Raw genomic sequence first — 112,668 nt, 5'->3', positions numbered from 1 at the left:
TGCAGCAGCAGCTGTGTGGTGCTGCCAGCATGGAGGTGCCGCGCAGCCACAGGAGAGGCTGGGCTGAGCCACCCGGAGAGCCGGCCTGGCTCCTGCACATGCCCTGGGAAGGGCGTGTGACCGACAAAATCCTGCAGCCATGCTTCCCAAAAATAGCCTGCCGGTCCCCGGCAATTGGGAGCCGGAGGGACTTCATTGCACGCGCTGCCATCTGGGGCATCGTCCCCTCTTGGATGATTCAGGTCCCCGTGATGCTGCGGACTCCAGGTACTAATTAACACTTACTAAGACGGCATCTTTTACATGCCATCACGACCTCTCTTCTCTCCTTACCTCCAGCCCGCACTGGCCCCTGCGAGGCCAGCGAGGCCGCGGAGCCCCATGGCAGCCAGGCATTAGCAAGTCCCTGCGCCCCAGCACATCTCTGGGGTGATGCTTCACCCTGGCCGCTCCCGCAGGGCTCCTCGGCAGATCCAGACCAACCCGACCGGCCGGGCAGGAGTGGGGTTTCGCCCTCCCGGCATAGCACCAGTGGCTTGTTGCCACCATGGGTGGATGCGGAGCCAGGAGGGTGTCGGAGGGCACCTGCTGCCAGCCCGGTGCCACTGGGGTCCCCTCCTGCTGCTCCCTCAAATCTCACAGACCCGAGATCACAGATGGTTTGTGGAAGTGTGAAGACTCACCCTCCTCCTCCTCAGTCGGGGTGAGCTCCTGCGCTCTCTCCCCGGGGCACAGGTGCTCCTTCTCCTCCTGCCCGGCTGCAAAACAAGGGGAAAATAAGGATACACCCCAGCCACGGTGTGCCTGGCCCTGACCCCAGGTCTGCGGGGATCGACACGGGGGTGGGGGAGGTTGGTGCTTCCCCTGCCTGCTCTCCAGCTTTGATTTGCTTGGGAAAAAAAAATAATTTATTAATTGCTTTTGGAGTCTGAACCCAGAGGGCTTCCTACGGGGTGCTGTTCAAAGGAGGAGTAGTAATTTGATATTGAACTGCTGGTGCTTCGAGCCGAGGAGGTCCGTTGGAGTCAGGGGCTGTGCCTGCAGTGCTGGCCCCCACCGCCCCCGGGGCCGGGCGGCGCAGAGGCCCCCAGCCCGCCTGTCACCCCGGGTCCTGAGCAGGGAAGGACCCTCGGGCAGTGATGGCAGGTGACAAGGGGTGACAAGGGGCACGGCGGGCCTGCCTGTCCCTCTGTGTCCTGGGTGCGGGTGCAGCGGGGGCCCCACCACCGCACGGGCACCGCCAGCGCCGTGCCGCCGTGCCCCGGCCCGCAGTGCCGCCATCCCCGGGGGCGCGGTGCCACCACCGCCGGCCCCACAGTCCCCCCGTTTCCGAGGGGCGTTTGCTGCGGGGGTGCAGGACACCCCAGGGCTGCCAGGCGGGGGCGGGATCTGGTGGTCCCCCTACCCCGGCACAAGCCCCGCAGCCCCGCCGGCCGCTCTCTCCACACACACACACACCCCCCCCCCCCGCCCCGGCGCAGCCGCAGCCGCTCGCACTCCGCAGGCGCGGCCGGGCCGGGCCGCCCCGCCGGGGCGCGGAGAGGGGGGGGGGGGCGGGACGGCGTCGGCGGCCCGTGGGGCGGCACAGCGCCGGGGCGGGCGGCGGCAGCGCTAGGACCGCGGCGGCCGCCGGGCTCGGCGGCAGACGGACAGACGGACAGGCGCGGACGCAGCGCCGCACGGGGAGGCGGCGGCGCGGCGGGGCATGGGGAAGCGCGGCCGGCCGCGGAGGGAGCTGCGGGGCGCGGGGGCGGCCGGCGGGGCCCGGTGCCCCCTCGGGGACATCTGCAACACGAGCCCCGCGGCGGGCATGGACACCTTCCTCTACAACGTGCAGGTGCTGCTGGAGGCCGCCAGCTACCTGGAGCGGATCGAGAAGGAGAATAAAAGTAAGTGCGGGCTTGCGGCCGTGCGTGTGCGTGACCGGCGGGGGGGGGGCGGGGGGGGGGGCGAAGGGGGGGAAAAATAATAGCCCAAACTTTTGGCTGGCTGCAGGGGCCGGGGGAACAGTGACAAAGGGCGCCGAGGCCGGCCTCCCCCCCCACTCTGCGGCGGAGGCACGCGTGGGACATCGTCCCCCCCGCGACCGGGAAGGCCGGGCCCCGGGGAAAAGTTTGGGATGGAGAGCGGAACGGGACGGTGCGGGGGGGGGGGGGGGGGGGGCGCGCATCTCCGCCTCTCGGGGAGGGCGGGCACGGCGGGGCGGGGGGCGCGGAGAGGTGCCGGGGGGGGGGGGCGGCGGGCCCCGAGCGGGGCCGGAGCCGGTGGCGGAGCCGGAGCGGCGGGGGAGGAGGCGGTGACACGTCCCCGCTCCCCCCGCCGGGGCATGGGCAGAGTCACGTAGGCAAGCGGCAGCGCTCGCCAGGTAGCCGGCGGGGCGGGCAGGGCAGGGCAGGGCAGAGCGAGCGCCCGGTGCGGGGCGGCGGCCAGCCGCGCCGCCGGCCTCCTGCTCCGCGGGCGCGGAGGGTGCGCGTAGCCTGCGCCTTTCCCCTGCGGAGCGGCGTCCCGCGTGGCGCGGGCTGCGAGGGACGGCGGCACCGTGCGGAACGAGCGCGTTGGGAACAAAGGGGCCGCCGTGCCCCCGCGGCGGTGCGCCCCTGCGGAGCCCCACGCGCGGAGCGGACACCCGCGGCGCTGCGCCCGGCAGCGCTCCGCCCCCCCCGCGGCAGCCACATGGTTCGCACATGGAAGCTGCCCGCCGCGCTCATTGGCGGCGGCCTCCCGAGGGGCGGGGTCCACCGTCCCGTTCCGCCAATACGCGGCGCCGGGGTCCCCCGTGTGACGTCACGCGTTGCCGAGCGGGGCGCGGAGTGGAGCGGGGGGGGGGGGGGGCGAGCCCGGGGCTCCGGGTGCCGCTGTGCCCCCGGGGGTCACGTGCAAACGTCGTCGGAGCCCCGGGCTCCGCTCCCCCCCCCGCGCTTTGCTCTTGTTTTCCTCGCTTTTCTCTGTTATTCTTTCTTTTAGTCTTTGATTTCTTTTATATTCTATTTATTTTTTCTCTTTTATTTTTCCTCTTTCCTCCCCAGTTTTCTTTTCCCTTTTTTTTTCTTTTTTTTCCCCCCCTTTTCTCCCTTCTCTTCACAGAGCGTGTGCTGCGTTTTCTTTTTCGTTTAACTTTACGAAGGGACCAGCAAGTCCCTCACCGCGCGTCTCCATCGCACCGTCACGCTCTCCTTGCCGCTCACCCCCCCATGGCAGCTATAGGTCCCACGCAGGTGACGATATAGGGTGCCCTTGTTCTGCGGGAACAGCTGCTTGCACGCAGCCTTCCAGGGAAAGGGATCCCGCTGCGGAGAACCGGCTCTGCCGCTCGAGCCGTGGTGGTGATGGGCCGAAAGCCCTTGTTCTCCGCTCGCCCAGAACAAATCCAGGCTGCTTTTATGTTTTTGAAAGTTGAATTAATATTGGGGTGGGTTGTTGGTTTTTTTTTTTTCCCCCCTCACGTGCTAATTGTTGTTTCGTAATGAATCTGCAAAGCTGTGCGTCTGAGGAGCTAAGCAGTACCGCGGCCGGCGGCTGCGAGCAGGAAAATGACAGGAATTACCAGCAAAAATCGGGTTTGCGTGTGAAAGCAGCAGCACCGCTGCTTTGGAAATCAAGCGGAGAACGCTGGTTTGTTTCTGGTTTTTTCTTTTCTCTAAGAGTGCTCTTGTCTTGAAAGGGAACCGTCAAAATCCTTGGGGTTTTTTTCAAGGGGGGGGTGTAGAATTTTTCTTGCCGTTGAGGCGGATAGTATCTGATCTTTTATACGCTCCATTTAAAAATGCATCATTTTATGCGGTTCGTTGTTTGGAACTGGAAAATGAGCAGGACAGCAGGATACAGGATTTGCTATTGCTAAATTTTGAAAAGTGTTTACATCCAAACAACTCCATTCCTGAGCACTTGTTTTCACTGAAGCTTTCACAAACAATCACCATGGTCATAGTACTGAAAATCCTCACCTTTATTAGGCAATTCTGCAAAGCCTTTCAGTATTTTAATTTGCAATCAGGACATTTCAGGTTGAAAAGTCGCATTTAAGTGAAGGCTCAACTATTGAACGTGCTGTTCAGAACGTGACCGTTGTAAACCAGGCAGCTTTTACGTGTTGCTCCCAAACAAAGAAAAACGCTGCTGGGATTGGAAAACAATCTCTGAGCGTTACGGGCCCTATCTAAACTAAGGAATAGCTGCAGAAGTGGGAGGGTTATATCCTGACGTATATACATAGTCTTACCGGGAAGAGATTTGCACGCGAAGCTCGGGTTATTGCACGAAGAGGATACTATGCCCTTTAGTCCGCCAGCGCAGAAACGATTGCTCAGTGCACCCCGTGCTGGCAGCCTGGCAGAGATGTTGGCAATGGCTGGTCACTTCTCGTTACAGCCTCCAGCCTCGCAACTAGCAGTAACAGAGGAGACCAGCGCTGAGAAGTTTGGTGATGAAGACTGCAGCCAAACTCAGTCGCAGGCAGACTCGGTGCTCATCTGCTTCCTGCAGGATGCCCAGGTCATTTGACCGCGGTGTTACACAGTGCTATAACGAGCTATTTTGGTGTTACTCCCATCAGGAAGGTGGCTGAGTCACAGCCCTGTTGGGCTAGGTGCTGTACACGTAGGGGAATGACAGTGCCCTGCCTCAAGGAAACAGAGTCTTAAAAAAACAGAGGTAACAGGGAGATGTTTGTCTCCTCCTGGCCAGGATGGGTGACAGGGTGGGTGGTGGAGCCTTCCATGTCTACGATGGGACTTTCAGTTAGGGCAGGAGTTTCCTACCTGGTTGGTGCCCAGGGAGAAATAAGGAGATAATTTTTTTTTACATTTGTAGGTCCCACATCCCATCGTCGTGGTCGTAAATAACAGCAGAGAGGCCATGGGTTGGCTGGATGGTGTGGAAAGAGAACGACAGGGCTGAGAGTCACAGAGCAGAGTAGGATGTACTGTCAGGACTATGGCAGGGGGAGGCTGTGCTTCTGGAGTGCCCTTTCAGCACCAGCAGTGAAACCGCTCTGCTAGTATTCACTCATCTGTAAAAAAAATTGGAATAAAAATTACCTGTATTGCAGTATGGTGACAGGGGAGGTTAGAGTCCTGTTGTCAGACTGCTTGGGTAAACTGGAGTATTTTAGCTACTGAATTATAACTGAATTATTTTTCCAGTTGAGCCTCTGGAAATGAGTAACAGTGCTGCCTGCCTGCTTGCTGCAGTTCTCATGGCGAGACCACAAAACCCAATCCCAACACACCTTGCTAACTGACACGTACAGGTTTCCAAATGACCTGTTTCTAGAAATCTAAGCTTGGTATCTGAGGAATAGAAATGTCACATGAAAAAAAACTACAGTGGCTGTTTTCAGAAATGAAAGTTGTGCTGAGGGCAGCTCTGTTGGTGTATCTGTAACCCCTGCAAATGCCACTTCATGAATAAGCGTGGCTGGAAATCTGTAGCAGCTGAAATGCTGGAATTCGGAAGAGGTTGTTAGAGGCACCTGGCGTAAACTCAGCTGAGGTTTAGTGTGTGCCAAGCATCCTCTTTCTGTGTGTGGACTTGCACGTTTGCCAGTAGAAGTTGCGTAAACTTGTGATGAATTCTTCGGATATGATGACTTATCTGTAATAGACATGGTATGTAATATATACTGATCTCACTGCAGATACAGACGTATGTTGCCATATCCTCTTCTAAAAGGATGAAGGCACACAAGCCACTGTAACAGTGATGTCCTTGTGCAGAATTCTGGTAGAGGTGGGCATGCACCCATGGGACAGTGGACTTTGGTGCCTCACAGAAGATAGCTGTATCTTCTTTGCAGTCTCACTTTGAAGTGCTGGCTATGTTTCTTGACCTTCTGACCAGGAGTAACAAGTAGGTGACTGTAGATTTGTCTTTTGCTCCTGAATAATGCTGTCTGAAGGAGAGGAAAACTGAACCTTGAGGGTGAGTCAACAGTATCTTCATCATGTGGCTCCTTCCATTGTTTATGTGCTGTTTGGGGTCTTTTTTTTTTTGACAAGCCAAAGTAAAGATGTATCAGAAACCTGTAATTAGCGGAGGGCAGAAGGAGACAAGACTACCTTCAGTCTGTGCGGAGAGCTCCCACTGAATCAATGAGAGCTGGACATGTGGCTCAAGGTCAGTATAGATGATCTTGGATCTTACAGCGATGTGATGTATGGAGCAGTACAGGGCTCCTTTATTTATATATTTTTCATCCAGCTCACAATAAACCCCTTTCATTCCTCCCAGTTCATGACCTGGCCACAGTGATTCATGTGTTAGCCGCTTCCACGTTGGGTTATTTTGACTCACACTGTTTGGACCTCAGCGTAAAATTCAGAAGGAAGCCACAGCAGGAGAAATGATAGGGCAGAGGTAAAACTGTGGGACTGTGCCAGAAGCACTGCTGACAACCGATCACATCCCTTGTCACCAGAGCATGCTGAGGGCTGGCAGAGAAGCACCTTCTGCCGTTGGCTGAAGAATCCTACCTTCTTATTATTTAGCTGTGGGACCCCGGTCTGTGTATGATATAATTTTTTCTTACAGGAGGTCCTCTTACTTAATTTTGCAGCTGGATCAGTCAAGTGACTTAACCAGAGTCACGGAGTAAGTCACTGACTCAGAATAAACTGGAGCGCAGCACCGGTCTGAAAACAGAGCAACACATCTCCCAGAGGAAAGGAGCAAGTAGCCTGAAGAGCTATGGCTTTTACCTTATTGATTGGCAGAGCTTGGTCTTTGAATTAGAGTGAGGTATACAGTGTACACTTTATTCCTGTTCCAACTCTTGGATATCCAGGTGGTTTGGCTCTGAGAAATGTCTGTCCTCACCAGTGGATGGGTTCCAGGCACCAGTGGGAGTGCTGAAAGGGATTATCTGATGCCTTGTGAAAGAATGATGCTCCTGGGTGAGAAATGAGGCCACGTCCTACAGGCGGTGTAGGTCCCTTACGGAAGGTATTGCAAACATTGGAAGGGTGTTGAGTAGGTGGGACTTGGGATGTTCTCCAGTCCGCTGCTACAGGTCCTCCAATGCTGAGCTGTTAGCGTCATGAGTACAAGAATAGAGACGTGGTTGTTACAGCATGTGCTGATAGGTGGGATATTCAGGTATATCAGAGATGTTGTTCCCCTGGCTAGAAAAACAAGACTTTTATGGATCTGCTGTCCTCAGAAATTTGGGGAATCGGTGAATCTTTTCACTGCTTTGAGAGCAGCAGAGAATGGATCCTACAGAGGATCTCTGTTCATGCCTTAGTTGCAGGAGTGTTTGGTTTCAAGGCTTTGAAAATGATGTGAAGAATTTACAGGGTTTGTGTGAAGGTGGGAAAAGGAAGTTCTTAAAACTGTTGCCATTTTTATGTTTCTCCAGAGGCTGCAAACAGTTGAGGATAGGAGGATTTTAGAAAAAACCGAACCAAAACAAAACAAAGAAGGGATGGAAAGCTAGGCAGTTTAGCCAAAGGGATTGCCCTTATTGAAAATAACTTCCACGTTGCAAAGCATTGTGTTATTTCCAAGCCTTGTGTTCAAAGCAGAGGGTTGGGCATCTTGATTGGTGAGCTGTGTTCCTGTTCCACCTCTAGCTTAGGGTGTGTCTTCATGTGAGCGATTATGTTGCTTACACCTCAGTTTCCCTTCCTGCAGAGTAGAAAGAAAAGAGCTAAAGTCATTGCAGGTTTGAGAAGCTTAAAACATTACTTTCCGGAAAGCTCTTAGAAGATTTCTCTACTGGAAGATGCTAGTTTAATGCAAGTGATGGTGATGTTGGTAAAAAACAGACCACATCTGTTCTACTTGATTAAAATAGTACAGCAGCATTTCAGATGTAAATATTAATTGATTTCTGCACTGCAGATTTCTTCTTGGATATTTAAATTGTTGCTAAGGAGGAGGGAAAGGCTATCAGGGAGATTAACAAATCCATTATTAAGGCTGGAAATGGAGGGCTGCCGAAGTGCCATTTAATAAAATGTAAAAAGCCCCTTTCTAAAGGGCGAAGCAGCAGAACACACAATGAAAGTGAATCACAGCTGCCAGAAGGGATGCCAAGCAGCAAGCACTTATAATCAGAAAACTGTACTTACAGATCATTCCGAGCCACTAAATTAAATGATCTCATTCTCCCCTAAAATACTCTTCCCTTAGCCCCTCCCTGGTGTTGCCTGTGGGTTGCTCAACCACATTTAAAATGTGACTTTGGGGGGGATCTGGTCAGCAGTTGAATAGCGTTGGGCCTCTTCATGCCATTCACTTTCCACCCATTTTTGTTTCCGTCACATACAACTCTGGCGTTTTGCAGGCTGACCTGCCCACATGAGCACTTGGGATCGCAACTGAAAGATTTTGCAGATCTCCTGTGGCTCCACGGTTGGCTTGCCTGCCTCTTCAGGGCTCCTTCTTTGGGAGGATGTCCCATGGCTTAGTCTCAAATTTATCTTTGTTTCACACAGAATTTTTCGTCTGATTGTATATTGTTTACTTCAGAAACAAAGACTTGGAAGCTGAGCTGATGTGTAAATGGAAGAGCTGATCCTACATCATTTCACGCAGAACTGATCCTGCTGTTACTTCATTCCAGTGCTGATTTAATTCACTGTGTGTGTGTGTCCCTCTCCTTCATACTCTCTTATTTTGTATCTTGAACTTTAGCTTCAGGAGGTTGACACTTTGATATGCTCCTGAACTACCCTTTCATTTTCCAGCTGTGGCTTTTCCCGTTTAATCCCTAGAGTGGCACCATGTATCTCTGAATGCGCCATCAGAAAAGCTAGTGGCAGTGGATGCTGACAAGAACCAGTGCAGTGGTTTTGGGGCTTCATCGTGGGTTTTTGGGGGGGAGGTTATGGTGGGATTTTTTTTAATGTTTAGTATTGCTAATCCAGAGAGGCAATGGCTCCCTGGTTTTGGAAGCAATTTAGAGGAAGCACAGTTAAAGCCCAGAAACGCTCTTGCAGTAATCCCCCTGTTGCAGTGGTGTGTGCACCTGTGTCCTGTTCCCTTTGTGAGTAATCCAAGATCATAGAAGTAATCTCCGAGACTGCTCAAATTTGAAACTTTCCATGTGCTTTTACCAATCTGCTCTATCGGCAGGTGCCAGTGTAGAAAAGAGATGGGGAGAGAGTGAATACTTCCTTCCCTGAGTTCTCCCCCAGACAAAAGCCAACCTTTAAAATGCTGTGGTCTGGCTCAGTGCAGGTCCGTGAATGCAGGCTGTCCGGCCTGAGCCAGGGCTGGGGTTTGCTTTTCCGCAGTGCAGAATGAGGGAGGCATGTCCCTGAAGGTGTCCCAGCTTCCTTTATTTAACTATCCCATCTTAAGAGAAACAAAACAAATCAACCCTTTGAGATTCGGAGATGAAAAGGGCTGTGTAAGAACTGAATAGTGCTTTTATTTTTACCTCCATCAGCTGCAAGCCTGCAGATTTCTGAGGAAACCTCAGAAACGGTGCATCAGCGAAATGTGTTTAAAGAGAAGTTAGCTACCCTGAATCCACTTTTTTTCAGGCCTTCTCAAGTTGAGTGCTGCCAACTCTTGCAACTTCGTCACGCGTGTCCTGATACATTGTGCTCTGCTTAAAACTCTTCCTACCAGACACAAGCCATTAATTGAGAATCTCAGCTTTTTCTCTGGGTTTGGTTTTTTTTCAAGGTACTTTTCCAGCTCCCATTCTGATGGAGGAATGCTTGCGAATGTAACCAGTCACAGCCTAAAGGTTCAGACCCATGAAAATAACCCCAATTAGAACTACAAAACAATCTTTGGAGGGTTTCTGAGTCAGTATCAGTTTGAGATTGAGATTTTTACTCTGTTTCTGATTTTGAATGTTCTCTGATTGTGCCCTTTCTGAGAGTAGATCAAATATTTTAGATACTGGTATCATACAATTTAATGTTAACAGGTTTTTAAGCTCCATTCCAGCAAACGTTAAAGTTGGTAAAATTCAGAGTCACAGAGGTGATCTCGAGGGTTTGTGCCTGTATGAAAATTATTAAGATGCTGAGAAGAGTGATCAGACTGCAAGGTATAGGTGTGACAGCATTCATTAAAATGTTGAGGTGGTCACTGTTGTTACTTGTTTACATGCTGCTTCAAATACAGTGAGATTGCTGTCTGTGACATCTTTTGTCTATGATCTCAAAGGGCTGTGTTCACATTAAAAAATGGGTCTTGCACCTCTGTCTCGCATCACAAACACTCCAGGCGTGACTTCCCAGAGCCTGGCACCTTGTCTTTAGTTACGTCCCCACAGGTGAGATGTGGAAAGCTACCACCATGTGGCTGCAGCTTTTTCTTTTGTAGCTTCTCTGCTTTATTCTTGCCACAATCCTGGCACTTCCATGTGTAGAAAGCCCTGGTGTTTGCAAGGAGAGAGACGAAATGGCTGCAGGTCCCTCCTGCCTCCTAGGCAATGTCCATCTTGCCCCTAGCATCTTGGTTGACCGTGGAGCCCTGGCCTGCAGGCTGCTGTGGTGCGGCAGTGGCTGCTGCACGCAGGTGACTTCCCTGGCCTGCAGTGGTGATGGCCCCGGGGGGGAAGCCATGTGCCCACTCATCACCCCACCATTCACATCTGGGTGTGTGGACTGTGAGTGCCGCTGGCTTTGTGCCGCTGATGCACCAGGGGCTGCGAGCCAGCAGCAAGAGAGAAAGGACAGAGCCTGGCCACCGTCACCTCAGGGCTTGGGTGGCGCACAGCCTTCTCCTCAGGGCCTGGCCACTGTCACCCCAGGGCCTGGGTGGCGCACAGCCTTCTCCTCAGGGCCTGGCCACCGCCACCTGAGGGCCTGGGTGGGCACGGAGCCATCACCTCAGCAGTGAGGGCACACAGCCACTGCTTCGGGAGGCTTTGGGCCCCCACGCGTGGGGCCCAGCGGGCGCTCCCAGCCCTGGCCGGGGAGGGGCCCTGCGCGGGGCCCGGTGCTGACCGCAGACAGCCACCGTCCCACAGAGCCCCGCGGCAGCCGGGGAACTACATTTCCCAGGCAGCCCCGCGGCGGCGCGCGGCGCCCCTCCCCCTCCCGTGAGCGCTGGGCAGAGGTAAACAAAGTGGTGCGAGGCGGCGGGGGCGGCGGGCGCGCGGGGCGGGGCGGGGCGGGGCGGCCTGAGGGGCCGGGCCCGCCGTGGGGCTGAGGGGCCGATCCGGGCGGGGGGCGAGCCCAGGCGGGGGCCGAGGGGGTTGGATCCTGGCAGGGTCCGAAGTGGGGGTAAATCCGGGCAGGGGCCGGGGGGGGGGAAGCTGCGGGCCGGAGCGCGGGTGGCGGGTGGGGGCAGCGTTTGGCCGGGCTGTAGGGACGGGTCTGGGTCAGGAACAGCTCTCGCCTCGCTGCCTCCCCCAAGGGAGGACCCCGGTCCTTCCCCCGGCGTTTCCTCGCGTGTTCCCTTGCCACCTCCGTGCGTACACCCCTCGCCCTCCCTGGAGAGCCGTTCCCCCCCGCACCCCCCCCGGGACGAGAGGGCTGTCGGTGTGAGGAGGCCCGGGGACTGGGGAGAGACGGCGATCCCTCGCTCCTCCCCCCCGCAGCCGCCCCCGTTTCCAGCGGGGGAGCTGGGAGCGTGGGGGTGGAGGGGGGCCTGGGGCTGCGGAGTCCCCCGGCTGCCGGCCTGGGGGCCATGGAGCAGGTCCAGATGATCAACATCCAGCGGCTGCTGGAGGCGGCCGAGTATCTGGAGCGAAGGGAGAGAGGTAATGGGGGTAGGAGGGGTGCTGGGATAACGGCCCTCCGTGGGGGGAGTGGGGTTGGGGTCAGAGATCCCTGTGGAGGGGTGAGAGCGGCCCTGGCGAAGGGGATCGGAGCAAGTGTTTGCTGGTGGGCCGGTGGTAAATCACCGAGCAGTGAGGGGGTTCCTAAGGGACAAGGCTGAGAGGTCCTCTTGGAGGTGGTGGCTGAGGTGGAATGTTTTTGCAGAGAGGGTGAGATTGAGGTGAATGCGTTTTCTGGAAGGAAAAGTGGAGATGGGTGTGAAAGTTTCCTACTGGGCAGGAAGGATGGTGGTGGGTGGGCTCTGGCTTTGCAGAGACCCCTGGTTTGCCCGGTTCAGATTGCTTGGACAGGAGGAGAGAGATGAGGCACTCTCTGGGCTGTTATGTTTTCTTCTGATGTTTTCAGGTGTTTGAGTGGTGATGTCCTTCCTCCAAGGTTGGCAGAGCCTTTACACTCCCCTTTCTCTCTTTTCTCCACCCCCCAGTCCACTTCTCTGAATACATCATCGGTCATTTCCCTGAGTTGTTGTGGTTAAGGGCCTCCCCAGCTAGGCTGATGGGTTAGTGGTGAAGCCAGCCTGCCTGCCGACTTCTTTTTTTTGTCCTTTTTTTTTTTTTTTTAACGACCCTTTTTTTTATGCCCTGCCTGTTGATTCTCATGCAGAGTGCGAACATGGCTATGCCTCGACCTTCCCCTCAGTTCCAAGTCCTGGACTGCAAGACCCAAAGCCCACGCGGAGGCTGAGCCGGACAAGGAAACACAGCGGCAGTGGCAGCAATGCGAGTATTGCTAACAGGTATGATGCGGGCAGGAAAGCGTGGGATGCAGGGCTGGCTGGGAGGATGAAGTTCAAGAGGAAAGCTGGAGGCAAAGGAGAGAAACTTACCCTGTGGGGAAAATAGGAAGAGTCTGAGTGCAGGAGGATTCAGAGCTGGGACACGCAAGTACAGCATCCCTTCTGGATCCGTAGTGCTGAGAGCAGAGGGGACACAGGGGAGCTGTATCCGAAGTGGCACTGCCAGCTGACTCTGTGCCAAGGCTCAGATGCTGCAGAGGGAAGAGGAATAGGGAGATCTGTTCATAGGGTTCAGGGAGGAGGTAGGAAGTAGCTGTTCCCATTATATACAGCTGATGTCTTTCCAACCCAGGAGTCACCGGTTTTAAGGGATAGTGTGCGTGCAGCCTGAATGCTTTGGGATCGTAATGACAGGCATGGTTTGAAGCAAGGAAATTATGTTTTGAAATGGATCCCCTACAACAAATGGGAGAGAGGGACATGACCGGCTGCTATGTACGATGTGTTAAAAATTCAGTTCAGGAAAACGGAGCTGTCTTTCAGTCTGCCTTTCAGGGCAGTCGGATTTTCCAGCTTTCTGATTCCTTGGTAGTTGTAGAACTCCATATTTTTGACACTTCTTCTGTTATACAATGCCATATTTCTTGGTTTCTTAAATCTAGAAGAGACAACAGGGTTAAGCCTATCACTTGGTGCTGTGGTAGGATCTGCCTCTCCCCTCTTGTTCCTGTTCTTTTTCTTTTGCTCCCTTCTGTAGAATTGTTCAGACCTTGTTGAGACCTTCTGGGATAGAGAAACTTCAAAAACATAAAGTATAATTTTGAAAAAGCAACTGCAAGCTTGCTTTTACTGCAGCAAGGCCTGTGCAATCCATAAAATGGTGGCAGGTGGCTCAGGTGATTAAAGCTTTCTTAAGGCCACTGGGAAGGACCTGTAAAGGCCTAGGGAAAAGGTGCCTTTGCTTGCAGTGATTTTTGCTTCAGCAGCATTTGATAATAAAGGTTGTTTGAAGTGATGGTAGGGCATCTTGCTGTGGGGAAGTTTTCTTCATCAGGATCAGCATATCCTGAGCTCTTTGTATGCTGTATGTTTATATTTGTTTCCCTCCTTCATCCAGCCTCTCCTGATTTACAGGGCAGTTGTAGCCCTTTTTTGTTTCCCATGAACCGAAGTCCCAAATCCCAGTGACTTTGTGTTGGGAAATGATGGCAAATGCTGAATTGAGATCGTATTTTTCCCTCTAGGTTTCTCACATACTATTTTTCCATCCCACACCTCTTTCTCTCAAAGGCCTTTGTCATGGCAACCTGCCCTTCTCCAGAGGAGGGCTGGAAGTACATCCCCCTCAGGAGCTCCTTAGCACCAAATTCAGATGCCTATAGGCTAGAGAGGGATGCAGAGTGCTCCCTGTCCCTGGGTGCTGAGCACGTCCTGTGGGCACAGAGCCCCCAGGTGCAGCTCTCCTGGGCACCTTTCTGTTCTGAGACTGGCCTGCTGGCCCAGTTAGCATGACAGGCTGAATAGATTGATGTGGCGAGAAAGGCAACAGAGAAGCAGAAGAGACACTTTTCTAGTCTTACTTAAAACCTTCATTATACAAGGAATACTGGGGCTAAATTGAATCTTTAGAGTGAGAGTGTTACACATACTTGTTTAGGTCTCAGGCAGTGACCAGCATCAGGTCTGCTCCAGGCAGAGACCAGAGCGGGTCTTTTGGGGAGCTCAGACCTTACACACGCAGTTGGAAATGGAAGTTTCTTTTAGCAGAAGTCGTAGCAGCTTGCACTTGCTGTAGGAGATGGCAGGCCTTCCAGATGGCTGCAGTGCCGGGAAGTGACAACTGTGAAGTTCAGGGCGCCTCCAAATTCATTGCAGTGTGTTTTGTGTGATGCTGAGTATAGCATCAGCCTTGTTTAAGGAAGGCTCTGTATTGTCCCTTCCTGTTAAAACCAAAGGGACAGTTCAGTAAGTTCTGTCTAGTGGAGTTTGAATGGACTTTGAATTAAATATCAAGCCCTTGATGAGGGACAAAACTTAAATTTCATGTGTGGACAAGAGATTTTCTTAGATTGCTTTTGTCTCAAAATGTTTAATTAGCGTAGAGAAATGATGCATTTAGATCTCATGCAGATCTTGTAATTTAAAAGCCTCTTGTAAAAATCTCTCTCAACCTTGGCAAAGCACAGTTGGTTTATTTTTTTTCTTTATTTATATACTTTTAGAAATTGACACCTATGCATTGTTGCTGGTCTTTATTGAACCAAATAATCCATGATTATGTGGCACAGGGTATTTACAGAGCCAAGATGCTCTTGAATTCATGGTTGAAATCCAAGTATTTCCCTTCAGCATTTGCAGCCCAGACATGACAGCTATTTCTTCCTAACAGGCTCTGTGCTGTCATGGCACAAACACTGAGAAAGTTCTGAGGAACAGGCAGCCCAGCTCTGGATGGCAATGGTGGAGCAAGTCTTATTCTTACAGAACTATGATGGTCTCTATCCCAGCAAAATTATTTTTTTTTTCTACCTCAAACAGGGATGTGCAGATGAGAGGGAAAACATTGCTTCATTATTTCTTATTTACATGATGCATTTTTAAAGAAGGATGTTTTGATTTGGGTTCTCTTCCTTCACCAGCCTCAGTTATGCAACTGACAGCGTGGAGATTGCTGCAGAGGGGTTCCCTTCTGCAATCCTCAGGACATTATCTATACGTACGTGTAGTGTTTTGCATGGATATTTTAAAGACATAGTGTTGTGTGCTATGAGTTAAAACCTGAATATATTTAGATATATGCAGTCTTGCTTTAGTTAGGGATGTTTAAGTACTGGAAATTACCCACCTGCCACAATATGTGGATAATCACAGTCACTGTGACCTGGAGTTCATAATAAAGAGAAACTTTTTTTTGTTTCTAAATCCCATTTAACACACGTAACTAAAAGCAAAAAAACCCAAACAAATAAATTAGACAATCCATTTTAAATTAGAACTTAATTTTGCCTTTTTTTAATTTGCTCCTGACAAAAGTATGTTCTGTTTTTTGGACTGGGTTGAAAAATTAGCAGAGGTTTATTGTAACATATGGTATCACTTATTTACTGTTCATTCCTTCTGAAGATGTTTCTGGGACAGAAGTTGAGCTCCAAAAACTTGCTAGAGAAGTGAAGTAGTCCATGCTGGAAGTACAGTTTTGTGGGTACATTAACTTGCATTCAATGTCAGTGGAAAATGCTCTTACAGACCCTACATATGCAGTTCTAAATAGACCCAGTTATTTGAAAGGTTCATTGTAGTTAGCTAGGATTAGACTGGTTTGATATTTATACATTTTGGAAAATAATTGAGAAGACTTTTTAATCTATTTAAATTGTTGTGTCAGCAGGAAATAAAATAAACAGCAGGGATGCTAAATGATTTTTTTTCCCCATAATACAATCAGTTTAATGAAGTTAAGATTTATAACGGAATCTGAAATTATGTTACAATATTAGATTGTCATTTGTGTTTTGGGTTTTTTAAAGACTCTTAGGCACATAGAAAAGCCCGTTATTTTTTGGTCTGATCCTAGGGAAATGCCAAGCACCCTCCCAGCGGTGCTAGGAGCCCCTCAGCTCTCATGGGAGGCCCATGTTAAGGGCACTCAGTGGATCTATTGCTCAGTTCCATGGGGGAGGGTTTGATCTCTGTCCAGTTTCTTTTTTCTTCCATTTTCCTCTCTTCCCATTATCCTCCCTTGTGCCTGAGACTGCTTCCCAAGGGCCTTTCAGGCATCTACAGGCCGGTAGAAGGTTGCCTGCAGAGCTTGGAATCAGCAGCTGTAATGGGTATGGTAAAGGCATTTTGGGCATGGTGTCTTGAAAATCTGAGTGTCTGGGTTTCTTTGCCCTTCTGGCTATTCTAGTGATGTACTTTCTCATTTTCTCTGTTGTTGCGCTCTCCACTGCCCCATTTGAAACTTTTTTCCCACACTTCCAAATCCTATCATTTGATTTTGTTCTGAATCTTCTCTGCAGACAAGGAAGTACTGGAGAGAGTCCAGTGAAGGGCTACAAAAATGATTAAGGGACTGGAGCATCTCTCTTACGAGGAAAGGCTGAGAGAGCTGGGTCTGTTTAGCCTGGAGCAGAGAAGACTGAGAGGGGGTCTGATCAATGCTTATAAATATCTAAAGGGCAGGTGTCAAGAGGAAGGGGCCAGACTCTTTTCAGTGGTGCCCAGTGACAGGTCAAGGGGCAATGGACACAGACTGGAGCACAGGAAGTTCCACCTGAATATGAGAAAATACTTCTTTGAGGGTGACAGAGCACTGCAACAGGCTGCCCAGAGATATTCAAAACCTGCCCCGACATGATCCTGTGCAACCTGCTCTAGGTGATCCTGCTTTAGCAAGGGGGATAGACTAGATGATCTCCATCCCCTTCCATTCTGTGACTCTGTGTAGCCTCCACTTGCATAACCTTTAAAGCTGTTTTTGGAGGGTAAGGATGGGGGGCTATATTATTGAAACCCTCAGGTACTCTTGGCTTTAAGTTTAATTTGCTCACAGTGTCCCTGGGCAAGGACTGGGGGAAGGGGAAGTAGGTAGGTGTGCATTAGGTTCCTCATGTGCCTCAGGTGATGGCTTCATGTCCCATAGGTTCACAAACACGGGTGCAGAAGCTAAAAGGATGTGGCATGTGTAGCTGCAAGTCAACCTTGACTGTCTGGTGTGCAAGACAGCCTGATTTACCAGAACAGCAGGGCTGTGCAGCTGTACCCTGCTGTGCAGGGGAGGAGTAGGGGAGTTGGTGAACACTTGCTTAAGCACGATTTTAAATATATATGTTCTGTCAGAGGAGGTTCTCTCACTGCCCCCCGCCCCCTGTTGTGCTGATGACTGAGTACTTGACATTTTTCAGTCCTTCCTACAGCCTCTGGAGTTAGGACAGTGCTGTAATTCTGATTTTATTAGGGGAGAGGAGGCACAAGGGGTTGAGTGGCTTGCCTATCTTGTATAAGAAATTCCTGAAAGAGCAGATCGCTGTGTCAGCCAGTGCTGTTCTACTTTTCTGCACAAAGCCCCTACCCCTTTCTTCATGTCCCAGAGAGCTGGTCTCTGAGGCTTTTTGTTGACAGCTTTACTGCTTCCTAGCCTCTATCAGTTGTTATTTATTTCTGGATGATACTTTGTTTATTTGTTTGGGGGCTTTGGTTTTGGTTTGTTGTTTTGTTTTGGGTTTTTTTTTTTTAGCTGCTTGCACTGGATCACACCTTACTCCACAGCTAGTGGGAGTTGAGTTTTGACTCGCTGTGTGTAGGTGGGTTAGAATCTGGCCCTTGTGTAATATGCTGGGGATAGAAACTGTGCCTTCTGTCTCAAACTTGGTAGTGCCAGGGAGCTCTATTCATGGCTCAGGGCTTGGCTTTGCTTCGTATAGTACAAATCCACATGTGTAAAGCAGAGAATGGAAGAGATTTGTTGTGCCGTGTTTTGGTTTATGCCACATTTTGATAATGTACTAACAGTGTGATTACTATCTGGAATCTTCATGCTGCTGTTGACATTTTGCCTGGAGATAGTTGGAGCTGGGATCTTGCCTTCCAGTAGAGAATATTTATGAATATGCTAGTTAATTTTTCAAGAAAGGCACACTGGACAAGGGTGAGCTGTTAAGGATTGCTTTTCTGTTAAAGATGTGGAGAGGGACTGGCCAGCAGTATTGACTATAGTTAGGTGTGAGCATGACTTCTTTTTGAGAAAGCATAATGGCAGTTTGAGTGTTAGACTGAGAAAATGGATTGCTGGTCCATGCACGAGAGGCAGAGTCACCCCTTGTTAAAATCCCACTATCTTCTGTAGGTTTGTACTGGTGTCAGTCGATTAGAGCAGGTTAGTGGGTAGGGCTGTACCCAAATAGCTCGATTCAGCCTCAGCACAGCCCATGTGCCCATTTGATGTAATTTGCCCCAATGCAGTCTGCAAGCATAGGCAAGCAAGTCGTAGTGATGCTGGAGTTTCTGAACCTGCTGGCACTAAGTTGTAATTTTCCTTGTCTCTGCCAATCTGTATCAGAAGCTGAGATCCTGCCAACGATTAGGGGGAAAAAAAATACCCCATGTAGGTGAGGCTTTGTATGCAGTGTCATTTCAGTGATGCTTTGCTTTGCAGTACTACAATTGGCAAATTACCAGGCAAAATACAGAAAGTGAGGATGAACCCGGCAAATGGCATGAGAAGCATAAACCCTACTCCCTAGTGAGAAATGAGGCCTCCAAAAGTGCTAGGGCTGATGTAGCAGTTTCCATGGGGGAACACGCTGTGTTCCCTTTTGTCACCCTGTTTATTTTATAGCCCTCCAAGTGGGAAGATCCTGCAGAGCTGCAGTTCAGGCTTTCTTTTTTGTATTAGTAATATAGCCACGCATAGGGAGATGTGTGTGGCAGGGAGTCTATGCAGAAAGCCATGATTCTGGGCTTAATTTATACTTTGGTACCTTCAGTAGGTGTAAAATTTAATTTGTAGTCTCTGAGTTGTGCAAAGAGGCCTTTGTGTAAACTAGAAGCAGGCTCAGTTGTTGATGTTATCTGCAACTTAGCTATAATTCACTGCTGCAGCATCTGTCTGCTGTGAATTGTCGCACTCTGTGGCTGAAGGCTCATAATCCCTTGTTCCTCCCAGATTTGGAGGAGGCCTATACAGGAGCACACTGTTTTGCAGCAGTGGGAGTTAGTCAGGGCTCCTGCTGTTCATGTTGCAGCACTCTACCCAGGTAGAGCTGTGCTGCAACTGCCATGGGCTGATTTGCATCACTGATAGCAGTGCTGGTGCAGTGACAAGAAACTTCAGATTTTTGTTCTTAGGGTCTTTTGCAACATGAAGGTTGTTAGTCCCACCTCCTAGAGAGATTTGGTGCCTTGGGATGGTGGGGAGGAGGATATCAGCCAAACCCAGTCATCTGTTTCTGGAATTCCCTCATTTTCTCTTCCCATTATATTCAGTGTACAGTCAATTCCCTGGTTTAAGTAGTATTCTTTGTTTGTCAGGTGTTTGGGTTTGGTTTTTGTTTCTCCCTCTTGCCAGGTTTGTACCTTTTTTGTATCTTCTTGGTGTAATGCCTCATCCAGAACACATGCAGGGATTTATCCTTCATGCTGTTGTTTAACCTCACCTGATCCTTTGCTTGACAGTGATTGTCACCTGTAGTGTTGTTTCCATCTGCTCCACTGTTTGTAGTAAGACTGACTTTTTCCTTTCTCGCTCCTGGTTGACCTTTCAAATCCATTTATCTTTCTGACCCAAACAGACCAGTCTATGTCATGCTGCTGACTTAATTGTCCTGCTTGTTGGAGTTTCTGCTGTTGATGATCTCCTGATCCCTCCTGACAAACTTCTGCCCAAATTCAGACTGGCTTCTGTTTGTTCTCCTCTTGAGAGTATTGGCTCCTACTCCCTACCCTCTTTGAACCAACAAAGATAGGATTTGTTTTTGTTGACTATTTTGGGCTCTCTTCATCAGAGGCTGTGGGTCTCTGGGGCTGTGCACTTGGCTGGCCTTTGCCTGGATCTCCTCACTATGAGACACTGCCTTGTTGATCAGCTCAGAGGGAACAGGCCTGCTTTTTCCATCCTGCTGGATATATTCCCATCTCCCATTTCTGTGCTCCCTACTGTAGTTCCATTCTCTGATATGAAAGTGATTTCACTTCAGTGCTGTTGCTTTATGAATCCAGTTTGAAGTAGCCTAAACGATTTTCAACATTATCTTAATTACGTGTTTATACTTTGCTACGTGCTCTGTGACAAGCAGGCATGTGAACTGAGAACAATTCTTCTACCTCAGTTTTGATTAAAGTTCCTCTGCATAAAATAGTCAATTATTTTCTGAACACTTCTCGTTTATCTCCTTCCATCTGTTACACCATCAAAAAGGGAGAAGTTATGGGAAGGGACAGATGACGTAGGGATTGCTGTTGAGACTATTACTTCAGTGGTCATTGCCCAGGTGCTTGGGCAGCCATAAAGCGATGTATAGACATGGTAAGGTAACATGGCACCAGTTCTGGTTTGCCTTTAATAGTTAGGCTACAAACTGCAGCAGTTCATGAACTGCTTCACAAGTAGCTTGGCCATCTGGGAGCAGTGGGAGGTGGACACCTCACTGCCTTCATGTTAGTTGCTGTTTGTGAGCCAGAACTGTAAGAACGGAAGAAATCGGAGCTCTTCCATTTTTCTCAGCCTTCCTTTTTCATGGATCTCCCAGATGCTAGGTGAGTATGTCCCTGTGGACAGAATACAACTCCAGACATCAGGGCATCTGGGTTCTTTACCTGATTTTCTTACAGCCTGTGTAAGTCTTTGTGCCTTAGTTTCCCTAATAAACGTGTAGCTAACAGTAGTGTTAATGTATTTTCCTGTTTTCAAGTGTATTTCCTCTCCCTTCATCTCCAGGTACAGTATTGCAGCAATATAGTTGTAACATGAGAGATAACTAACAAGTTTAAATAGAAGTGAAGGAAGTCTGGCCTGGCCCACAGCCATACAAATGCCATCAGTTTCTTTTCAAACAAAGTGCGTTTCAGTCAGGTGGCATTTACTTAAAAAGCCTCATTTTCCCCAGTGCATCTGAAGGCAGTTTCTTTAGCTCAGAAGATGTGTTGCAGAGAAGTACATGTTCCCCAAACAGACTGTTGTTCTGCAGATGACACTGCTAAGGCTACTTCTGAATATGACCATCTTCCTCGAAACGGTAATGTTATATGTGGGAAGCAGCATGGTATAGGGCAAAGGGCTGCCATGCTGAGCCCTTGGATTGTTTCCTGAGTCTGCTGCCGAAAGGCTGCAAGATCTGGGCACATCAGATGACCTACATGGGTCCTACCATCTGTACATCGGGGTAATGTGCACACTTTCCTAATCCTGTTTTCAGGAAGCAGAATCAGTGTTTTGGAGCTTGTGATTGTTTGAAAGAAGATGAAACTTAGGATCCTAAGTTTTCTAGGTAGATCTGAAAATTACCTCCTGTGCCTTTGTTCTCTTTCTGTGAATCACTGCGATCTCTCTGCCATGCAGGTACCAGCAACTATGATACTGGCTGGGCCTTGAAAGAAGCTGAGTCCCTGACCATGCAGTGGGACGCGTGGAGCCTGATGGAAGTTGGTGAGGCAGGGACCACACAGAGCTTTCTGCAGTGTCAGGCCTTACCCTGCTTTGTAATACAGTTGAATATTCAACAGAGAAAATTTTAACAGAGATGTTAAGGTGTTAGCAGGGGCTGGAGGAAGTCTGTGCCTCATTCCACTTAGGGAAGGAGGTGATTTCTATAGGGCCTTTGCTCACTTGTCAGGGAGGTTAGAAGGCAGATGAATGGAGCGGTGAATAGGACATAGGAGGACTCCCTTTGCCCCTGGCCCCTGTGTGCATTCAGCAAGTCCCTTTCAGCCCAGCTTGTCACAGGAGACCCTCAAATAGTCTATTCCTCATATTGTGATCTTTTTTTTCCCAAGATATGAGCCTGGGATCTGAGCTGTGGAAGCGCTGATGATGCATAGCTGCAAGGGGCATCAGTGAGAGTTCTGCTTTGAACCTGTAAAGTGGCCCAGAAAACCAGGCCCTTGGGGGTTGTCTTAGAGTCACCTGGAAGGATGAGAAGCTGCAACTCTGATTTCCCTGTTCCTTAGCTTCTTAGCTTCCAGTTTGGAAAGTGAGGATGCTTGACAATAAACACACTTGTGAACTGCCTCGTTGCTGCTCTTGGTGAGCCTGTCAAAAAGCCTGCAAAGAAACCACCGGTTCTGTATTCAGAGCAGGGCTTGGCTTGAGGCCATGCATTGAACAATGAAGAGAAAACAAAATATTGAATAGCTGCTTGTTCAGCAAACACAGTTCCTCTTGGCTGTGCAGGGCCCTGCGTGAGAGAGCGTGTGAGATGGGGCAGTTTTCCCTTAGCATTTGGGCTAGGACCAGCCTCTGCACGTAGGGTCTCAGGTGGTACAGGAGAAGGCTGACACCAGCACGCTTGCTCCTAGCCTGTACAGTGGGGAAGGGAAGCCAGCTGGGGGCTTCTTTGCTGGCCCTAGACTGCAGCACTGAATGCAAAACGAAATTCTTGCTGTCATGTGGCCTGGCTTGGGAAACCCTTCCCCTGCAGAGTGCCACTTTGTGCTGCTTAATGGGGTGTTGCTCTGGTTTGGGGGAGCCCAGCTCTGGGACTGGGAGAGACTTGTGGTGCTCAGCAAGGAGGAGCGGTCTTCCTGCTCTTTCCTCCCCTGTGCTGAAAAAGCAGGGTGTGCACCAAAAGAACAGCGAGCTTTGTTTGGGACTGCGGTTGCAGTTCCTTCCCCACCTGAGGGTTATGCTTGATGTGTCTATTGGATGAGTTTTATTGGTAAACTAATAGTACTTTGCTTTTGGCACCTCATACAGTGGTGTTTGAGAATAGGGTTGCCTCACTTGACAAACAGTGGACAGGACATGATGGCTGGTTTTGGTTTGGGCTGTGGGTTGGTTTTGGTTTTTTTTCCACTTTCCCACTTGCAGCTTATAATCATTATGTCAGTTTTTTGTCTTTGACCCCAGAATCAGGTGGCACAAATGTCCGTATTAGATGTCTCTCTGGGATGCCTGAGAACAGCAACCCACCAATGCAAGCCTTATGCTGGGGTTCAGGGAACCTAAGTACCCTGCTCTGCTACAGGCTTCTTGTGTGACCTCAGAAAAATCATTTAGAATTTCTGTGTTGGTGTTGTCCCCTTGCATAAAAAGTGTTAGGGAAGAGTTAATTTCTGAAGTGTTGCAAATAGAAATAACAATTATGAGGAGCAGGTACCAAACTGAGAGGGGCTGTATAAATACTGTAAGTGGCTTTGGAAACATTTATTTCTTCAAGGGATATGTGCAGCATACCTTTTAAAGTTGTTTTTGACTCAGAGTTGCAGGAGGCTTTCAGGATCCAGTGTAGAAACCCAGAGGTAGGTGACGTTCTGCAGTTGTGACACGCACAAAGGAGCTCTTTTCCTCTTGAGCTGAAACCAGACTGTGCGGCCATTTCTCCTTTTCCAAAGATGAACAAACACGAACAGATGCCAGTATGACTGTGTCCCCTTCTCTGTTGGAGACGGAGTATGTGAACTTTGGAAAGAGTCTGGCTTGATCCTGGGAAAACAGCTTTGATCAGAGCCTTGGGAGGAATCTGATACCGTGTCCATCTAAGAGCGACAGGAGAAGTAGCCAGAGTTTGGGGCCAGGTTAGTCTGGTGCATCTCCATTGACGTCAGTGAGAAGCTGAAACAGTCTGTTCTGTCTCCTCACTTCAGCTCCTCGTGGAGAAGCATTTATTCTGGACCTCAAGGCCAGACAGAGTAGGGGGACAATAGGATAGTAATGACTAAGCTAATTTTTGTCTCTAGTACTGCTTGGAAGGAAATGTTTTGTTAAATTTGCTGATAGGCTGAAGGCTGAGGTGAGGCTTTTGTTGGACTTGAGGCTGGTACTCACAAGGGTATAAAGATACCAGCAGCAGGACTTCTGCTCCAGCTATGCCATCGCCTGTTCAGCTACATCCCACTCCTCACTGTAGGAGCTCTTGGCAGTATTGAGTACCATGAGCTGCTGTGTTCCTGAGGCTCCCGTGCAGCCCTCTGAGAGCCACACTCCTGTGCCTCCCAGAGGTGGGGTGGGTTCACAACTCCCTTGGAAACTCAGCCCTTGAGCATCTCCATCTGGGCAGAAAGATTTGACTCTTGCACGGCTGTCATTTGTCTTGCCATTGGACTGAAAGCCTCACACGCTGCTACTGGTGGAGCTTCTCCATAGGCTTCTTAGATTATGGCTTATGCAGTTGGTTTCATAGACTACTTATGGTGTTGATCCACTGCTACTTGAAACCCTGGCAAAACACTGGGGTTCTTCAGCCGGTGAGTTTTGTTTTGTGGACACAGGTGGATTTAAAGTTGAAAAAAGCTGTTGAACACTCTTCGTTTGTTTTGTCATTTGGCTGTTTGTAATAGGAGTCATTTCTGAGGAATCATAGAATAGTTTGGGTTGGAGGGAACCTTTAAAGGTCATCTAGTCCAACCCCTCTGCAATGAATAGAGTTGTCTTCAACTAGGTCAGGTTGCTCAGAGCCCCATCCAGCCTGAACTTGAATGTTTCCAGGGATGGGGCATCTATACCTTTCTGGGCAACCTGTTCCAGTGTCTCACCACCCTCACTGTAAAAAAATTTCTTCCTTTTATCTAGTCTGAATCTATCTTCTTTTAGTTTAAAACCATTACCCCTTGTCCTATTGCAATAGGCCCTGCTAAAAAGTCTGTCCCCATCTTTCTTATAAGCCCCTTGAAGTATTGAAAGGCTGCAATAAAGTGTCCCTGGAGCTTTCCCTTCTCCAGGCTGAGCAACCCCAACTCTCTCAGCCTGTCTCCATGGGAGAGGTGCTCCAGCCCTCTGATCATCTTCATGGCCCTCCTCTGGACTTGCTCCAACAGGTCCATGTCTTTCTTGTACTGAGGACCCCAGAGCTGGACGCAATACTCCAGGTGAGGTTTCACCAGAGCGGAGCAGAGAGGCACAATCACGTCCCTGAACCTGCTGGCCGTGCTTCTTTCGATGCAGCCCAGGATACAATTGGCCTTCTGGGCTGTGAGTGCACACTGCCAGCTCATGTCCAGCTTTTCATCCACCAGTACCTCCAAACCCTTCTTGGCAGGGCTGCTCTCAACCCTTCATCCCCCAGCCTGTATTGATACTGGGGATTGCTCCGCCCCAGGTGCAGGACCTTGCACTTGGCCTTGTCGAACCTCATGAGGTTCACATGGGCCCACTTCTCAAGCATGTCCAGGTCCCTGTGGATGGTGTCCTGTGCCTCAGGCACGTCAACTGCACCACTCAGCTTGGTGTCAGAACTTGAATAATAGGTAAAGCAGTAATGTAGTTCACTGGTTCCAGAAGGGTGGTTGATCTTGGCTTGGGGAATGGAAGAAGGCGTTTCCTGCAGGGGAATTTGGTGGCCAAGTGAATGGGTGTCAACAGAGCCAGAAGGTGGGGAAGGTCTGTAAAATGAAGAAGAATGAGATTGTGTGTGGTGTGGTGCTGCATAAGCAGCAGAGGTGGCTGAACCTGAGTGAAGTAAGACAGAAAGCAGTTGGCCTGCTCTGTGGATGGATGTTATTGATGTTTGGCTAAACGTAATTCAGGTAACTGTGCCTGATACAATCTGATAGAATATTTCTTTCCTGATTAATCTCTTGCAAAAGCAGAGTGGGGTGAGTGAATTTGGAGGAGAGGCACTAGCTCTGTGTTAGCATTAAGGATGTGTATAGGAAGAGGTGATTTTTATTCCCCCCACCCCCTTTACCTGGCAGTACGTATTTCCAGCAGCATCTCCTGAGCGACCAGTATCTCTTTTGTGATGGAGATGGAGCTCTTGGAGTCCTGGGCCCCTCTGGAGCCAGGAGCTGGTGCCAGGTACAGACAGGAGGGTGACCAGGTACAAGGAGATGACAGGGTAATTGAGTCTGAATGCCACCTGTGTATCACATAGGACAAGGACTTTCGATTGCTGTGTTTTCCCAGCAGAAAATAATTACATCACTAAGAAGTCAAACCAAAATGCAGATATGCTGCAAATGCATTCGTTGGGCTATTTATCAATATTAAATGTGTAAACCAGAAAGGTCAGCTGTGTTTAATGTCATGTGGCAGCTTTGTGATTTTAATTACAGTAAAAACCCAATGACAAATGAATTCAGTGCTCTTTAGAGCTTGTTCCTCCCTGGCGCAGTTTGTTTTGTTGGCTTACCTGTGCTCAGGGAAAGTTTGGCTGCCTCTATCATGGTAGGAGGGATTTTATTTAAATACAGAAAATGGAGTAAAGTAATGAATTATTTACAATGTCTCATTCACTGGGGGAATTCAGTGTAGCTTAACGTTTCAGCAACACCTTGTTACAGTGTTGGATAGCAAGGTTGTGCCACAGTAACTGGTGCAAAAAGATTGTTGCATCTGGCCTTAAATTAAGAGTGACTGACAATTGCTGCTTTCCTGTTTCTTTCTGTTTTGCATGCAGTTTAATGGGTCTGGGGTAAAAAGGGATAAACTTCAGTTTCTCCTCTTCCAGCTTTTTGTTGTTTAAAATCATGATGGGGACTGCTCTGCTGTTTTGTTGTTGTTGTTTGCTTGGCTCCTTTATGTTAAGCTTCTAAAACTCTTTCTTGATTTTTTTTCCCAAGCTGTTTTCAAAATGTAGTCAGCAGGATCCTCCTCTTTATATAAAATTCCTTCAGTTTTTAGGATTAGTTATCAGTTTGGATGTTTTAAATGAGCCCTGCTAGTTTTAAATTGCAGCTGAGGTTTTGAGCAGGGGCGGTGTGTGTGCTTGGGCTTTTGTTTTCCTCTCTGAACATGTCTGTACCCGCATGGCTGTAGTTTCAGCTTTGTAGGTAGGGGCAAGGTCCTGCTTGCCCTGTCTGCCTGACAGCAGGAGTATGAGCTCCTCTGGTTTGTGGTCCGTGCTCAGCGGCTGCCCTTATTTCACTGGGTGACACAGGCTGTGACTGACTACCAACAGCAGCACTGAATGCACCAGTTCCTACAAGTAACTGTGAAATGTTCCCTGAGTGCTGTGATAGTTTACAGCTGTGGTATTCATCCTGTACCCATTAAAAAGCTGGCAATCGTGTACAAGGATGGAGCTTTGATTTCAGTCTGGTGATACTCTCTAGGTTCTCAGTTGATGATAAGACCAGCTTGGTTAAAGAGGTCCAGTTACATTTGTTTCTGTACCTATTGAAAAGGTGGGTTGTTTTTTTTCTGAATGTAGTATCAATAGAGGTTCCTGTACTTTTTTCCACTTCACTGACAGCACTGTCCTTGTTTAACTCCAAATAAATCTTAGTAACATGTGCAGCTGAAAGATGAAGGGAGAAAATTAATCTCTAGAACAGGAGCTACAGAAAATGAAATGAACTATGAACAGAAGAGAGAGGGTTTCTTTTCTGTAGCCATTGTCCAAGCAAACGAAAACTGGCACAGAAAATAAGTTAGTGAATGGTGATAGTGGGGTGCTGGTGTTTTGGTTTTTCCCTAAATTTAGATGAAAGGAGAAGTTAAAACTTTTTTCCAAATGCCCCAAGTAAGTCTAAGCTTAGGCAGGTAAGAGAATTAACATCCCCATAGGATTCCATCAGCATTGCTGAGATTCTTTCCTTTGCATTCAGTTTCGGGGGGGGGGGGGGGGGGGGGGGCTGGGGTTTGTTTTTCTCTTTGCCACTGGTATGGTTAAAAGTCACAGCATTAATCTCCTGACTTGGTGAAAAGCCTGTAACCCCTCTCAGTTGTCTTGTTCATCAGAAGGCAGATAGGTAATAGTCTCCTGTGTGAGAGGAGTAGGGAGAACCTGCTGTTTTAATTTTGTTCACAGCAGTGGGTCAAACTTTGTTCTTTCAGTGCTGGCCTTTATAATTGGCTCGATATAATATAGGAATTCAAGCTATTGCATGTCTATGGCTTTATAATTGTTAATGTCATAGCTAAGAAGAGTGCAAAGTCTCCTGCAGGAACATACAGTAAATAAGAACAATAAGCGTGTTCCAAAGAACATACAGGCAGTGGTTTTAAAGGGCCTCAGCTCAGCCCTGGTGGGTTAATTTGCATCCAGGTTGCTGGGACAAATGGATTTTGCTGGTTTAGACTCTGTGGGGGATGTGGGTTTGATTTGGGAGATTTTTCTGGACTAAATTTTATGTTCATGTCTCTGATTCCTGGGAACCAGACTTAAGCAATCCCCTCTTTTTGGGAGGGAAGGATTTGCTTTGGGAGTTTCCTCCACTTCAGGAGTTTGGCTATAGTGCACCTTGCCTTTAGGGTATTCCATATCCTGCTGCGCAGGGTACCTTGCACAGACATATGGTAAAGTTTTGTTCTTCCTCTGGCCACCCATCGCCCTCAGCCACAGCTAGCTAAGACTCATTTACCTTGTTTTTCACAGACGTTCGTGGTTTATTCGTCATCTTCAATGAGGTTCTAACACCTGTTAAGTGCTCCTCCTCCCTTTTTTTGGAGAAGCATTTAATTATGACAGGGTTTCCCTTGGAGCACATTCTCCATTCAGTTCCCTAATTGTAGAATTCTCTGTGGGATTCTCCAGATGGGGGATAGAGGATAATCTTCTCAGAGCTCCGGAAGAAATGTGATGCCAAATTACAGAAAATAGATCCTTTTTATTAAGCTCTTGGGCTCCTTTTACTCTTATTTTAAGGTGACCTTCTGTTAAAGAGAAATGTTGGATAAATGGCTATCCTTTTTAAATAATCCTCAACAACCTTACCTGGGTTACTAATAACATCATTAGATTAGAAATCCTGAAAGGATTTAAGCCTTTTTTTTTGCCACTTGTGCTGTCATCACAGAGCCGAGGAGAATGAACCTGCCTGTTTCCCTTTTGTTTGTAGTTGGTCTCATTTTCAAGCTGCGAGCTCTAAATTAAAGAGTGCTGGCAGTGTGCTTGGCGTGGCAGGCAGGTATAAAGACAAAGCCCCCTCCTTTGTCAAGTGGTCACAGTGCCACTTCATGGGTCACTTGCTTTGCTGCAAGTGGTGCTCTTTCAATCCCCAAGGGGTTTCCAGGCATCCTCCAAGTGCTACTCAGCACCGCTGATGTTTGCAAACATGGCAATACTGGCCATCCTGTTCTGTGCCCAAATGCTGGCCATATCTGGAGTTCTACTACGTTTGCTAAATCTAACATGACTACTGAAGGGCTCCAGGGTTTGTCCTTACAGAGCCAATTCTGCTGGAAGGTTCCCATGTATTTGATGTGCATAAATTAATACTCCATGAGCTCATGTGTTAGCAGATGATACTACTATTTTTACAGGGTGGTCGAAGAAACTAAAGCGCAAAGAAATGTAACTGCATCCCTGTACTGAGTTGATGGCAGAGCCAGTAGTCTGGAAATGGCTGACTGGTCCCTTTTCTAACTGTTGCCCCTCTTTCGGATTTTGTGTGCATTTAAGTCTCTAGGGAACACTTCCTGTAGCTCCAGTAAGAGTACCATCTTTGCACATAGCAGGTAAATACAGACTTAGGAGGGGAGGAATCCATTGTCAGCAGGGAGGCTGGGGTTATAGCTATAGATTTTAATGTATGTGGTTGGTTGGCTTTACACTGCGATATGCTGCTGGGGATGTGTACGGCTTGTAGCAATTGAACTTTGGTGCTGAGAGGTCAAAGGTGGCTAATCCAAATTTTTGTTTATCTTCCAGGTCTACGCACAATGAACTAGAGAAGAACCGGTAAGTAGCTAATGAGCTGAATTCGAAGAAATGCGAGCCCAGTGAGTGTAATGTGCTTTACCCTTACATATGCAGGCGCCATTTGATCAGCTTAGACAGCTGTGAATGACCATGCTGCATCATATGATTTTAAAAGTCAGGGGGAAAGATGCAAAAAGATCTGAAAAAAGAATCCTTGGTTTTGGTTCGTTTTTTTCCTTCTCTGAAAAGGCAAGAAGTGACCCAGTTTTGTGACTAATCTGTATGCAGAGTAAATACTGTTCTTCTCCTGACACAGTGAAATCTGATTGGGGCACTTTCCATACATGAGGTTGCTACGGGATCAGGTTTCGTGGGCCCTGGGTAATACGTGTTACCAGTGTTACCATGAACTGAAGGGCAGAGCCCTGTGCTCTACACCATCTCCCTCCCACCCCTCCACTGGGCTATGATAATCTCTGCTGCGCAGAAAATACCGTTGTCCAGAGGCTCAGAGGTCTGGCTACCAGTGCTGCTGTGGGGACTCTCTCTTCTAACCTGTTTTAGGATTGCGCCTGTTTATCCTTGAATCTGAAGTTTTAGCAAGCCTTGCAGTTTCATTACTTGGCTAGCTCTGCTATATGACTCAACCCTTTTGTAACAGGAGTTAAAGTAAGATAAATACCATTGAGACAAGGGGAGCTAGTTCACACACAGATCAGATTATCGCCTTCCATTCAGGATGCTATAGTTAAGGTTGTGTCAGGGTTGCCATTATAAACTTATCTTGGCTCTTCTGTGGGGTTTTAGGGGGGGTGAGGGAGGTGTCTGTGGTTTTTGTGGCTGCTGGAACAAAGGCAGTGCTCTGGCCAGCTGCTCCTATGAAGAAGCCCCCGGGGTGGGAAAGGAGTCTAGGTTGATTGCCTCCTCTTCTCTCTTAGCAGCCATCATTTAACAAAGGATGGGAGGACTATAAGGATGGTCAAAGATACACAGAAGCTTCAAGCCAAGTGTGTATTTCCATTCAGACAAGATCTTCCCATGTAGCTTCAAGGGAATTGTAGCCAAGTACCTCAAGCATCCTGTTGGCCTCAGTTTCCTCCACATCTACCTCCCTCCAGCAGCAGCAGTGCTTGGAAGCGACTTGCCCTTTGCACGGTGTGGGTGTTTTCTTCCAGACTGTGCTTCTAACTCCTGGTAGCTTTGAGGATCTACAGAGTTGTCATGGTCCTGTCTTTCTGGGGTGATGCAGGGAGGTTTTTTTATTTGGGTTATGTTGCTCCCCAAGTCTCTTAACCTTTCCAGTCCCAGGTTGAGCTGTGTTGAGAAGTGTTGGCTCCTGGGTTTTCCAGTGCTCTGTACAGTTTTATTTACCAATGAGGGAAAGAAAATGCAGTGCTTGGGTCTGACTCATAATGGAGGGTGCTTGTTTCTCCATGACAACAGTAAGCCATCATTAATTTTCAATGTGCTTATTTGCATATCTGATTGTTACTGCAAACCCTGCTTGCCCTCAGTACAGTTTTAGAGCAGAGCTGTCTCCATCTTTTCCTGTACCAACCTGGTCCTCTCACATTGGCCAAGTTTGTGTGGATCTGTGACCATCTTTTTCTACGCTCGGACTTGTGGGTCAGGCAGTGAAGTGTCAAACTCTCTGTGGGTGAGGTCTCAGCAGCTAGCATTACATGCTTACTGTCCTGCTAAGGACTGGCAAGTAGTGATGGGTATAGGATATGCCTGATACTAGCTATCTGTGTGAGCTGAGGCAGTTTCTGCCTTGATTCCCTGTCTTTAACTGAGGACAGTAATACTGCCTGGGGTGGGGATATGAGGATTGACTACTGTCCAGCACATTGCTATATATGTTACTAGTGATAAGAGTGTTATTACCTGCACTCCCCTTTATGCCACCTTACCTTTTGCTGAATGTTGACAGGCTGTTTGATTGCTACAGAATTTGTCTTCCCATTCCCAGTTGGTGTAATACCATCTCTCTCTTCCTCTCCTTCCATCTCAGCTACACTTCCTAGTCCCCACCTGCTCCAGGGTGAAGACTCCTAACCATTAGCCTTCTCAGCATGGTCTTTCCTCCAGGGTTTCCCATTCCAAGGCACTGTATTCCAGGTCTGTGTCTCAGACATGGATTTACAAGCCTTTGGTTTTCATCCTTCTGGGCAGGGCATGCATTTGATCACACTGGGTGATCTGTACAGGCAAAATCCTAAGTCTGGGGTCTTGGTCAGGAGCCCGCTGCTTCTGGTTTGGGATTGTCTGTCTTTCAATGCAGATGCTATGGCCTGATCAGCTACACGCATCTGCAAACCCAGCATAGCCACTACAGGGTCTCATTACCAACGATTTGGACAGTGAATCTCGTACTGGAAGCGTTTCTTTTCAAACTCCACAGCAGTGTTTTCTAAGTGAAGGGGATAGCTTCCTGGTTAGATTTTCACCATGTTTTATTTGCTGTGTCGTTAAGTTTGTCAGTATCTTCAGACTTAACTGTTGAAAAGATAAAAGCCCTGATACTAATGGCTTTGTGGCTGGCAGGTGCTCATTTTCCCTATTATTTGAGATTATTCCTTTTGAACGTCACTGTTATCTCCATTATTGACACACACTATAATTTTCAAAATTGTCCACTATTAGGTCTCTGACTCTGGTTTTTCCCCCTCTTGTCTGCAAACAGCAGCTTTCTTATGTTCAGTTAAATTTTGTTTTAACCCATTCAACAATTACAGAGTTTCTTCCAAGCAGTAGCAAGAGAATACTAGAAAAACAAAATGGTCTCCTCCTCCTTTTTGAATATACAATTTAACTCAGACTCAATATTGCAGCGCTGATCATGTTTCAATGTATCAGGATTAAGAATCTTGTATCCCTTTGATATCAAAAAGTGACTAAAAAAATATACATTTTTTTAAAAAGCGATGTTTTAAGCTTCACTCCTTTTCTTATTCTTGAAATATTTCATGAACACTCCATTGGTTCTGCTAAGGATTTGGTACCGAATATTAACTGTAATATTTAAGTGACTTCTCTTTCTGCTTTGATTTGTTTGGGGTTTTTTATCTGAAGAGATTGCAGTGACATTCATATAAGGGGCTTTGTTTGATTTATAAAAGATTAAAGTTAATTTATAGTTATTATCTGTCATTAATCCTCATGTTGGAAAATTGTTTGTTTTTTATTTAATGGGTATGTGTTTCAGTTTATCTCTGCCCAGGATGAGTCATAGCTTGCATTTAAACAAGAAACCAGTATTCTGCTTCTCATCTAGTGCAAGGCGTAACTCAAACAATACTTTTTAGTCCTTTAACATGCCTACCAAAAAAGATATTCATAAGCAACACCCCATCATTTTCTAAAAGAAAAACATGATAAAGCAAGTGACTGAAAGATGAATTTTGCTAGTGTAATATTATCCTTTTTTGAGAAAATAAATAAAATTCAGGCTTAAGTTAAATGGTGTGTGTTATATAGATAGCAGAATTAACTGTTGTCTGTAAGCATTTTAGATACACGCCAGGTTTTGGAAGGATGTGGTCGGTGTGGTACACAGCACTGAGATGACTTCCCTGCCACTCTGTGAAGTGGCAGCGCTGGTAGACCATCATGGTGGTGGTGTCTGTCAGAAAAGTTATGTCTCCTGATAGAACAAGATGTTTGTAACGCTATTGATCAGATTGGAGGGAGAAAAAAAAAGTCTTTCTGTATATCCTAGATTGATCTATTTGGTTTTGGTGATGATTGCATTGTAATACAGCAGAAGGAAGGAAGACAAAACTGAGTAATTGGGTAAGGAATGAGTTATTAGGGCAGATTTTTCTTCTGGTAACTATAATTTAGCTCAAACTAAAGACAGATCCAAGAAGGGACAGAGACTTCGGGAGAATCACTGAAATCAGAATTTTCTGAAGGTCTCTCAGAATTTGTGGCTCTGCAAAAATACCTTGTTTAAAATTAAAAAGGACAAAGTCTGAAGGAGACAAAACTCCTTCTAAACCAAGTTGCTAAAAAGTTGTGTTTAGTGAAAAAGCACAGAGTGGTGTAAGATCCTTTCTCTCTGACATCATTTGAGATGATCAGAAACAAAGCGAAGATGACAGACACATAGTAATGATTGAGTACTGTGGTTTTTAGCCTTTTCTGACTTTTATCAGGATCCCCTTCCTATCTGCTGTGATTCCCCACCCATTCTCTTTACCGTGAGATGCTGTTTATTGCAGAGTGTTTCTCCAAAACGGTTTCTCACGCAGAGCTGCCTGTTATGCTAGGTTGCGTATTTGAGGTAGCAGATGAGATAAATGAAAAACCCTGCTGAACGTTTAGGAGAAAACCAGGACCTGAGTCAGCTTGCATGGAAACGTGGGGCCTTCTGAGGCTCTGCAGCAATTGCACAGTTTGGTTCTGTTTCTTTAGAAGAGGGGCTTGAGTGTGTCTATTAGCAAAATGCAAGAGAAGGAGGAGGGGGAAAGCGTTTAACATAGGGCATTTAAATAGTGCAGACATGCTGTCTAGCCCGGGAAAGATAGAGGGAAGGGAAATGAAAGTATAGTGAATCCTTGCTACTCTGAATAGACATGGATGATTGTGCTTTTGTACTGCTATATATACTTGCCAAGGCAATCTGATCAGTGTTTGTCTTGAACCAACTAATCGATGTGGTGTTGAGTTCAGTGCTATTTATCAGGAGAGCTTGAACAAGAAACTAATCCAATAAATTTCATTTGTTCTCTGGAGTGGGTTTTTTTTCATGTTAACTTCATGTGGCAAACGTTGACAGTACATATTGTTTTCCTCATTAATAATACTTGGAACCTGTGATGTTCTCTGTAGCACTCAAACCATGTCCAACACAGCTGAGCATACATCTTTCTTTGACACATCCAAACATCAGAGCATGCACTGGTCCAACTTGCTCCTTGTGGGAACTGTAGGTAACCCTTCCTGTTTCCAAGGCCAGTATGGAACAAGAGCTGGATGTCACTAGATGTCTTTGATTCTTGGGTGACAGATGCCTCCGTTTTCAGCTGGGACTAACAATTTTCAGCAGAGCTGAAGCATGTCCCTGTAGTTTAGGAGATCTGGATAACTATTACACCACTGTGCCTGATTTTGCTTAACCTGGAGAGAGTGAAGTCTGTATTTTGTGGAGTAAGGCTATCGGAGAGATGTTCTTTCTGGATACGTTCAGGATCAGTCATCATTTAGTGTCAGTCTGCCTTTTGCTATGTTGTGGTTATTTCTTTGCATTGCTCTGGGAACTCCCCAGTCAGATGCTGTAAAACTGTGATCTGATCTCTTTGGCCGACCACCACGCTTGTTCATGTGAAGTGCCTCCTTATGCAGAAGCAGCATTTTGATTGACTTACAATTGAAAGTCTGCGAAGGCTTTGTTTCACGTTGGCTGGGCAGCAGAACATTTTGAACTCTGAGTAAAGCTGCTGAAAAGGGACAGTTAGTCCCCATGCCAAAATTCAAGGAAACAAAATGATCCTCATTTTGTTGGAAGTCCTTCAGTGCTGCTCATATTGGAATTTCTAGTTTCAATATGATTTTTTTTTTTATTCAAAGTGATGCATGCCTGCCTGCCTTTCTGCTCTCAGATCTCTGCACCTTCCTTATGAATCTAATAGCAGTTGGAGAAGTAAGAGGAAAAAGAACACTACTACTATTTTGGATAAACTGTTGCAAAGCAAAATGTTTTTGTTTCAACAGTGTTTCACAATAAAATCACTGTTATAAGCCAATTTTTGGAAACATTTATCACAAAACCCTTCTCAACTAATCTGTGTTTTAGAGACACTTTATGATGTGTTTTCCTCCCATAGTATAGAAAGAAATGTCAGCGCAATCTGCTTGGCCTTGTCATAATGGCCTAATGCTGAGTATCCTTTGTCATCTTGCCTCCCAGAAGAGAGACTTTAGAGGAAGCCCTCAATTTAGAAAGAAACGTGCTCTGCAGTCAGTTCTCCACGCTTACTGGTTGTGTTCTTGCATTCAGTGTCCTGTGCTTAAGATTTCCAGAGTAGTGAATATCAGAGGTATGGTGCATTACTGGTTATTTTCTGCTTTCAGGTAGCCAGGAGGGGGTCTTGTAGCTGCTGTGGATGTGTAATGAAAGCAGTCCTATGTACTTAGATGGTATCTGATTTGGAGTGCATCATTGCCAGCTTTGGCTCTTGAACCTCTTCCCAAACTTGCATCCTTGAATTTCTACTTGGCTGTGTTGCCACAGTTTTCTTTCAGGCTAACCCCTCTACAGTTAGGTATGTTTATGGCTGTCCTGAAAAAATTAAAGACTAGGCAAATCCCCTCTGTAATCAGTGAGATTTGATCAGGGAAGAATCTGGCCCCAGGTAGGAAGTCAAGCATTCAGCTTTCCTGGCTCAGTTTTCAACCATGTCAGCGCTCTGTATTTACCATCTCTCTGCCAAATGCATCTCTGGAAACTTTGCGGGCTTTTTTTTTTTTTTCCTGGGGGCTGTTTGTTGAAGTGCCAGGAGCCAAAAATTCTGATGCAACAACTTTTCTTGTTCAAGTGACTAAAATTGCTCATGGTCCTAAAAGCATTACTAGCTAGAAGCCACTTGGGGAGTTGCTGCCTTAGAGAAGATGAGGTAATAGGAATATAATTTTTGAGATGATTACCTGTTAACTACAAGTTTCAGGACTTTGTGCTCTTGGGGCAGAAGCTGGAGTTGTGTGTCCTGATCTGTGGCTGTATCTGGTACATGTGTTGAGGGTACTATAGCAACATAGCCCATGCAGGCTTGTGATAACCAAATGAAATTCACTGTGGGACAGGAAATGTAGGCAAGAAACTTTCTCATTCTCCTTTCTGTATGTGGCCCATTTTTACCCAAGTATCACAACTTTGAGAACCTATTACCTTATGATATGCCGGGAGGAGTGGGAAGCATCAGACACCCCCATTTAACAGGTGAGGAGCAGAAACACAAATGGATACAGTGCCTGGAGTAATGGGCATATGGGAACAAGTTTGCATCAATCCACTCCTTTGCTTCATTGATCAACATCTCCAGCCAGTTGCTTGCTTTTTCCCTCCTTCAAAAAAGTTTCCCCTTTCCCACCTCTGCTTCTTTCAAAACTTCCTCCTCACTCCTTGTGTCTCTGTCAGTGTTGCCCAGGGTCAGGAGGTGCAGTGTGACACTGTCTTGCTGCCATCACACCTTCTCCCATCTGAAGAGAGAAGAGGGGCATGAAGTGAAGGTACCTTTGCTGCTGTGGGTCTGGCCTCTTGTTTTGGGTGCTGTGGTGGGTAGTGCAAGCGTGTAACAGGCGTTCGTAGCCTTGTCTGGGAAATGAAAGCGAAGGGCTTTGTCTCGCAGTTGCTGTGGTTGTTGCCTTGCTGCGAATGGTGCTGGTCACCCTGAGCTGTTTGCAGAGCTGTGGGCAAACAGACCAGGCAGGTTTCCTCCCAAACAGTGCATGTGACAACCATAAAATAATGAAATGGGCAATGTGCAACTAAGGGCCAGGAATTCTCTTCCCATGAAACCATCGGGTAATGTGGACAGGCCTAAGTCAGGGCCGTGGCAGAATGGTAGATGGTGTCATCTACCCGCCTCACTTTCTGTGGGTCCTGAGAGCTTGAATTTGTGTAGGAATCCAGATCATCTCTGCCTAGCACTCTGTGTGCTCTTTGGTAAATCCTTACAGTACCTTTACAAAATTGGAGTATCCCCTTTTTTTGAAGGTGACACTTGAATCTGTCAAATGCAGGCTGAATCTCATATAAAGGTTTCGGATTTGTCCACGTCTGGAGGAGCACTGAGGAATCCCTGGATCCCAGAGCAATGGGATGAGTCAGGTCTTCTGCCCGATGTTCCATTAAAAAAAATTAAGGGCTGTCTTTTGAAGGTATCCTTTATGTGTACACTGCTGCTTAAGCATCACTTCCCATTAGCTGTGTAATAAGATTTTCTGTCCCTCTTGCCTGTTAATTATTTACCTTTGAGAGTGCATTCATAAAGCAACATGACTTATTTAGGGAAAAATGAAAACCTTCTGCAAAGGATAGATGCTTTCTGCTCTTGACTTTTTTGCCCAGGAGTTTAAGTAGTGTACCTGAATACTCAAGGTGAAGAAGGGATTGTCCTGAATGGGAGATTTCGCAAATGAGCATGTTCAGCTTATAGAAGGCGAGGCAGGAAAGGGGATGTTGCAGTTGCATAGTGATCTTGTAACTGCCTGTACAAGGGTTTCTGCCCAGGAGGGGCTGAGGGAAAGGAGGAGGCATAACAGGAATTGATATAAAAAAAAACTTACGCACTGAAACCTCCAGTGGAAACAGGACGTGAGCTTGAAATGCAGCGTTACTTTCATAGAAATAGACTCTGTGAATGGTATCAGTGGGTTCATGCACGGTCCAGGCTGATAACAGTTCGTATGATAAGGGTGTGGTTTTTATCACGGTAGGTAGTAAACAGCTGTACAAAACTTAGTCATGCTTATAAAGTCAAGTGAAGCCTGTTATCTCTGAGTTGACTGCTGCAGAGCTAGAGTGGAATGTCTAAAAGCATCTGAATCATTTAGAAGCACAGCTCTTAATGACTGTGATAAATACTTGCTCCTTCAGTTGGGCACTTGTTGCTCCCCCTGCTCTTCTCTACAGCACTGTAGCTGTGCCTAATCATTTGGAGAGCAATGCCAAGGGTTCCTGCACCAAACGGCTTACTGTCCAGGACAGTGAATAATGTCACAATGAAAGGAGGGCATTTGATAGGTGCCACCCTTCATATGAACAAGCAGGTGTATTTGTTTGTAGAGAAAGAGCAAGGACCCTTCTGTGAGCATGAAAGCTGGCAAAGCCACGCGTCCATCAGAGGGGATATGTGGAAAGGAAAAGGAAGTTGATGCCAGACTTGATTTTGCTTCTTATTTGTGTATGGGGCGATCTCCCTGTGAGCAGCCCAGGAGAGAAAAGGAACAGAACAGGAGAGTTCAGAGGTGAGATCAGCCCTGAGGACCTCACCATGGCTGTCCCCAGCTTTGCAGAAGAGACTTATCAGCCAAGAGTGTCTCAGGACCTGAGAACAGTCAGGTGCCAGCATTTCCATCTGCTGCTCCAGTGTGTTCCTCTGCTCTTTCCACTCACAGCTGGATTGTGGGGGAGAGATTGCTCCAGCTCTCATAGACTTTGAGGAAGTTCTAGGTGATGTGTCCTCCACCTCTTCCTCGCAGGAGGAACTTTCCAATGCTGCCTAAAGACACAACCTGTTGAATACTTGGCGTAATTCATTGTAATTTCACGTGGCCAAAGTCCAGCCCTTAAATGGGAAGTGTTCTGCTCCTTCTGGTAACTCAGTGACTTTCTTCAAATGAGTTTTTCTGAAAGGCAGAGCTGTGAAGTGGCTTTATTTTGGAAATCAGAGGTTAAAAAGAACTTGCTTTGTATCTCCCATGTCTTTCATTCCCACCTATTTGATCTTGTTCCCTGGAGTGGGTTGAGTTGTGGGCTGCCCAGTCAGATTTTGCCCAGCTGTATGGGAATCTTCCACACAGCTCGGAAAATACCAGTCATTAGCTCTACTTTGGTAATGTCCAGAGGCCAAATGTGGGATGGGTACTCACATTTGCATAGATGCACACAGTTACGTGCAAGCACACACAAAGAGCTTGCAGTTAAAGTCTACATGCCCATCTCTTTAACAGGGGAGGACAGCCCCAGCTGTGTATACAGCTTGCTGTTTCCTTTGATCTGTGTTTGTTTCCAGTGTTTCTCATAGACTGGATCCTCGGCTCCTCAGAGCTGGCTGCTTTTTTCCATGTTTGCAGCTGCGTAACAGCATACAGAGAAGTTCACTGGGGTTACTGGGGTGTAACTGGTTTCAGCGGCTTGGGGTGGAGGTTTCTCTTCCCTGCAGCCCCTCCTGTTTGCTTTGCTCCTGTCGTTTCCTCTCCAACATGCAGGGTAGGGGATTGTCTCATTCTGGTAGAGGAAACTGCCTTGCAGATGCCTCTGGATCCTCCCTTTTAGTTCGCCTACCTGCTCCCACACATGTGGTGTTCCTGCCCTTTTCCAGCTGCACACAGCAAATACAGCTGCCACTCTGGAGCAAGTCTTTAGCGCTGTCACCAGGGTCATAGCTCAGAGTGGCAAAATTCCCCCTTTTTTTTCCCCAGAGATTCAGCATGCTGCCCCTACAGCTGGCTCGGGCCCTGTGCCTAAAGGAGGGCAAGAAACTGCACTCTCCAGACTGAGGTGGTGTTTTGTGAAGCTCTCAAAGATGGGGCTGAGGGGCCTGCAGCACTCATTTGGTCTGTCTCCTCGCCCCAAGGCAGGATAAGCTCTATCTAAACCTTTCCTGACAGATGCCGATCTAGCATGGCCTTAAAAACCTTTGACAGCAGGATTGCCTAGGGAGGCAGTGCAACCCATTGCCCTGATTTACTGTTGTTACCGCTAGAAATTTTTTTCCTAATGTCTAACTAAGAAGAAAATTATTTCAGCATTGTTCTAAGGAAACAACAAAGCTGACCAAAGTTGAGTGCTTCCGTGCATGTGAAGGGGAGAGGCCCAGACACTGAATAATCAGCTTTCATAGCAAGAATCATTCTATTAGACCCTAGAATTGTGCCGAGGAATTCTGACTGAGATGTGGGAATAGGGGAAAAAAAAATACTCATTTTTCTTTTTCCCAAATGCATGTGTTTGCCACTTCACCTACCCAGAAAAGCAACTTTGATGCCAAAAGAAGTGGGAAACCGGATGGGAACACTTTGTTTCCGGTGGTTATTCTATGCAATATGACCCTCTTAGGAAATGCGCAGAGCCTGTTCTGTGTGGCGTGACCTCTTTTAAACTTTTCTTGGCTTGGAAAAGCAGCTTAGAGGCTTGGTGTTCACTGGAAAAAGCACATATGGGTATGCATTTCAGCAAAGGGGTTGCAAAGGGGAAGAAGAAGAGAAGTCTTATATCTGGTGCTATATACTTCAGAAAGACGTGTGAAGGCCCTCTGGAGTCATGAGTTATCTCTTAGTTTCTTTGTGGGTTTTTTTTTTTTTTTTCTTAGTGATATCTGAGAAGGACCAGAGCGGGGAGGGGGTAGGAGTATAGATTGGGCACACCGTAAATGGTTAGCAGTAGTTGGAGTGGAAAGCGGTTGTACAGAAGTAGGGGACTCCCACAAGCCCTGCAAGCTGGCTCTCAGGTCTGTGCAGAAGGTGCTGCCTTGCACCTCCCCTCAGTCATCCAGGGACAGCAAATTGCATGAGTTTCTTAAAGGCTTTTACTTTTTTCTTTTTAAAGGAGCATTTGCTAAAACTCTTATTCAAAATGAAAACTATGATTAATCTTGCCTGCTCTTGTAACCTCCACTGCAATTCTGGTGATATTTTGTAATTCTCAAATCCCAGCACCCAGAATGAAGTGTTTTCTATCCCCCACAAAAAAAGCAGTGTAGGAACCAGTATAACCTACACATTTAAAAAAGAAAACAAAAAGGAGAGGTAGCATCCTATGTAGGTGGGTTTTTCTTTTAAATCATGTGATGTCTGAGCTACTCTGTGTTTTGGTTTTTTTATGGGGCCTAAGTCATTATCTTTTGTGGACACATGGGATTAACAGCAGGCCATCAGAAACTAAAGGTTTTAAAGAAATAAAAAGTTTTACGACTGCTTGATTGCAAAGTCAACAATACAGCCTTCATCTTGTGGTCCTGATTCAGACTAAACTCCTTTGAACTTTGCTGAAATTCCATCTTGGGAATTTCTTGGGACAGCGGTAAGAAGGGACCTCGGCTAGTTGTTGCTGCATATATGGGGGGGAGCAGTGAGGGTTTATTGATCCATTTTGAGAAACACGCTCATCTTGTACTGTGGGCATTATTAACCAGCAGAGAAAGCTTCCCAAAGCACCCTACTCTCTAGGCACTTCACATACCAGTGTCATTGCTGAGCTACATGAGCACCTGAAAACCAAGAGTGGATTTAGCTGTGCAGTACTCCGTGAAGGAATTAGGATTATCTCCATTTTGTGGATGAGCGGTGCGTGCTTCAATTCCTCAAGGGATTTACCTGAGGTCACGCAAGCTGTCTATGGACAGGTCTCCTGACTCTCACTTAAAGGTCTTGCCTGCCACATAACCCTTTTCTGCTTGTGGAGGGAGTTGAAATGTCAGCTCCGTTTGGTTGCTGCTTCGCCCTTCCTGAAAGTGCATGCAAACTCTGCCAGCTCCTGGCTAGCACAGCACCAGGAATGTCAAGAAATCTGTGCTTCTCCTTTGCGATTTGGCTCTCCTGATGAGGAAACCCACCGCGGCCTCTCCCCAGGTGAATGGTTTGCGGTGAAAATTATCTTTTTTGTTGTTTTTCTTGGGTTTTTAAATTATCATTATTATTTTTAACACTAGTGATTTTTGAAACCAACAAGGAGTGATCCCAGGATGGGATGCTGTATAGAAAATACCTGACCATGAAGCAGTAATTTATCTTGTCTAAATTCCCGAGGCCCTGTGAGGGACATAAGCACAGGGAAGGAGGGGTGTGATTGGGATTACAATGCAGTGCCACTGCATTATAATTTCTGTAAGCTCGTGTGGTTTAGGTGTTCCAGCTCCTCTCTCTCTCTCTCTCTCTTCCCCCCGCCCCCCCCCCCAAAAAAAACCAAACTATGAACCTTTCAGTGTTTGACTTGTTCCTAGGTGGGATCCTAACCCTTTTCCTGCTGGGACAATTCATAGCAAGTGAGTGTAAGGCAGCTAATCCTCTCACAAATGTTAGTTTACTCAACTACAGCTGTTCTTGGTTTGGTAGAATTAGAATTGTATCTGTTTGTGGCGTTGCTGACCCAGGCAGGGGTTGTAATGATCTTCTCCAGCTGATCAAGAGTTCAGTAGGTAGAATGTTCTGTGCTTAATATAATGACTTTTTGAGCCCACTTGGCAGCACTAGGAGTTTTGTAGTTGAGCTGAAAAAAGTCAAGCAATCTTCATGTCCTATGGATACATTTTGTCTTGCTTACTGCTCAAGGAAGCGGGTTCCAAGTGGCCAGCTTCATCATTTTTTTCCTGTTTGAAGTTTGAGCTGATGTAAATCTCTTGACCTTCAGACGTGCCCAGAGGAGAGAAAGAAAATGCAAGGAAGGTGTCAAGGGTAGTTAAAAGGAAAGGGCAAGTCGGGGGGATGGTTTTGTTGTTAGTCGTTTTTTCCCCCCAAAGCTTACATTGTTTTCATTTTATAGATGATGATAAACCCTGCTCCTCTTTGGAAGAACTGTATTGACAATGAGTTTGCATTAGAACATCACACCAGTTAAGCAGAAGCAAGGTGTGTTTGCACACTCTCTGGTACCTCCTTCTGAAAACTTACTTCCTGGTACCTCTGAACATATGAGATCAGGACATGACTCATCTGCTGTCATAGTGCTGGGAGCTGTGCTGCTCTGTTCAGGTTCCCCTGCTGAGTAAGATATATAGTTAACTTGAATTAAAACTATTTGTCACTCAACATTTGCTAACTCCTAGACTTTTCAAATACAGTATTACTGTTCTTTGTGTGTAAAAAAAAAAAAATCCATATCCAATAGGAAAAATAGTACTCAGATCTCTTAAGTTCTTCTTCCTCATGCTCTTTTCCAAGCACACATCTGATAGTGACCTTGGCTGGTAATTCTTTTTTCCTGGGAAGTCTGAGGTTAAATTTTAAATAATTTTACAAGGTGAAATTACATGCACTGCTTCCTTTGTTCCAGATGCATGCCCTCTATACCTGAAAGGTACAGCAGATATTTGATGACTCCTTAAATATTTCTGACAGTGTGAAGAGGTATTAGATGAAGAGCACATGCTTTCCTTCTGGCATAAAAGATTTTGTGTAAACAAGTATTCCGAATGGTCACATTCTTAGAATATTTTTTCATTAGGAATTATGGTTTTCTTCCATGAGGTGAGGAAACTGGAATATAGCTTCAGAGAAAAAAAAAAAGTGTATGGGGTGGAAAAACTCTGTCCTATCTTAATGAACAGTAAAAGTATCTTTTAGTAGCAATAGTTTATCTGTGGAATTTAAAAAATTGTGTTAATGACAAAAATAACTTCTATTAGCAGATCAGAATATATTATCGATATCAGCATATTCCCTGCTCATTATTTTGAAAACAGGAACTATGTTTTCCCAAGTAACAACTTGGTAGCATCCTTTATTCTTTCACTGATGGACAAATGTCTATCTTCCAAAGCAAGTGCTTGCTTCTTTCAACTGGTTTGTGGTGTTACTAGTTTAAAACCTGACTATATTTAGTAGGCACCAAAGCCCAGAGTCTCTTTCAGTAGTATTACGAAGAAACAGAGGCTCTGATTTGAGGTACTGTCTGTGCCCTTAACTGCTATGCCACCCTTTGGACCCTGGCTTTTCTGCTGTGGCCAGGAGAGCAGTCCAGGGGCACTCTCCAGCTGCCTGGTGGGAAGCTGCCTAATATCCTGGGTTCTTCCAGTCTCAGTACAGACTATTGGCCTTCAAGGGTCTCTGTAGATTCCTGCTAATACATCTGTTTTCTGGTGCACGCCGTCTTTGATCTGTCCTTGAGAAGCTGCGAGGACATGGTGGTAGTAGATCTGAACTGGAGAGCTCTTCCCGTTGCCTGGTAGTTTTAGAGGCAGTTAAGGATTATGGGGTGAGAGCATCCCCGCTTCTCGGTGTCTGACCTTGCAGGAGCCTGAAATACCTCCTCATTTCTTTTCAAAGGCATGGTACTTAGCCAGGAAATCTCTGAACAGAATAATCAAGAATAGCTGGCGAGTTTGGAAAATCTTGGCTATCTTTGTTGGTGACCTAATTCTAGCAGTAAAGCTGAAAATCCATAGGTCGCAGCAAAGCAGGTTACTGCCTCCTCTTCAGCGAGGCAGGTTTCTGATGAATGGCACAGCTGCTTTGCAGGCACATTGGCAGCGTGGAGGAGGACGCTGCACTGGTTGGAACAGCGTCGCCAGACTTTGTGGCTGTGAGCAGACTGCATATCACTAGAAGGATAATTATAATGGTATTAGTGAGAACGAGGGCACAGGACACCATTGGCTATTTAAAAAGCAGGTCTATTTTTAACCACCTTTTAACAAAGATGGAGTTTTTATTAGACTGGGCTAGTCGGGGCTTTATAATTAACCAGCCTGGGTTGCACGTTGATGTTTACAGCTTGCTTTGCATGTTCACTGATAGCCAAATGCAGGGTTGTAACTGTACCTTACTGCCAGGGTAGTGGAACTGCGATACCTGCACGGCTGACAGCGAACACGATTGAAAAGTTGGTGCCAAATGATCTTATGCAGGAAGTACCTGGATATGACCATACCGGTGGCAACTAGGCTGTGTTTTGAAGTCAGAAGGAGAATGATGTAGAGCATTTATGGCCTGTGATGGCTATAGGGTTTAGTCTGCTGTTGTAAGCACAGCTCAGCCAGAAAGGAGTTTAGCTGGTAGCATCATGTATTGTGCTATGGTAAAGTTCAGTTAATTATATTCACCAGGGATTAGAACACTTTATGGCTAATGGCCAAGATCAATAATAGCAGATCCTCAATATATAATTTTAGGGGGATTAACTTTGATAAATAATAATAGACTGCTCCAGAGCATCTGTTGCTATTTGACATCTCTTAACAACTGTCCAAATTGCTTTCAAAGAAAGGCAGAAAGCCTTAGAGGAGCTGGGAGGAAGGAGGAGAAACTGATGAATGGGCACTGAGAGCTTGGTGCTAGACCTGGATGAAAATGAAGGGGCGAGACAAAATGCCAGGTAGTGATTGACTCCATTCCTGTGCTGGGCAGATGGCCACCTATGCTGCTCTCATCACCTTTTCATTGTGAAGCTCAGGCTGTTATATTTGATCTTTCGCTACTGAGTTGAAGTAGCTTGTCTCACTGGTGCCTCAGAAGATCAAAGGAGTTAGGAAAGGATGAGCAGCTGTGAATTAATTCTGGAGGAGGCACCTTCCAAAATGGTATAATTTTTATTACTGTGAGCATCAGTATTAAATTTTTTTTTGCCATTCCTTTAAGCATCCTAGTTTTCGAAGTCATGGGATTACAGATGGGGTCTCATTATTATTATTATTTTATTCATTTAAATGAAGCTTCTCTATTCTAGCCTTCTAGTTCAAAGAGAAAAACTTCAAGATATGCAACAAATAGGATCCAAAGGCCCAGAAGTTATGTGAATAAAAATAGCCCCAGATATATCACTTCAGCTTCAGAATTATAATGTTGCTTTAGTCTAATTGTTTGGGATCTGCTTGATTTGGGATGTCTGAGTGCAGTTGCGGGATCCTGTTCAGATGTCAGTGCATTTGGCAACTATATTTTTGTTCCAAAGAGTTTCCAATCCAGTAGGCTGTTGGAGAGGAGAACAGAGACAAAAACCTGGGCAAGCTGAAGGATGATGGCTAGTGATAGCAGAGCAAACAGTCCAGCCTTTGTGGTGCTGGTCAGAGGACAGAGTGAAAAGGAAGGGTAATGGAGACTCAGTGTGAGATGAGAGCAATCCTACCCCCTGAAGTGCCCTCTGAGATGAGAGTAGGACCCCGAGTCTTCCAAAAGTGTCCTTTTCATAGCCGTGTCTGCAGTGCTGTGGCCTTGACTCCTGGAAGTTTCACGTGTCCATGTAAGGTGTTTGTAGGCCAACCTCTGCACCCACTGAACAACATGATTTACCCTTAATGTCTGTACAGTGAGGACAGACTGAGCAGCCTTGGGAAGTATAGCTAAAAGCATCTATTATCCCTCCATATTGCAACCCAGGAGACACCTGTCCTGCAGAAAGGCCAGATCTTTCAGCCAGATCCCCTGTATTTCACCAAGGGATTAGAGACTACCTGATTTCCCCTCCCTCCATCCCTCCCTTCCCCTTTTTTGATTTTGGAAAGCCTTGAAGTAATTAATTTGCCTTCAAAATCATAATGAAATTAGGAGAGCCTTCTCAATAACATTCAGTTTACCTAGAAGAATCTCAGGAAACAGTTGTGTGACGTGGAGAGGGGTGGGAAGAGCATGTCTCCCTCCAGACTGCAGTAGTAGGCTAGAAAGACCCATGTTGAAACGGACCAGTGGTCGCAACAGACCACTTGGCATAAGGTTTGTTGGTCTTGCAGCCTCTGTTTGCCAAGAGCCTGAAGCTCTTCTAAAGTTGAAATCAGTGACGAGTCTTCCCATCTAGAAGAGTTGGGGGTAGAAGTAATTTCTGTAGGGGGTGCGCTCAGCCATATGTTAGCTCTGCGGTGGGAGGCCATGCCGGGTGCAAGGGGATAGTCAGGGCAGGGATTGTAGGACAGCCTCTTTTGAGGTTTACAATGTGTATTTTAAGATCCTTGCTTTATGCTTGCCTTAAGGCTTGTAGCTTCTCTTCCAGATCTAGGCAAGAGTTTGTGTGCCACAAAACTGGCCATTTTTTTCCAAATATTTCAGTTGTTTGGTAAGATGCTTCCTTTCCCAGTGTACCTTGTCTTGGTTTTGTGACTGAGGTGGCCTTTGAACAAAATGCTGCTGTTGGAGGGTGCATCAATACATTGCTGTTTGCATTTCATTTCCACTTATGGGCTTGAATCAGGATGCTGCTTTCTTGAGCACTGTACCACCAGTTCCCTCCCTGTTATGCAGCTTGTCAGCAGGCAGAGCTGAATTGATTTGTGTGACTTTGAAAAGCTGCATTGCCTGTATTTTTCTGGTTTATTACTATTACTGTTATTGCTATTGTTTAATCATGGGTCTTTTCATTTATGGCTTGTTTCTCATCTGCCCTTGACTTGAGAATACAGTTGGGTGTATGTTCATCTTTCTTTAACTTTTGCACACAGAGCTGATATCGTTAAGATCAGGCTGGAAATGTTGCCCATAGAACTTTTTTGTTCCTTTAAATTCCTATTTATAATATGTTGTCAAGTCTTTTTATTGTCAGTCCTAAATTTTCATTTCTTTGTTTCTTTTAAATGATAGGCTTAAAAAAATGTAAAGATCGAAAGGCTTTTTTGTCCAATTACTCTTTCATGGTACATTTTATTAGCATTTGCAATACAAATACTCCTACATGCCAGGGAGCCATCGGTAGAAATTGACTGGAAACAAAAGAGGCAAATGAGTAAGTATCTCCTTCAACTGGGAGCAAACACAGGAAAATAAATAATCATGAGAAGAGACCTGATTTTAAATCAGAAAGTAAGGCTTGTTCTGAATGATTTCACAGCTCAAGGGGAGAATACTAACTTTTAACTGCATATTTCTGAGCCAGATTTCCTTCTAAAACATGTGTCTTGTCTCTGGTGTCCTGTGGAATTGGGGTGAGCGCGTGTGAGCGTGTTTCTTGCAGGCTGGCTGGACGCCACCGCAGCTTTGTTGCGCGTGGCTGGAGGGCTCGCAGCAATTGCGTAACGCTCTGCAGCAGAGAAGGTACGGGCTCTGTCCCCGGCTGCCTCACCATTCCTGAGCCAGGTGCTTGGCAAAACCTTTTCCTTCACTGAAGACAAGCGTTCGGTAAAGCAGGGGGGTGGATACCACTACAGAGAGGGCTGGGCTGGGGGTTAGGGGCAAGAGTAAGGAAAAAACATCAAGTCATATGATGGCTGTTCTGACCTGTGAATTGCTTTTAGAAGGAAACCATATTTTTCCCCATTTCCCCTGCCCTGTGGTTTTTGCATGTGTTTCTCATTACTTTTATCTCAAAATCATTCTCATCCAATGAATTATTGATGTGGGGTCACTTGCGTTTCTCCAGGAATTGCTTTCTTTAACCAGTGATCCCTCCTGAATTTTTGAAGCAATCTATTAGCTCTGAAATCCAAACAAAGTTGGTGGTTTCTAATTTCAGGGTTAAATTAGACTTGACTTTGAAAAGGTGTAGAGGGAAGAGGAGGAGGGCAGAGGAGAAGGATGATAATGTCCTTTTCCATGTTAGGATCTTCCTTCTGCTGGTTCATTTGGCGGTTCTTGTTTGGTTTGGTTCTATTTTTTGAACATCTCTTGGAGATCAAGTGTCTGATTTAGCATCAGTAGGACTTGAGTGCATTCCTAATGTTAAGCACATGCTTAATTCCACTGTTAAATTCAAGCCCTGTAGACCTGCAGACATAGTACAAAAATACCTGGGAAATACTTTGCTTTTCCCTCAGATGCTCCCTTCTTTCAACATACAAAAATCAAAATTCAGCATTTTGAAATGCTGCTGGAGGCAAGTTGGTCATTTCCTGCTGGGAGCGATGCTTGATCTTTTAAAGATGGGAAGAGTGTGTCTGTGTGTGTGTGTTTTTTGCAGATGTTTGGGCCTTGATTCAGCAAAGTCTATCAGCAGTGTCTGACTAGGGGATAGTGCTGAATCTGGTAACTCTGCTGCTTCAGAGCTGAGCGTGCACATGTGTGTGACTTCTCAGCAGAGAAAGTTTCTTGTCTCAGTTTCCATCGCTTCTGCCCATGGTGGAAGCTGGAAAAAAAAATGCCACAAACTCAAAAGCTGTCCTAGCAGAGAAGCTGCAGTCTCTCCAGGGATATTTACATTCAGGGATGTCTCCCTGACAGTCATGCCTGCAGCCATTGCTGCTACAATGGCCTTCCAGCCCTGGGCAGGCCCTCTCAGGGGGCTCCTCAGACATTGAGGTAGGTTTCTAGCCCCTGTGTAGCCACTTTGTGACCAGCAGACACAAGGCTTGGAGCTGCCACCACAGGTCCCTCAGCTCTCTGTGGACTCCCCAGACAGGGAAGAGGCTGGTGGCTTTATGCCCAGCTTGCTGTGGTGCAGGGTGGTGGAGTAGGTTGATTCCTACCCAAATCCCTCAAAAAATGTCCTCAGAGGGGTTGGGGAAGGAAATGGGGAAGGTTTTTCTGCTCCCACACCTTTTTCTGCACTGCAGTTTTGATCCAGGCAAAAGGGAGCCCAGTTCCCGCAGTGGGATTTCAGTGCGTGTTGTACAGTGAGACAGCTGAAGCTATGAGCAAAAAGCACGCATAAATAAAGGCTTCCTCCCTGTGCTTTATATAATCAGAGCAGATGATGTCATTGGGAGCCGGAGAGGAGAGCAGGCTGTGAAATTACAGCCCTCTGCAGCCAGGCAGAGCCAAGCGCAAGGAGGGGCTGCATGGAGCAAGGGCTGGGCTCCTCTCTGATAGAGGCTCAGGACAGAGGGGCCTGGGGGCTCAGCCTTGGAGGGGAGCTGGGGGGTAGAAGTAGATGATCCAAATACAGTCAGAAGCTCTCACACAGGCACAAAGTGAAAGGGGAGAGAACAGCACGTGCCCAGTGGGCAGCAGTGGGGCTGCCGTTTCAGGGGCCAGCACCCCCTCCTTCCACATGCAGCCACCTATAGCGTGTTGCAGGGCTGTTGGGCTGCTGGGCTTGTTCATCTCTCTTCTGCTTCAGTCTCCTGTCCTGTCTGTTTAGGGGCTGTCACACCTTTTCTTACAGCAGCTCTTGGCGGAGAAGAGGGGGTATCCTCGCTCTGCTCACCCTCCACATCCCAGAGGAACTTGTTTGTAGGTTCCCCCTGGCCCTGCACAGGGGAGGAAGCAGAAGTGGCAGAGGGGCTCTGTCCTAGCCAGAGGTGCCAGGATAAAGGTGTCACAAGATAAAAGGTTGTCCTCAGCTCTTTGGAACAGAGAGGTGTATGTTAGGCTCTGGTTTTTTGAAGCGTCTTGGGTGCTTTGCTCCCTTTCTGGCCACCCTGATGGCCCACATGGGAATCTCAAATGGGAGTCTTCCCCTTCATCAGACTGAGCAGGAAGGGGGCACCGGAGCGATCTCTTGGGAAAGAGGAGAGCCCCTTCCTTTCCAATCCTCCATAGATTCCTTCTTCAGCACATGCAGCACCCCACCGTGTGCTCAGGATGCTGCTGTGAGAGCCTGATTTTTTCCAAAGCCACTTAGGCAGGAGGAAGGGCTCCAGCTTCTCCCATCTCTGCTGCAGCTATCGTGCAAAGGCTTCGGCCTCAGCTGAAACTGGAATTCTCCTTCTGTCATCTTCTGTCTTCCCCGGGATCAAGGCAGCGAGAGGCAGCAGCCCTTCACACCAAGCCCGAGTTGTTTCTCTATTATATAACAATATGGGCATCTTGTTTTTCCAGATATTGGCAGATGCGTCAAATATTGGCATAATCCAGTGGTTTACATGGAAAGCCGTCTGGCTCTGTCTGGAGCCTGCACAATGCTGGTATTTTTGTTGAATACAAGAGCCCACAGCGTTGTCAAAGCCACATTGCAACAGAGTCCAGGTAAACAAGGGGAAAAGACATTCATATCGTGGCCTAACCTGTGGGATTACAGCTGCCCAGGTACAGCTCCAGGACTTGATAAGAAAGATTAATAGGCTTGTGATTGCTTTCTGTCTGAAATGGTCTTTTAACTAAGTTTGCTGTGGTGCTTTTGAGCTCTGGAGTTTTATTTTTGGGTTTTACTGAAGCCACCCATCAGTGTGGTGCACTGTGTGCTCTGTGGTTTAAGAACCCGTCGTGGTCTGCTCAAGGGCTGTTGGAAGTTGAGAGAGGTCAGGGACTGCAACAGGCTTAGATTTTAGGAGTAAAAAGGTAAGGTATTGAACACCACAGAGGGGAGAGAGCTGGGGAAGCTGTTTGATTTGAACTCTCTGATGGAAAGCAGCATGCTCACATGCCAGGACAGTTTGCGGGCTTGGTTGCTTTTTGCTGTCTCAGCCATAGTGGGCCAGGGAGCTCCTGAGCGACTCCGCCAGTGTCGTCCCCAGCAGCGGGAGGTGGCTGCTGGGGCTGAAGGGCCTGGCTGTCTCCGGTGTGCGCCGGTCTGTGCACCGAGGCTGGCCCGCTGCTGTATGCTAATGGAAGGCCCTGTGCATTTCCCTTGGTTAGGCTGTGGTTGGAGGTAAAAATGGACTCATGTTTGCAGTGGTGTCAGAACTCAGTGTGGCTCAGCTCAGAGTGCAAAACAAGGGCAAAATCCACCAGCAGCACAAAAGTGATTGTTTTGGTCAAATCTCTTCCAAACCTGCCTCAGCTCAGCCAACGCCACCTGCCTCTGCAGCGTGCTCTTTGCCCGAGCCATGCTGTGCGCTTTCGTGAGCTTATCAGCTCGTGCTCACACCCTCTGTCACAGGCAGGTGTCCCCTCCTGATGCCTGGTGTGCTGGCAGAGGCCATCACCCCTGCTGCGGGCCACGGCCTTTGGCAGCCGGCCAGCGGAGCTGCCGTCAGGAGTGGCTTCTCTGAACACCGTCCGGGTGAGCCTGAGCCGGTCTTCCATGCTTTCAGAGCCAATGTGGGGATCTAGAAATGGGGGGACGTCCCCTTTGGGGCCACGTGTGATGGGAAGTAACTTTCTGCCAACTTTTCCATTGTCCTCATGAGGACAGACCCTCTGACTGCTTTGTCCTTTCCTTGCCCTCGTCGGCATCTGCAGAGCAGAGCAACCTTCTTCAATCCATTGTAGTCCTGGAGCACAACGGGAAGTGTTTCAGTGTCCAGGGTGTTATTACTTGGCTGGATTTTGCATATAGCTTTCAGATGCTTAACATGGTTGATCTCATTGAGTCTGCACATAACCTAGCTTTTGACGTGGCAGATCACAGTGCCATCCTTTTAAGCGCTGTCTCGGCAGTCCAGCCAGTGCTTACTCCTGCCCGAGCTGATGCCTGGTTCCAGGAATTGCAGTTCCTGGTGCAGTGCCTTCCCCGGTTCCTGGTAAAACCTCCTGTGCTGAGACTCAGCCCAAAGCTCAGGCTGTAGATGCGTTGTCCATTTCTCTCTGTGTTCAGGAATGGCCTGTGATACGATTGGGGAGTCAACAACTAACCAGTGTCAAACTTCTTGTTTTCTGTTGCACAAATAATTCAGTTTTCACTATGGGCTGGGAGCTGCCCTTGCCCCAGCAGGGCAGGGGGTAGTTTGTGGTCCCTAACCCATAGCAGGTGCTCTGTAGCAAGTTCCCTGTTAGGTGGAACCGGCCCTGCTCCTCAGCCCCCAGATTTATGCACACATCTTTATCTCTACTTGAGCTGCATTTTTAACTTGGGCTGATCCCATAAGTGAGGTGTATGGCTGGTGCTCCTATTAGTGCCGTGAAGAGACACATGCTGCTTTCTGCTGCAGCTTGATGGCTGTGCTCTGACAGTGCTGACTCGGTGACTTGCTTCTGTGGTCGTTCAGGAAGTCTGTGGCATAGCCAAAAATGGGTTCAAAACCCAGAATGTCTTTAACCACAAGACCCTCCTCCTCTTCCTCCTTTCTCCAGCTGCCAGAAGTCAGTGTCCAGTCTCCCATGGGATGACATGAACTATAGTGCCAGTGTGAACCAGCAATGCTTTTTCATTGCTGGCCCTGCAGGTCATCATGGAACATTGGGCAAACACCTGTAGTGGGTGCCCACAACTCCTGTTGATCAAGCTCTACGATGAAAATGAGCTTCCAGGCAGAAAAAATCCCCCCATGTCAGCCACCTGAGTTTAATGTCAGTGGGGTTTGCCCTAGAGCAAGCTGAGAACTAAGAGATGAGATTGATGTGATTATTATTTTTTTAATTTGATTTTTGGATTCTGATTTCCCTTTCCTTACCCCTCCAGTGTTAATATTTAATGAAAAACACATGTTCTTCAAGGGCCTTGCTGGTCATATGCAGCCCTGTGGCTGTTATTGAGACAGAATGATGGACCCTTTGTAAAGAGATTTATAATAGAAACAGTGAGGAGCTCACAGCTACAGCACCGCTAGTGAATACTCCCCTGTGCTGACAGTTCATCAGCAAAACCCCTGACCCTTCCACCCTTAATCATCCTTGCTTGTCACTGACATAATTGCCTGATTACAGACTCCTCTCCCCCACCTCTTTCAAACTGGGTGCAATAGTGAAATTGAAAAACAAATGGAAATGAACTGTCCATGCTTTTTTTTGTTTTGTTTTGTTTTTGTCTTCCCCAGCATTGAGATGGATCAGACTAAGATTCAGTTTCTTTGTGCACGAGCAGTGGCTGGGATAGGCTTTCAGGACTCTTTTGCACTGTTGTTTCTTGCATGTGAATGGGGGAGCTGATGTCATTGTGGTATTGATTGGGAGGACAAGTTTGGACATAAATCATTAATGTCTGAGAGAGAGGGAAGGGGGGAAAAAGGCAACCAACACTTGATAGTCTTCCATAAATCTGCTCTTTATTCCTGCATACGTGATACAGAGGAGGAGGCAGCAGGAACAGTTTCCCTGCACAGCTTGAGGATGATGTGCTTTGCCACTGCTGCCTCAACCATTTTCCACAGAAAGTGTTTCCCTATTCTGCAGAAAATGGCTCAGATCATCAGCTACGCTGTGGTGCTTGAGCCTGCCTTTGTAGATGTGAGCCAAGGTCAGAAGACTGCCCTGGGGAAGGTCTTGGGTTCTCCTGTTCACACAGCACCCCAGCAGCGTTCCAGATCTGGGCCCAGGCAGGAGTAAGAGTGCAGTTCTTGGTAACTACCATCCCTCTAGCTCCGTTAACTGCCAGCAGGGATTGTTTGGGTGTTTTGGGCTGACCATTTTTCTCATTGATCTTCTTAGTGTTGTGCAAAAAGACGGTGCTTAGATCAGTTCATAGCAGATGTCCCCGAGCCAGCAATGCACAAATGTGCAAGGGGTAGCAGTCGTTTGAAACTGCTTTCACAAAAGTTCTCAGCAAAACAGCAAATAGCTGAGAGAGAGAGAACCCACAAGATACTTGTACCATTTGCCTGTGTGCCTTGCCCCTGCACAAAGTTCATCCAGATGAGTCATATTATCAGTTCAGACAGCAAGAAAATAAACAATGTCTGTCAGAGGTTAGCAATAATGCAACTATCGGTGAGCAGCTGATGTTTGCAGTGTAAATAGTTGAGTAGCAGTCTGTCCTGGTACCTGTGGGGAATTTTGTGTTGTGTGGAAAGAGAGAAACATCAAAACTGCCTCGTAGGAGGGAAGTAGAAAAGGAAATGACATTCCCTTTCTGAAAGCATAGTTCTGATCCTCCTTTTCTCCCCTTGCAGCCGAGCTCACCTCCGCCTGTGTCTAGAACGCTTAAAAGTTCTGATACCGCTAGGACCAGACTGCACCAGGCACACAACGCTTGGGCTGCTCAACAAAGCCAAAGCACATATCAAGGTAAGAGCTGCTTTTCCCAGCTGCTTCCAGAATGGGCTGTTGGGAAGTGCAATTCAATTGCTCACTCTTGCTGCCTAGAGGTAACCCTGTTGAAGGAGACTAACACCTTTAAAAAAAAGACAAGCAAGCCTTGCCCCCTTGGTTACTCATTTATCCTTACTACAAGCCACATTGTTAGAAGAGTCTATAATGAACTCCGTTAACTACAGAAATGATTGATTTGGAGAGCAGGGGTCTTGTTCTATATTGTGATTGTTCATTGGCAGCTGCAACTCTTTAAAGAAAAACCTACCTACTGTTGAGTGACTGCATTTTTGATGGAAAATGCAGCTTTTTTTTCTGATGTGCTATTGAGTTTCCATTGCTGAAGCATTAGCACAAAACACAAGAGTGTGAGACAGGGTCGGCTTGCTGGAGTTTCATGTGTGAGCCTGCCAGCTAGCCCAGCGCTCTTCTAGATTCACTTTTGGCAAAGCGAAGCATGAAAATAAAATGCAGCATTGTCAGTATCTGGAAGAGGCTGAAATACTTTGTTGCAGGTCAGGATAGCAGGAGGGAGGATGGGTGGTGAAGAAGAAAAAGCACTGCCGAAGGGACACAGCCTGAAATGACTCCTCCTTATGCAATGTGCTTGTTGTAGGAAACAAAGAACAGTGCCCTGGTAGATTTCCCAGCTGTGATCAAAGAAATCTGTAGTAGGTTATGTAAATCACTTAGTGAATAGAAAACTGTTTCTGAGAAATCCTACTAAACCATGCAGCAAGGAACACAGAACTCCCAGGGCACGTTTCTATGTTACAGTGAATTGTAACAAACTCTGAATGGGTTTGGTTAAGGGAATTGAGGCCCCTTTGTGGACAGATCTGGTAATGCAAGTGGCTGAGCCCATGCGGAATGACCCACAAACTGCTGCAATTCAAATTGTTTCCCCTGGAGAGGTTCTGCCCTCAGAGACTTTTTGTACTAATATGTATGATTTATCAGGACTTGGAAGGTGGAAAAGATATGAGGAGATGGTATTGTTCTTGGAGACTGGAAGGCAGCTTGGTTCAGGGCTCTTTTGTAGCTCAAATGGTTCTGGGACCTGGGACGGTCTAAGCAAAGCAGGTGGCTGGACAGTGGAGGTGGGAGGGAAGGAGAAAAGGACGAAACTAATTATTGAGTCACATTTAATCATGTCAGAAACTTGAAGAGGTTGAGAGGAGAAGCCAACACCAGCTTGAGAATCTGGAACGAGAACAAAGATTCCTAAAGAGAAGACTGGAACAACTACAGGGTCTTCAGGAGATAGAGCGAATACGAATGGACAGCATTGGATCTACCATTTCCTCAGATCGCTCGGACTCAGAGCGAGGTGGGTGTTGCTGAAATAGCACTGAATCCCCAGGACTCTGCGAAGCAAGAGCATGAGAGTCATCCATTTCTTGTCTCTCAGCTAACCCCTTCTTATGGCCTTTGGTATTTAGGATACTGATTGTGCTCACATGCATGCACATACACACTTTATTTTTTTTTATATATATGTATATATGAAGAGTTTAGTATTTTGCATGAGTTCTAACTAAGTCTGGAAGAATTGTTGTTATTGGCAACTTGAGCTGATTTCTGTGGCATTTAAAGTGATCCGTTTCTCTGAAAAGCTGTCTAAAATGCCAAAGCATTAGTTAGGAAAAATAATGTGATCGCAAGATGGTAACTTAATACCTGATGGTAAATTTGAGATATCCAATGCACTCTTTGGTCTACTGAACCTCTTGGCAACATGGAGAGGAAAATCTAAGAAGGTATTAGTGGGACTGGAACAGATATTGCAAAGCAGCATCCAGGTTCTCATTCTGTATTTAGGCCATGGTATAACCAAGGTACCATGGTATAACCAAGCAAATTGCCTCTTAAAATTCCTGGAGTCATTCTCCATTCCCTCCCCTCTTTTTTCCAAGCTTCCCAGTTCATCTGCTCAGTTAAAACTAGATAGAGATTATCTGAATGGCTAACCGGATTGAGATAATTGTCTTTTTTTTAAATATCTCTGAGGTGGAGCAATATTAAGGCACAATAGATGCTTTGATATTCACTGTCAGACCCAAAGATGCTGTACAGTTAGGCATCAGTCTGTATTTTTTTTTTAAAAAATAAAATCCTTTTGTAAAATTCCTAACGGTATGGGAGCCAAGATGTCTGGTTAACTAGATCTCTGTTTTCTAAGTATTTCTTAAAAAAAAAAAAAAAAAAGAATTATGTTCTAAAATCCACCGATCATCTTGAGGGTAACCCAGATCCCTATGGTAATGCAGTGTAATGCCCTGTGCGAGTGGTGCCAGCTTTGGCAACGTGATATCAAGCAAGTAGCATGTTCCAGGGTGCTCCGTGTTCTCTGTTGCCCTCAGATTTATGTGTTTCTTTTTGTTTCCAATACTGGGGTAGTAGAGCTCCAAAGAAAGAGGTAGAGGAACAAGTTCAGCACCTGAGGTGGCCCACCTGTGCTGATAGCATGGCCTGCACGCTGGAGGAGTCAGACCCCTTTGCCGAGTCCTTAGGAAAAAGTCCAAGCTGATATCTAGTCTTTTTATAAGTCATGTCCACAGCCCATCCCGCTCCAAAAGAGTACACCGAAAGTCTTCCTGACAGACAGCTGGTTCGTCCCTGACTGGGGGAGTCCCAGCAGCTTGCTGGCTTGAAGGGAGCGGTTGAGTGTGTGGTGCTAACCTGTGTGCATTTCTCTCATTTTCCTTTTTAGAAGAGATTGAAGTGGACGTTGAAAGCACAGAGTTCTCCCATGGAGAAGTGGACAATATCAGCACAACCAGCATCAGTGACATTGATGATCACAGCAGCTTGCAGAGTATTGGGAGTGATGAGGGTTACTCCAGCGCCAGTGTCAAGCTCTCGTTTGCTTCCTAGAACCAAGTGAGACAACAGTGCAGGGCGAATGATTTCACTGGGGTGATCAAACTGGGTCCTAGATGCCAGTATCCTCTTTCAGAAATTACATATTGACAACTAGTCCTGGAGAGACTTGTATATAAAGCTTTTTGGGTGAAGGAAGCCTCCACAGAAACCCACATGTGTTCCATTTGGTCATGTTACCAATCCCAATTCCTGCTGGCAAAAAGTTAGACCAAACCCTAGTCCCTTTGAAGTCGGTGAAATCCGTTTGTTTCTGTGGGACCTGGATCTAGACCTTAGTGATGAAACACTTTGTTTTGAATTTATTTGTTTGAAAGAGGATACTAGAGACTCATCCCTCTCTTTCTGTCATGAGATCTGAAAAATGTCAGAATTTCTTACGTTGCATTCAGGTTGAACAACCTAGTTTAGGCCCTTCTGAAGAGCTTTTGTGGTCCTAAAAGGACCGTGTCCTACAGTTTATCACAATCCAATGCTGTCATAATGTACTAGGAAATCTAAGAAGGCTTACTTAGCCTAGGAATAGCAATGACAATAATGATTAAGGTCTCATTCTGTGCCCAGAGAGAGAGGGGCAGCAAAGAGAGATGTTCAGGAGAAAACACCATTCAGCTCAGCTTTCTGTTGGACATCATTTAAAAAGCAAGTACCTCTGATGCGTGGCTAAAGCAAGAGGTACACACTTGTAATCTACCAGCACATCGTGGGCTGTGTCACACCTCAGGCTGTGACACTGACAGCAGATCTCCCCGTAGATGCGTGCTCATACGCAGGCACACGACCAGCTGAGGACAGAAAGAAACCAGCACATACGAGAGGTGATATGCCAGAAAGTCGTGCCCAGATACTGAGCCACTATGACCTTTTTATTTGAAGAGATTTTTTGATAAACATTTGTAAATGTGTTGGGAGGGAAAACACCCCAAGTCTGATGTGTCTTTTTAGAGCTTGTCCATACAAAACCTTAGATGTCTTTTATATGAATTTATGCCATGAGAAGATCTCTGTTTTGATGAAGCACTTGACCCAATGAAATGCAAAGATGCTTTTTTGCCATGTACACAGTGAATGAAGGCTGTGCTAGCTGGAAGAGCCCAGGTTTGGTGGGGGTTTCTTCAGTTTTCTTTTTAGAATCATTCCCTTTGCTGACCTTTGAAGTTCCGGTCCAGTAGTTAACCTAGTTAAGCTCAGCACGTCTCTCATGTTAATGTAACATTTTGACTGCACGTCCTGTTCCCAAGGGCCTTGCCATCTTACCTGTGCAGGTGCTGTTAAGAGCTATTATAGCGAATGTTTTCTAATTTTCTTGGAGACGAGCGTTCTAACCTGCACTTTGAGGGCTTTGCTTTTTTTTATTTTTGTCTTTTTAATGGCCAGGATTGTTTTGTTTTCCAAGTTTTAAAAACCTTTAATAGAGTCCTCACTTATGGCATTGTTTGAAACTTTGTATATCTTTAAGTAATTTAACTACCCCTCATTACTAAGAAAAAAGAGGAAAAAAATGCTTTATAAAATTCATAACTTATTGCTGATTTGAATGGGTTGTTAATTTCAGTCCTTTAGATTTTATTTTATTGTTTTAGGTAGGGTTGGGCGAAAAGAGGTAAAATAAAAAAAATAAAGACAACCATATTTAGCAGTGCAGTGGAATTGTGTTTAAATGTTAGCATATGATCCCCTTTAAAGTAGCACTTTAACGCCATTAAACATTTCTGTATCTGAAATGAGTTGTGTTCTTCCATCTTGGTCATTCGTATCACTTTAGCCGACTCTTCGTTCTTCTTGTGCCCTTCGATCCTGTGGTGAGAAGATCCTGAGCGAGTCTGCAGTAGAGTTTTTCATTGTGCTGAGTTGCCTGTGTTTAAATATGCTGATGTTTCCCCCACTCTCCTCCAAAGTGTGTCATCCCTGTAAGAGGCACAACATACATGCTTGAGTAGAGAAATAATCTTTCTATGGCTGTAATGAACAATTTCTGTTTGCTTTGTTTGTTTGTTTTTTTAAATTTGCTTCTTAAATCTGGATCAGGTTGCTGCTGTTCAATCTGTTTTTGCTTGTGTGTACGTAATCCAGTGGCTCAGTACATCTGTTCCTCTTCCTTCTGGGAGGTGACCTGGCAGGAGCAGGAGTCTGCCACAGGCTGAATGGAGCTCTAGGCTAACAAATGGAGCCCAAAGGTTTTCAAAGAAGAAATGCTGCCTGGATTTATGTTTGGGGTTCATACAATCTGTGGATGACACAAGGTTTGGGAGTCTTCTGAGTGGTGAAAAGTGGGAAACTTCAGCTCTAGCAAGGCCTGATTTATTTATTCATTATTATTCTCCTTGAAAGTGTTGACCACTGGCAGCACTGATGTTGAGCAGTTGAATACCAGTGGGATGTATTTATTTATGACTCTCTCTCTGTAGCTATTCCAGCACCTCCTCCTTCCTGATACTCCTGTTTGTTTTAAATGGCCACTTGGGAAAGGAATATCACAGCTGAGAAACACTGAAGTTCCCAGGGGTGGGGAATGGCTTTGCTCTCCTAGTTGGTATAAAACAGTGACGTGTCTCTGGTTGGAATAAATGTGTCTGAAATGTTTGCTCGTATGCTGCAGGGCCAGTTTGGCATCTCCTTCCTTTTCTAGTGTTGTGACCTCGAAGGGGTCTGGATATCAAGTGCAAATACAATGGGGAAAATATAGCAGGAGTTGAGCTTCCATCACCAGCCACCTGCCTTGACACCTCAGCTAGCAGCAGTCACCCAGCCAGGAAGAGGACCAGGAGTAAAACAAAATTAAGAGCCTTTATAATAACTGCTAAAGACAAGGAGTTGGTTGTTGTAGTGCTGGGGGTCCTTTGGGGCAGGTCTTAGCAGCCTTCAGCTGGGGTTTGAATAGCTTCTGATGTGATAGAAATATTTCTCTGGGTTTTTGAGGCTGTTCTGCACCAGGTTATTACTGCGCTGTGGACTCTGGCCTTTTGTGTATGCTCGCACCTCACGTGGTCTGTCACTCCTCGCTTCGCCGTTTGTTGGTCTGATTTGTTGTGCTGAAATGGTCAAGGTGACTAATTGGTTCAGAAGTTACTGTAAATTATTTTTAGATTATTTTACAGGCCAATTGTATGGTTATGCAGGACATCAGCTAGATGGTCGTAATAGTGCCTTCTGCTTAAAAATGTATGACTCTCCTGAATTGTCCCCATCGTGGCAAGCCAGAATATAGTCCATGTGTCAGATCTGCTTTAAGGTCATGTCACTTCTCAAAGTATCACCAAAGTTTCTATAACCACCCTGAAATCTTGTAAAACAGAACAAGTATCCAAAGGTGCGGATCCAAATCCTTGAGGGTCAAGTCTCTCTCTCTCTTTAGAAGCTCAGATGGTCCCTCATATTACTGAACTCTAAGGGATGCAGTAGAGCAAATCAGATTTACTGGGCTTTCCCCAGAAAAGTGCTCACAGAAGGTTTCAGTTGTGTCCATACTCTGTCCTTGGGAGATGGGGGAGTGGTATAGGGAGGGGGAAAAAAAAAAGAAAAAAATATTTTTCCTGCACCGCAAAAGATAAAGACACTGAAAGCATGTCCCTGTTTGGGTTCCCAATTCTGATATTTTTTTTAAATGCACAATACTGTGGGGTTTGTGCTGCTTCTGAGGCCTCATTTTACTTGTTTGCAAGTAAGAGACTAAGGTGAAACACTTCGCTCGCAGTCTTCTGCTCTGCGGCCCTAGGTGTCTGCCCACCACACCAACTCTAGTTCCATCCAGAACGACACTTATTCTCGCCATATGATAATCTGGGCACAGAATCACATTTTCCTTTCACCTTTGCAAAATTGAGTGAAGTTTTTTTTTATGGTTTAATTTAGGAGTGTTATTGTTATTCTGCATTATTTTTTGTGCTTGTAGGGTAGCAGAAGCTTTTAAATCTAGTCTCTGCTTAATTTTACAAGAATAAGGTGACTTTTCCTGTAAAACCAGAATTGGATGTGCTTTCCTTAGGCCACTTGCCCACACAGTTCCCACACATGCATGTGTGCACAGCTCCCTCGTAAGCTCATTCTGTCAAGTCCTACCCCTGTAAATTAGATCTCCGGTGGGTCCTTTTGCTATGGACAAACCCATTAAAAAGACCATCCAGCATTTTCCTTCTTTTGACACAAGCGTATTACAGTATGTCACCTCGTGTCTGCAGACAAGGTGGAGATGACTATCAGGCTGCATTTGTCATGGTTATCCCATGGCGAGTTGTCACTTGAAGGTCATTTTAATGTCCGTTCCATTAGAGGCATGTCAGTGACGAAGATGGTCTCGAATCCATCTGTCTCAAGAAATCTGTAGGTCAATAGAAATGGGGTTAACTATACAGACCTGTCATTTTCCAGGTTTTGTGGTTGTGTTTTCCTTTTGTTTGTTTGCTACCATCTGTTTCTGGCCAGTGAGCTCCAGCCTCCTGCTTTTCTGCTCTTTGTTCTCTTTCACTTGCTGCTCCCAGTTTGTAGTCTGTGTTTCTGTGATGCCCTGTTGAAATGGATGAAACATTTGGCTTCATTGGAAGTGGGATCAGTCACGTGCACTAAAAGGAGATAGATAGTCTTCCTCCCGCCCCCCCCAGGATCGTAAGCTTTTTTGTTTCATATCTTCTGACACCAGCCATACGTCACTGGAAAGAGAAACTGGGGTCACTTCCTGGAAGATAACAGTAAAACCCAGGACTTGAGGTTAGGGAGGTGACAATAATGAAAAAGTCCATAAATAACAGAATAGCGTCTGATGTTTTTTTCCTGGGGCTTTGTCCTGTGGACAGATTCTCTGGTAAGTGATAAATTCTGTGACCCAGTAGTGACTGAAACTCCTCTGCATCTGTGAGACAGTCTTTGAATCGTCCTGTGGGACCCCCAGGGAAGAGGAGCATGTCCTTCTCCCTCTCTGTTCACCACTGTGCACAAAGTGTCTGAAAAATATTGATGCACTGTCACATTTGCTTGAAATTGGCCAACAGATCTGGGTAATGTTTGGGAAGATGGACAGGGAGAGGAGAGTGGTTGTCTGCACAGACAATGTTTTCCTTTGGAACGACCTGTTACAGAAAGGCAGGCTGGGTGATATGTCAGCACTGACCCCTGCTCATTTCCTCCTGAAAAGAGGACTTACGTACCCTCTAATTACTAGGCAGAAGCAGAAATAAGGAGCCTGTGCGTATTGGTACTGTGGCTGTGCTACTAAATACGTAGTATTTAGGGTTCCTGTTTGGCCTGTGGCTGTGTCTGACTAAAACTAAAGCGTTGTCTCGCAAGGAGGGATGTTCATGTTGAGGTCCCTTCAGAAATACCGAGGATCAGGAATTCTGAGCAGCCTCCAGGAAAGGTGGATGAGTCCTGCAAAGTGTGTGTGCGTACAGGGCTAACGATTGTGTTACACTGTGCCGCTGGCAGGTGTGAAACGGCATTTTCTTTCGGAAGGATCTTCTATGTTAACAGTGCTGTGAGGGCTATGGGTACCACACTGGAAAAAATCATACCCTTAGTTAGTCGTACCCCGATGCGGTCCCAAGCAAGCCAGTGGGGTGAGCTGGTTAATTTGGCCTTTAACAAGTTGTTCAACATCTTAGCTTGTGGTCTGCTGTGCTACAGTTGTGTGCTGAAGCTTCATTTTAGTATGGCATTTTAGTATGGCATTTAAAGGAAACAAAGCGCTGCAAAGGACTGGTGTTAGTCTTCAGCGGGTCATGGGAAGGCAGCCAGCTGCCGTACATTGCTGGGGAGCGCAGGGTGGCCCCAGCCGGTGCTTTTAAGGCTGTGAAGGGCATTCACGTACTGGAAATGTGGCAGTTCAGAGAAATCCGGCAGAGAGGAATGATGAGTGAGTGTCTCTGAGCACTAGCAATAATGCTAGTCTCACCTCAGGGGATGCTCCCAGGCTGGGGTTTTCTGCAGTAAGGTCCTCTGGGACGTTTTGTCACACTGTAGCGTGTGTGAGGCTGGAGGACGCTGGCATTTTGTGTTGCCTTCCAACAAGCCATAGCTCTAGCGTGCCTCCTCCGCGAGGTGATCGTTACAGGGGTGGTTTGAGAGAAGACAGATTTAGTGTCTATCTGTTCTTCACCCCTTCCGTAAGGTCTCATCGAGGTTATTAGTGTTTCAGCAAGGATTAATTTTGATCTTGAGGGACATTGCAGCAAAGCAGGATAAACCATCAAGGAATTTAAAGCATTTTTTGGTGGTTTTTAACTTTGAGGTTGCCAGTCAGAACGTACACAGACCTTGTTTATAGCTTGACTTAGGCTATCAGCACTCTAGCTAGTGCTCAGTTTAGCTAAGGGTAGAAAATTCTTTCCATTTAACCCCTTTTCAAAAATACTTGTCTCAAAACAATTCATTGGTTTGGATCTCCTGCTGAGAGGCTTGATGGAAAAACACAAAAGCTCTTTCCTTTCCTGGGGTGGTGAACAACTGTACAAAATAGTACTCGTTACCTAGGGAATATCTGTTCAGCAGCTCTGCTAAAAATGTAAGGTTTGAAACTTAGCATCACTTGTATTTCTCACAGAGAACGTCTCTTTGGGAAGTGTCACCTCTCGGTCTAGGTGAGAGCAAGACATTTTCATCAGCATCCAGTGTGGGAAAGCGTTGCACTTCCGTACAGCCCAAGGACTCCGTGCAAGGGAGTTCAGCGTCGGGAGGTACTTGCTTGACATGAGGAAATCACGTGAGTGCCGTTGTGTAGCAGAGCCTTCAGCCCGAGACCAGAGCTTTGATGTGTTGGTGAAATTGCTGAATCAGGTCCTATGTTAACAGGTCACTAGCTTGGGTATGTGGCATGGACGTTTACCACAGTCCTGATGCAAATGTCCCTCCTTATTTTGCAATCTAAAAGTGAGGGGTTTTGGGGCTCAGATAAAGACTGGACAACCTGCAATGCGAAGACCACCACCAGCTGCAAGGCAGGGCTCCTTCTCTTGGGACTGGCCCAAGAACGTTTGCCATAATCCCAGGGTTAGCGTAACTGTTGGAAGAGCTGCGGGAGTGGTGTCATGCAGTGCTGCCACGGTGCTGATTCAGGAGGAACAGTGGTGGGAAGTACAGCAGTTTGCTATCAGTTTGGCCTTCTAAACACCTCCAGCGTTGAGTTGCAATCTTCTAAGTTAACTTCCCTTTTTGTACTTGGAAACCTCTCAGACCAAGCAACTACGGAAATAAGCAGAACAACACTCTCACTCAGGCGTCAGGGAAAGCAAAGGGAAATGGATTGCCATGACCATGAAAATTTAAATTTGCTACTCTTAAGTAAGTTATGAAAATACCTTTGGTGGCTGGAGCAGTCCGGGATCTGAGAGTCCGATTTGTGCTGGTTTAATTTCCCCAGGAGACTACAATTTGTACAAGACTGAAGCTGTACTACATAAACCATTTCCTGCAGTAACTTACTTTTAAGAGGAAACATGCATCCCATGCTGCTCGTCTTGCACAGTATCCTTATCCAAAAGGAACAAATCTGTGTTCTCTGAGAAGTGTCTTTTCCTAACGTATCTCACTTAGTGGTTTTGCACTTTTTACTTTACTTTTGCACTTAACTACCTTTTCCACCTTATTTCACTATTGCTGAGTACTGTCTGCTTTATGGTAGGATTTGCTGGCACTGAGGTAGGTACTTCCTCTGCTTCCTGAGAGGCTGAGAAGTCACTGCAGGGCATCAGTTCTGAACCAGGCTTCTTAGTGTTTAAACCAGCTAATAAAAACTGGGAACTCAATTTAAAAAACACTTTCTGCTGCACACTTCAGGTCACTTACTTTCATGTTTGTAAAATAAGTGACTTTTTTGTTTCTTTTGGCAATTACCAGCATTGCTTATGCTTTATTTTTCCGATGTGAATTCCTCAAGACACGGTACTAAGGCAGTAATCCAAAGCTGGGCTCTGTGAACTGGGCCCAGCCTACAGATGAGGAAACAGCAGCAAAAAAATAAAGCGTCACAAGGAATGGCAGTTTTGGCAGGTTTTTTTTTTTGTTTAAAGTTATCTTCAAAGTGTTCTCTCTTCCGGGGAACAGACCACCCCAACCACAGTGGCATCACTAACTATTCCAGGTAAGGCACTTAGGGGAAAAGCATACCAACAGTGGCTTTCAGCAGCATTTCTTCACAATGCCCACCAGCAACATTGCAGCTATGTTTATCAGGCAGCCAAGAGCCTGAGAGGTGACTACTAAATAAGTTACTCAAAGGAAGTGGTGCTTTTCCTCCACAAAGACTCTGTACTGGTTTTGCTAAATTACCTTTTTTTTTTTTTTTTGAAAGGCTTAGCAGAAAGGCAGTAGCCAGTGAGACCACCTAGTTTTAACTTGGGCTGGACTGTCCATTACTGTAAGGGAGGGTCTTGCACTCCTCAAGTACTCAGTTCTCTTCAGGACAAGTGACTAAAGAGCCTGTGATAGACCATGTGTTATATTTATTACATCAAAAGCTGAGCAAACCACAATATGTCAGGTATGGTTTAAGTCTTTCTCCAAAGCCTTTACAGTTTGATCAGGTGGAGTTGAGGAAAGGCTCACACAGCTGCATGAAAACTCCATTCGGCCTAGTTTAGTGTGTTTCTGCTCTTTCCCAACTGTTCTGCTCCTTTTGGATAGTGAAAGGCTGACAGTTACAACCAGCTGTGAAAGACAACAGGTGACCTTCCTCAACAGTCAGCTGTCAGTGTCACAGGACTGTTACCTAGTTGATGTCACTGCTGAGACATGTCTGTCAGGTGCAGGCTGTAGTACAAACTCCTTTTCTGAAGAGCAGTGCAGAGTATTTCACCCTTAAGCACTTTGCTATGCAAAAGAAAGCAAAGATGAGGAATTGGGGAACACCTACCTCATCTTGCAGTGAGTGTGAGGTACTTCTGATTCACATTTGTGTATGACATTGTCTACTTACTGCCTTCCTGATCACTTATCGCCCCCCCATTTACTTTCACTTTGTCAAATATATCCAGCAGATTTTAAACACTTTATTTAATAAAAGTTAAACATACAAAACTGAAATTAACACACTTTGTATTCATAAAAATCACCTTCTCCCATTATAGGGAGAACCTTTTTCTATGTATGGATTCTAAACTACCAGTTGTAGAGTTTAGCTTGAGTTGTGACTCAGGTAACTGATGGAACATTCCACCAATCAGTGCATCAACAATTGCTGACGTGACCTGATCTAGGTAACAAATTACAAAATGAGCTACATTAACATAATATACAGGGAAATAATGGTCAGGGTTAATGGACAAGGCATACCCTTTACTTATTTAATGGAGAAATAGCTGATATACTCTTGTCCATTAACTCAGCCCTAGATTTTACAAAAATAATATCTACATTGTATACAGGGCTAGCCATTAACTTCTTTAAACACATTACGGGTTCAGAGATGGCACCACTACCGTAAGTGAGAGACAAGTAACAGAGGAAAGCAAATCACATAAAATACAAGAAAGCAAGAGCTTTTACACATGGTTTCCTGAATAAAATTGAAGGGGCTCAGCAGCACTGTAATAGAGCTGAAGTTACAATGAACGCTAGGGCCAGTCAGTTATTTCAGGACAGAAACTCCAGACTAACCTTTACTCACTCACAACTAAGTAAGTGGGATCTGCTGTGCTGCAGTTCTACCTGGCAGGCTGGGGGAGGCCCAGACAGGAGCTGTAACTGAATTCCAGGTCTGTGACTGAACCATCAATCCTGTGAGATCTACAAGAGAGGAGATGATGGCTCCTTTCCAGAGCACAGCCATTTCTCTTCAACTCTGATCCTTCGGGAAGGAGGGGTTGGGTATTTTGAAGTACAGTTCTCTACTTTGAAATTGGCATCTAAATACCTTGTCCTATGGTTTTCTGGTTACATTTCAATAACCTCCTATTAAAATTTGATGAGTATTAAAAAAAAACCAACAAACAATAAACTGTTTCCTCTGCTAAACTTCTAGCACAGGAAATTCAGACTGGAATTAAACTCAGATTTATAGTTTCTAGCACATGAATCACCATTAGTACTAAAGACCCTATTGGCCCTGTTCTGCCCTCATTTACAGCTGTACAAATCGATCTTCAGTGGCTTTGCAAGGGAGTAATTCAGAACTTCCTCAGCAATTCCATATAACATATAAGCTATGATGGAGTCTGGCTCTCCCAGAGCTGCAGCAGCTCTGTAATGCTGAGCTCATCACCGAGACAGCAGGCAGCACTGTTGACCACCCAAATGAGGGAGGCTGTTAAGGTGCCAGTTTTATACCACCACTTTTCTTAAAAAAAAAAAAAACAAAAAAAAAAAACAAAAACAAAAAAAAAAAAACCCAACTTTACTACTCATATGAATGGAAGATTCCAGAGATCAAAGCTGCAGATAACTGTTGCTTTCAGAGTAACAGGTAACAGCAGTTTGTGAAAGCATTTACCTGCAGAATGTACTTTAATGCAACTACAAAAAGTTTAATGATTAGGGGAGTCAAATCAATAGCTAGAGATTTAAGGCTCGTATCAGCTGAAGCCAATGTGATGGTGACAAAATGGACTACTCACTATGTGCCAACAAATAATTTACTTTTAGAAAAATATAATGATAAAAAGATAAGTGTAAAGCCCTGCAGAGATGAAGTTCCACCTTTTTCCCCCATTACTGAGGCATCAAATGCCTGACGTTGTATTTAGAGGTATCTTGATACTGTGTCATAGGTTTGTCTGCAATTCCGCATGTTCCAACTCCAACCTTGCCAGTTACGCTCTCAGGGGAAGCAAAAATACTCCTCTTTACCTGGAAATGAAACAGAAAAAAACGTTTCTGAATAATTACTAACTTGTTCTTATTAAAAAACAAAACAAGTAAACATTGCTCTTTGAAGTGTTCCTCAACTTCTTAACTCTACAGGCAGGCACACTTTCTAAAGGCTAACTCATCTGCAAGTGAGACAGAGCTGGGAACCACCTGGCACCCAAGTACTGGATGTGGTCATGGTACTCAGGACCTCTGTTTAGGCCAACACTGAGTAAAATTCACCTTCCTTATAAGACAATCTCTAATAATTGTTTATAAGGAAGAGAGAAGTTTTACCACTGTGTCTGGCAGCTCTTGGTCAAGCCACGATAAAAACTGAAGTAAGGCTTTAAAGCATCCTTGCTACCTTTTTTTGCACTCTGCTTGCTATTCCAGGGCAATTACTTAGTGCTGTGTCTGCCAGGTCATAAACACAGGACGAAGTCAGGCTTGGAGGGTTAGACAGACCCTCAGGTTCTAAGCTCAAGAAACACTACCTGGCAATGACAGTGAGCCCAGCTCTCCAAGCTAGGTGCAAGCTCAGCCTCTTCAGAAGAGCGCTCCTCCAAAAATCATCCAGCACAAAACCAGGCCTTTAACATGTACCCCATACCAAACTGCACACTTCAGAACCCTAGAGATGAACCCCCTTCGAAAACCACTTCCTCCTCTCTCCCAGAGTACTGCACAGTGATCTACGCCCTGTTGTTACTCATGTAACGACAAAACCAAACAAACCTGGCCTTTTTTGTTTTTAGAATAGGCTCTGTTGTTGAACTGTTGCCACTTGACTTTCTGGTCCTCTCGTTCCTGCTCAAGTTCTTTAATTCGCTGAGCTTTTTTCAAAGCTTTCTTCTTTTTATACTCTCGTTGCTGGGCTATCATCTCTTTTCTGGAGAGAAGGAAAAAAAGACATTTAATGTTTTGTGCCATTTCCTGTAAGAAACTAAAACCCCTGTAAGATGGACACACACAATAGTTTTCCATAAGTAAATGACAGAAAACAAAGCTTGTAAATATTCTCCACTTGTAAGAGACAAAACCAACTCTTTCCATGCATAAGCATTACATCACTTTAGATATCTGGGCATAAGAACAACCACTACCACCTGATTAAGACCATGCCAAACACAGCAAACCACGGGGCTGCATGCAATTCATTACTGAAAGTGTACCTATCAGCACTTCTACCTTTCAGAAACATGTAGGGTTTGGAAAATTTAAATAGCCCATTCAAGTGAAAAGCCCAAACTGTTCTGCAGGACTCTCATGCTACCCAGTGTTGGACAGGGATGGAAGGAAAAGAACAAAGATAAGTCACTTCAGTAAAGATATAGAAATTCAAGGAGTCAATCTAAGACACAATGTAGTGTCCCTCAGAATGATCCCTTAGGGAACAGATCATTGCCTGTAACAAACTCTGAAATTGTACTGCCTTTTTTTTTTCCCCCCTCAAAAAAACCCAAAATGTTTTCAGCCCTTAAAAATACCTTTCTATGTTAGACACAGCGGGATACTGAGCAAAGCACATTTCCCCAGCGATGGGGTCAACACATCTATCCTAATGCAGGGATGGGGCAGAAGCAGACATCTTTCGTACTGGTGAGTATACTTTGTTTGCCAAATCACAGGTCTGCGAACAGCCTGCACTAGATCTGGGCTGAAACTTGTAGGCTCTCTGCTGTCAATGAAAAAGTACTAACTTATCTTAACCTACTGCTTTCGTAATTGGTATCTTGAGATAGCATAATCTGAGTTAAAACAAAGTCTATCATCTTATCTTGCCAGCATACATAACACACGTGATACCAGCCACAATAATCTAACAAACACCATAAGCTAGATTAAGATCCTTCTTCAAGCAAACGTATGAAGATATTAAAGACATGTAAAATTTTAAAAAAATTCTATTTCATTAACCAGTTTTTATAGCAGGGGGGAGGGAAGAAAAAAAGCAGCTTTCAGACTTAATGCCTGTGTGTGTATTACTTACTTGGACATGGGTTTGTTGCCACTGTCCTCTTTTGCTTTTCTTCCCTCTTCCACAGGCTTGAGGTTGAACAGAGGTGTAACTTCAGCATTGCCATATCCAGCAAATGTGACTGCAGCTGTTCCATTCTCCTCATCTATTTCTTCAATCTCAGCTTCATAACACCTGTAAAGATATCATGGCTGTAAGCATGTGAGTAAAGCTTTAATACTCAGCCCTTCAACACCTACACTGTCAGCCAAATAATGGCATTAAGTAAAAAATCTGCAAATATCAGCCTTCATTTTCAGGGACAATACACAAATCAAACCAAGAGATTATTTTCTTAAGGTCAAAGGGACACAAATACAAAGACTGGAATCTGCTGTACTTGCCCTTTAGCATCAAGAAGCAATGGCCTCACAGTTATCAAGACTAATGATTAATGCTGAGGCCAATCTAATCAGATATCCTGATTTGGTTCTAGTTCTGGCAGGTCATGGGATTGGAAGAAAAAAAAAAAAAGACTCAACAAAATACTGCATTCAGAGAACAGAGCTCTTGGGGAATTCACTGAGGAGTTGCAGAAAATGTCAGCTCCCAAGACCAAAGCTTTGGTTACATTTTTCTCCATATGGAAGAGAGTTAAGAAAAACTGAAGCTTTCAGAATAGTCCCTCTTCAACAGCAACAAAATTAAAAGTTTTCTTATTGATTTAAAATAGCAATTTTGAAGTTTTAGCAGTAATCAGTCCATTTCACATTTATGCGTATGAAACATTTTGGTCAAAGTGACCTCATAATGGGAAAGAGGAAAAACAGCCGTGACATTTCCAAAAATATTTAAAGTAATTGAGTCTAAATTCAGAGCAAAAGGATACATCTCAAGCAAATAGAGGAAAAAAATCAGATGCTTCATAAACAACATTCCAGTTAACATTTACTTAATTAATTTCTTGGGCAATTTTAGTGGGCCAACAACATCTTGAGTTGAGCTAACTGAAAATACATAGAAACCTAAACTGCATGAGGTAAAAAGTATTAGTCTCTAGCTAGCTCTACATGAAACTGGTCATTTAAGGAATGTTACAACAGAAGCAAGGGGTTAAAAAAAGCAATCCAATTAAGTCCAATAAGATCAGTGGACACTTCAGTGGACACTCTGGCACATTCTTCCCCAAGCTCTGATCCTCCAACCCAGAGATCAGAGCAAGAAGAATGACCAATGGTGATCTAAGACAAGATTCAATTTTTAAGTTCTTACACAAAAGCATTTTACTCAATAATCCATGCCAGAAAAACTGTTCACTTTTAGGTTTGTTTTCTACTTAAGACATCAATAGCTATACCAAAATCTCTACGTGGTTACTACATTGTTAATAGAGCCACATTTGTTAACAATAGAGCTTCTCTCTAAGTGGTAATGACTGGGATATTAATCCTGAAAAAATTGTTATTTTTAAAGAGCTGCAACAGTTATACATTTTTGCAGCATGAAAAGTAATTTTAGAATGTTTATTTCAAAGATTATGATGTCAGAGTGAACTGCTTGGGTTCCCAGAACTTCACTGGCTAATGTAATGGAGACTAAATCCAAAAGGTTGATTAATTCTACAGTTACATTACACAGCTAGTTACTTGATAGCCAAAACCCAGCATTTCCAATTAAAAATTAATTTCCAATTAGAGGCACAAACTCTAATACATACAGCAAGGATTTTTCTTGATAGCAATTACATATATATATGACCGCAATGACAAATTATGAATTATATATCCTGAAACCTTTATGAAAGACTGCTCTGACAGATCAATTCATGAAAGTCTGCCATTTATTACATTAGCAAATGGTAATTTACCAAAGCTACCCTACTTTTATAAGGTTAGTGAAAAACAAGGCTTTTCTAGAAAATGACCCCACCTCTCTTTGCTTTTTATCTAAAATACTGACCTTTAATAAAGACAATACAAGAATACCTAGTATCATATTTCTTTTTGCTTTTAGTCACCCTAGGGGCAGTTCAAACTGAATGAAAGTCTCTTACCATTGAACTATTTCATGTAACTGTTAGAGAAGTTTTCTACACTTACTGTCCATCCTCACTCCATATCGCCATACACCTATCCCCAACCTTCCAGGAGTGACTGGGTAGGGCAGAAGCAGAACTGTCAGAACTTGCAAGAGTTTCAGAAGGTTGTGTTGAAAGGAGATCTTTGGTTAATTCTATGACTTCCTATAAAAGACAAAAAACACACAAAGAATAATTTTTCAAACTCAGTTACAATGCATATTTTTACCCCAAGCTTGCTGGTTTGGTTTTCTGAAGTTACTGTATTAAATTCATAGCTAATGTAAAGCGGACTAAGTTTAGGGTTTTTTTTTTTTTAAATCATTTAACCAAACTCACTCATTGCCAACATAGACACAAAAGATGTGTGGTCCTCCCTGTACTGCAGTAAAGTTGTCCGTGCCCTCCTCAATTTCAAAAAGTAGCCTATTATTTTTATAGCATTTCTTTCTAGATGCATTGTTTATCTATAGGCACAAAGACACAGCTAGACAATCTGAATTAAAAAAAAATCAAGTGTACACATCCCACGTACACATGGCTGCATGGGATGTTGGTTATTGACGAAAAAAATCGCACAACATGTGGCAGAGCAAGTATTCAGCAGGACAGCGCTCTGAAGACAAAACACGAAAGGACATAATGCTTCTATTCTCTCTCTAGATGGCAGTTTCTTCCATCCCTTCCCATTTGGGACTGGCAGGCTATATTACATATAGTAATGTCTAAAATGCACAACAACTGTAACTGCAGCATTTCTACGTGATGAACCATTTTTTCAGTTTACTCAAAAATATGTGGATTGGCTGAACTGAAGCACCCAGAGCCAGGGTGGAAGAGTACCTTCCAAGACTGCCAGTCTCGTTTATAGAAAGCACTCAGGTGCATAATAAAGAAATTAATCTCCTTAAGTCACTTTGATGTGTTTGTTTTTCCTCTAAATTCTGTGACCTTAAGATTTCAGGTCAGGCCCTCCCTTGCTAATCCAACAAGGCAAACAACAAAATAACAAATTTTTCCAGCTCCTTTAAGTATTATTCAGACAGGAGCATGCAAAAGCCCCTCCCCAACTTCCTGTCAATGTTATATTCTTACTCCATACAATCAAGAGCACTGGTTTTCACTAGTGTTAAAAGTCAAAGGAGTCAGCACTTAAAAGGCCATTTACACCTTCTGTATAAAGCAAAGCAACTCTGCAGTCCTTAAGGAAGAAAAATTCTTTAGTTTTTTTGAGTATCTCAGCATGAACCATTGTCACTCTCCTAACTAAGAGTAAATATTTAAATTAGGGGAGGGTTACAGATAAACAACATTGAAGTGAGGCTCAGTGGAGCCTGAACTCTCCTCGTGATGTCACATCCTGGTTCGGCTATGGGCGTATAAAGATTAGCTCAGGAAAAATCGGTAAAAAAGCTATTCCTCAAGAACCTAAAGGATCATAAGCAGTTCCCAAATAAGAAGTTAGTACAATATAAACTCGCATGCATTTTTACCTGATAAACTATACAACTGGCACAAATGGCCTAACAGTTTGTTTCTGTTGCAGCTGTTAACGTCTAGACTTCCAACACCTTCCTAACAAGTTCTGCTCTTCATTTTAGCTAGGTACTAAGTGCAACCGCAAGCACAATCAGTAGCAACTGTAAGCACAGAAACATGCTTGCAATTACTTCTCCTACTTCAGTCTCCATTTTCCATAATACTACAGCTGAACCAGAACAGATTTTGATTATCAAGTTACCTAATTTGAGAGTGCTCCACAGAACATGCAGCATTAGCCTAATTTTCCCTCGCAGGTGCAAAATCCCAAACTATTCCTCAACACATACACAACTGTTTTCTGCAAATCTAAGAGGCATCACAGTTTCAAATGGGTATTTTATCTCAGCAGGTTACATACAATACATCAGGCACAAGCTACCTAAAAGTGTTTCAGCTATGTAGACTACCAGTAATATGAAACCGTTGACTTATTCTTGCCATGTTCTTAGATGGCTTATTGTAGAACTTAAGTGTGGATAGTTTCAGACAAGTCTACTAAGGATTCTTTGAATTTGACAAAGTCACTTACACACCAGGCTGTAAATAGCAAACTTTTGGTAAAAATCTTCATCTGATATGCACATGTCATAGTGCTAAGCACACAAGAGAGAAACATTAATTTTACTGCAACCCATGAGATAGTTCTAAAGCCTTTAATGGAATAGCTCATTCAAAGAAAATTTCTAGGCACAAGTTAGACTACCACAGCAGCTCAGTACAGCCAAATGGGTTGAACAATATGGCTTGCTGCCACGTCCCCGTGATGTGAAGGTGTGACCCACAGAGAATACTAGTTAAGAGTTTGCCAAGACTTTTCCTGACCAACTGGTCTTTACAATGCCAGAGCTCTACACTCCAGAACACAACACCCATAGATATCATCTCCAGTTACAGGAGATGAGAGCTGCCATCAATTCTACTTGATACAAAAGGTAAGTTTGGTCCTTGGGTGCACGGACACTCTCCTAGAAGTGCTTCAGTAAAACAAAAAGTGAAAAGTTAAATATTTATAAAAACTCTTCTAATATTTATTTTAATCTTGTTACTCAGGAATAAGCCAAGTATATCAAATGCACTAGTGCATCACTATTTATGATAGAAAAAAAAATTTAAATTTACGTAATGACAATCTCTTTGAAACAGACAAAAAGGTACTTAGGACACTGAAGCATCGAACCCATTTTTACAACTGTTAGGTTGGCATATATTCAGTCTGCAAAACATTACGTCATTTTCAAGGTGGAACATACAAATAGCAAACCTTTTGGGGACGAAAGTGTAAAGATCTTCCCCATTCTGTGCAGAAAGCTTTTATAAAAAAGTTTGCAAGTTGTCCTTTCAGATCAATGATCTCTGCATATCAAAGCCGAGGTCCTGCTGGTATCGGAAATATCATCCCATATGGGTTTTGCTGTGCATTTTAAAAATATAAAAATATACACATGCTTTTAACAGTGTACAATGAAGGACATTAAGATGATCTATAAAGTGCCTTGTGGGCACAAAGCCTTTGTAATTTAAAAGGAATTCTAAAGATCACCGATTTGAGGCAGTACTCGTACTTTGGTTGAAGCATCATTTTTATTGCTGTTACTTCCATACAGAATAGCGGTTACTGAACCTCGTACTGGGTAGTTTGATATATTTTTAGATCTGATATCTAAAGCAATCCACAACAGAAATGAAGCAGCATCTTACACTCTGATGACAAATTTTAACAGTACTGCTGGTTGGGGTTTTTTTTATACGCCAATGTGTCTTTATACGCACAAGAATCTAAAAGACCACTTATCAATTAAAATTAGGCTGGTGGTCTTCCTGTCACCAAACAACACCATAAGGACCAGAAATTGTTTTTAGCTCTTCAGAATGCAGTATGGTCTCAAATGTCTAAAAAACCGCAGGTGCCAAATGAAGAACACTACTATCTCCCTTTCTTATAGAAAAACTTTAATACAATCAAGCCTTAGATGTTCAAGCAATACTGAAACACACTCTAAAGCTTTTATCATTGCAAATACATGCAATGAATAAACAGATTCTGGATCAAATGATTTGACAACTTGAAAATAAGCAGAAAGGCAAAACATTAAGCCCAAACATCGGGCTTCAGCATAGTGAAAGAACAAAAACTAATGACTTTCTGAGAAATGTTTTTTAAAAAAAAGAGACAGTAAAGACAGCACTGGCATATCTTTCATCACTCTGGCTAAACGTTTTAGCAGAAGAGTTTGCCATAAAAATTAGTACATTTTTTTGCTAATCTACCAGAGGTTTAAAATAGGTCACACGCTGATTTTTGTCAGAACAACCGTACCATAGTTGCATCAAATTATGCAAATAAAAAAGTAATAAACCCACCAAGCATCTATTTTTATTTGCAATGCAAACATTTAGGAAAGATGAAACACTCGCTAAAGACCCTAAAGTTTCAGCTACTCATACCCTCAAGTTCTCACCTGTAAGTCTTTCTTCAGTTTTAGTAAGTCTTCATTTTCTGCATTCCCAGATAAGGCAGCCTCAACTTGCTGAAGTTGAGCTTTGTAACTAGCTAACTGCTTAGCAAGGTCTTCCGACATCTGCAAGAAACATACACACACACAAACCATCAAAACAAGAGGCTTGCTGCTTTTCAATCATGCCTTGTGGCACAAGTGAAGTGAAACTGATAAATAAACAACACGAAAAGCTACTACTTAAATATTAAAAATAAAACTCGCTCTTTGACTATAGATAGCCACTCACCTTAATTTTTGCACTGTTCAACTACTCCCAAGCAATTTCTAAAAAAGAAAGCTTAAACACGTGCCTGTGTGCGTGCACAGGGAAAACAGGTAACTTACTGCAAGTATGCAGCAGGGTCTTTAGGCAGCCTCAGAATTACCCACATCTTTAGAAAATTACTGCACGCTACAGGTTTTCCCTTCTGGCTGCCGCACGGCAACAGCGTGCGTGTTTACAGCAGCGAAATCCTCTGCGGCAGCCGGGAACCGGCCCCTCCCGGGGTGCTCCCGGGAGCCAACCACCCGGCACCTGGGCCGCCGGCGGCGAGCCCGCCCCAGGGCCACCCGCTCCTCGTCGGACCAAGCCGGGCGAGTTGGGGCGCGGCCGAACGGCGAGGAAAGGGGACCCGGCCCGTGAGGAGGGGCCCGCGCCGGCGGACAGGCCCAGGCTCAGGCCTAAGCCGAGGCCTAGGCCCAGGCTCCCTCAAAGCGGGAAAGACGAGACCGCCGGGCGGCCGAGGGGGAGGCGCGAGGGCGGCGAGCGGCCGCCGGTTCTCACCTCGGCGGGCGTGCGGGGCCCGGGCCGGGCCGGGGGGACGAGCGGGATGGCGCCGCTCGGGGTCCCGTCGGGCCGCGGCCGCTTCTGTCTCCTTCGCCGCAGCCGGGGGGAAGGGCGGGGCAAAGGCCCAACGCGCGCCGGCGCTCGCGAGAGCGCCCCGCCAGTCACGTGCTGCCGGCGCGCAGCGCTGGTGGGCTGAGCGCCTCGGCCACCTCACGCGGCCTTCAGGTCACGTGAGGGGGGGGAGGTCCCTTTACTGCCTCGCGAGGCCACGAGAGCGGCGCGGGGTGGGAGTGCGCAGGCGCGCGGGAGGTTATTCGGGGGGCGGGGGGGGGAAGAGGCGGTCTATCGCGCGTGCGCTTGCGCGAGGGAGCGGGAGCGGAGGGCGGCCGGGCCTCGGGCCTGGCGGTCCCCTCGTCCCCTCGCGAGTCCCGTGTAAGGAGAGGTCGGTAGTACCTCAGGCAAACGCCCGTGGCCCTCCGTGCTGCGGCTCCGCGGGGCGGGGAGGGAACTGTCCTGTGCTGCGGCTGTCCTGAGGGGATTGACATCAACTGACGCGACCAACGGCATCGAAATGTTCCTCTTCTGGGCAAGGCACAGCTGCTTGTTCGTTGAGGAGTGATGTCAGATTTCAGCGCCGGCCTGTGTCGGAGATGGCAGGGTACTTGAGACTGTGCGCACCTGATGGATGTCCTCGCCCACGTCTTTGGTCTTGACAATATCAAACACCGTACTTTCTGGCTGCTTAAGTGATAGTTAGAACCATGCAAGACTTAGTACCAGTTTGGAAGGGAGTAAGCTTTGATATTTGGTCCTACAACAGGAGAGGAAAGGGGGGAGGAAAAGCTCAGTGGTCCCTTCAAGCCTGTCACAGGAAGAAAAACATATTTCCTGGTGGAAATCCAGTAATTAATTTGGCCTTGAGCCTATGAGCCAGGCAAATTAAGCAGAGGCCCAAAAAGTTTCTTAGTACTACCAGGAGGATCAGTGTCCCCTGCAAACATCCTGTCCCTCGTGGTCATCAGCATGCAGGGCTTCACAGGAAGATGACGTCGCTTGGACTCTTTGGGTTTGTTTACATATTGAGAGGGAAATATATCTGCCATGTTCTGCAACACTTGGTTTATGTCCTCAGAGGATATCCTGACTGAGGATGAAACACATTTCTGTATCTTGGTGTGTGCTTTGATAATTAAAATACAGAAATTACTGGGTGTTGTTCACAGACTGATTGATGAGACCAAGTGTAACAATGAAGATAACAACAATAGCATCTTTTTGTATTTTTTATTCATAATACAGATACAGAAAACATTTTGCAATGACTGTAGACAGATCAGCAGAAGTACACATTTATTGGTACAGAGTGATCCTAATGACTTGACTGGCGTACCTATGAGCTAAAATGCACATTAGTACAGTCAGTTTCAACTTCCCATCTCAGAACAAGAAATCTCGGCCGTACCTGCAGGATTGAAGTGACAGAGAGGGACTGAGGAGGCATACAGTGTCCAGGTATCTCCAAAGGCAACAACAGCAAAAAGGAGAACATCAGCAGGACTAAGCATAAGGAGTTATTTTACTTCTATAAAAGTTTTGGTGAGAGTTAATACTGAAATAGTGTATGTGGTTCTGAAGTCTGGAGTTTTATGGGGTCTGCAGACTTCTAAAAAGAGTCACCAACGTTATGTGATGGCTGGAGAAAATGCCCTTCTGTCAGAGAAAGGCTGAAATGCCCAATCTGTTTAGCTCCAAGGAAGAGCAGGAGGTTACTTGATTACAACATGTAACTAATTTGAAAGAAAGTAGTGTGAAGTACTCCAAACATAAAAGGATTGAAACACCCGGTTGACAAAAAGCTAAAGGTACAATTACCTTTAGGAGGTTTTTGGTTTGTTTTGTTTTCTCTTGGTTTCTTCAGCTCAGGATAGTACCTTTTTCAACACTATTTCAACACATGCTGTCATTCAAGCACATGCTGCTATGTACAGGAAGACAAGCCAGATCTTGAGACCACTGATCTTTAACTCTTATAAATTGGAAATTCTCATTAATTGCATCTTAAAACTGGATTTGTCTTCACCCAAAAATAGAGATACTTTTTTTCTGTGTTTGACTAAAGAAACTCTTTTATACTACATTGAGGAAAAACACAATATAAACAGGACAACTTCCTGCTGTCTTACAGATTACAATTTTTAAACAATATGTTTTACAGATCATGAAATGGTTGGTGCTTGGAGGGATATAGTAGCATATTAGCACTCTTTAAAACACTATATTATCTAGTTGTTGTCAAGATCTTGTTCTTTCTGTATGTGTTAGGAGATCAAAGCAAGGTCAGGTATGTTTGTGCCGTATCTGAATGTTTCTAACTGCATTCAGTACTTTCATCTTATCCAGAACTGTATCTCTTCATAAATCCTTACTTTTTATGAGATGTTTATACGTTGTAGTGCAGTATTACAGTGTATTCATAGAATTGAGCCATATTATTTACAGGCTATAAAGTTATACCACAGTAATATCATTATTACAAGGTAATTTATACCATGTTACTGGAATTTATTACATTTTATCATACATGATACATAGAATTTTAGTGTAGTTTATTGCCAAATGAAGGCATGTAAATTTAAGACAATACTTCATCATAAATGCCGTAGAATTTGTTTCCCTAACTTATTAACAGAAAGAAAAGGCAACTTGATCAGCTTTTGTCTAAGCCAAACTCTGTTGCCATTAGCATTGAGGCTTTCCTTTATGATTCCTAGTGGGAAGCTGTCTGATGGACATGACTGTACTTGGGGAACAACTAGGGAAAATTGGTGTAACTTGAGACTTTCTCACCGTGCTGGTGCTGTGGGGCAGCAGTTAGTGTGGCGGTAGCCGTGATACTCTGTAGTGAACGGCACAGCTTGTCAGGAAGGTGAGCTTTCTGGTAACCAGTATAGCTGGGCATGCTTTGGGGCTCATAAAGGGGCTGCCTGTCTTTAAGGCAAACTAATTTACAGCCACTGGTGCATCCTGCAGCCGTGCTTAGCTTGTCCAGGAGGTGGTAGTGGTGCTGCACAAGATGTCTGTATCACCAGCTGTGTTTAACTACCAACGGGAACTCACTCTGTTGTAGGTCCACAATTATGTCTTTTGACACTCTGCTGCGTTATTTTTATAGCTAGAGCTAATGGGAACATATAGCTGAAGTTATTTTTGAAGATAGCTTGGACTATATGGTCTTTTGATGTGTATGAGTTATGACGAATAAGTACATTTAAATCAGCAATATTCTACATTCCTTAATGTTAAATCCTGAAGCAGCTACAAGTCAGAGATTAGTTGCTCAGCAGCAAATAATATTGTGAAGACATTATATCCAAATGGTTTAATGTCCCTGTTTTTCAGCACAGGTACCTAGTCACTAGCAAAAAGAATTGGCTTCTGCAAACAAAACAGTCTGTCCTCATGACAGAAATTGCGATCCAAGTCTAGGCCCAAATGGAGACACTGGATTTTTTTAGGCTTTTCTGGTAGGCTGCCTGCCTGGCAGGCATTGCCCTGTTAGTAGGGCAGTATGTCAGGCTCGAAAGTCATTGGTATATTCATTTAGATCTAACCATCAAGAAAATATTGATTAATACTTCAATTTTGAGGGTTGTTTACCTGAAGATGTTTACCTCTAAGCAAAGTTGGCTTTATTTTTTAATTTTTTTTTAAATCATTTGTCATCATGGGCAGAGCTGTCAACTTCATCCGTAGATGCAGTTATGTGATATTTCACATTATGAGCCATTTTCCTGCAAAATTTGTTTCTATAGTTTGATTTTTTTTCCCTGCACTGGCAGTTTGACTCTGACTGAACTTTGGAAAGCTCCAGCAGTTTGACACTTATAAAATCAAGTTATAGAAAGAAATGCTGATTGGCCAGGCACATGATTAAAATATACAGCTGTTCTGTTGAGAGGTTCAGGTGCTTCTTCGTTTTAAATCATGGGCTCAAAACTTCTTAGGGAAGTCCTGCTTGTTATAAGGCTTCACTTTTTGCTGTTCTGCTCTCCTGAAATTTGGCCTAATTGTAAGGTTTTGAAATACCTGTTTACACAGACGTTTGTGTGGAAGTTGGGTCAGTTAGGTGAGCGTGTGCACATTTCCAAACATAATTTAACTCTCTACAGCCGTGGTAGTCAACACGGATTGTGGTGCTAAGCAAAGAAGCTGAGGGCTCAAACACGTTCTGTGCTCTGAATGATTGCAGTAATTATGCCCCATCAGTGAAAAAGGCACAGTGACTAAAACTGAGGAGGCAAAGTGATTCAGAACTGGATGAGGAATAAGAGCCAGGGTGGGGTGGCATGGCGATAAGGAGAAAATATCAGAATTAGGAAGAACGGACTCAACGCTTGCATCCATTAGGACGTCATCTGTTTCAGAAGGGTCTGAGGCTCTTGGATTTCCATTCCCCTGCAACTGATGGCTTATGAGAGCTGACGAAACGGCTTACGTGGGAAATGACAACCTGCCAGTGCGATCAGTTACTTTACTGGCACAACCAGCAGGTCTGTTTGATGGGTCTTAATCAGGCCTACACAACATGCAGTTTGTCAGATGGTATTTTCAGCTCAATGTGAGTCTTCAGTTGGGAGCAATATGCCAAGTCAAGGTGCAACTTCTTTCTCTGAGGCATTCTGCCATCTGCATCAGGGAGCATGTCAGTGCTGGAGGCCTGGGGACTTCAGAAGGTGGCAGCTGGAGATGCTGGTTCTTCATCTTGGGGTGCCGGGAAGTCTGTTGCTGAGACTCCTGACATCCAGAATGGGTTTGAATGGCAGGAAAGTTTAGAAGATGGGGGGAATTTGGAAAGTAGGGAGCAAGGGCCGTTGCAGTGAGCAGAGGAGGCTGGGAGGATTGGGAGAGGAGCTTGAAGCAGCGAGCCAGCAGCGTGGGAGGTTTGGGAAGCAGGAACTCGAGGTTAATATGGGAACAGCGTGGGGGTATTTTGTGTTTGTGTGTGGGGAGGGACCTGGGAAGTACAGAACAAGGCGGACTGCTGTGATGGATTGTGGGATTGCTATGGGCCAGAGGAGACCTAAGACCTGCAGTAGTGAGGGTAGACAGAAGGAAGGATATTGTATGTGTAGGGAGAGGGAAACTGGTAATGAGTACATGAGAGGCAAGGGGATGTTAGGTGCAGCTGACAGCATGCAGTGATGACTCTGTGCGTTTTCCCCAGTACGGGGTTCCTGCCAGCTGCGTGCCACGCACTGGCTGGGGTTTGTGGCAGCTGGTTAGCAGTGACCCAGAAAGAGCTGGGTGAGCTGCTCTGCTGCGTCCCGCAGCTGCAGCTTGGCGCTGACAGTCAGTCAGTGGTGGTCCACCCACATGGGAGCTGCACGCTCGTGGTCTAAGCCCTCTGTTCAGAACACAGGATTTACAGTAATTAAGGATGTGTAGTTAAAAATAGGCTGTTGTTTGTAGGTCCTGTATCTCTGTTTGCTGAATTTTAAAGGAAAGTGAGCTGAAAGGAGAGGAAGAGAGCTTTACAAGAGGGCTACTGGATACCACTATGAAGATCTGGATTTAGTCTCCTGTGTAGGAGCATCTACATAGTATGGGTGAGGTAGACCTGTGTATGGACAAAAAGAAAGCTCAGAGTGTAAAGTTAGAGCTAATTGCCCCAAAGGACTTGTCATTGAAAACTGACCAAAGAAGCTCTGATTCAGCCAGAGGTAATTTTGCTGCCACTGGGGCATAGTTAGATTGCTTTTAGGAACTGTCATACATTCCTAGGTTTTGAAAAATCATAGCATCTTGGCTTGGGACTCCTAGTCAGTGTTGCTTAGGCCATATGAGTAGTTTTTTGGGGGTGGTCAAAAATAGAAAGAAGCAATTTGAGACAGTGAAACTTACTTATAAAGAGCGTTCTGATTATTTGCTGCCTCTCCTGAAGTTAACAAGATCAGAAATTTAATTAGTCACATGGACACCTTTGGACCTCGATATCTCTGTTTCTCTGCCCTCCTGTAGAACAAGGCATAATAAAGCTACCTTATGTTGTAGAAATGGATACTTAAAAATGCTGTAACACAGTGCTGATGGATATCAAATGAAAGCCAGTAAAAAAATTAAGAATTCTTTCTTTAAAATAGAATTGTAGGAGTCCATGGCAAAGAGTTAGTTCTGCTGACATAGAACCAGATTGTGAATGTCTGGGATCAGAGCAGTATCAAGGACCACTGAAGTCTGACTTTGTCATGCCATGTTTTACTTCCATCCTGTGAACCTGGAAATTGCCCACAGTTAGTATTTTTAATGCTTAACTATGATAAGGTTATTTTTGCTAACTACATTGTACATGAACCTTTAAAAACATTAACTATGCTATAGTAGCTGCAGAATTCACATGCATCAATGTGCTTTCTTTGCCAATATAAACAACACGTACAATTTGCATAAAATACAAAATATGCGCATCACTGTTCCAGACTTTTCCATCCTTCATTTTACTGACAGACTTGCAGACGCATTTTCCTGAAGTGAGAAAATTTCTGGAGTATGCACGTAGCGGTGAGATATGGCAACCACCCATCCTGTTGCATGAACAAACTTGTTAAATGTTCCCTTCTACATCATGTTAGTCACTACTTGAGCAGCGAGACTGCTTTCATGTGGTTTAGCATCCTGTTCCTGGTAATCAGTGTTGTCTCACATCCTACAGCTGATCCAATGCTTAGAGAAACTGAAAGTCCTACAGATGTTTCCTCTGAAAATGAAACTGAAATGTCTCTTACAGTAATTGTCTTGCATGTCATTGCAGCTGTCTCCAAATGAAGTCAGTTTGGGTCCTTGGCAAGCAAATGGTGCTTTGCAGAGACTACTAATACAAGATGAGTATATCAGATGGGCACTTAGAACTCTCTTTAACAATCTTTCTATTCATATGTCACTTGAAGGAGAAAAAATGTGGAGCTACTGGTTGATATTCCTTTAAATGCTAAATTTCATATAAAAATATTGTGGTATCTGTCTTAATGTGACAAGGAAACCAAGATGACAGGTTACCAAGAGTATACTAAGATATAGGAGATTTGGAAGCCTAACTACACAATTGTTGTTGACGCAGAGGTATCAACACCATTTTGGGGCTCTGGGATAATTTTTACTCATGTATTGGCTAAAGATCTATGGGAGGTTTTTGTTTGATTGGGTTTTTTCCTTTTTCTTTCAAGGTTTTTAGCAGTTTCATCTTACTCATCTTAAGTGCAGTGCTATCTACATCTTTTACTTACAAAGGAAAAAAGGTATAATCGATATGTTGTGCTGTTTCATATGCTGGATTTTTTTCCATGTGGCTTTTGATTCCCCATGCTAGCCTTCCCTTGTGAGAAGGTTTCAGTTCTGCAATGTAGTTATAGATCCAAAGTCTTTCCAGAGCTTTTTAGCTGCAGGAGGATCCACAACTTGGCTTGTTACTTTTTCGACTCAGGGATAGGTGATGGATTCTGATTAGATCCTCTGAAATTATGAGGATGTTTGTTCTCATCTTTGTCGAGCCTATTCACATAATTTGGTGAGAGGGTAATATGTGCTGTTCCATGGCATTCGACCCTGTACTGTTACCAGCAGAGAGAGCTTAAAACAAAATCAACCAATGTCAGTGGGAACAAGATGATGATTATTGTCAGTGACCATTATAATGGGTATTATTTGATACTGTTGCAGTGTCTTTTGAATTAAGCAACTGAGCCTATAATCACACTAATTATTGAGATGTAGGCTGCTTTTCTCTGAGTTTTCAGTTTCATGCCAGGTCAGTAATGTACTGAACTTTTCCAGAACAGGTGCAAGCAAGAGCATGTGTAGACAAGCACCTGTTCTTCCTGTGTTCGGCAGGAGGATTTGATGTGTAGTTTTTAATGGAATATGGGAAGGAACAATGTTTTACAGTGTAAGTAAGGATGGACAGCTAATCAGCTCAAGTGCAGCTGAGAGCTGAGCCTTCTGAGTTTGAAGGCTTGGTGGGTTTTTGTGTTTGCTTTTTTTTAAGCATCAGTCTCAGAATCTCCTTGGGATTTGCCAGTCAAGCAAATAAACATGAAAAGCTAAATATGGATCCAAACTGCTGCAAGCAGTGCTGATCCATAGATTTTATGTAGAGCCACAGATAAAATGTCGTATGTGCATAACTTTTTTTCTTTTTCTATCCTCCCTGTCACACCTGATGAAACTCTTTAGCTTTGAAATATTGGAAGGCCACATACCTGAAGCAGCAGTGGGCTTGTTTAAACATAATTTTCTGGTATTAGTTTTATAGATCCAGATATGACTAATAAGGAAGTTTCTTCATTCAGTGTTCATGGATGACCAATTTGTACTAGTATGAGGAACAAAGCTGGTATGAGGAGGTGGTGTCGCCCAGGGAGCAATTCAGTCCCCGGAGTGAGTCATGACACTGATATCTTAAGCCACAGGGAAAAATATGGTAGCAGAACTCAGACATAGGGGTTTCATCTTCTGCCTTTTTTTGGAGGTATTTCCAAGCAGGCTTATTTCACTAACTTTCATGGTGTTAATATGTCTAGATTTAGGGCATTCATTTGGGCTCTCCACCTTCCTTTTATTACAATAGAATGAAGACAGTAGCTGCCTGGTAAATCAGAATAGTGAGCATAGGAAATACCATTTGCATATCTCTAGATAAGTTTTCATAGTACATTTCTCCTTTTTTTCATTATGTTGGGGATTTGAATATACATTGCAGCAGTGGAGAAGGTAGAGGTTTTTGTGGTGTTGAATTATGTTTTTCTTCCAGAGATGGTGTTTTCTTTGGAGCTAGAAAGCAGGCACAACATAGCACAATTATCATATCAAATTATTGCACATCCAGAAATCATATTGATAACACTAGCTGGTCTAAAGGCAGTAAATGCATCCTTAGCTCTGATGTACATAGACAGGCCCATTCTATATCACAGACTTCTCTACAGTACAGATGCTGTATGCATAGACAGTAGTTTGCTCCACACTCTCCTCGCAGGATCACTGCTGAAATCTGAAAGGCAGGATATTTGCAGTTGACAAATGCTTTTAGTGGCATCTTCAATTAAGTCAGGAGATCTTTCCTAATTCCATTTCCTGCTGCACTAACTCCCTACCAGTAGATGATGATGCTTTTCAAACCTTGAAACCATCTTAAAAATTTAATCTGGATAATATGTAAAACCAGTAACAGAATCAGAGTTCAATAAAATATAGACATGGTTTCAGACTAATGTAATGCAAGGCCAAATTAGTCTGTGATGTAATCTTAAAGCTAACCTTGAGGGACCTGTTGTCAGGAACTGTGATGCAGAATGACTGAAATATTTGATCAGCTATGTTAAATTTTTTTTTTTTTTTTTTTTTTTTTTTTTTTAGTGAAACCTCTTGGGAAATAATCTTTCTAGATTTCTTTGGAGCATCTGTATAGACCTGAGCAGGGAAACACTATTGGTTTTGAAACTCTAAATCACCAGATAAGTCTCTGTGGACTATTCCTATCATCGGTTGTATTAATAATATCAGTGATTTTAGTACAGTTTGCTCAGTAGATACTGATTTGCTTCTCTTCTGAAGCTAGAATAGCTTTCAGATAGTCTATTTGCATTTACATGGTATTAAAGGACTCCATGTGTCTAATAAGACCAGTTAAGAACCTTCTACAGCAATTTGTTAATTGGAGAAATTGTTGAAAGTGAAGAGGAAAATTTTGTTGTAAGTAGATGTCAGTATCCTTAGCACACAAACAGGAAGAGAGGAAGGAGAATATAGAATAATAGAAGGAAGGAAATCAGGCGTGGTTTAACCTACAGATTAGAGTTAACAATTTGGGTTCTGCTGCAGGAAGAAATGCAAAGTGGAGTGAATGTATAGCACATACCACATGGAGATGCTAAACTGAATAAAATGTATATTCACTTCACAAGAAACAGAATAGTCTTGTGGAGCTGTTTGTTTTCATTAGGCAAATTGGCCCCTGTATTTGTCTTCGCTGTAAACAACGCAGCATAGAGCAGCTAAGTGCCATCATTTAGACTTCACTGTCTGCTTCACCGTGATTTGCTTTTGTATAAAAGATTATTTAACAGAGACTGTAAGTTTATTTAGGGGCTGATATTGTAATAACATGCTCTTCAAGTTTAAATCTTTTTTTACTCTACAATTATTTCTTATTGAACGTTTTTCCATTAAGATAGACTTCCATTTGAGGTAATTTCAAGTGTCTGTAGTTCACTTGGTTGGGGACAAGTCTCTGAGAAGTCCCTTGAGCAGAAAGTGAACTGCCCATTGGGAAAGCAGCGTCATTCACACAGGTAGTGTAAGGATGTGGGCACCAGAGGAAGGGCTCCCCGTGTCTAAACAGTGCCATAATTAAGATACATGTAAAAGCTGGATGTAAGCTGCAGTAAAGCTAGGTGCCTTAAGGTTTCAAAACCTGCCTACATTTAAGCCATTTAGGAATCCTATATTTCTGGTTTCATACTGTTGCTCGCATGGTCAGGTTTGATCTTCCTTTTGCTTCATGCAAGCCTCTCGAAACAGAGGGCGTGCAGCTAACTCGTGCGCGCACACATATTCAGACTTTGCTAAAGCTTGCAAGGAAAGGCAACTGAGATAAGGTGCCTGGTGTTCACTTGGTGATCCAATGCAGGCAGTTATTGACACTTCTCGTGGAAGAGCCAGGCTTTGCTAGGTCAGATCTTCCAGGCAGAGGATTTTTAGGGATTACATGGAGAGGGTGACTTAAAACCTGGAGGCCTGAGGTATTGATAGGGGTTTTATTCTGCCAGGGATTTGCAGTTTAACCGTGAGCAAAGTTACTTACACCTTCTCCTTGCTCCCCATCTGTAGAGTGGGAATACCATGGGGTAGAAGCTAATACACACAGAAGTACTGCTGGACACTCAGGCTTCTCCACTGGAGCATATAATGAAAGAAGGGTGCTTGCTTGCTCATCTAAGTCATTTAGTTTACCCATTGCCACTTAAAATAGCATCAAGTCAGCATGACGCATGCTCTGCTCTCTTGTGGCCCACATAACATATGTTGATGTACAAGCTGCGAGCCCTCCATTCCTCTTCCCTAAGACGGCCGGCAGACATCGCCTTCCTTCTTGCGTGCTGTCGCAGTCTGACCCTCATGTTCGAATGGTGCAGGTGGAGTATGTGGTGACGTGGAGGAGATGACAGAGCCAGGAGCTTCTGAAGCACACGACTTCAGAGAGTTTCAACTTACAGAAGAAATTAATATACATCAGGTAAATCTACGGATGTAAATGAAACCTTAGGACATTTCTCCAGCTGTGAGTAATCCTGTGCACGCTGTGACTCAGCTAGTGAAGCATTTATCAGGAAAGGTCCCAGAGCACTCAGTTATAAACCAATAAATAAAACCATCTTGTTTTCTATAACAAACAGAATCATTGACTATAATTTTGTCATCTGTTCCTTACCCCTTCAAAAATAAGCCACCCAAATGTTTATAGCCATGCAAGAGAGGGAACATCATTTATAGTAAACACACCCTTTGCCTTAAATTCACGTGTATGCCTCCTGATTCTTGCTCTGTTTCCAAGTTCAAAATCTTAAAACTCTGAAACCCAATTGACTCCAAATTATTTTGTAAAAATCTGCTTTTGGTCTGCTTTGTGGTTTATGAGCTGCATGGTGATGAAACCAGATGTAATTCATCAGGTTTGCATGATCAGTAAGCTGTGTGTGTTGGCTGAGGGTAGTTAGAAGAGACTGTAAGACATATAGGTTTTTTTGATGGACTTGGTAACAGAACTTAAAATAAGTGCATTCATAGTTTGGTTACCCCATAATAAAAAACCCCACGCAATTCTGGGCTGAAAAACTTGACATCTGAGTTATTCTAAAACATGAACCAAGGCATGCAGATCCTATCACAAATTTCTGCAAGGCTGTTAATTTTATTATGCTTTTCCATCTTTTATTATTTCAGGGTTTTAATTGGTCTTTGAAAATAACATTAACAAGACAAAAGTGAGTTAATAAAAAAATTTTAACAAAAATTACAGTTTCAAGGTGTTTTTGTTGGCTTTTTGGCTGAGCGAACCCCTAAAATAACAAGTGCAAATTTTCTTTCTCCCTCCTTTCAGCTCAGGTTGTGGCATTTACTGCAAATTAGTATTTAAGGCTGCATCTTGTACTTTGGGGTTGTTTTGTGGTTTATAAACTGTACCAGTCTCAATATTTTTGGGCACAAAATGTAGCAACCTCTGCTCCAGATGAACATACAGGGAGTATTGCTGTCAGTGCAGGAGCTCTCATCTAAATGAGGATGCTTTTTTACAACTCTTAAACCACTAAAATATAGGATTGCAATCTTTCGTGTCAACTGATACTGCCAAACTGGTTTTGTATATAACTTTGTATCCTGCTTGAGTCCAGCACCTTTTCTTCATATTAATTCTTCCATGACAAACTTTTCTTCTTTAAATACAATCAGTGTCTTCAGAAATTGAGCATGTCCAACGTTTTAGCCTATATGTTTTGTTCTCTATCCTGTGACTGGCTTTGAGGAGTCTGTTTAAGAGAACTTTTAAACCAAATATGACCAAATATCCCATTTTTTCGCTGTCTTAAATCGGGAATAGGCAAACATCAGCTGAGTCTGAAGGTTGTGTTTGGCCTTTGATGGCTGCTTTAAAAGCATGCTCTGTATTTTTCATGGTACTTTAGTTATGGGAAGTGTAAATGGATAGAAATAACTTCATTTTATACGGTGATAAAATTGGTTGCTGTGAAAATGTAATTACTTGAAGATGTCTCAGTTGTGCTTCTCAATTCTGTTGGACACACTGAATTAAGGTATCGGGTGGAGTGTGATTAGTTGATTCTGGAAAACAAAACGCTTCAGGGTGTCTGTCCATTATTTAGAATATTTATCCTTAGGTCATCTGGATGATTCCAGCTGGACTACGTAGTAGGTAAAATTTTACAGTGGGATCCTTTTGCTAAACCTGAAAAAGGCAGGCAAATCGAAGCCTGCTTCTTAGTGGACAGGAATATTTGTATAAAATCTGCATCAGTTTTGGTGGACTACCTTATGGGCAACAATAGTTCAGGGGTCAAAGCATTGGCAAACTGAGTTGTGCCAAGGCTGTTTCTGTGTAATCATAGAATCATAGAATGGTTTGTGTTGGAAGGGAACATAAAGACCATCTAGTTCCAACCCCCCTGCCATGGACAGGGACACCCTCCACTAGACCTGGTTGCCCAAAGCCCCATCCAGCCTGGTCTTGAACACTTCCAGGGAGGGGGCATCCACAGCTTCTCTGGGCAACCTGTGCCAGTCCCTCACCATGCTCATAGTGAAGAGTTTCTTCCTCATATCTAATCTAAATCTCTCCTCGTTCTGCCTAAGGCCATTACCCCTCGTCGTATCACTACATGCGCTTGTAATGCATGGGTATAACACACCTCTCTGTGTTTCCTTGTACCATGCAGCCTGAAATCAGCCTAGTTCTGTCTAGCAAAACTATGCAAGTTCTTAGCTGAGATGATGCAGACTTGTTCTTGGTGTAGATTTGTGTTATCAGTTAAGTGCCCGCATGCTTGGCCAGAGAATGCCCTGGCAAATTAAAAATACACCTGCAAATACATTTTGAAGATGCTGAAACATCTTAATACATAAAGTTGACAACTATTCAGTCAATTTAGCATGTTTCAAAGCAAACAAAATGTAGTTGCAAGTTCTTTCTTCTTTGTGAGGTGTTCCTGCCAAGGAACCCAGCTGGGTGGGTTTTGGAAGACAGTACTTCAACACCTCAGGGTTCTGTCTAGAGTGTGCCAGTCATGCCGACAGACACCTTGCTTGTCAGTTCTTCTCCCCCCACCCTTCAACAGGAGCTGCTGTATTCACAGCTATCCACTTTTCAGCTATGGTTTGTTACAAGACAGGTAAGCTGGCAGATATGGCTCAAAGTAAAATTCCTTTGGATAGTGAAAAGATTAGTGAATACTTGAAAATTAACTGTTTTATTAGCATGAGAGGAAGAAAATGCCCTGTTTTTTCCTTTAGAATGTCATGTCATTCTTGCTGTTTGCTTTTTGAATAGTGTCATATGCGAATGGCATCTGCCAAATACCAAGCAGGCATTTGAGTTATTTGTGTCGTCATTCTCTATGGAATAAATGGAAGGGGCTTGAGTGAGAGCATACAAGGCAGTCTTCATACAGCAGCCTGTCACTTTGCAAAGCAGCTGTGAATTTAATGGGAATATAAATGAGAAGTGGTTGATAATTAGGCTGCTCGATGTTTTAGCATTATTATTGTTAATTTCTAAAAAAAATGAATTAGGTAATCAAGAGAGTGCTATTGAGAAGCATATATTTTTGTTTTTTAATATCCTAAGCAGGATTCAAGCTGGGTGACATGGTAAGTTACAGCTTCTGGTAGGAATCTGATATCCAAAGGGACTCAAGGGTCCCACTGAGCTGAAAGGAAGTGGACTGTGATGGGCAAGATGATACAGTGAAGCATGATGTTCATTTGTAGTAAAGGGACTGTGAAGCTGTTAAGACTTTTTTTTTTTTTTTTTTTTACCTGAATTTAGTGTTAGAGTAACTTCTCTGCCAGCTGGCAGGTACAATTGTCTAGATGCAGATTTCTGCTATCTATGGATCATATATTGATTTAAGCTATCTTAGATTTAGGAAGAAACATCAGTCCTTGTTAAGAAGTCTCATGCTAGCTAAACAGAAGATTAGAGTCAGAACTGGGTGGGGCTTCAGACAAGTCCAAAGGGGAACCAGCAGAAGAACTTAGTGCTTAGAAGAACTTGCATAGAGAGGTGCAGGGGCTTTTGAAACTTCTGTCTCTGATCTACCTCTCTGGTGGTTGTATTATTATTATTTTAGAAATCTTATCAAAGCATACAAGTGTATGAAAGGGAACAGGTAAGGAATACAGGTATTACTGCATTTCTGCATTTACAGGCAGACTAGATACAGCGTTTATCAGTGATTTGGACTCAATGAGTTGTAACACACCATGACAGAAGGCATGATGAAGTCTGTTCTTTCAAAGTGTGAGTAATTATTCAACTATCAAAACTCCTCTATGCAATCTAGAGGAGATGAGACCTCGTGGTATAAATCAATCTGTAATACATATCTATATCTGAGTTGAAAACCGTACATCAGAAAGAGGGTCTGAACTTGACCTAATTGACAACAAATTAGCAGTTCTTTATACTCTGCTTGTTTTACATTGGTATGTGAATTTCCTGAAATTCAGTTTTGAATTTGATTCACATTTGATTTATATGCTTGTATGGAATCACGTGACTTGCACGTCTACATGTTAGTCATTAAAGTGAGCTCATGAAAACAAAGCCACCCCTTTGTAGTCAGGGTGGCTCCATCTTCTGCAAACTCCATCTTCTGCAAACACCATGCTGAATTTTCCCTTTGCTCCCCTCAAATCCAATAATGCAATACTTACATGACTTGTTACTCTTTTATTACCGATGTGATTTCTATACCTTTTGTAGTGGGCACGAGAGCAGCTATGAAACTTGTTTTCTGTGGCAATCCAGTCTCATTTGTGCTTGGAGACAGGCTGTTGCACGGTGCTAGTTTTTCTCAGTCTTCCCCATTTATCCAGGCAGCCTCTGCTGTCTTTCCACGCCTGCTCTCTGAACTGCAGAACAGCATTCCAGATCATGCTCTGCTTCCCATAACCTCCCTCCAAATCCCTTTGCCTTTTCTACAGTGTTCGCAATTAAATGCTAACAATGAGTTAGCGTTCTGCATTACAGCTGAATGTTGTGCCAGGTCAGCAGGTTTGTGCACGGCTGCCTGCATATCTTTCCTGTGCCAACACAACAGTCATTCTCTCTTTTTCTAGACTGTGAAACACAGAGGTGGCTAAGTGCACTTACTGCTGTGGGCTTTTGATTAGGGGAGGAGAAAACAGTTTGCTACAGCAAAACTGAAATTGTTTAAGAGGAACAGGAGCCTTAATGGTAAGAATGAACTCCTGCCTCTCGCACTGTGCTTAGGAGGAGCAAGACCTCGTTAACTTAGGTGCTTGTTTTGCTGTTTGGGATGCAGCAATAGCATCTTGAAATGCCAGATTAGGGACACTGCTTCTGCAGCATTGCCTGAGATGAAAGAGAGTGTGTAAAAATGGAGATTCATTCTGTGAGATTTGCCCTGCTTCAGCTGCAAATATAGCCCATGCATACAGGCATCTCTCTAATGATAGATCTGCCTTGGCATGTGAACGTGGCACTGAGTGACAGCTCTATACCAAGAACTGTCCAGATGGTGAGCTCTTGTAAAGCTTTACTCTTGCTCCTCTCAAACCTAGTTATTAGGATCTTTTATATCCTCACATGATCAGGCATGAGAGCAAGTGCTGACTGACAGCAAGGTGAGGGACAGAAGAAGGAGGGAGGCTCCACAAGTGGAGGAAAAAGAGGCTGATTCTTCCTGTCTTTCTCAGATATCTGCCAGTAGTCACTGTCAAAAGCAGGATCCTGGTGTAGTTCATCTTGGTCTGCTGTTGCTGAAGCAGAGATGCTGGCACAAAGCAAGGTATCACATCATGAGTGGGAGAAAGGGAGAGAGTGGTGCGGTGACAGAATGCTATGGATGGACAAAATGTAGATCATGGTGGGAAGTGGTAAGGAAGAGAACCTGGGAGAGGCATTAATGGAGTAATACAGAGGTTAGAAGAATGAAGGGACAATGAGACCAAGGAAGTGACAAATCTGTCTAAAGCTAGTTCTGTCAGCAGCCTGTTATGGCCGGGTAGTAGCAGCACATCCATTTGGAGCTGAATATTGCCTCAGTCATTGTTTTCATAATCCTCTTTCTACTCTAATACTGCAAATTATGCAAATGTGCCAGGTGCATGCTGGGTGCAGGATGCTATGCAGAATCTCTTATGAGCATGCAAGGCTAATAGGCAGCTTTTGTCCGAAGCACAGCTTTTCTGTGTGACTCAGAGGAATGGCTGCTATTGTAAAACCTGGTAGAGTCTGGGGCCTGCCAGACTGTTTTGTTTCTCTGATACTTACCTAATAGCTAAAGAAATCTAGTAGGTTGTTTGCACTCCAGAACCAATATGGAAATGTGCCCAGCTGAAGAGCCAGGACCTTATTTTCCTTTAATCATCTTCCAGATCTCACACTGCCTGGCTTGATGTGGCGGGGAAGAGTGCTAGTGCTGGTGGAAGGATGGCGATCCAGGAGGATAAAACCTTAGCTCTGCCATGGATTCTCTTTGGCAAGTCATGACAACTTGTTTAACTAGTTGTACGGTGGGATCATCCTTTACTGTAGTGGTTTCCTTTCCATCAGTAGTTAATTATTACCCCTAAGAGCATAACAAAACCATAACACCTCAGATGTTCCTTGCTGGTAGCATGACAAATGCTGTTACTGTTGTGGTAATTGGCATGACATGCAGGGGTGGTGCTAGCTCACTAAAATTAGAAAGAACTGAAGGCTCAGCCTAAAGTACAAACATTGCTATTATGTGACTTGCTTGTTTTTGGCTTTTAGCTAACAATTGTCCCATCAGAGTAAGGATAATGTACAGCAGATGAAGAGCAGCGATTTTAGTGAACTCTCCATGCAGGCGACTCATGTGTTGTTCTATTTGCTTTTTTCTTGATTTAATTTATTGTAAAAGACCAGCTGCTGTCCTGAAACATATGCCAGGGAAAAAAAACATGAAAGAGCAATAGTACAAAAATCTTCCTTTTGGATTCTTTCAAAATGCTCACTCACAGACAGGTATTCCTGCTGCTTTGGTTTAAAGAGTTGACTTTTCCTCTACCTCCAAACTGATTCACTCTCACCTATGATGAGACGCATTCAGGTCCTCCATTTTTCTGCTTCTCTGTTCTCAGTGAGTAACTCCAGTGTTTCTTTGGTTAATTAAAGTTTACTGCAGGAGGAGCAGGAGTGGGTTGAGAGCACTGATGAAGAGATGACTAACAAAGTAATCGGCATGTGATTAAAGTGTGGGCTGCCAGGCACAGATTAGCCCTCCCTGGACTCTGCTTTTATCTTAGCTCCATGTTTTGAAATAATTCTGTGTAATAATATATAGAATTTCTATCCCATCTAGCTTATCACATTAGAGCAAACTAGACAAAATGACTCAATATTTCAAAAGGCTCTGATTCAGCTCAGGCCACAGCCACTCATTGCAAATGTGAAGTTAGATGGCTGACTCCTCTTTTGTTTCTTTCAAATTCTTGCCCTGTGGGAAGTTTAAGGGGGAGAGAGTTGGTCAGAGTGGAAAATTAAGATGGTGTTATACAGCCTCATGAAATACATCAGTGACAATCATGTCACAAAACATGTGAACTGGCAGCTGCTGAAGGGTGGGGACAATGTGGAGGTTTTAGTTGTGGATAAATCATGAAGAGAAAAATAAAAACTTTCCTCAGAGGGAGAGCTGCCACATACACTTGTGCAGAAAGTTGTTTGTTCCCTGCAGTGTTTTTTACTAAAAAAAATATGGTTTTTTGCAGGTTTTTTCTTTTTAAATGAGAACTCTTGATGGGTTACTTACACCACCTGATGCAAGAGGACAGAAAGACCTGCTTTAAACACGCTGCATTAACACTTCCTCTTGCTACTCATATCCTTTTTCCCCTATATAATTCTAATATCCCATGAGTCTAATACTGAGGCATTAGCTTAGTTGCTGTGCAGTTAACAAAACAGTGATTTGGGGGAAGCACCAACATGCAGAGAGAATGAATAGTGAGATGTCCACTCATCCTCCCCCCAAATTCCTACATCTGCTGTTATGGCCACAGTGAGGGCAGTGTTTGGAAACTAGAAGAGTGAGCATACAAACTGAAGGTAATTGAGAACACGGCAGGGAAGAGAAAGAGAAATCCTATGACGAGGTGATGTCCATGGCACACCAATGACACAGAGGCTTCTTCAGTGGTGACTGCCGTAAAGTGCAGTTGCTGCAGTACGCATCCCATCGGAGAGCGGAAACAGCATCATCTAAGTTGCCTGAGCAGCTGCTGCTGGCAGCAACTCTTCATGAAATACAGGAGTCATGACCAAGAAAGGAAACTTAAATCACTGAATAAGTTATTCATGGATTATTTTTGGAATCTCAGAGCAAGGAAATAGAAGGGGAAAAAAAAGAAAACCCAGGTTCCTGGAGAGTTCAGCAAAGTTTTAGCATGTCATTTTTCTCTGAGCATAGCTCACAGTAGCCCAGTACTGCCCGTTCTCAGGAGCTTTCTGTGAGAACATGCAAAGTTGCCACTTCCAGCTGCTGGGGACGTTGGGGAACAATCAGGAGACTGTCAGTGCGCTGCCTTCATACTCAACGGTAGTAAAATAGCTTGAATAACTCTTATCAAGGAGTGGATAGTACTTTTGAATAACTCATTTGTAATCACTGCTTAAGACAGCTGTGACAATCTGCATTTCTTTGTTGGGTGAATGTATATCAAACTAGTCTTAATGAATCGGTAATTTTTTCTTCTTGCAGGGTAGAATTGGTTTACCTCTTTGATTTTGAAATGTTCTTTTAAAAGAGTTCATTTGTCATCTACTTAAAGCTGTCAGTTGAATGTTTATTTCAGAAGAACTTACAAATTAAAATAGTGTCTTAATCAGGTTTCTTGGCACAGCACTTAATGATGCTCTCTTTAAAGCCAAAATAAAAAAACCCCACGGATGCATTCTTTGTAATGTAAAGCGAAGGAAAGATTAGATGCTTCATGCCATTATGAAGCACGGGTAAGCTTGCACATTAGCTAAACAATATCTACAGTTTGCCAAGTTACTCATTGTATCTTTGAAAAACAAAGTCCCAAAAATACAAGGTCTGCAGAATTTGTTTTTCTAGGTGCACCAGGCAGCTAACAACAATTTTACGAGTGTCATGTTCAATTCAGCGTGAAGCCCTTGAAATCGGTGTGACATGAACCTCCTCCTTCTCCAGTTTCAATTCTTATTTACTTAAATATGAGACTTAAAAGAAGTTACTATAAAAGCTAGGTGTTAAGCACTGTGATGCTCTTCTTTACTTTGATAGAAATTGGAGGCTGATTGTGAGTAACAGACTAGGGTGGAAGGGTGTTTGAACTGGCTCCCTCCCTCTTTGTTCTTGACCAGGCGTGGGAGGAAGCAGCCCTAGGTTTTAAAGATTTAGATGTAACTTGAGGTGGGTTGTGAGCTGTTGTTTGTAAGTCTGAACTCAGCAGTGAAAAAGTCTGGCTAAATGCCTGTGAAATCACTTAACACTGACTGAACTGGTTTGTTGGGGTATTTTTTTCCCTAAGCTGATTTCAAGACCATTAGTGGCACTTTCATTTTGATCTGGAAGCCAGATGAGTGTTTAAAAAAAAAAAAAAAAAGATGTTGAGGGAGAGGATACTGCCTAACACAGTTTAAATTGCAGCTTTAATTATTTTGAAAATTAACTTTAAAAAAAAAATACCAAACACAAAACCAAACAACTTCCTTGTTAAAAGAGATCATTTGGTTGTGGTTTTTGGTTTTTACAGCAATGTTGCTGAAGTCATCTTAACCAGCTTTCATGCCAGGTTCCCAATGATGCTACCATAGCAAAAAATACCTTTGGTTTTGCGGGGGTTTTTGTGGGGTTTTTTTTGCATCTGGATCAGTTATCCAGTCTGGTTGCCAGTGTGGGTGTCCAAACAGCCATGCCAGCTCTGGTGGGAACAATGGGGGATGTGGACTGCTACTAAGGAAATTCTTGGGGAATCACATTCACAGTAACTCACTACTGTAATGGTCCTGGGTCTGGCCATCCTTATGACTGACTAATTGGTCTCCTCGGAATGAGGAGGAGAAGCATGTGGTTATCAACTGGCAGCTCAAGATAAACAGGTTCCTTATTTGTCTAGGTTTTTGTGTGGCATCAGAGCACCAAATCACCAAGTAAAACTCGTGTGGCAGGCACTGACCTGCAAATGAAACTGCCCTCCTTTGTATCTGTCCTGCCAGAAGATTCCTGTGATCTCTGGAAATTCCAGATGACTGAGGGCTTAGCAGGTAGCTAGATTCAGTTTTATTTGCTAGTCTCTCAACTTAATGCTCTGTTGTAATCTTTTATATTTCTTCAATCGTGGCTCTAAAAATGAATGCTGCTTTGCTTAATGGCAGTGAACATGAAACCATCTATTTGTCTATGCAGCTGTCTTCAAAAGTGTCAATTTTGGTTGTCATTTTGAATGTTGGTGTATATGCTGCTTGGAAACCTGTTGGTCTCTGCGTGTTACATTACACTGTTGTGAAATCTCATTGAGAGAGAACTGGAGATATCACCAATGATATCACCAAAGGAGACAATGAAACTGCTCATAATGACAAATTAAAAGAGCTGAAAGTTGTTTTCAAGCTTCCCTTTTACTTGTCCTGAGTGAGGGGAGGGAGGAGGAAGGACCTGCTTTTTGCAGATGGTAGAATGATTCACCAGTTAATGGAATCTTAATGCCTGGCAAGAAAAGATGTCATTAGCTGTGCTGAATCTCTGTGTGATACACACATTTGGTCCAGTGTATAGCACGCTTCTGTGCACTCGTTCAGCCTGCTGCTCACTCGCCGAGTTCCTCTCTTACTCCTCTGCTTGCGCACATCTAATGTTGCTTTTGATAAGCTCTGATTTGTGGGCAAGTGACTTTTTAATGGAAAAGTGCTCTCATCTGCTAGGATGACGAAGAGCTGCTCTTTGCTTATTAATAGTGGCTTAAGAGACAAACTGCTGGTTAATCAGTGGTGAGATACGCAATTGCATTTTTTTCATTTAAATTCTCTTCGTTTTGAAATACACGATAACATGAGACATCTTTATGGCAACTACTGTGGCCAGAACTTCTTGAAGTGACTTACAAAATACTATTTCTGTTAGTACCTACCTTCAATGTTCATTAACCTTTTAAAGCTAACTAACTTTCAAGTTTCAAGAGTTCCAGGAATACTTGCGCATAGGGATTATTTCTTAATCTTTCATTCTAACACTGATGTGCATTAGTCAGGCATCACAGTACTTTAGCAGCGGCTTTTCCCATGACCACAGTTCATAGGATAGGCTTCTACTTCACTCATGGGAAGTTGCACAAAGGGGTAGAAAAGGGTTTTAAACTTTAAATGAACCAGGCTGTCACAGAAGGTAACATTTGTTTTCAGGTTGCAGGTTGGTTATTGTCCAAGAAGAGAATTTAGTTTCTATGTTACAACACTTAGACTGCACCATTTTAAAGCTGTTGATATTCCTAAGAGGAGCAATATGTTTTGTTTTTGTTGTTTGGGGTTTTTTTAAAATTAAAAAAAAAGAAGAAAGAAAGGAAGACTGTTTGTTTTTAATGGGAAAAGGCTTCAGTTCTTCAGCTGGAGAACTCAGTATGTCTGCGTCAGTCAGCTGAGTGACTCAGTGTTGTGATGGTAATGTAGGTCTGACTCTGTATTGGAAGCCTAAATTTATATAACAGGGAAAAACTCAGCATAGTTTAGGTTGAGAGAAGTGAGTAATTTTTGTTTTCTTATGCATAGCCAAATTTAAAAGCTTTTTTCCTTCTCCATTATACTTCACTCCTCTTCTCCTGCTCTTGCATATTTGTTCTGACATGCTACCTCAGAAATAACTGTTCCTCTCTTTTTCATAGTAGAGAGTTGTGGTTTTTTTCTGAAAATCTGAGGATTTATCTGCACAATATAGCATGATAACTTAATGTTTTAATATTTAATAATAACTTAGTATCTTAGAGAAATGTATCTCCTTCAGTTTAACTTATTTTACTTGTAAGGCAAATCTTTGAAGAAGGTAAATCACAGCAGTCCTGCTTTTATTCTGGATTAAGTTTGAACACCAAATTGTTCAAAGATTACCATTGTCTTTAAGTCTCATCTATATTAATCTAAATAAACTTTTAGTGTTAGGTAGGTCTATCCTTTCTTCTGTATTGTTTTAAATGATAAGAGCAAGGATGTGACTAATTACCTTCATTGTGAAATTATACAGAGCTAAGATTTGCTTTCTTTGGCCAGCTACCTTACCTGCTCGATGTGTGCATTATATCAGAGAAACCAATGTGATTCATAATGGAGAAGAAAATAAAGTGGTAGAAATGATAACAGGTGTTGAACCATACCCATTTGTAAGGTGCCAGTGTCATATCTCAAAGGGTTTTATAGCTGCTGTTTGACTTCCAGCTGTCTACTACTAGTGATAATGTATTTGAAGACCATATTATGTATCCCATAGGGGAAATTTGCTGACAAGGTTTCCCTGTAGTGAACTGTGAGATTTGGATGTGCTGCTGTAATTTATTTGTTCTTATGCAGTTGGTGTACAGCAGGCAGTATTATGCTGGCGAGGGATATGCTTTTTTGCAAGAGATATTTTCTGTACTAAAAAAAACAACCCTGATGATACATTGCAGGCTCTCATGCTGCAGCGTACTGCCAGTAGCAGCCCCTGAAAATGTCTCTACCCGGATGCCACAGACGTCCACAGTTGCCAGCTGTCTAGCACAGATAAAGCTAGAAAGAGATTTCCCTCGTCCTGTCGTTCAATGATCCTGGGTAAATACTTCCTTAATTCTGTTCTGGAGAATGTGTACTCAAAAGTGGGAGGAAGGGAACCTTTAGGTTAGACAAAAATAGGTCTAGTAAATTATCTTCCAGGAAAGCATGTCTATGCCATCTAGGCAATGAGGCTGATAGTGATAACATGGCATAACTGATAACATGGCATAACTGATAACATGGCATAATTGACCTACTGTGCTTAATAGGGGAGGGCCTTATTAGGGAATAACCTTAAAATATTTGTGTTTCTTTTCCCAGATTGTACTAACAAGATTACAAAAAGAACTTATCAGCAAATAAGTTACCTTGTACAATAATACTCTGTAGTACTTTATAACAAAAAAGCTTTTTACAAACACCATCAAATTGTTGCAAGACTGTAGAGATACAACATCACTTTACACACAGTTTAATGGACCCAGGCAAGGAAAAATGGGTTTGATGTAGCTGGAAGTGGAAAGGGGGGCTCTAGGTCTTGGCTCTCCTTTGGAATAAGCTGCCTGTACCAGCAGTATGCCTGGAATGTGCCTGGAACAGTCCTGGCTTGCCAGCACAGGCTTTCTGTTGACTCACTTGATCCTCTGACAAGTGAAAGGGACCAGAAATACAAATGCTGGCTTAGGAAAATGGGGAGAAGTTAGTACGTGCCCAGATGAGCTGTCAGCCCAGGATATCGGCTTGGAGGCCCTGGCCAAAGATGTCAGAAATGTCAGTCTGAAGTCAGACATCAGTTCTTTTCCTGTCCCTGTTTTGGCTGAGATAACTGGTCACCAGTCTGGTACCTTCTGAGACCAGCTGTGCAAAGCTGAGCACAAGCTGTGGCCAGGTCTTTCTGCAACATGGCATCATCTGATTTCTTTGCTCCTGGCATTCTCAGTTACCTTGCTAAATTGTGTGATTTGAGGGGAGGTGGGGGGAAAAATGTGGGTTTGCTGCAGTGCAGTGTAATATACATGTTGTTATATGCAATACCAAGAAAAAAGAAGAAAAGAAAATGAAGAAGGAAAAAAAAGAAAATCAACTCACCCAACATTGGAATGTGAGCAATTCTCTCCTATTACCCAGGAGCAGTCACCTCAGGAGCTGGTTATGTGTAATGCACCAGTCATAAAGCAGTGGGAGTATGTTAAAAATCAAGAAATGGAGTGGAAGGGGGGCTGGGATGTAGTCTTGGAAATGAGTAGTCCTCTTCTCCCACTCAGCAAGCTAGCTCCATTATCTGAATTAGTATAAAAATACCCACCCACCCCAAGGAGTGCACTAAGTCATTCCCTCCATGCCAGATATCTCTGATTGAGAGTAATTGCTTGCTTTTGACAGAGCCCAGAGTGGATCTCTATGGAGTGCTTGAGTAGGAGGTGAAAAATCAGCAGCTAATGTGATGGCTTCTGTTTTTGTTTTATTTATTCTGAAAGGGTTTTTCAAGCCCAAACAGCAGCCTGCCAGGGAAGGTGTCTCTGCTTGGGATTCATTATAGTTATTATCAGAAGCAACATGCCTCTGGCTAATTGCACTTGGTTTGTGAGTGACAGCCTTTGATTGGACAGTATTGCTTCTCCCTCCTGGGGAAGGGGATACTTTTCAGGACACAGTTTAAGTCATTGCTAGATGATAATTTCATGGTATGTTATGGCAGCACATGCTTGAACTAAAGACTGCCACTGCTTAACTCTGTCAAGCTTGCTTTTTCACACATCTACTGGAAATAGCAGACAGGGTTCAGATCTTGCATCTCAATATCTGTGAGTTTATAGCAGCATGAAGGTCTAAATTTGCCACTTCAAGCTCATTTCTAATAGGAGCTGGGTATACAGTTCAGTGACTTGATGTAATGATGTCCAAGTTCTCCAACTGGATGCAGGGACAGTGATGGCAGATGTACAGTTGGGAGCTTCAGTGAGGCATTTCAAAGAGCAACTTCTCTGGACATTCTAAGGGCTTTGGGTACAATTTCAAGAAACAGGAGCTCTTACAAAAAGTGGCTGCTGTCAATAATAATTAAAGCTTTCCCCTTTGTCATTTGATCTACTGGACAACGTTTCTTACAAGTATTGCTGCAGACCCTATACCACTTTTGATGCTGAGTGAGGATCATCAAAGATCCATCTGCTCATTCATTAGTAGCTTTTGCTCCCCTGGTCTCAGCTGAGGCCAGTGCTTTGGAAATGACTTGAGGACTGTGCAATTCCTGTTGTGTGTTGTGTTTGCTATTTGAACTGAGCTGGTTAAGAAATGTACGCAGCATTTTGCTGATGGGTTTCAACTACCATCTGCAACCCTTAATGAACACAATGTCCCTCTGCTTGCCCTGGCATTTTTCGAAGCTCTCATTTTATACTACTACTAATGTGGAACAACAATGAGAATAGCCTGCCATCAGTATTGCTCTCTCTATTAACTCTGAAAGTCTTTCTTGGCTGTGCAGAATGGCAAGGCTCTCTTGACTCATTGCAACACTTGACATGAAAGCATTTTTTATGAATCTGGTTTGAAATGCATCAGCTCTTGTTCTGATCTGAAATTCTTGCTTCCCTTTGCTTAGAGGAAACCTAACACCACTTAAATAGCTAAGCAAATGACAAATCTCTAAAGAGTAAGAAAATACTGCTTGTTAGAAACAACTCTAAAATTTCTACTTAAAATCATAGCCATTTTTGTGTAAGGTTCACAGCTGTTGTCATGGTGTAATGGTCAAAACAGCAGTGGCCGTTCCTACATTCCTCAAATGAAACAGAGAGTAAGATTTGAGCAACGATGAGAAGTATTAGCATGATACATCCCACAAAAAAGAAATTTCCCTGAACTGCTGTAGGGAAATGCCTCAACTTTGGTATTTAGGAAGGGCTGGGTTTCTCCAATAGAGGAGAGGCAATGCCCTGAGGTCAGCTGAGTCTCTTCAGCAGCTCCATCACTCTTAAACTCCCTCTTCTGGGTATCTCATTTGTTAGAGACAGACCAGCTGTTCCAAAAAGTCAAAAGAGAGTCAAATCTTTCTTCCTGGAGGGTATATGAGTTAGGGGGAGGCGAGAGAGGAAGGAAGGCAGGGGAAACAACTGGTCTCTTCATTACTTTTCTTTATTTCTGCTTTCAATAGGGCTATAAATGTCACTTCCCTCCTACTGTATCTGGAGGGTGAAGCACTTCTGCTACTGGAAAGGTTCATATGGCTCTAGCAGCCATGTAAGTTTTCTTTGTGCTGTTCTCTCTCTCCCTTCTTGAAGGAAGCATCTAAGGGCAGGATAGGTAGGTGTGCATATCCTTTCCCTATTAGAAAGCTTGCTTTTGAATGCCTCCTAATTATGTTTGTTTGTTTTGGTTCTTTTAAAGATCATCTAAAATAATTTAGTGGCCTTTATTGAGCCTGTAATAGACAGGGATCTGCCTCACATAGAGGTTTTATTTTCCTTGCCCCTCCCTAGCTATAGCTCCTTAGCTGGTAGTCTTAGGACAGAACATGAATGAATGAATGAGCGCATTCTTTCCTGCCTTTCCTAGAAGGTTCCTCAGGTTGACGTATATTGTGTAGGAGGAAAATTGGTTTTGTGTTTGCCCTTGGACTGCTTTGTAAGTAAACCAGGGAATTCAGCTCATAGAGATGTCAGTCAGTTTGGTTCCTTCTGCTTGCACAGAATTCACTTAGCTTTCTTTACAGAAATATTTATGAAACTTTAATTAAATTTTTCTTGTGTAGCTTGAAGTACTCTGGTAAGCAGAGCTCTGAATGCAAGGTTTTAGACAGCTGTGGCAAATGATACTACACGTGCTTAGAAAAGCATTTGCAAAATGCTTTGTGAAACTATGAACTTTACTTCCTATGCACACCTACATCTGATGCATCATGCAGCATCTTCCTAATGAACTCTGCAGTGGACGGGAGCAGAGCTGTCCCTTTAGAGGTGTGCTACAGAAATAGCAGCAAAAGAAATGAGTTTTCTGGCTTTGTCTGTCAGGGCTGGCTCATTTTAGGGGCTTACCTACCTTAATTTATTTGTTGTAGGAAAATATCTGATTTCCTTTCAACTTCAGCATGACAGATAGCAGAACTTGCCACCAGCACGCTGTCCTGGTTTCAGCTGTGATAGAGTTAATTTTCTTCCTAGTAGTGGGTATAGTGCTGTATTTTGGATTTAGGATGAGAACAATGTTGATAACATGCTGATGTTTTAGCTTACACTAAGTCAAGGACTTTTCAGCTTCTCATGCTGTCCTGCTAGTGAGGAGGCTGGGAGTGCACAAGAAGCTGGGAGGGGACACAGCCAGGACAGCTGACTCCAACTGGCCAAAGGGATATTCCATACCATATGATGTCATGTTCAGCATATAAAATAGAGAGAAAGCTGGTCAGGGAGCGCCGCTGCTTGGGAACTGGCTGGGCATCGGTTGGTGGGTGGTGAGCAATTGTGCTATGCATCACTTGTTTTGTATATTATTATTGTTGTTGTTGTTATTACTAGTATTTCCCTTTCCTTTTCCATCCTATTACACTGTCTTTATCTTAACCCACAAATTTTACTTTTTTTCCCCAATTCTCTCCTCCATCCAACTGGAGAGGGAATGAGCATTATACCAGCTACTAGGAAGAAAACTAACTCTATCCCAGCCAAAATCAGGACAGTCACATACTATCGTAGACACAATATAAATATGTGAGAGATAGATAGGCAATATAGGTAAAAATACAGCTGAAGCAATATATGCTTCATAGCCTCTTGCTTCCCATGTTTATAATGAACATTGTTGGCTAGAGATAGTGATGCTTTGTCTGCCAGGCTGGTATCTTCATTTGATGTGTTTTTTGCTTGAGCAATACATTTTTTAAAAATAAAATTCTGTCTGAGGGCCAAATGAAAACTTCAGGACTGATTGTGGCAGGACGGTACAATCTACATTGTATCCCACTGTGCACATTGACCCTATCTTTGCAACAGCATGCCTGAATATGAGGCATGTGTGAGATCTGGCATAAATTTTATGGCTTAAACTTAAATGCAGTGGTAGTTGAAGCTCCAAAACACACAGAGGTTTTGCACATAGAGACTTTGTCATATGCTAATGCTCTGGTATCCGAGCATGCTTGCACACGCTGATGAATGGAATTCCTCTACAGCCTCTCTTCTATCAGAGGAATGATTTATAATTTTTAGGCACGCACTGTCACAGAGGAAGCTGGGAACAGAATCTGACTCAGTTGACTTAACCATGGAATCATCCTTCCTCCCACATGCTGAGTGGGTTCAGATAAGTGCAGGGGGGTTGACCTGGCTGTTTCTTCTGAAGATCAGTATTTCATTTCTGGCCAGAAGGTCAGAGATGGGAAAAAGAAGTTGAAAAATATAACTGAAACCTACCAATCTGAAAATTATAAAGTCAGGTTTGCAAGGCTGCCTTACTGTCTTGCTGACCTGAATTTCCCCTGGTTCAGTTAATCTGCCTTGTAAATGGGACAGTTCCAGGCTTTTGACAGAAAGTTTCTGTTTATATCTCATCTGCATATAAACTGTTGTTGCTTGAAGAGTGAAAGACGTGAAGTCCTAATTTTTCTGATACCGGTGTCGGAATTTAGTATCTTTCTTTCAGGACCGTTGTCTTATCTTCTTCCTATAAGATGCTCCTTTTCTGTCCTGTCAGGCTACTTTTATACCAAAACTTTTTGCAGTTTGTTATAGCCGTATGCCTACAAAACTACTATTTTATATGTACGTATTAGTATCTGAAGTTAATTGATAGTTATGCACATTTCAGTTGTCTCTGCTTGATCAACAACTTTGTAAGAATAACTGGGCTACTTTGGTGGGATTAGAGTAGTTGAGTAGTACTTGCTATATCCTATTAATCTATATAATTTCATCAATGTTTCATAGTCTCCCTTGTGATGAAAAGAAAGGATTTTGCTAACAGCAGTAATCTGTTAATAGGACTTGGTCTATAGCCTATTTTTAAGATCTTGAAGCTGTTTTAACAAGTTTCTTCCTTTTCATAGTTGCTTACTGAAGAGAGCAGAGAGGGCCTTATGTTCTCATACCCATGCAGAGAGGAAGGTGCCATTGCAGTGAATGTGACATTGATCATTAATGCACATAAAAAATTGTCCTGGCCTCTTTGAAGCTGATTTCTTTTGACTCCAGCAGGTGAGGGTTTTGCAAAGAGATGGGTTTCAGAGAGGCTAACGATAGCAATTGAACCAAACTAGTGTTCCTCCAAGTGTAAGGTTGCCATTACAGGTAACAATTACTTAGTAGATCTAACCACATCTCGTACTCAGGTTATCTCTGGCCAGAAAATCGGAGAGAATTTACAGGAGAATTTAATTGAGGATAAAGAGATACAACCAAGCATTTAGTGAAATTCAAGGAGAATTTGGGTTCCAGAATGACTTTTAATATTTTCAAGATTTAACGTACTCAGCTGTGACTTCTGATTTAAAAAACTGTTCTTTGTGCAAATAATGTTTGTTTTAATTTATTTTAAAATAGAGAATAAATTGGTGGATATTCTGAAAGCATGAGACAAAATAGAAGGGAACAGAGTTCAACTGAACCAGTCGGAAGGTGGCATAGTACCATGCCATTGCTTGGCAGACCTGAGTTCTCTCAGATGTCTTTGGGCAAATTATCTAATCCCTCAGCAGTTCAATTTGCTCTGCCATGGGGATGATATGACTGCTTTCTACTTCAACAATGCTTGTGGTAATGAATGCCTTTAAAGATTATGAGATCACAGAGCTGGGCTGGTGTTGCACAAATGCTCTTACAAGTAGAAATGAGGGCACAGTGATAGTGTTGAGTTTTAAGCAACCGGGGTTTTTTCTCCTTTTTTTTCCCCCAAGGTATAGTTTCAGTTTTTAATCATAACCTTTAGTGTAAATTACAAATGAGTCTGCACAGGTCACTGGTCTCTAAGTTTCTCTGCCAGTGCCCAGTGTAATGAGCAAGCTGTTTCCCCAGGGAACCTCTGATTCCAACCATACTTGAATAACTGCCTTTGCTGTCCACACTTCTTTCTAAATCTTTACCAGCACCATGCTTTCTGCAAGTTGTGGTGACAGGTGACCAGTGAAAAAGGTTCTCATGTTTCTGGCTCTGTGGCGGAGCACTGGGCACCCCATGTCACCAGGGTCTAATAAATGCAGACCAGAGGCCATAACAAGTAGTAGAAAATCTCAGGAGGTGAATCAAGCAGCAATTTGAACTTGTGTTGTGTGGCTCCTGCTGCTACCTGGAAGGTGGATATACCCTGTAGCCTGTAGAACAGCTAAGGAATAGATGGAGATGCCAAGGGAAGGGAGTACAGGAGTTGCTGCTAGAGAGGTGCTCAAGAGCGGTTTTGGAGCAGGATCGTGGCTAGCAGGGTTCTTCCTTGCACAGCCCACACCAGCTGCAAAGGTGTAGTATCACACAGTACAGTGCTGCAATCAAATACTCGCTATTTCCTCATCTGGAGTTCCAGGAAGGGGAAATAGGCTCTCTTTTCAGTATAGCTTTTCTTATATCTATCACAAAGATTACTACAGTATTCCTTCTTCATATAATGTCTTTGCAAGCTTTCTGATCATGTCACCAGCAGCTTTCTTGTGTTTTAACTGCATATCAAAAATAGCCATGTTAGGAGTGAAATTGTCACTCACTGAAATTACTGTAATTTGTTACTGTAAACAGATGATTTGTATGTCTTCAACTACATTTCAAGCAAGCAGTCTCTGAAAATGCAAATATGTGGTTTGGTGTGGCATGGGCTGCAAGGAGGAGGAAGAAATGTGTAGGAGGGTCTTTTACTACTGCTTGATTTTTGTGCTGCTGATGGTAATTAGCAGAGGAAAGTATCATTTATTAAAATGCAAGTTGTAGCAAAAAAATATCAACTAGGGACAGTGGCTGGCTGAAGAGACGTTTACAAAACACAAAACCTTTCACTGCACAGCTCACAGGTTTGAATCTAGCCCAGGATGTTTGCTGGATACTGTTGGATGTTGGATTTCATATTACAGTAGCAATGAGAGGCCTTATCCAGGATTAGAATAGAAGGTGTTCAGGCCAACAAGAATGTAGTCAACATTATACATGTTCTAAAAAGTTTGCAATCTTAATACATTTATGAAAAAAACGAACAAAAAAAACCCCAAAACCAGATTCAGATACCCAAATGCAGGTTTTGGCCTCATGAAGCTGGCCTCCCTTAGACTTCCCCTGCATTCTTGCAGCCCCTCTGTGCAGCTCAAAGGGTGCTTCTTGGGATTCTCGTTCCCCGTGGACAACAGTCTGTGTAATTAACTGATGTTGTTACAGCATGCCAGGTCTGCAAAGTGAGCTGCCCTTCTCTCTTGACAGTGGTTGCACACACCCTCTGACTTTTCTCAGCAGCTCCATTCAGGCATTAGCTGGGCTGGCCTGAAAGGCCGTGGTGTACTCCTCACCTTAGATCACGTCCCCAGGCTTCAACGCCAAGTGCTGTGATCAGGTCAGCAGGTTAGCTGCATGGCATTTAATTAATTGACAGTCTTGCCTTTGGCAGCTGTGATCAGTGGTCTGGAGTGACAAAAGCCCTGAGCTTTTCAAAGTATGTATGGCACAATTCCAGCAGAAAAATAAAACATTACAAGAGAAAAGCTTTACAAGTAAAGAAACTAGAAAGTGGTTTCAGCTCTTGTGTCCCTGGGACCTCTGGTTCTTCTGTTCCCTGTACGTTTCACTGCCTTTCAGCCTCTATGCTTTCATCCATTCCAAGTTTTTGTTCCAGATTTTTTTCTGCTAGGGATCTTCTCAGAGCGTAGAAGGTGGGACCTGTTGCCCTTCATTTCTTATTATACCAGTAAATGTAAGGACTATCTTTAGACTGTTCCCCCCTTTACCCCACTAGTTCAGCAAATCCCTAAAACAGGGAAGCAGTCCAATAATAATGGGACAAACAGATGGAAAAACAGCATCCATGATATCTGCAGTAGTGTAGTATTTCTTGTCTCTTCCTCTTGTCTGGAATCTACCGTGTCTGGTAGATGCTGTTAAAGACAGGATGCTAAAAATCAATGAATTTCAGATCTAATTCAAAATACAGGAGTTTCCCTGTGCATTTCTTTTGTTGTTTTTAGGTTTTGCTTCTTTGTTTTATGAGTTTGTTTCACCCATCATACATCGAAAGAAAAGAACATACAGGTTCAGTAATGAAAATACGTCACTATCAAATCCAAACAATATTGTAAAGCTCAAACTGAGGCTTCTCCATATGGTATGTTGATATTGCCAGCCAAAAACACAACATGCAACTTCCAGAGCTGGGTTCGGTGAACTTTAAAATCTGTACAAAAATAACTGGCGACAGCTTTCCTCAATGCAAAATCCTTTCTACTCTCTCCCAGAAAGAGCTGTTCCCCTGCCGATTTTCAGCACCTCCTCCTCCCCGTCTGCTTGTTCCTTCCTCCCTCTGTTCTGCTTTTTCCCACGTTTGTATGAATATCCTCCATCCCCAGTTCTTGTGACAGAGAGAGGATGCATCAGAGCTCTCTGCCCATCTTGCTTTCCAGAGACGTTACATCACCTGCTGCTGAGCAAAGCTGATTCCCTGCAGCTTTCCATTTGCCAAACATGGTCCATCTTGGATCAGTCCAGTTGTCTGGGTGTATGAATCAGTATTGCTGACCAGTCTCCAAATGCTACTGGTTCCCTTGTCCTCAAATTTCCTGAACAGCAAGCAGCTCCCCAGACCTGGAGCAGAACACAAAGGTGTGGTTGAAACCTCAATTCAGCTCAAGCTGAGGAGAGAGCAAGCTGCGTGGTGGTGCTCACCGACCATGGGCTGTGCAAGATGGGAGGTCAGAAACTCCCCTTGTCACAGACCTGCAGCCTACATGAGAGTGGACTGGATGTTGATGGTCTTCCTCTCTACTGTTGTCCCTAGCTTTGGGAGGCTGCCACCGCAGTAGTTCACAGGAAGAGCCAAACACGATGTTAGTGTGCAATAATTTACCTTCCTAGTGTTGTAGACTGATGAGAAGTGGGGGTGATGCTTTCAGGTTTGCTTTATAGATCACCGTGATTTTACTTGATTTTTATTAGGAATTCTTCCAATATTATACTCGTGGGTATGATATCCATATTTTTCACAGATATGACATCCAGCAGAACTGTGAAAGACCTCTCCATTAGAAGCGTTGGTGGGAGCAACATATCTCCTCTCTGAGTTATGGTCAGCACATGAAGTACTTGTTGCACTGAAGCGGGAAATCAGGGAGCAGAGTGCTGAGCTAGCAACGGTGCTAATAGCTGCGCAGGTCAGTGAGATGAGGCCGTAAGGTGATTGCAGGACAACAGTAGGTGACAGCATAAAATGTTGGTTTCCTGTTGTTATTTCCTGGGCAGGATATCTGTCCTCAGATTGCTGTTGTCAATGATTTCATTTGTCTGTTTTCTGTGTCCCTAACTAATGCCTTTTTATCACATCCTACTCTCTCGCTACTCATTTCGGGTCTGTTAAGTACCACCTGTTATCCACTCATCTATCACATGTAAAGAAACTCCTTGTGTTAGTGCACTGCTGTTCCTTAAGGCAGAACCTATTGAGTTATTCCTGTTTCTGGTGACAGCCACAAGTATGGGTATTCATGTGATCCCTGCCAAAACCCATGAAACTACCAAGGACAATGACTGGCACTGGTAGGTTCAGTCAAACATCTTGGTGTAGGCAGCTATTTGCTGTGTTCTTTTATTAAGTCAATTACCACTAAAGCCTTGAGCTCTGAGGGGCAAAAGTCACCCTCAGCGGCCCTGTCACAGGAGGGCTCAAGGGCACGTATGCGTGTCATTTGTTTGTGCCCAGCCTATGCACAGCATCTGTGCCAATGTGGCTACACCCATGTAGACAGGAGCATATCTGCATGTTATGAACCTGCTGGTACAGGTGCAGTTACATGGGAATAGAGGTCCTTACGTCAGAAAGACTTATTCTGAATATATAAGCACCTTTTAAAAGCTTATGTTTTGTAGGTATTTCATAGAGAAATGGCTTAAGTACAAAAATGAGTGTAGAACAGCACTGATTGATATAGCGAATTAACAAATTGTGATTAGGGACAACCAGCTAAAAAAAGGCTGATATTTTGGGGGACAGAGGTCTTCGCTTGTTTTGGTGGGCATTGTGATAAAAAAAGTGTCATTGTGGAGTAATCCAGCTGACATGAGATCAACAGGAAAGCCCTTTATTTTCTATCACTTCTCTCTTTCAAACCATATCTGTCCATCAGCGTGGAAGGGAAAACACATCATAATGCTGCAAAATATGAATTAGAAATGACAGAACAGATAATAGTGGATGTCACAGGGATGAGTCAATGCTGAAAGAGGTGGACAAACAATATGAACACCAGAAGATGCTCTGAAACAATCAAACAAGATGTATTTTTATGCTGTCGAGAGTGAAGTATCACGGGTGGGAAAGTAGGTTGAAATGTAACCTCAAAAAAGACAGGTAAAGTCCAGGGTAAGTCAGGAAGTTAAAGGCACATGCAAGAACTTTAATCAAACTAAAAAGCAAGAAGTAGAAAGATATTGTCAACTTAGCTTAAGTTAGAAAATCACTTCATAAAGAGAGAAAAATGAGAAGGTTTGCTTGTTGCAAAATCTGATCTGTCACAACACACATTGTAGACCCCATTTCTATGAAAGCAAAAAAGTATCATTATCACACTTGTGTTAATTATTTCTAATTTTATGGACATTACCTAAGAGTATTTCTGTGGAAAAAATAATTTTAAATA

General features: G+C 44.2%; 2 protein-coding genes and 1 long non-coding RNA gene across 6 annotated transcripts; 2 read left to right on the top strand and 1 right to left on the bottom strand.

Annotated features, from left to right (window-relative positions):
- The first annotated feature begins 1,605 nt into the window (after positions 1–1,605).
- On the top strand, positions 1,606–59,410 carry MXI1 (MAX interactor 1, dimerization protein). Of its 2 annotated transcripts, none has more exons than XM_075757970.1 (6): positions 1,606–1,889; positions 12,351–12,483; positions 29,727–29,756; positions 54,665–54,779; positions 55,962–56,133; positions 57,517–59,410. In XM_075757970.1, the coding sequence occupies exons 1-6, from the start codon at positions 1,706–1,708 to the stop codon at positions 57,678–57,680; spliced, it is 798 nt and encodes a 265-aa protein (XP_075614085.1). In that variant the 5' UTR covers positions 1,606–1,705; the 3' UTR covers positions 57,681–59,410. The 2 variants fall into 2 exon arrangements, with proteins under 2 accessions (XP_075614085.1, XP_075614086.1); XM_075757971.1 differs by lacking the exon at positions 1,606–1,889 and adding an exon at positions 11,164–11,668.
- A 7,231-nt stretch (positions 59,411–66,641) lies between these two features.
- Positions 66,642–78,238, bottom strand: SMNDC1 (survival motor neuron domain containing 1). 3 transcript variants are annotated; one of them, XM_075757967.1, is made up of 6 exons: positions 77,774–78,238; positions 76,495–76,614; positions 72,516–72,658; positions 70,450–70,611; positions 69,195–69,348; positions 66,642–68,456 (listed from the first exon to the last, which is right to left on the bottom strand). In XM_075757967.1, exons 1-6 carry the CDS (start codon positions 77,885–77,887, stop codon positions 68,319–68,321), a joined length of 831 nt encoding a protein of 276 aa, XP_075614082.1. In that variant the 5' UTR covers positions 77,888–78,238; the 3' UTR covers positions 66,642–68,318. The 3 variants fall into 3 exon arrangements, with proteins under 3 accessions (XP_075614082.1, XP_075614084.1, XP_075614083.1); XM_075757969.1 differs by lacking the exon at positions 77,774–78,238 and adding an exon at positions 77,318–77,477; XM_075757968.1 differs by lacking the exon at positions 77,774–78,238 and adding an exon at positions 76,781–77,048.
- Positions 70,512–73,404, top strand: LOC142602577 (uncharacterized). The gene is made up of 2 exons (XR_012836320.1): positions 70,512–70,638; positions 73,276–73,404. It is a non-coding gene; the product is annotated as an uncharacterized LOC142602577 (long non-coding RNA).
- Positions 78,239–112,668: the final 34,430 nt, after the last annotated feature.

This window comes from Balearica regulorum, chromosome 7 (genome assembly GCF_011004875.1).
Source record: "Balearica regulorum gibbericeps isolate bBalReg1 chromosome 7, bBalReg1.pri, whole genome shotgun sequence".
Classification (NCBI taxonomy): Eukaryota; Metazoa; Chordata; class Aves; order Gruiformes; family Gruidae; genus Balearica; species Balearica regulorum.
The sequence above is the reverse complement of the archived record's forward strand: the minus strand, read 5'-3'. Positions and strand labels throughout refer to the sequence as shown.

Excerpts from the sequence above, each read along its gene's own strand:
- MXI1 (XM_075757970.1), top strand. The coding sequence starts at position 1,706 with ATGGGGAAGCGCGGCCGGCCGCGGAGGGAGCTGCGGGGCGCGGGGGCG. Across the intron at positions 12,484-29,726 it reads AATGCGAGTATTGCTAACAG|GTCTACGCACAATGAACTAG; the intron begins GTATGATGCGGG and ends TTTATCTTCCAG. Across the intron at positions 29,757-54,664 it reads AATGAACTAGAGAAGAACCG|CCGAGCTCACCTCCGCCTGT; the intron begins GTAAGTAGCTAA and ends CTCCCCTTGCAG.
- SMNDC1 (XM_075757967.1), bottom strand. The coding sequence starts at position 77,887 with ATGCCGTTGGTCGCGTCAGTTGATGTCAATCCCCTCAGGACAGCCGCA. Across the intron at positions 72,659-76,494 it reads AACTGAAGAAAGACTTACAG|GAAGTCATAGAATTAACCAA; the intron begins GTGAGAACTTGA and ends TGTCTTTTATAG. Across the intron at positions 69,349-70,449 it reads GGCAACAAACCCATGTCCAA|AAAAGAGATGATAGCCCAGC; the intron begins GTAAGTAATACA and ends CCTTCTCTCCAG.